The sequence below is a fragment of the Danio rerio genome, chromosome 19 (genome assembly GCF_049306965.1).
Source record: "Danio rerio strain Tuebingen ecotype United States chromosome 19, GRCz12tu, whole genome shotgun sequence".
NCBI lineage: Eukaryota > Metazoa > Chordata > Actinopteri > Cypriniformes > Danionidae > Danio > Danio rerio.
This window is the reverse complement of record NC_133194.1, coordinates 42,742,613-42,886,791: the sequence shown is the minus strand read 5'-3', so window position 1 is coordinate 42,886,791 and position 144,179 is coordinate 42,742,613. Positions and strand designations below refer to the sequence as shown.

General features: G+C 36.3%; 7 protein-coding genes and 3 long non-coding RNA genes across 24 annotated transcripts in view; 6 read left to right on the top strand and 4 right to left on the bottom strand.

Moving 5' to 3' along the window:
• cdk6 (cyclin dependent kinase 6) overlaps positions 1–9,223 on the bottom strand; it is a 79,843-nt gene extending 70,620 nt beyond the window's left edge. For 3 of the 6 annotated variants that reach the window (XR_012394449.1, XM_005159695.6, XM_073930414.1), the window contains exons 1-2: positions 8,760–9,047; positions 7,112–7,442 (exon numbers count right to left, since the gene is read on the bottom strand). Coding sequence is in view for 5 of the 6 variants with exons in the window: in XM_005159695.6 (XP_005159752.1) it covers positions 7,112–7,335 (224 nt within the window). In the remaining variant the exon portion in view is untranslated. Of the gene's footprint in view, positions 1–7,111; positions 7,443–8,759; positions 9,048–9,184 lie in introns of those variants that run through there. The other 3 variants (XM_073930412.1, XM_073930415.1, NM_001144053.1) reach the window with 2 other exon arrangements.
• Positions 9,224–43,023: 33,800 nt separating this feature from the next.
• On the top strand, positions 43,024–54,597 carry LOC141379171 (uncharacterized). Its single transcript, XR_012395214.1, has 3 exons — positions 43,024–43,381; positions 43,720–43,828; positions 52,088–54,597. It is a non-coding gene; the product is annotated as an uncharacterized lncRNA (long non-coding RNA).
• grnas (granulin antisense) lies at positions 52,584–71,777 on the bottom strand. The gene is made up of 4 exons (NR_003147.1): positions 71,667–71,777; positions 66,776–67,226; positions 59,550–60,001; positions 52,584–53,558 (listed from the first exon to the last, which is right to left on the bottom strand). It is a non-coding gene; the product is annotated as a granulin antisense (long non-coding RNA).
• On the top strand, positions 58,904–63,130 carry grna.2 (granulin a, tandem duplicate 2). Of its 2 annotated transcripts, XM_073930592.1 has the most exons (6): positions 58,904–59,015; positions 59,578–59,772; positions 59,851–59,988; positions 61,203–61,299; positions 61,398–62,917; positions 63,000–63,130. In XM_073930592.1, exons 1-5 carry the CDS (start codon positions 58,962–58,964, stop codon positions 61,409–61,411), a joined length of 498 nt encoding a protein of 165 aa, XP_073786693.1. In that variant the 5' UTR covers positions 58,904–58,961; the 3' UTR covers positions 61,412–62,917; positions 63,000–63,130. The 2 variants fall into 2 exon arrangements, with proteins under 2 accessions (XP_073786693.1, NP_997921.1); NM_212756.2 differs by lacking the exon at positions 63,000–63,130 and having other exon boundaries at positions 58,954–59,015; positions 61,398–61,594.
• On the top strand, positions 65,994–71,485 carry grna.1 (granulin a, tandem duplicate 1). Its single transcript, NM_001020802.2, has 5 exons — positions 65,994–66,079; positions 66,804–66,998; positions 67,076–67,213; positions 70,270–70,366; positions 70,465–71,485. Exons 2-5 carry the CDS (start codon positions 66,804–66,806, stop codon positions 70,476–70,478), a joined length of 444 nt encoding a protein of 147 aa, NP_001018638.2. The 5' UTR covers positions 65,994–66,079; the 3' UTR covers positions 70,479–71,485.
• A 70-nt stretch (positions 71,778–71,847) lies between the features above and the next one.
• On the top strand, positions 71,848–75,521 carry clxn (calaxin). The gene is made up of 6 exons (NM_001044860.1): positions 71,848–71,958; positions 72,093–72,248; positions 74,527–74,631; positions 74,702–74,853; positions 75,211–75,315; positions 75,394–75,521. Exons 1-6 carry the CDS (start codon positions 71,883–71,885, stop codon positions 75,448–75,450), a joined length of 651 nt encoding a protein of 216 aa, NP_001038325.1. The 5' UTR covers positions 71,848–71,882; the 3' UTR covers positions 75,451–75,521.
• On the bottom strand, positions 75,520–80,918 carry rbm48 (RNA binding motif protein 48). The gene is made up of 5 exons (NM_205604.2): positions 80,716–80,918; positions 80,389–80,579; positions 78,391–78,536; positions 77,747–78,306; positions 75,520–75,622 (listed from the first exon to the last, which is right to left on the bottom strand). The coding sequence occupies exons 1-5, from the start codon at positions 80,839–80,841 to the stop codon at positions 75,551–75,553; spliced, it is 1,095 nt and encodes a 364-aa protein (NP_991167.2). The 5' UTR covers positions 80,842–80,918; the 3' UTR covers positions 75,520–75,550.
• Positions 80,919–82,387: 1,469 nt separating this feature from the next.
• illr4 (immune-related, lectin-like receptor 4) lies at positions 82,388–90,798 on the top strand. Its single transcript, NM_001040040.1, is given in 7 exon segments — positions 82,388–82,486; positions 85,946–86,044; positions 86,143–86,232; positions 88,249–88,317; positions 88,397–88,542; positions 90,234–90,352; positions 90,459–90,798. Coding segments are annotated over 7 exon segments (780 nt in total). The 5' UTR covers positions 82,388–82,398; the 3' UTR covers positions 90,628–90,798.
• Positions 90,799–92,361: 1,563 nt separating this feature from the next.
• Positions 92,362–142,583, bottom strand: zmym4.2 (zinc finger MYM-type containing 4, tandem duplicate 2). 9 transcript variants are annotated; one of them, XM_005159701.6, is made up of 29 exons: positions 142,236–142,583; positions 131,430–131,681; positions 129,744–129,825; positions 128,675–128,971; positions 121,249–121,304; positions 121,035–121,172; positions 115,275–115,338; positions 114,583–114,757; positions 112,627–112,756; positions 112,165–112,380; positions 111,934–112,084; positions 110,538–110,653; positions 110,220–110,447; positions 109,151–109,301; positions 108,853–109,028; positions 106,683–106,851; positions 106,153–106,281; positions 105,586–105,617; positions 105,352–105,451; positions 105,113–105,222; positions 103,129–103,300; positions 102,702–103,043; positions 101,272–101,366; positions 101,008–101,137; positions 98,246–98,397; positions 98,041–98,155; positions 95,048–95,287; positions 94,853–94,976; positions 92,366–92,983 (listed from the first exon to the last, which is right to left on the bottom strand). In XM_005159701.6, exons 1-29 carry the CDS (start codon positions 142,533–142,535, stop codon positions 92,764–92,766), a joined length of 4,662 nt encoding a protein of 1,553 aa, XP_005159758.1. In that variant the 5' UTR covers positions 142,536–142,583; the 3' UTR covers positions 92,366–92,763. The 9 variants fall into 9 exon arrangements, with proteins under 9 accessions (NP_001037785.1, XP_005159758.1, XP_005159757.1 ...); XM_005159700.6 differs by lacking the exon at positions 142,236–142,583 and adding an exon at positions 136,864–138,220; XM_005159705.6 differs by lacking the exon at positions 142,236–142,583 and adding an exon at positions 135,378–135,780.
• LOC141379170 (uncharacterized) lies at positions 140,154–142,645 on the top strand. The gene is made up of 3 exons (XR_012395213.1): positions 140,154–140,407; positions 140,517–141,060; positions 141,214–142,645. It is a non-coding gene; the product is annotated as an uncharacterized lncRNA (long non-coding RNA).
• The last annotated feature ends 1,534 nt before the right edge of the window (positions 142,646–144,179 follow it).

Here is a 144,179-nt window from a genome sequence, read left to right as displayed (position 1 = left end):
ATGTCCACATGGGTGTTTCACCAAGTTTCTAAATAGATCTCCGTCCACACTATACCGCTTTAAATGCACATCCTGTGACCACACAAACACACTCTGGGATGCTCTGCAGTGTATGCGCATGTCTGAGTTCCAGACAGTCAGTGCATGCTTTGAGCACAGCTCCCCAGGTGAGAGCAGCGCGCGTCGGACAGTTCATCAAGGATCTGGATCTCATCTCACTGTAGTTGTTAAACGTGATATTTAAATCATCTTGTCTCTATCTAACGACTCTTCGCTATTTTGAATCTATTACTTATTGTAAGTTCATGTGTTAATTTATGTATCCATGTACATTGATTCTGCACATTTGACTGATTGCTTGCCTTTATTTTCTATATGTATAAACTTATTGTACGTTATACATTTATAATGGCCATTATTGATTATTAAAACTGATATTCAGCAAAGGTGACAGGGTATGTTTCGTATTTTTCAATGAAAACGAAAGGAGGCAGTAATGTTATAAGTCTCCAGTCTGTTATAAATATACATACGGTGAAAATGACGGTCATTTATATATGTAGCTACACGACGCTTTAACATTTTTAGTGTCTGTTAGGTTGCTAATATCAAAATGAAAACAGGCAGTTCCTTATATCATGTTTTCATTTTATTGTTAAGAAAGTGAAGCAATGTAGCGAGAGCGATGTGAATGACGTTATAAAGTACACTGTTCACTTTAAAGATTACTCAATGTGTCCTCGGGAGTTTGTTTTTCATATCAAACTTGTGAAGTCTGAACTTATAAGGATGCAAGACTGAACCTTGTGTACTTGATATTCAGAAAAAGTCCCACTTTAAAGACAAATGTCTGCAGCCATGCCTCCTGAAAACGATGCCTCCGTTTTCCCCATTCACACTGACACAGAGCAGCAGCGTTTTGAAACGAAAACGGCCTCTTCAGCGTTTTCAAAAAGCTCAGTTTTCAGGCCTCAAAAACTCTGGGATAGTGTAGATGGAAGGTTTAACTGTAGCAAAGCTAAAGCAATTCAAAACTAAAACGTACCAGTTTAAACAAAGTCTTAGTCACTGATAATATCTTCAGCAGGTGAAAACTCTAATGGCGGATGGCTGCTTCGCACTCAGGGCTGTTTATTCTAATGAGGGGGAGATAATTACTAATGGGTGGGGGTTTCCTCCTTTGATGACAGTTACAAAGGGAGAATGCCAATCAAAGTGTTTGATCAAGTGTGATTATAAGAAATAGAATTGATCAATTTTTACCATTTAAGGCTGGCTATATTCACACACTGACACACAACCTCTTATAAATGTTATTTTTTGCATAACAGGGCCCTTTAATTAATCAAATACGCACATTTATGACACCACTCGCATTCTTTCATTAAATCTCAAGATGCTCTTTGGATAAATGCGGACATGATCTTCATTTGAGTTCATATAAAAAGCAATGTGGATATTAACAAATAGACTATTTCAAGTCCTTGAACGACATTTGCAATCCAGACTTTTTTACGGTCAAGCAGCTTCTGGTGCACAAAGCTGTAAGGCAAGGTTGAGGCCTTGAGCTAGGCCAGCCAATGACGCGAGTTCTGCCTTCAATTGAATGAACCAAGTCCTTCAAACCAAGCCATTAATCTATTAGCTGCAACAACTCCCCTTACAGGGACGCCAATGATCTCAAAACAAGATTTTCCATCCACCAACCAACTCTGACATTCATAAGCCAGCAAGCTAAAAATATCAACACATTACCTAAACAATACAAGACGGCCTTGATGCCAGACACGGACAATGGGGAAATAAAATGCATCTATTTGCAGTCAGAAAAGAAAGCAGACTGCTCACAGACATTTGCGCATCAATGGTTTCACATCTGCACATAAAGGTCAACAATAGATATCACTTGCAGTTGACAAGCAAAGGTGAACTGTCTGAAAGGTGCATGCGTCAATGGTACCATTTGCATTTGACAAAGTAATTACCAAAACAATGGGGAGCCACATAACTGTTGTTGGAAGACTTTGTAATCCTGAATCCAATGCTAAGAGATACATGGCTTATTTTCAATACTCTACTTGCTAAAGGTGTATAAAGACACATCAGAATTCATTAAAACTACTTGTTTTGATAGATGAAATTTAAATTGCATTGATTTTAATGGAAAAAAGTAATTCCTGAAATAATTTCTAAAGGAATATGCAACAAAGCACATTAGAATTCATTAAAAAGTACTGGTTTTGACAGTTAAAACAGAAATTGTGTTGGTTTTAATGGAAACCACATTGGACATTTTAGTATTTACTGGTCTCTGCAATTTCACCCAATGAAATAAGCAACAAAACAAATCGGAATACATTAAAAAGTACCAGTTTCAATTGTTAAAATGGAAATTGTATTGTTTCTGATTAAAATAATGATGGTCATTTGGGTCTCTACAATAATTCCTAATGAAATATGTAACAAAACGCATTAGATAACATGAAAATGTACTCGTTTCGATGGTTAAAGTGAAACCTGCATTGGTTTCAATGAAAATCATAATGATCATTTGGGTCTTTACTGGTCTCTACAATAATTTCTATTGGAATATGTAACAAAAATCTCAAAGTAGGGGAGAAAGTGTATTTGCCATAGCAGGACCTCGCCTCTGGAACACGCTGCTGTTAGAACTAAAAAAAGGCTTCGGCAGTGGCACTGCCAGTTTTTAAGTCTAATTTAAAGACTTTTATTTTCTAGGTCTCTTCTAGCATAAGTCCATCCCTTCAGGGGTTGAGGGCGGGGTCAAACTGTCTTGTTCATAATCTTCTCAGTGTGGTTAACTGTGGTAGTATCTTATTAATTAGGCAAATTTCACACCTTTTATGCTCTCTCATATCATATGCTTATTGCTGTTATTGCTTATTATGCCCATACTGTTTGTTCATTTTTTCTCTGTAAAGCACTTTGTGTAGCCTTGTGACAGTTGGAAACGTGCTATACAAATAAATTGAACTTGAAAAGACATTAGAATCTACTAAAAAGTACTGGTTTCGATTGTTAAAATGGAAATAGTATTGGTTTTAAAATGGAAACCAGGATGGTCATTTGGGTCTCTACAATAATTCCCGATGGAATATGTAACAAAACGCAACGGAAACCATTAAAATGTACTAGTTTTGATGGATAACGTGAAAACTGAATTGGTTTTAACGGAAACTATACTGGCCATTTGGGTCTTTACTGGTCTCTACAATAATTCTCAATAGAATATGCAACAAAAAATATCAGAACTTATTAAAAAGTACTGGTGTTGATAGAAGCAATTTAAATTGTATTGGTTTCGATGGAAACCATAATGGTAATTTGGGTCTTTACTGGTCTTTACAATAATTCCCAATGGAATAAACAAAAACACATCATAATACATTAAAAAGTACTGGTTTTGATCGTTTAATCTAAAAATATTCTAGATTTAAATGAAAACTATGATGATCATTTGGGTTTCTAGAATAATTCACAATGGAATAAACAAAAACACATCAGAATACATTAAAAAGTACTGGTTTTGATTGTTAAATCTAAAAATATTATTGATTTAAATGAAAACTATGATGATCATTTGGGTTTCTACAATAATTCCCAATGGAATGTGCAACAAAACACATTAGAAACCATTAACATGTAATCGTTTTGATGGTTAAAGTGGAAACCATAATGGTCCTTTGGATCTCTATTGGACTCTACCTTAAATCCTAATGGAATATGTCACAACACACACTAGAAAGTATTACAATTGTATTGGTTTTGGTGAATAAAATGTGATTGATCTGTGATTAACAGGTATAGCTACATATACTGTCATCAATATGGCATATGCTCACATGAAAAAAAAACAAATTCAATTACTTTAATGAAGAGTAGATATTGTAATTATTGTATATGCATTAAGTGTGCGTTTATTTAACACAGAAAAGGTTTGATTTGCATATAAATGACCCACAAAAAACAACTAGGAGGACTGTATTATGCATGCCAAGCCAGTAGTTGGTGATTTCAATTTGTAAAGAAACTACATCCCTGTAATCCACCATTGTTGTTTTGGTTGTACATGCGCATGCCTATAGACTGATGTATGAACATAATGCTTAAAAAGGTTTTACAAGTCGCACAAAGATGATACTGAAACAACTTTCTGAAATCCATTTGCATGTTGTTGTGTAAAAGAATTGCCAAAAGGGATTTTTTTTAGCTGAAAACAGCAGTTATATCTGAAAACAACTCACTGCTTTATTCTGATCAATTGCTATTGTCATTCACACCATCTGTGTGGAAATTTTGTGATATTTTTGCTTTCTAGCAAGGAAGCAACACGTAGGAAAATTGTGCAATATGACATTATACAATGTCAAGATCTAGCTTGATCTAGATGATGACTTTAGCAGTTATTTCCACTAAACAAGACTGGAAACTTTATAATGAACATCTCTTTTTTTGTATAGATTTTAAAACATTAGTTTTTTTATTATTATAGTCTATTTATGTGCATATCCAAGCAGTTTTTAAAAAGTATAAAACAAAATGGTCATCTTTTTTGTGGAGAACTGCATTTTTTTGTGTGTGATTTAGTATGGCAGCCACTGTAATGCAACCTGTCTTGATTAAGATTGACATTTTCTATTGGATTATTAAGATTTGAATAATGAACTCTCTACACTTGAGTTATTTGAGTAACTGGAAACTGTGTGGTACAACAAAAATCCGCCAATGGAGGCAAATTCACCAAATGTATGCAGTCATCTTCAACTAAAAGAAGCATCTTGAGTTTCTCGAAGATCTTAGGGGACGTCCCTTCAACAGGGGTCGATGAGTTTGAAATGATGTGGCAGGAAATCACAGGCGTGACTTGTGTCTTTACTAATTGTTCACCAAACAACTTATCATGCCTATTGCTTTAGTTATGGATCATTTTAGGAAAGCTTTCTTTTTTTATGGGTAGGAATGTTTGATAGCTGCCAACATTTCTCAGATCTCCTGCAGATTAGAGGTGAACGTAACATGCCCAAACATTTTTAATGACTGACGGGGACAGGATTTCATGTTCAATAACCTCTGATATCAGGAAAAGGATATGTCAGCAGTCGTATTAAAAATATTGAGGGCCGGAGAAAGGTGCAGGAAATGAAACTTGCGATATGAGGAATAATGCTGTTTTCATTATAGCATCAGGCTTTTCTTAAAAACACCAGCATTTAGTCTCAGTCCTTTTAGCACTGGGTTGACTTTATAATTAACATTATATTTTGACTTGTCTTTCTGCAATCCTATGAAAGTCGTCATTGGATTTGTAGGAGTTTTTATGAATATATTAGAAAAACTGTATCTGTTTTAATGGAAAACATAATGGTTCTTTGGCTTTTTACTTGTAATTTATTCGTCTTTTATTGATGGCATGCCAAAAAACAATAAATCCTAAAGGAATATTACACATTGGAATTCATTAAAAAGTACTGGTTTTGATCATTAAAATGGAAATTGTATTGGTTTTAATGAAACTATAATGGTCATTTGGGTCTCTACAAGAATTCCCAATGGAATACGTAACAAAACATATTAGAATTCATTAAAAAGTACTGGTTTTAATTGCTAAAATGGAAATTGTATTGGATTTATTGGAAACCATAATGATTATTTGGGTCTCTTCTGGTCACTACAATAATTCACAGTGAAATATATAACAAAACCCAATAGAATTTATCAAAAATTACTGGTTCTGATAGTGTAAATGAAAATTGTTTTGTATTTAATGGAAACCATAATGATCATTTGGGTCTCTACAATAATTCCTAATGGAATATATAACAGAACACAATGGGATTAATTAAAAAGTACTGTTTTCGATTGTTAAAACAGAAATCGTATTGGTTTTAAATTGAAAGCATGATGGGTCATGATTGGTCAATGGATTACGTAAGAAAACACATTAGAAAACATTACCTACTGGTTTTGATGGTTAAAATGAAAACTGTATTAGATTTAATGTAAGCCATAATGGCCATTTAGGTCATTACTGGTCTCTACAATAATTCCAAAAGAAATATGTAACAAAACACATCAGAATTCATTAATAAGTACTGGCGTCCATCGTTAAAATGGAAATTGTTAAGTTTTAACCAGCATGGCCCACGCCAAATTTTAAGCTAGACTTAACTGTAGGGATGTAGGGATAAAAGTGATAGAAGAAGAGCAGTGGGATGAAAAGGAACAGGAGTAAGAGGATGTCTGGTAAACAGGAGGGTACAACCTGTATAATGTTCATAGTACATCCATCTGTAAATATCACCATAGTTTTTCTATAACTGCACTTAAACAGGTAAAACGTTTACCTGTATCCTGCACTTGCTGCTATTGCACTGCTGGTTAGACCTAAACTGCATATCGTTGCATTGTACTTGTACATGTGTAATGAAAATAATGTTGAATCTAATCTAATCTAAAAGCCCCGATTCAACTTACATGTAGGAGTAAAGAGGGTTATAGGATTGTGAATGGGAAGCGATTAATTGAAGGGAGAGAGGGTGGGTTTAAAAACCGAGAAGAACAGTGCTAGTGGGATGGTCTTCCTTAAATAAGTTTAAGGGAGTAGGTGATTGGTTAAGGAGACAAAGTGAGACTTGGTTCCGCCGCTGATCCTTTATTAACAAGTTAACTCCATTTAAATGATGGTGATTGGGGTCTCTACAATAATTCCCAATGGAATATGTAAGAAAACGCATGAAAACATTAAAATGTAATGGTTTTGATGGTTAAAGTGGAAACTGTATTGGTTTTAATGAAAGCCATAATTGTCCTTTGGGTCTCCATTGGTCTAAGATAATACCTAATGGAACTGGTCACAAAACATATTAAAAAGCATAACAAATATACTAGTTTTAATGGTTCAAATGTGATTGTTTCTTTTGTGTTAACAGTAGGCTATTTGTAGTGTAAACCTTTATAACTTCTGTGATGTTTTCTATAACTGCAAGAGGAATTATCACCTATAAACAAACCTAAGACATGTACAAACATCAAATACACATCCTTAATCAACAGAACCACCATTCCTCCTTTTATTATGATTTTTTTTTACCTGACAACATTTGGATGCTCAAAGGACTCGAGCTGCCTCAGCACCGCCACCTCGCGGATGGTGGACAGCGGCATTCCCTCTTCCTCAGTCTGCACCCGGACTCTTTTCAGGGCCACAAACCGGCCCCCGTTCTTCAAATCCCGAGCCTTGTACACCTTCCCATATGCACCTTCGCCGATCTCAGCCACCGGCTCATATTGCTGGGTCGAGCTCTCTTTGTCCATGTTTTTTTTTCACAGCGAGGATCTGCGGGGAATCCCGAAACGTGACGAGCGCGCGCGGATATTTCACAAAGGCATTATTGGGAGCGCGGCGCTGGCACGTGCACTGCCTGTAGAGCGCGAGCACAAAAGAGGCAGAGGTAAACACAAATGTGATCAGAGCTAAATCAAATCTTATCTAGGGCTTGAAGATAACGTACATAGTCCTTAAATCATAAATACAACATACACAAAGCTAACTCCGCCGCTTTTATGGCCAAATATCACAGATAGGCTTGTTAATATATCAACATCTGGAGTGCACAGTAATAAAGTGTGGGAGAATATGAGAAATGATGGTGTCCTGAAATCATTAAAAGGTCTTGTTAAAGCACACGTGCTTTCAGGCTTTGTATACTTCATACATTTTATATGACATGGAAAGCATCTTGGGCTAAAATGTCAAGTCAAGTGGTGCAACCACCTAGCAAAATTACTTGTGACACTATATATATATATATATATATATATATATATATATATATATATATATATATATATAGTATTTTAAATACAATTTTAGTCATGATTATGACTAATTTAGTTAACTTATTCAATATTTTTATTCAAAAAGACAATATAATCTGTTTATTATAAATTAATGACATTGACTCAATTATGATGGTCTGTTCTAGATCAGTGGGATCTACATGGGACCCTCTGTGACATCATTTCCTTTTTTTTTATAGCTTTTTTTGTAACAACAAAATGGCTTCCTGCAAAGTTGGTTAGACCACACTGACATTTAAATAAAATATTAATTCCCAACTTTAAACAACTGTAAATAAATCATACAGAATACAAAACATAAATAAAACAATATTTTACAGCTTCAGCACAGTTGTACCATTTTGTTGTAGTTGTTTATTATTTTATTTTAATAACCAAAATATTTCAAATTAAATATATTAGTATTTAAATTTAAACCTATGAAAATTTATAAAGACATTTGACAACAACCAAGTTAAAAGTTGTAATGTAAAGTGGTAATAAAAAGTCTTAAATGAGGATTTATTATTATTATTAGGCCTTATTATTTTCTAAATAACTCAACATATTCGCATGGTTAACCTATAGAGATTACAGGTATGTCAAAAATAGGCTTCCGACATCATAACTCTCTCAAAACCAACCGATAAAAATATAAAACATGCCCCACATTGTCAATAAAACCCAAACGGTTCAGAGTTTCCTACTGACAACCCCTGCTCCTCTTTGTGCCACACAGCCTTGAGCACGTGGTTGTCTACTGATTGCATTGTTTTAGCAGTGCGCATATCCATAAACGCAACCAAAAGCGCCCACATTATTCCCATCCACGTGAACGCGCAACTCTAACAACCCACGCAAAAAAACTGCAAAAACGCGTGAATGGTCAGTATAGTTACCCGGTTGGTGCTTATTCCGCCCGGAGAGTCGCGTCATTCATAAACTTCAGCAACTTTCCCTGCGTCTCCACACGCATCACAGCTCATGCAGCGTCCGCGCCACGGGCCACACAGGTAGTCGGATGGTGCACGCGCGAATAAGCCCCATCTCCGGCAGCACCAAACGGCACAGGGGATCAAGTGAAAGATCGTCCGATCAGCCCGTCTTGAGTAGAGCCGAATGCATGCATGCAAAATAAGCGAGTGATTTTCATCGATCCGCTCCCCCTGGAAGTTTTGCAGGAATACGCGGCGTGTGTGTGTGTGTGTGTGTTCGGTCCCCTCCTCGCTTTCCCACGCTGGCTGAATGTGGCTTGACCCCCTTCAGAGCAGTTTGACACAGAGCAGGAGCGTTTCCGCATTCCTCGTAGACTACAAAGACTCACCGCCTCCTCTTGCTTTCTCCCTGCCTGCTCGATCTGCACACCATTCATACTGCTTTTTTGTTTTTGTCTCGGTGTCAAAACGGGATCACACCGGGGGGATAGAAAGAGAGGGAGAGAGATAGAGCCGGGACGCGGAAGGTTATTGGATGTGAAGGCTTCTGCGAAAAGTTTTATGGAAATTAATAATAATCAATAAGTGCACTCATTGAATCGTGAGCGTCTCTTGTAAATATTAATGCAGCTTGTTCAAACTAGTTATTTAAAATGAGCTGAAACAACACAATTCTTGTCAATTTTTTGGCCAGTTTATTTGTTTTATGTTTATTCCACTTAAATTTGTAAACCATTAGGCCAACTTAACCGTTTTGTGTTGGGACAACATGAAGGAATTGTGTTAGTCCAGCTGCCTGGTTAGAGGATTTGTAGTTGCTTTAAGAGACGGAAATGTTGACAATAGAAGTAATCATCTGTGGTGGAAAGAGTACCATTACTTGCCTAAAATTTAGTGCAAGTATTAAAAGTACCTGTTGTAAATATTACTCAAAGTATGGGTAAAAAGTAGTCAAGTACTCAAGAGTACTGAGTATCCGCTTGTTAAGTGGTGACGTGTTACTGACGTATTTATACTGTTTCCGGGTCCAAGCCGCCACTCATTTGAGTGGAGAAATCATTCGTTTATGATCACATTTTATTCCTATCACACATGAAAGTTAATTGTATATAAAATCATAGTGTACATAACAATCTCTGGGCTTGCTGCATAACAAATACCAACATTTGAACAATTTATAAAAAATTCATCACTTTCTGTCTATCGGATATTAGGCATGGACATTTATACTGCGATCTTGATTTTCGAAAGCCTTAAATCGCTTTGTAAACGTTTATTATTACCATTTCATGAATCTCCCCATTCAGTTGGGGCCGGAAGCCGCTTCGCGTGACGCCACACTTAACAAGCGGACAGGGTATATGCTGAAGCATGTTAATAGGACTTTTAATTTGCCAGTAACCAGGGTTAATCGTTTCCGGTGAACTGTATGCCAATGCAAAATCTGCAATTTTAAGGTCTGTTTTCTTTAAAAATGAGCGATCTCCACTGCCTGAGTGATATCCGATGTAAAATGGGTTTCAGATTGTACAAGCACTGCATTAAATTACATTTTCCCAGACATGTCTTTATAATTTGAGCATTTATTTTACCCCAGTATATTCAATGGAGCTTCTGCGCTAGCCTGCTGATCCTGACGGGCAAGTGCGAGCAAACGGCTTTTTGTCTCGTTTTACGCTTGAGCAACTAAATGAATGCCAAAGTCTGTTTAACTGATTGTATTTGAATGACATTACAACATCGATGCTGTAAAAGAAATCGTATAAAATAGAAAAAAAATTCACAATTACAGATCACCGGACGTTTATCAGTATGAGAAACACACTAGCTCAGCACATACCCCGTTACGCTGTAAAAAGGTGATGTCATTTGTGGATGTGTGTAAACGTATAGAGGTAAAGTTGGTTTTATATTCGCACATTCGTTCATTTAGAAGTGTCTATGTTGTTTACCTTGTTACTCTGAATATTTGATCGGAATTAGCATGCAAGTGTGACTTCAAAACAACAGCAACACTATCTAATAACAATAATAATACATTTTATTTACAGGTGCCTTTCTAGCAACTCAAAGACACCGTACAATCAACAAAAATAATAAAACAACAAAAGAAATAATAAAATATACACAGCAATAGTGCAAATAAAATTAAGTATTAAAAGCCATCTTAAATAAGTGGGATTTGAGTTTTGATTTGAACAATGTAAGGGAGTCAATGTTTCTGATGGCAGGTTGATGGCATTTAATGCACTGCGAACAATGTTGTACTCATAGTCATTGGCTGCTAATATGATTTATAGAGGTAAAATTGGTTTTATATTCTCACATTCGTTCAGTGTCAACTCCCTTTATTATTTACCAAATAATCGGTCTGAAATGACCCGCAAGTGTGACTAGAAAACAACATTAGCACTGTTTATTTTACTGTTAACAATGCTGTACATTGATAGTCATTGGCTGCTAATATAATTTCCCTATTTAGAATTTGCAAAGAATACTTTTCTGAAATTACATTATTAAGAAGAAAGTCTGAATATCCGAATATAAAACCAACTTACCTCTATTGTAAACAACATTCTGTAGTGAATTTTTATTTCCTAGCAAGCACACAACATCATAAGACATTGATATTTGGTTAGATTTAGGTTGTGATGTCAGGTGACCAAAATTCCATGTCTAGTCAGCGGCTAGGGACAATGTTATTATAATCTCCAATAAACTGTAACATCATTAGATGTTGATTTTAGGTTGTGTTGGAAAGTGACAAACATCCAACATCGAGCCAACATCTAAAACCAACGTCATATTGACGTCAAATATAGGCATTTATTTTTCAGGTAGATGTCAGTGGTAATGTCCACACAACGTCAAGCTGTAACACCATTAGACGTTGATAATTGGTTGATTTTAGGTTGTTAGAAAGTGACCAAAATCCATCGTCGAGCCAACGGCATATTGACATCAAATTCTGACATTTATTCGTCAGGTATGGCAACCGAAATCCAACGTCTGATAGACGTCATAGTAGTAACGTCCACACAACATCCAGCTGTAACATCAATAGCTGTTGATATTTGGTTGATTTTAGGTTAGACCTAACAAAATGCAAAACAAATTTCCAAACAAAATGCAACGTCCCAATGGCGTTGGAGTACAACGTCAATCTGACACTGTGTTGACGTCTTGTGCCTGCTGGGTGTTTAAGGCCATTTCGGTCATCATCATACAGTAAACATCCATCTAAACAGTCTCTGCGTCAATGCATGTAAAGATTTTGGACACCTTCTTGAACACTTTGAATGCTTCCAAACATTTATAAATCGCCCATGTCTTGAAGTAGTTTATTATGATGCGATTCACGTAATATGTGCGATCTGATTGGACAGGAATCACTGGACTAATTTTTCTAATCCCCATAGACAAGAAAAGGTAGTGACTGCAGCTTAAAGGAAAATAGTGAAGTAAAAGTACTGATACACTAAGCATGCACATAAGGGAAAGTAAAAGTACACATGTTTAAAACTACTAAATAAATCACAATTCCTGAAAAAAACTACTCATTTGCAGTAGTTTGAGTATTTGTAATTAGTTACTTTACAGCACTGGTAATCATAAGTGTTTAAAGCTAATAGAAAGACTTTTAGTTTGTAGATTTAGAGGAGTTTCATTAGTGCTTTGAGTTTTGAGATAACCACCCTTTCAGAAGCACCCATGCTTTGAGTGATGGCAGCTTAATTAGCAAAAATCCAGTTCGTTGCTTTGCTTGGTGAGCAATAACTGTCCTAAATTAGTTCTGAGATCAGTGTCAATCAAATGAAATATGTTTAAAATATTCTTCATTTAGGATTACCTGATACATGATATTATCAAACCTTTGAATTTAAGTTAAATAAAAATACAAGTGAAGTTTCATAAACTAATTTCGAGAGGAGCACGTGATATGATTGTGCACCGCTGGCCACTCATCCGTAATCAGTAATAATCCAATCAGAATGATCCTAGCTTAGTATAAATGGATCACTTTCTCCTCATTGCACTTTGCTCCTTCATTTTGGAAGAATCCCCCCTTCCACCCCATCTCCTCCTTTTTCTCCCCTTCTAAAGGGGGAGCGATCGAGACCTACCTGATCTCGGTTCTCCTGATATGCTTCTAGACCGGGCGGGAGCCCTGGGCTCAAATATCTCCGAGCTCAGGGTTCTCTCCCGGGACAGCATGCCAAACCTGCTATAAGTGCCAAGCATATCTAAGTGGGAACTCTTGAAATGTATTTAAACTTATATTTGATAAAGTCATGTTGGGCCAACTCAACTGCATTTAATTGTGTAAATAGTGTTTTTTAGTAGGTGCTAAACAGATTTAGGCGATGCAGTGGCGCAGTGGGTAGTGCTGTCGCCTCACAGCAAGAAGGTCGCTAGTCTGAGCCTCGGCTGGGTCAGTTGGCGTTTCTGTGTGCAGTTTGCTTGTTCTCCCTGTGTTCGCGTGGGTTTCCTCCGGGTGCTCCGGTTTCCCCCACAGTCTAAAGACATGTGGTGCAGGTGAATTGGGTAGGCTAAATTGTCCATAGTGTATGAGTGTGAATGGATGTTTCTCAGAGACATCCGCTGCATGAAAACATGTGCTGTGGCGACCCCGGATTAATAAAGGGACTAAGCCAAAGAAAGAAAATGAATGATTGAATAAACAGATTTATTGGATGGAAATTATATTAAGTTCATCCAATGAGTTATTTTATTGAGTGTACTTGAAATGTGTCCGAACAAGAAAAGCCTTCTGTGAAACTCTCACGGGGCCTAAAAATCAGTATAAAAAGCAGTTAGTTACTTACTCTGAAAAAGCGAGTAAACCCGACATTTTTAATGAATTAAACATGACAAAATAGTGTCAGTGTTGCTTTAAATTACAATTTTGAAAGTAGCTTAAAGTTTTCTACCTGTAATAGTTTAAATGTGATAAAGCAATGCTGCTCATTTTTTTTAAGTAAAGTCAACTAATTGATTTTACAGTTTATCTTCTTTACTAAATCATGCATAAATAATCAATAAGTCCACTTCTTAAATCATGAGCGTCTCTTGTACTTGATATACTTGAAATATGTGTGAAAGAGTAACCTTGCTGTGGAATAAGAAGCTGAACTCACTGGAGCATCTAGAAATCCAGAATAGTATAAAAAGCAATAAGTTACTTTACTTTATAAACGTTTAAGTATCTCTGAACTGTTAAGTTCAATTTTTATAATTTACTTTTAATTTTAAAGCGGGTTTACTTAATTAATTTTTTTATTAAATTGCTTTCTTACAGTTTATCTTCTGTACTAAATAATGCATAAATAATCAATAAGTGCTTTCATTGAATCGTGAACATCTCTTTCCCTGATACACTTGAAATGTGTCAGTAAAAGAAAAGCTTGCTGTGGATTGAGAAGCTGAACTCGCACTTGAGGATCTGAAAATCCATATTAGTATAAAAAGCAATGAGTTACTTTACTTTAAAAAAGTGAGTAAACCCATTGTAACTAACGACTGTTAACTTGAGTTCATTAATTTTTCATTAGCTTAGTCCCTGATTTATAAGGGGTCGCCACAGAGGAATGAACCGCCAACTACTCTGGCATATACAGCAAAAGTCAGCCCAAGGCACTCAAAAAACGCGGAAAAAATAATACAAAGCCTTTATTGACTATTCCATTCAAGCTTTTTCAGTAAATGGAAAGTTTGTGGATCTGAAAATTTGGATTAATATTGTATGTTAAATACTACATAAATAATCCAGAAGCGGGCGGCGCAGTGGGTAGCGCAGTTGCCTAACTGCAAGAAGGTCAGTTAGAATTTTTGAGAGGAGTTTGCATGCTCTCCCTGTGTTTGCATGAGTTTCCTTTGGTTTCCCCCCACATGTCAAAAGACATGCGCTAGATGAATTGGGTAAACTTAATTGGCCATAGTGTATGTGTGTGTGGATGTTTCCCAGTGAAGGGTTGTGGCTGGAAGGGCATCTGCTGCAAAAAACATATGCTGGATAAGTTGGCGGTTCATTTTGCTGTGGCGACCCCTGGTTATTAAAGGGATTAAGCCGAAAAGAATTAAAGGGATTATTAAAGGGATTAAGCCCTTCCAGCTGCAACCCATCACTGGGAAACATCCATACACACTCATACATTACGGACAATTTTAGCATAACCAATTCATCTAGTCTTTGGACCTGTGAGGGAAACCGGTCCACCGGAAGGAAACCCACGTGAACATGGTGAGAACATGCAAACTCCACACAGAAATGCCAACTGACCCAGTCGAGGCTCGAACCAGCGACCTTCTTGCTGTGAGGCGAACATGCTACCCACTGTGCCACCGCATAGCCTGCATGTTATTTATATATTTTTATTTATACTTAGACTTTATCTTATAGTGTGTTAATTATAAAGCTTGGTGTGGATTGAGAAGTTAAGCTAAAATGGTAATATACTGTTATCACTATAGAAAATAAGTGTAAAATGAATGGTATTTAAGGACACATTCTGATTTCATATTATATATATATATATATATATATATATATATATATATATATATATATATATATATATATATATATATATATATACACACACAAACACTCACTGGCCACTTTATTAGGTACCGGGTTGGACCCACTTTTGCCTTCAGAACTGCCTTAATCCTTCGTTGCATAGATTCAACAAGGTACTGGAAATATTCCTCAGAAATTTTAGTCCATATTGACCAGTCTGAGATGATTCGCGCTTTATGACATGGCGTGTTATCCTGCTAGAAGTAGCCATGAGAAGATGGGTACACTGTGGTCATATAGGAATGGACATGGACAGCAACAATATTCAGGTAGGCTGTGGTGTTGACATGTTGCTCAGTTGGTACTAATGGGCTAAAGATCTGCCAAGATAATATTCTCCACACACCATTACACCATCACCACCAGAGTAAACCGTTGATACAAGGCAGGGTAGATCCATGCTTTCATGTTGTTGATGCCAAATTCTGACCCTACCATCCAAATGTCGCAGCTGAACTCGAGACTCATCGGACCAGGCAACGTTTTTCCAATCTTTTATTGTGCAATTTTGGTGAGCCTGTGGGAATTGTAGCCTCAGTTTCCTGTTCTTAGCTGACAGGCGTGGTCTTCTGCTGCTGTAGCCCATTTGCTTCAAGGTTGGACGTGTTGTGCGTTCAGAGATGCTCTTCTGCAGACCTTGGTTGTAACGAGTGGTTATGCTGCTTACTGGATATTGTCTCCATAGAGATAGTTTTGCGTGAAAATCCCACTAGATCAGCTGTTTCTGAAATACTAAGACCAGCCTGTCTGGCAAAAACCTTCCATATTCAACCCATATTTAAAGTCTTAAATATCCTGGCTCCACCAAAAAATCTTTGTATTTCTATTTAAATCCCAGGTCAATCCTGCTCCACTGTTGCAAATTTTAAGATTGATATCCAGCAAAAGAAATCATAAAGTGTTGATAATCAGATGAATCTTCCTGTAAATGAGCTGCATTGTTGTGTGTACAGTATGGGGGCTCTGAGGTGAATGAATCTGCTCGTCTTCAGTGTTCACCGAATGCCGAACGCTCATTGATTTCGAGTAAAAGAGCTCCGGCATGGGGGCAGATGATGAGTTTGAAGTAGTTTTGTCTGCCAATACAGTTTCCCCAATGCGTGCCCCCTCTTGTCAACTTAAAATTCAACTTTTTTGCATCACAAAGCGCACATTACACACAAAGACCAATAACTGCGAAGGCTTCCCTGTACATTTATGCATCATGATTGTTCATTGTAAATGGGCCCTGAGAGCCATTTCCCAGATTGAATACATTACCGTGCATACACATGCTTATTAGGCTGTGAAAAACAATATAATTACATTGGTTTGCGTGTGGTATTTTCACTGTTGCTCATTTTGAAACAGAAGAAACTGTCTGGTGAAAGACAGATGTCGTTTAAGCCTCAAATGAGTCACTGAATGTATATGTAAAAGAAGAGAGCGGCAAAAAATCCACCTAATATTCCCAAAATATGCATGGTTAAATGATTCTCAGGGTCAAGAAACGTCTGAGTAAGTGAATAAATGAGTAAACCAACGAAGATTTACACATGCAGCGTGGTGGTGTGTGTGCTGTTTTTTACTTTTGTCTTTTTGTGTAAGGATGAAAAGGAACTCTGTGGTCGAGATAATTATCACTTAGCAAAGTATTTTAATTGTCTCCCAGTAAAAGCTGTAATGGTTTATGAAAACAAACACATGCTTTCAATCAAAAATGAATAATTTAGTCAGTAAGAAAAACACCTAAATATGTAAATGTGCTAAGAATTTCCTGTTTTTCTATTTAAAATTGACTGTATTTCTCATTGATTTTTTTTTGTACAGCCTTACAATGTTTAGACTGTGTATTTTACCATATGCAGAAAAATGAGATTTTCTTATGAGAAATAATTAATAAATCTCTATCAAAAATGTAAAAAATTTTGTAATTATGTTGCTAAATATATTGAAAAATGCACATAGTGCTCAGAAAAATGGAGTACATCCCATTTTGAAAATGAATACTAGTATCCATTTCTCAGTGAATATAGGCAATGCATTTTGGTGCATTTGAGCAAAACAGCTGTATTAAACAGATATATTTATTAAAATAATATTTTAGTCACCAAACATCTTTATAAATTGAAAGATAAAACAATTAAATTCAAGCCAAATATTGCAAAAAAAATTACTACCTACAAAATTTGAACAAAATTTTTCGCTTTTTTTTGCTTCTTTTGATTTTTCCTCTGTTTTTTAAATGTGTATTTAATATTTTTCTATAACATAAATTTGGCTGTGCTAGTTTTTGAACTGTTATCGTAAGTTATTTTGATAGATAATCTCTGGATTTGGCCTCAGTACTGACTAATATAATGTATATGCACAAATATAATATTGTATAGCTTCCTACTAAAAATATTTATGTAAAAGATATATTTGTGAGGGGTGTACGTACACATCCTGAGCACTGTAATGTACTTTTGTAATATATTAGATTATTTTATACTCAATTTGTATTGAAATTGAAAACATGGAATAACATAAAAGTATTGAAATATATATTTTGTAACATTATAACTTTGTTATTTTAGGCAACGCGGTGGCGCAGTGGGTAACACGTTCGCCTCACAGTAAGAAGGTCGCTGGTTCAAGCCTCAGCTGGGTCAACTGGCATTTCTTTGTGGAGTTTGCATGTTCTCCCTGCGTTTGCGAGGGTTTCCTCCCGGTGCTCCGTTTTCCTCCACAAGTCCAAAAACATGCAGTACAGGTGTGAATGAGTGTGTATGGATGCTTCCCAGTGATGGGTGGCAGCTGGAAGGGCATACGCTGCTTAAAACATATGCTGGATAAGTTGGCGGTTCATTCCACTGTGGCGACCCCAGATTAATAAAGGGACTAAGCCGAAAAGAAAATGAATAAATGAATGAATAGGTAACTTTAAGTTCAATACACTTAATCAAAAACAAATTAAATTTTAATTGTTTTAAAAATATTTTTTAACACATTTTTAAACACAAAAATGTCAATAATTAATTTATTTTGTCGTTGCTATGATGGTGGCACATAATATTTTACTTATTATTTTGCAATAAATTATTATTTAGCTTAAAGAACAATTTAAATAGGTAATTAGGTTAATTCCCCATTTATGAATATTTATTATATGATATACACAAGTCTAAATTATTAGCCCTCCTGTAATTTCTTTTTTCTTTTTCAAATATTTCCCAAATAATGTTTAACAGAGCAAGGAAATTTTCACAGTATGTCTGGAAATATTATTTCTTCTAAAGAAAGTCTTATTTGTTTTATTTTGGCTAGAATAAAAGCAGTTTTACATTTTTTAAACATCATTTTAAGATCAAAATTATTAGCCTCTTTAATCTATTTTTTTCGATAGTCACAATGATTTGTCTAATTACCCTAACCTGCCTAATTAACCTAGTTAAGCCTTTAAATTGCACTTTAAGCTGAATTCAATCTTGAAAATGATCTAGTGAAATATTGTTTACTGTCATCATGGCAAAGATAAAAGAAATCAGTTATAAGAAATTAATTATTAAATCTATTATGTTTAGAAATGTGTTGAAAAATCTCTCCGTTAAACAGAAATTGGGAGAAAAAATAAACAGGGATGCTAATAATTCTGACTTCAACTGTATATAGCATTCTAATTCTTTACTTATCTATTATGTAAGGCGTTCTCAAGGCAAACACCATTGTAAAAAGGTGTTAATTAGGAAAAGTGTAATATTATTTGTCGGACCAGCTACTTCAATTGCACAAGTTCAGTCGTCTAATGTGTCTTTATGCATGTGCTTTGCTTATCACCACAATGACGGCTGATTGACAGAGTGTAAGCCCGGATGAAAGGCTCCGATCATACACTATCAGTGCTTTTTAAATGACAATCTCTGCGGTTATTTGAGACGCTTGAGTGGCAGATGGGGATCAGTCTGTCCATGTAAGAGAGACTCTCTCCAGTGCAGAACAGGTGACTTTCTAGCAGATTACCTTTCCGCCCCATACACTTCTGACCAGACACCAGTCGGCCCGACAGCAGCCTCGCAGATCGGCTTTCACGAATCAGATCCAGCCACACATGGAGGCAGCATTTGTGAAAGTGATCCCGACAGTGCTCATGTTACTGTGAGTAGATTCACTGTCCCTTCAGTGCACAGAAGAGCTGCTGACCACACCCCCAACACTGATGACAAAACAGCATCTGTGGATGAATTGGAGATTGCATGTCAAGAAGCAGGACTCTGCAACTCATGACAGGGACAATCATTTCAAAACATTTAAAATCTTACTGTGTGCAGGATTTATGCAGGTTTTATAATAGGGTAAACCCCTTGACTCAAAGGGGACCTATTATGCAAAAATCACTTTTATAAGGAGTGCTGTCTGGCAACAGTATGAAAATCTAGTCAGCATCTAATGGTAAAATTGTATAGACTTTATTTTTTATAATCACATTTCATAAAGGCGGTTCACTCAGCTGTGGCGACCCCGGATTAATAAAGGGACTAAGCCGACAAGAAAATGAATGAATGAATAAACATTTTATAAAAACAGCCTGCAAAAACATTGATTTTCTCCCATTGTACGTGTCATCAGAGGGGGAAAGCCCCGCCCATTAGTGACCATCTCTCCCTCATTAGCATATGTTTAAGTTTTTGAATCTCCACTATGCTGACATATAGGGATTTGTAGCTCCGCCCTCTTCTGAAAAGAGCACAATCTCATTTGAATTTAAAGCGGCAGTCATGAAAACGGCTTATGTGGGATCAAAGCCTCAAAGGGGCAGTCTTAAAGAGAGATAAAACATTAGCCCCTTTCACACATACAGACCTTTCCGGAAAATTATCGTCAATTTTCTGGAAAGGTTGTATGTGTGAACAGGCCCTTTTTGAATATACCGGTAAATTTGTTTTGGCTATTTTCCGGAAAGAGAAGTTGTAAGATTAGCGGTAATTTGCCGGAATGCTGCGCTGTGTGAACACAGAAGGAAGATTGGCGGAAAAAGCGTGTGCATGTCTAGAACTTGTTGACGTGAGATGTCTGCTTTAGCCAATCAGAACAGTCAGACGCATTCAAGCCTTTGAATATTTTTCCAGACACATTTAGCTGCTAGAAATTAGTCAGATCACGTTTATATGTTCATCTTAATGCCAACGGTGTAAATAATTATCGATAAAATGCTTATGATAAGCCTTGTTTGTTTACCTTCAAGCTTTGCATGTGCCCGTGAAACAGCCTGTGAGCGCCAGCACACACACATATCATGTACATCTCGAAAGTGTTTCTCTTTTCATTGAAGTCGTTCACAATACTGATCCATCCACAGAGTTTGTGAGGTAGTCAAATGTTTACAAATACAAGCGCAGCCGTTTAGAGGTCATATCTGGTTAATGATGTCAGATATTACCGGTATTTTGGTGAATGCTCTTTTCCGGAAAAATTCCGTAACGTCCTCGCCTGTGTGAACAGCACTTTTTTTAATTCACCGGTACAGTCGTTCCAGAAGTTTTACATATATTTACCATTATCACTGTGTGAAAGGGGCTATTATTTATGTGGAATTTTGAGCTGAAACTTCACATACACACTCTAGGGACATCTTTACATCTGGTAAAAAGGGGGCATATTAGATGCCCCTTAAACCGTAAAAGACCATTTTTAAATCTTTTTTATGACCAACAAAAGACAATTTAAGGAAATACAACAATATGTTAGACATTTTATAAGATATATTTTACAATAAGATAATTATTCTTTAGGATTTGTTTTTCCTATTATGAAGGTCAATGGTTACAGGCCTCCTACAACATATCTTATTTGGTGTTAAACAAAAACTCCTAAAGGTTTCAAACCACTGGAGGGGGAGCAAAATGTGAGTAAATGTTTAGTAAACTTAGATGCTAACTTAAGTGTTTAGTTACATTAGTTCATCTGTAGGAGCGACATGGTGGCTCAGTGGTTAACAGTCGGTACACAGCAAGAAGGTCACAGGTTTGGATCCCAGCTAAGCCAGTTGGCATTTCTGTGTGGAGTTTGCATGTTCTCCCCCGGTTTCCTCTGGGCGCTCCAGTTTCCCCCACAGCCCAAAGAGATTCACTTTAAGTAAATTGAATAAACTAAATTGGGCGTAGTGTGAGAGCGTGTGTGAGAATGAGTGTGTATGGATGTTTCCCAGTACCGGGTTGCAGCTGGATGGGCATCCGCTGCATTAAAAAATATGTTGGATAGGTTGGCGGATCATTCCTCTGTGGCGACCCCTGAAGAATAAAGGGTCTAAGCCGAAGGAAACTGAATTAGTTCATGTGAAGCTGCTTTGACACAATCTACATTGTAAAAGCGCTATACAAATAAAGCTGAATTGAATTGAATTTGTAGCATTATATAGATCTTTCTTTCTATGTAACTAATCACACACCTTTCTATTGAGCTTTTGAATGCAGTAGCCAATCAGAGACATTTAGACAGGGTTGTTGCAATCCAAAGTTGGATAAATTGCAGACAAACCAACCGTTAGGTTAAAAGCGCACTTTAAATTAAATAAAAAAAAAAAAACCTTAAGTTAAACCCAATCTCATCCTGAAGAGGGCTCATTTCTGGAGAGCGCTAAATATGAGATACGTTTTTTTGCAGTTTTTCCTTTTGCAAATCCACTAGTGGCCGCTGTGTACGCTTTTTCAGATCGCAAATTTCTCTCGCAAGTGCCATTCGCGCTGTTCTTGCGTAAATCCACCAGAGACCGCTGTCGACTGACTGACTAACTGACCAATCCACTGACCGACCATCCTCCTTCCCTAAACCCAACCAATAGTGTTTTCAAAGGCACAGATTGACCCACCCACCCACTTCCCTAAACCCAACAGACAGTTTTAAAAAGCAATCCCAGAAAAAGGCTTCTGTTTTTGTCTTACCTGCTTTCACCGAACTCGAACCTTGTCGTTGTGATCAATTCCTCTCTGTGTCTCAAGTCCGCCAACATACATGGTGAACTAACTGGACAAACTGGCAACATCAGGAAAGCCGTCCATTCAAAGGTAAGTGGTCAGCTGGTAAGTACAAAAAGAAACGGCGTCATACCTTGTAGCCAGGGCCGGCGCGTCCATAGAGGCGACCTAGGCGGCCGCCTAGGGCGGCAGTATAGAAAGTGCGGCGTCCGCGACACCTCCCTTACCACCCGTGTCCTCAGATATATTCACGCATAGACGACAGAATAGAGGGGGCGACGTCAGCGACACATCCATCAGCACCCGCGTGTCCTTAGTTATATCCGCGCATAGGGCGGCAGAATTGAGGTCCGCGACACCCGCGCGTCCTCAGTTATATCCGCGCATAGGGCGGCAGAATAAAGAGCGCAGTGTCCGCGACACCTCCCTCCCTCAGCACCCGTGCGTCCTCAGTTATATTCGCGCATAGTGCGCCGGAAAAGAGGTCCGCGACACCTCACTTCATTTTCATAACCGGTCACTTTCGTTTTCACATTGGGGTTGAGGGCGGCGTGATCGTCCTCTGCCTAGAGCGGCAGTTCAGCTTGCTCCGGCCCTGCTTGTAGCGTTCATTTTAAAAATAAAATGCAGCCATACGTATTTCTGCTCACATAATTCGCGATCACCAGAAATGTACATAGGACTACATTTTCAGAATAAGCCTATGTTGGTTAAGTTTGTCCATATTTGACCCCAAATTGGCTTACTTTCCCTGTAACAATTCCACCCACACTACAGCAATTTCCCAGATATGAGAAAAGACATAGATTTATATACTGGTACCTCCTTCTCAGAGTCCGGAAATCTGGCTATTCTATTATTATTACACATGCTTTAAAACTAAATGATTGTTCATAAAAAGGCGATTGAGTGACTCTATCTGTGCCCCCTCTCATGCAAAACATCTGCTCTGAACATCTCCATTCTCAGCATCAGGCACAGAGACAATGCTCAGTTGTTTTTCCATGCTGGATTGATTTTTCATCTTTTTTTTTACCCCCTCTTTCTCTCTCCCCCTCTTCGCTAAAGTCCGGTCCAGGCAGCTAGTAAAGCCTTCCCCGGCACAGGCCCCTTAAGACAAGACTCTTTCTGTTGAGCATTCCCATGGAAACCAAGTAACTAACTTGAGGAGGAACATAAAAACTAGCTTTTTTGGAGGAGCGAGGAACACCTGCCACCTCTGCAAATGGAGAGCCGAACACACAGCGCTTTTACACATCGTACAGAACGCACTTTCACTGGCTCTCAATGAGACCCTCACATCTGTTATCGCTTACATGAATAGCCATTTATCAGTGATTTGTGAGGGGACTGTGCGCTAGCGGAATAAACATCGTAAGGATATCCCATAGATCTCAAAGCTTTCAGTGTCGCGGTCGGGGATCAATGCCAATGCTGTGTTTTGTGGCAGATCTACATTTATGTTCTTTTAATCAGAAGCTTTTTAGCATAGGACATTGCTCATATTTTGACGTCTTTGTTTGGCGCATGTATGGCAGGCTTTAAGAGACAAAAGGATGACACCGGATTGTGTCAACATGCAGTTAGGTTATGTACATAGGACACATCCTGCAAGCATCTTGAAGTCAAAACTAAATTTAAAAACCACAAATTGACATCCATTTAACATCCACACATTGATGCCTTTTTGATCATTAAAATAACGACATAAAATCTTCAATTCCAAATTTACACTGGATTTTGTATTTCTACAATGCACGTAAACTACCTAAAACTACACTATGTGACTAAAGTCTTGTCGCCTATTCAAGTTTTAGGAGCAACAAATAATAACTTGACCTCTGGTTGATCATTTGCCGTCAGAAGTGGCTTATTTGGATTCATCTTACCCCAGACATGCTCAATAGTGTTCATATCTAGTGGAATGGCCAATGCTGAAGCACCTTGATCCTTGAGCTTTCAGGAACTGTGGAGGCTGAAGTATGAGAAAGAGCGCTATCCTGCTGAAGAATTTGCCCTCTTCTGTGGTTTGTAATGTAATGGGCAGCACAAATGTCTTGATACCTCAGGCTGTTGATGTTGACATCCACTCTGCAGATCTCTCACACGCCCCCATACTGAATGTAGCTCCAAACCATCATTTTTTCTTCACCAAACTTGACTGATTTCTGTGAGAATCTTGGGTCCAAGCGGGTTCCAGTAGGTCTTCTGCAGTATTTGTCATGAGTAGCATGCAGTTCAACAGATGAATCAACCTTCTGCCACTTTTTCAAATGATCAACTAAAAGTCAAGTTATTATTTGTTGCTTTTACATCTGGGATCAACAACGAGACTTTTGTCAGGTAGTGTACATTGCTGTCAAAAAACACGTCCTGGAAAAGACTGTCCTGTAATGAATTATTAACAAGTTTTTTTTAACGCCAATCTTAGATGTCCAATGGATGTTGTTTTGACATCAAAGTGACTGCTGGGTTGGGAATGTGACGATTGTAAATGATTAGGTCTAAAAACTTTACACACAAAAAGGAATTATTTTATAGTAAACACGCACAGTTTAGTTGTATCCCAAATGACTTTGAACTTGTACACTCAACCATGTAGTCTAAGAGTTTAGTGCAGGGGTCACCAATCTCGGTCCAGGAGGGCCAGTGTCCCTGCAGGGTTTAGCTCCAACTTGCCTAAACACACCTGACTGGGTGTTTCGAGTATATCTAGTAAGACCTTGATTAGCTTGTTCAGGTGTGTTTGATTAGGGTTGGAGCTCAAATCTGCTGGACACCGGCCCTTCAGAAACAAGTTTGGTGACCCCTGGTTTAGTGTCTTCCTGAATAGAACACTAACGTTTTTGTTTTTTTTCTAGTCGAAGTTTAACAGTTGTCAGATTAGTAAATAAATTACCACACTACTCGTAAATACAACAGTGTTAACTAAAGGCAGGACATAATCGCTAACATTGGATAATTTTGATTGCAAAAACCAAAATAAATAAAAGAAATTCAACCTTAGCGCTCCTACCCTTCCTCTATATGTAAGCAAAGCTGCAACCATTGAGTCACACCTCGTTTATCAGTTAAATAACTGATTCAAGTATTTAAAGTGCACTTATTCTTTTCAGAATGTTCCCTGTGAATGCCCTTCATAAACTGTTTATACTACAAAATGGTGTAGAATAGTCTATGAGTATATGAGTATGCATTTTGGGATGCACCTTTTGGCGTCAATTTTTTTAATTTATTTTTTTATTATAATTTCTGCACACAGAAAAACAAAGAACAGTCAGACAAACCCATCATGAAACAGCAATATGTGCAAAATGTAAAATAAAGCAAGAAACAAGAGAAAATGGCGACATACAAAACAAATATGACCTACAAAAAGACACAGCAATAGAGAGAAAAAAAACTTATAAATCTTCAGAAATTAAACAACACTATTAGTCTTTATGGTGTTTCAGAAAAAAAAGACTGGATCCCACATTTTATCAAATTTTGCAGAGTTCCCAAAGGTGGTATATTTTATTCTTTCCAAATGTAAAGTGGAGGTGAGTCCGAGAAGCCAGTCAGAAAAAAGAGACCCAACATTTTTCTTCCAAAAACAAAGGATAAAGTTTTTAGCTATGATCATGCCATACTGAACATTTCGGTTGAGAGTCTAAAGAAAATCTGACCAGCCAAAAATCGCTATCATTGGGTCAGGGATTGAAGCACAATCATAAACCTTAGCAGAGGAACTGAAATATTTCTGACCAAAATTTCTGAATTTAAACACAAGACTGAAAAAGATGTAAGGTACTTTCAGCAGCTTTACACTTGTCACATGTGGGGGAAACCGAAGGATAGAATTTATTAAGCTTTGTTTTAGAATAGTGAAGTCTGTGTAATACTTTGTACTGAATAAGATGGTGTCTAGAACATGAATAAACAGATAAAAGGCATTGATCCCAATCAGTCTCAGATGTTGAAATCCCTGAGTCTTCTTCCAAAGGGACTTTCAAATGAAGAGAAGAAAAATTTGCTTTGTTTTTAAAAGCATTAACAAATAGAGAAGTTAGGCCCCTAGCATTAGAAGAGTTTAAAAATAAATCAAATAACTCGCCTTCTAAAGATAAAACTTCAAAATCTGGAGTATTTAGATGGACATAGTTTCTGACCTGAAGATACCTAAAACAATTAGAAGGGGGGAGGTTGAATTTCTCAGAGAGTTGTGAAAAGGTGGCAAAAATATTATTAATGTATAAATCTGTAACACTGAAAACTGGTTTATCTTGCCATTGCTCAAAAACTTTATCTGTAAGAGAGGGTTTAAATGCGTGATTTTAACAAATAGGAGTGAAGGCTGATTTATACTTCTGCGTCAAACGTCGGCGTATGCTACGGCGCTGACGCATAGCCCTTCGCCGTGGCCATCGCCGTCACTGACGTGCACCTCTCAAAAATGTAACTACAGGTCGCAACGACGCGTAGCGTAAGCTCTGTGATTGGTCAGCTTGGTAGCGCTGACGAGTCTGGGTCCGAGAGCCGCGCGAATGGCGCGAGCAATTGTTTACAAGTGTGGAGTCCCGTGAATGAGTTCCGGGTGGAAAGTTTTGTTTTGTGTTTACCTCCTAGTTAAAGTTGTTGCACGTCCGCCGGTTCCTGCCTCAAAATGAGCAAGTTTGAGCCACTTGTACATCCCGGAAGTGTTCAGGAAAAGCAAAAAAGCAGAGAAGAAACTCGACACAGAGGAGCATTTACACCTCACTGCCAACCAGCGTTTCGGAAGTGTTAATGCAGACCGTCAGAGACAGCGCGCAGAAGTATAAATGCACAGCCACGCGCGTTGCATGCGCCGTGAGTTACGCCGGTCACCTGACGCAGAAGTATAAATCAGGCTTAAGTGGGGAGGTATTTGGTAACTTGTTTAATTTTCTAATTTTAACCATATTTTAAGAGTTATTAAGAATGACATTACTTCTAGGAATATCTTTGTTAAGGAGAGGTGCTGAAAAGACTAAAGCAGAAAGAGAAGAATGGAAGGCATTTTGTTCTATCGCTAACCAAGCAGGAGTGTCTGCTCGAATGAAGCGTCAACTATTAAGTGTTTATTTTAAATCCTGGAAATACCTTGCAATGTTGCTGTGAATTTACACCTTAACAAAAACTTTATTCATTTTCCTTCGGCTTAGTCTCTTTAGATGAATAAATCAGCGGAATGAACCGACAACTATTCCAGCATAGGTTTTACACTTCCACCTGCAACCCAGTAATAAGAAACCCAGTAATGGGAAATATCCATATACACTCATTCACACAAATACACTACAGCCAATTTAGTTTATTCAGTTCACCTATAGCGCATGTCTTTGGACTGTGAGGAAAGAAGGAGCATCTGGAGGAAACCCACGCCAACACAGGGAGAACATGCAAGCTCCACACAGATATGTTAACTGACCCAGCTGGGACTCGAACCAGCGACCTTCTTGCTGTGAGGCGACTTAACAAGAACTTATTCACCTTGTTTCATCAGAGAAAAGACAACAAAGTGTTTTTGCTTTGTTTATCTTGGGAGGCTTTTGGTGCCAAAAAAAACCTCAACTGTCACATGATAAACATTGGGATGTTTATCAGTATATATTTACATTTTATATCTACAACTTATTTTGACAAACTATCATGTGCATGTATTGTGTTTCATTTTAATGTCTTGCCATTATGATATATGCAAAAATAGCCTCAGAAACATCAACCGGCAGTCAAAATGTCATAAATGGCATTCAAATTTCAGGTGTGTCATCTTCCATAAAACTCGATTGTGTCAACATGATAAAGGGGCAGTTTTTAACGTGTTCTTTTAGTGTGCATTGACACAATTTTTAGAAGCCTGATGAATGTCTGATCTATGCATATATACCATACTAATAGATCTAATAATATATAATAATATATAGACATGAAGTCTGATGTTTCACATGTAGCCCAACGTAGCAGACATGGTATGCAAATTAAGTCTCAAATACAAAAATAGCCATTTTTAAGTGATTTGTGGGTGGACTGAATAAACATTGTAGAGATATCCATAGATCTCAAAGCATTCAGGATACTCTAGATGTAATAGAATAGAACACTCACTGGCCACTTTATTAGGTACACCTGTCCAACTGCTCATTAATGCAAATTTCTAATCAGCTAATCACATGGCAGCAACCTAATGCATTTAGGCATGTAGACATAGTCAAGACAATCTGCTGCAGTTCAAACAGAGCATCAGATTAAGGAAGAAAGGTGATTTCATTCATTCATTCATTCATTTTCTACCGCTTTTGCGGGGCCGGGTAGCGGGGGCAGCAGTATTAGGAGAGAACTCCAGACTTCACTCTCCCCATACACTTTCTCTAGCTCCTCCGGGGGGATCCTGAGGTATTACCAAGCCAGCCCAAAAACATAGTCCCTCCAGCATGTGGGACATGCCTGGAATACCTTCCTGTGTAGGCGTCCAGGAGAAATCCGAAACAGATGCCCGAGCCACCTCATCTGATTTCTCTCGATGTGCTCTCTCGATGTCCGAGCTCCTCCCGGGTGACACAGCTTCTCATCCTATCCATAAGGGTGCGAGCTGCCACCCTACGATGGAAACTCATTTCGGCCGCTTGTATCAAAGATCTTGTCCTTTCGGTCATGACCCAAATCTCATGACCATAGGTGAGAGTAGGAACGTAGATTGACCAGATTCACCAGAAAGGTGAATTAAGTGACTTCAAACGTGGTCATGGTTGTTGGTGCCAGACGGGCTTGTCTGAGTATTTTAAAAACTGCTGATCTACTGGGATTTTCACGCACAACCATCTCTAGGGTTTACAAAGAATGGTCTGAAAAAGAGAAAATATCCACTGAGCGGCAGTTCTATGGGCGCAAATGCCCTGTTGATGCCAAAATTCAGAGAATGGCTAGACTGGTTCCAGCTGTTAGAAAGGCAACAGTAACTCAAATAACCAGTCGTTACACCCGAGGTATGCAGAAGAGCATCTCTGAAAGCACAAAACGTCCAACCTTGAGGCATATGGACAACAGCAGCAGAAGACCACACCGAGTGCCACTACAGTCAGCTAAGAACAGGAAACTGAGGCTACAATTCCCACAGCTTCACTAAAATTGGACAACAGAAGATGGTATGAGGAGTCTCGATTTCTGTTGCGACATTTGGATGGTCGGTCAGAATTTGACGTCAACAACATGAAAGTATGGATCCATCCTGCCTTGTATCAGCGGTTAAGGCTGGTGGTGGTGGTGTGATGGTGTGGGGGAAATTTTCTTGGCACTCTTTTGGCCCATTAGTACTAATTGAGCATCGTGTCAACACCACAGCCTACCTGAGAATTGTTGCTGACCATGTCCATCCATTTATGACCACAGTGTACCCATCTTCTGATGGCTACTTCCAGCAGGATAACACGCCATGCATGTCATATAGTGCAAATCATCTCAGACTTGTTTCTTGAACATGACAATGAGTTCACTGTACTTAAATGGCCTCCACAGTCACCAGGACTCAATCCAATTGAGCACCTTTGGTATATGCTGGAACGGGATATTCGCATTATGGATGTGCAGCCCACAAATCTGCAGGAACTGTGTGATGCTATCATGTCAATATGGACCAAAGTCTCTGAGGAATATTTCCGGTACCTCGTTGAATCTATGCCATGAAGGATTAAGGCAGTTCTGAAGGCAAAATGATGTCCAACCCGGTACTAGTAAGGTGTACCTAATAAAGTGGCCAGTGAGTGTATTATGGAATCAATATGGCAAGGATATCCATAGATCTCAAAGCATTCAGAATCAATGCTAACTCTGTTTTTTGTAGTTCATCTGAATTTATGTTCTTACAGCAGACGTTTTCTCAGCACAGGAAATTGCTCATATTGCGATGATTACATAAGCATCAATGTTGCATTAGTGCTGATTGAACATGAAAAAGATAGAAAGTCCATACTGTGCTGAGTCACGCGTGTATCTGCTGTTTTTCAGGGGGAATGTAATGACACATTTAGCGACTGAAGGTTTCCGCACTTCTGCCTCAGACCCGTGACGAGGGGCCTTTAAGGGTCAACGCATCACCGGCTGTGAGCGGAGAGTTTTGGAAAGTATCAAGAGCTTTCTTGATTTGTTCATTAACAGCATTAATCATTAACTGAGGTGCCATTGTCCCAGGCCAGCTGTCTACTGTTTATTCAGATCTGAGCCTCGGGTTAGCAGAGCTCACACAGAGCTGCCCCTTTAACTTTACAAACTGACAGCTGCTCCTCACATTCATGTCAAAAGAAAGCACTGTTCCAGAATCAGTGTATATTTAGAGAAATGTTGCTGATGTATTACTGTACGTCGCTGTGTATGTGTGGTACTGTGAGAGTTCATTCCAGGTCAGTTAGGGTGACTTGCATTCAGACTTTCTTTCTTTCATTCTTCCTTCTAGAATAATATGATTGGGGAAAATAATGATTTTGCAGTTACTTTTACTGCATCTAAACACAATCTTGATAGTAATTTCAACATTTCCTTGCAATGCTTTTTTGCATGTTTGTTTTTTGACGTTGCCATTGTCCTTGTTTTTAGCCTTGTTTTCAGGCTTTATTTTACATTTGGCTCAGATTATTGTTATATGAACGGTTCGTCTGTTTCTTTGTTTATATGTGTCTGCAAAAAGCATAATAAAAAAAAATTCTATGAATTTCCAAGACTTTACTTAACTTAGAATCATTTTGCAATGGCCATGTAAATTTTACAGCTCCATGACTAACCTTATTTTATTCATGACAAGACTTTATTTTTGCTTTCCCGGTGAATGTAAGGCTATCAGTGGCAGTTTTCCACCAAGCCATTGGCTATTGTGTTTGTAGAGTCCAGCCAGTTGGTCCAATGACGGTATCCAATGGTGGATGAAGGTTCACTGCATGTTCGGTCTTTCCAGTGCACAATGTTGATTTATATTAAACTTAACTCATATCTGACTCCAATTTTAGTATGAGGTGGTTTAGAATATTAATATATTTATCCTCGTTTTATCTGACTCCAATTATAAAACATTGAGAAGATTATTTTGTTTCCTTTCATTTTATTTTAGAATATGATTGAATATTCTTTTGATTTGTTATTATACCTTATTCTCATTTACTCAGATTCCTATAGCATCTCGAGTCTTGCACCGGCTGGGTATACAATCTCTTAATACAAGCTTGTCAGTCTTGGTCATTAAACAGAGGCGATTAACCACTCTCCTAAAAAGGCAGAACCCTACTTACTCAATTTAGGAGATTTTTATGTGGTCCCCATAGATCTGTTATCTACTTAATTAAGACAAAGTATTTTAATAATAATCGCACAGGATTATTAGTTTGTAGATGAAGGCCTAAATATCCACATTTAAAGTAGTTTCAACAATATTTTGTTGTTCTAAATAGTTGGCCTTTTACAGTCCAAGTATACTTGAAATAATGCCAATTTGTTAGTCGGATCTCTAACAACATTATATAGCGTGCCACGCTGCTCCGTCTAACATGTTTTAGTCCGTTACTAACCTGTACAGTGGCTTGTAGTGCTATGGACAACAACATTTATCAGTGATAATAACACAAGGTTTGAATAATTCAAAACATAATTTATTAGTCAGGTAAATGTATTATGCCAAATTCAATCAGTCAATTCATAAATGATCAATACAAAACATCAAATTATCAAAGATAAATCCAAGATGAAAAGATGCATACCTGACCTTTTACATAACGTGTAAATTTTACACAACGTGGAGCCTAGGCTCCATGTTATGGGCTGATCTGGGAAGGCAGAATCGCGCTGAGTCTTTCTCAGGCCTTACCTTAAATAATCCAAGAATTCCCTCAAGGAAGGGGGTGTGAATAACAAAAGGCATTCACACTTAGTGGAAAGTCACACCCTTCACAGTGGTTCAAAAGATGCCTGAAGTTATATATTTATTGTTTTGATTATGTCTATTTCTGAGAGAATGAGACCATTGTACCAATCGCACTGAGACATTTCAAATGATATCAAACATGATGGTTAAAGTCAGTTTGGTTAATCTAGAACATTCAAACATTGAAATGACCATATGCGTGAGATGGGGGGATGAAGCTGACATGTTTAATAAAAATGTTGAATTAACCCTTTGTCAGTCACCGCTAATCAAGCCCTTGCAGATCGGAACTACAAATCTGCCAGGAAAAAGAACTACATATCAAGTCATGCACCACTCACACACCTGGCCTAGATCCCCATGATTGCAAACAGACTCAGCTGAAGCTGTTCAGGACTAATTACACAGACTCTACACCTCTCATACGCACACATGTTGCTGAGTCTTGTTATACTGTAAACATTTCAACGCGTTTACCTAGCCTTGTCTTGCTGTGTTTTTGACCCTCGCTTTGTTTGTTTGTTTATGTTGCCTGCTTCATGCTTGTATTGATCTATCGCCTGTGGATTTGCCTACATATGTCTGTTTGCTCCTGATTGTGACCATTGCTTGCCTGACCATCTCTGTATGATAAACCATGCGTTTGGATCCTCACTCTGTTGTCAGCGTCCCATTCACATTACAGAAGACTAGGCCATGAGTGTCTCAAAGTGAGCCGTATATGTGTGAAGTGTAATCAGCTGTGGGAGTGTAATCAATGGAGACTTGGAGCAGGTGTGTGTGTGTGTTGCATGACTGGATATGTAGTTTTATTTATGGCAGATTTGTAGTTCTCCAGCAATCTGCATGGGCTAGATAGCTAGTGACTGTGACACCTCTAAGTAGTGTTTATTAGGTCTACTAGACGTTTAAACATGGACGGATTGGATTAAATGGCTAAATTTGGGCTGTCAATGAAAATCTAATAAACGTCTAAGAATAGACCAACATTAGACTGGTCATAAAATACACACGCTTCACATCTATAGTCATGCATTCATGTGTGTTTGATGACTAGTTTAATTTTGGCCTATTCTTGTTCGATTTTTTAGTCCAAATTTGGCCTTGTTTTAGCCAAGCGGATCATGTTTAGACATCCATTAGACGTCGATTAGACTTCTTTAAAACACAAAAAGCCTTGCTGGGTTGCTACATAAAGGCAAAAATGTACAGTAATCAACATCTGAAGTTGATTAAACCTTGATCTCAAAGTTGTCCTGGAACTATTCAACAACCCCCATTATTGTCTAAGCACAGTTTTGAATTCCTTTTTTTTTTTGATCCACTTCAAATGTTGACTACTGTATATATTTTTGGACATACCATGTTGCATATGCAAATATAGTGCCAAATCCAGCTTTTTCAATGGTTGTTGTGCATACTGATGCATTGACACGTTCAGACTGTGTACTGACGAGATCAAATTTCAGTGTTTTGTTTCAAAAACTTTGGCCATGATTGTACTAATAGGCATGATTTTACAATTAATTGGGGTAATTACATCTGAATATGTGAATGTATACGAGCAAAACGTAAAAGAAATGAAAGCAATTGAAATCAGAAATCAAATTGAAAATGAAATCAGCACGTGTGGCTATACTCAGCCATAATTATTCATGCAGTTTGCTTACTTCCACTTCACCTGTTTATTGTAAGCTGAATATATTTATCTGTTGCATTTTGCATTAGGTATTTGGATGCCACTTGTTACTCTTTTTTTTTTAGTTTTGCACAGTGCTGCGGCAAATATTTACTTAGAAGCAACCAACATGGCGAAGGAAGTGTGTTGGTGTCATTTTCTGTGTAAAACGAGTGCAAGATACCATATGCTGTATCTTAGCAACAATTTTTGCTTGCTTTGTCAACAGTGCCATTCCTTGTGGTTGGCATCATATTTTCACTTAGTCTTATCGCTTTGCCACTACCCACATTGCGCAATACTTCAAGTAACTAGGCTGTGTAAATATTATATCCATAAATCCATATAGACCTTTAAAGTTTTGTCTTTTATATGCTCCATATCGGGAAATAAAGGATTTTTTTATACATCTTGATTGGGTCTTTGAATGTGCCGCTCTAAGTGCTTTTACTTAAAGGGACAGTTCACCTAAAAGTGAACATTTACTCACTATTTACTCTTTATGAGTTTCTTTCATCTGTTGAACAGAAAAGGATATATTTTAAAGAAAGCATTAACACAATAATAATAATAATAATTCATGATAATTAATTAAATTTATATAGCACTTTTCTGGACACTTGGGGGGAATCTCCTCATCCACCACCAGTGTGGTGAGGACGATGCCAATTATGATATGGGGATGGTTAAAAGGTCAGGATGGAGGCCAGTGGGCAAATTTGGCCAGGACGCCGGGGTTAAATCCCTACTCTTTTTTCAAAGGACATTTGGATTTTTAATGACCACAGAGAGTTAGGACCTCAGTTTAACGTCTCACCCAAAAGACGTTGCTCACTGAGCAGTATAGAGTCCCCATCAATATACTGGGGTGTTAGGACCCACACAGACCACAGGTAGAGCATCCCCTGCTGGCTTCACTAACACCACTTGCAGCAGCAGCCTAGCTTTCCCATTTCGTCTACCTTTTAGGCACTGACCATGTGCAGCCCTGCTTAGCTCCAGTGGGCGACCATGTTAGAGTTGCATCCATGCACTCTCACAAATAATGGTACATGAGGTGGCACCTTTTCAAAAGCTACACATTTGTACATAAAGGGTCCATATTGGTACCTTAAACTATTAGTATGCTAGGTATGCTTTTTTGTACATTTTAGGTACTAATATGTACCCTTGAGGTATTAATAAGGACCCTTTAGTTATAAATGTATGCCTTTTGAAAAGTTATCACCTCAGTGACAGCTCTCATGCCTTTATTTCTGAGAGTGTAGAAGGAAAAACACTGAAAGTCAATGGTTATGGGTTTTCAGATTTCTTCAATATGTGTTCTTTAGTGTTCAACAGAAGAAAGATTTCAAGATATTCTGCAGTGAACGACCCCTTTAAATTAGAATATAAATCATTATACAGTCAGTTTTTCTCCCAATCATTATTGCCTCCTATACAAGACTTGACTGATTTACCTGAATGAGATTGATGGTAAGAGGCCATGTTGGAGACCAGTGGGCAAAATTGGCCAAGATGCCAGGGTAACTCCCTACTCTTTTTCAAAGGACATCCTGGGATTTTTAATGACCACAGAGAGTCTGGAACTCGGTTTAACGTCTTATCCAAAAGACATCGCTTACTGAGCAGTCCCCTTCACTATACTGGGGCGTTAGGACCCACACAGAGTATAGGTTAAGCACTCCCTGCTGGCCTCACTAACACCACTTCCGGCAGCAGCCTAGCTTTCCCATGTGGTCTCCCATTCAGGTACTGACCAGGCGCAGTCCTGTTTAGCTTCAACCATGTGAGAGTTGCAGAGAGCTAGCTGGCAGCTTATGTGTAACATCCATACACTCTCAGAAATAATAGTACAAGAGCTGTCCTTGGTGTGGCACCTTTTCAAAAGCTACACATTTGTACTTTAGCTATTATTACCTTAAAATTTCAAGAGGTGTGCTTTTGTTCATTTTAGGTACTAATATGTACCCTTGAGGTATTAATAAGGACCCTTTAGTTATAAATGTACACCTTTTGAAAAGTTACCACACCAGTGACAGCTCTCATACCTTTATTTCTGAGAGTGTAGAAGGAAAAACAATTAAAGTCAATGGTTACAGGTTTTCAGATTTCTTTAATATATCTTGGTTTGTGTTCAACAGAAGAAAGATTTCAAGACATTTTGGAGTGAACAACCCCTTTAAATTAAAATATAAATCATTATGCAGTCAGTTTTTCTCCCAATCATCATTGCCTCCTATACAAGACTCGACTGATTTACCTAAATGAGATTGAAGAGCTTTTTTGTTACTCAAAATAATAAAACCGCATGTTAAGAGATCTATGATATTTGCATGAATCACCCTAGTGTTAACCACAGAATGTAATAGTTTGTGTGTGTGTGTGTGTGTGTGTGTGTGTGTGTGTGTGTGTGTGTGTGTGTGTGTGTGTGTGTGTGTGTGTGTGTGTGTGTGTGTGTGTGTGTGTAGTTAAATAAATCCCACCTGGCTTGTCTTTTTGAATCATTTGGTGTCAGAATAAACCATCTGAGCCAAAATACCTCTGGCTCGCTCAGTCTGGCAGCAAACGCATGTGTCTGTATTCTGCATTCTTGGAAAACCATTTCTTTTCATTACATCACTTGAGTGCAAACTTGCCCTGGCTTCCCTCGGAGTATTATTTTTTGTAAACATCTCTTGATCCACTCAAGAGGAGAAAACACGTGAGGGCATGTGGGCAGCGAGTTACACTGCATTTACCACAGCTGAGTGAAATTACTTGACATTACACGATGATTTATAGCAGCTACAGTGCTCAAACCTCAGCCATCTTATAAAGACGTGGCCTGTTTTACCTCCAGTCTCTTGAATATGACATCATAACGGGGCGTGAGCTTTTGGAGAGACTGTTAATCCCACACTTTCATTTGAACAGTGATCCTGTCCTGAATGATGTTACAGTAATAATTTCGAAGAAAGAGAGTAATAAACAGTGAGTCTTGTAAAGAGCGCTTCACTTTTTCTACATTTTTAAAGCTTAATTCCAAAATGGATTAAATTAATTTATTTCCTCAAAATTCTACATAATAATGACAGTGTGAATTTTCTTTTTTAAATTGTTGTAAATTTATTAAAAATAAAACGCCTGAAAAATCCAGCCTGATCTCACAAGGAAACGTAAGTATTTTACATTTTGTCAGTTTAGCAGCTAGTTCAGTCGTACAAAATTGTACGATATTAAAAAGGAGGCGTGGCACCTAACCCCACCCCTAAACCCAACCGTCATTGGGGGATGAGCAAATCGTACTAAATTGTATGAATTAGATCCTACGAATTCGTACGAATTAGCCACTAAATCAAAAAGTTACGAATTGTCGTGAGATTGTGTTGGAAAAATCACATGTACATCAGTATTCACAGCCTTTGCTTAATACTTTGTTGATGCACCTTTGGCAGCAATTATAGCTTCAAATCTTTTTGAAGATGATGCCACAAGCTTGGCACACTTTTGCTCATTCCTGTATGCAGTACCTCTCAAGCCCTATCAGGTTGGATTGGAAGCGACCGTGTACAGCCATTTTCAGATCTCTCCAGAGATGTTCAATAGGATTTAGGTCTAGGCTCTGGCTGGGCCACTCAAGGACATTCACTGAGTTGTTGTGAAGCCACTCCATTGATATTTTGGCATTGTGTTTTAGGCCATTGTCCCCTGCTGGAAGATGAACCGTCGCCCCAGTCTGAGGTCAAGAGCTCTCTGAAGCAGGTTTTCATTCATGATGTTTCTGTACATTGCTGCATTCATCTTTCCCTCTATCCTGACTAGTCTTCTCGTTCCTGCTGTTGAAAAACATCTGCACTGCTGCTGCCACCACCATGCTTCACTCTAGGGATGGTATTAGCCTGGTGATGAGCGGTGACTGGTTTTCTCCAAATGTAACGCTTGGCATTCACTCCAAATAGTTAAATTTAGTCTCATCAGACCACAGAATTTTGTTTCGTATGGTCTGAGAGTCCTTCAGATGCTTTTGGCAAATTCCAGACGGGGAGTGTCTTCCGTCTGGCCACTTTACCATACACGCCTGATTGGTGGATTGCTGCACAGATGGTTGTCCTGTAAGGTTCTCCTCTCCCCACAGAAGAACGCTGGAGCTCAGACAGAGTGACCATCAGGTAATTGATCACCTCCCTGACTAAGGCCCTTCTCCTCTAATCACTCAGCTTAGATGGCCGACCAGCTCTAGGAAGAGTCCTGGTGTTTCCAAACATCTTCCACTTACGGATGATGGAGGCCACTGTGCTTACTGGAACTTTTAGAGCAGCAGAAATGTTTCTGTAACCTTCCCCAGTCTTGTGGCTCAAGACAATCATGTCTCGGAGGTCTACAGACAATTCCTTTGTCTTCATGCTTGGTTTGTGCTTTGACATGCACTGTCAACCCTGGGACCCTATATAGACAGGTGTATGCCTTTTCAAATCATGTCCAATCAACTGAATTTACCACAGGTGAACTCCAATTAAGCTGCTGAAACATCTCAAGAATGATCAGTGGAAACAGAATGTACCTGAGCTCAATTTAGGGCTTCATGGCAAAGGCTGTGAATACTGATGTACATCTGATTTTTAAACTTTTTTTTTTTTAATAAATTTGCAACAATTAAAAAAAACTCTTTTTTTACATTGTCATTATGGGGTATTGTGTGTAGAATTTTGAGGAAATAACTTAATTTAATCTGTTTTGGAATAAGGCTGTAAAAATTGTGGAAAAAGTGAAGCGTTATGAATACTTTCCGGATGCACTGTATATTTAAACTTTAACTTTTAAAAGTTATTACTTGGTAGTTAATTCATTCATTCATTCCTTCTCCTTTGGCCTAGTCCCTTATTTACCAGGGGTCGCCACAGCGGAATGAACCACCAACTATTCCGGCATGTGGTGACCCCTGATAAATAAGGGACTAAGGAGAATGAATGAATGAATCTATGTCTTAAAATGTATGCAATCTAAGTAAATGTTATTTTATTGAAAGTTTTGATGTTTGACAAGCGCCACGCTCATCTTTCTCAGGCTTGGCACCAGCCATTGTGGGAGAGCAGATCTGAATTTAGCAGCTGATTAATGACCTACTGAATATTCTAATCACACTAGTGTGATCGTCTACTCCAGAGACCATTCTAGACTGATCACACTGCTCTGATTGTACAGTATGTGTCAAAGGCTTACAAAGCTACTGCACTTACACACAGTTAACTCAGTAGATCCGACATATATGCAAGTGTTGGTGCAAAACTATAAAAAATGTGGAATTCTTGCAGATTTTAATGCAAAAGTGCTGGAGTGAGAACTACATGATATTGAGAAAGCCTTCTTGAAGAAAGCTGAATAGCGATGCATAGCTGAGCGCAGGATTTGACATCCTTGATTTCCTGTCAGTGGCAGTCACATGGCAACAAGCTGAGTAAAAGTGGAATGCGTTAAAAAAGGCGAGGCAGAAGTGCAGACGTCGCAGTCTCTCTCGCTCTTACATAGACACTACTGTTCTGACTGCGTCTGAGCCGTTACGAAGCAAAGAATGTGAAGACATTTTCAGCCAGAGCTGTGCAACAAGTCATCAGGGCGGGCAGGCTGAGGCCAAGTACTTAGAGAATGACGGAAATGTGCTTGATGTGAGCAAAGTAAATCATTTCTGCACACGCAAACGCACTTATGTAATTCATCTATACTTTGCATCTACACTCTAGTCATCCCATCTAGGGACTATGTTTGTTCCTTCCTCTCTCTTTCTGTATAAGTTGGTTTTCAGCTGTATTTAGAAATGGAGTCAGTCTGAAAGGTTTTTAAAAAGCAGCACTGTGTCAAAAATAAAATCTAGCCAAAGTCCGACGCAAGTCAGTTGACAACACAGCTATCTTGGTAATGGCTCCAAGCAATATATATATATTTTAATGTACAAAATGGTTATTTACAGTTAAAGTCAGAATTATTAAACTTAAAATTATTAAAATTATTAAATAAATTATTATTTTACAGATATAGTCTATACAAAACAAAGCATCATTATACAATAATTTGCCTAATTACCCTAACCTGCCTAGTTAACCTTATTAACCCAGTCAAGCCTTTAAATGTCACTTTAAGCTGTATAGAAGTGTCTTGAAAAATATCTAGTAAAATATTATTTACTGTCTTCATGGCAAAGATAAATTGAATCATTTATTAGAAATTAGTTATTAAAACTATTGTGTTTACAAATTAGTTGAAAAAAATCTGCTCTCCGTTAAACAGAGATTGGGAAAAAAATAAACAAAGTGGCTAATATTTAGGGTGGCTAATAATCCTGTGTTCTTGAAGGGGAAAGACCAAAATCTCAGGTTTGTTACAAAACTGTATTTTTCCATCTAGTCGAGCTCATGCTGTAGAAAAAAAGGCAATTCCTCTTTCAAAAGCATGATTGCCTCTAGTAACTGAAAGGCTTGACATCTGTTACAGTTGCGATACTGAGCTAATCATTTCTCCCATTTACTGACCTATTGTGCTACATCTTCTCCTACTTAAAGGGATAGTTCACCATATATATATACACTATTGGTCAAAACTTTGGGGTCTGTGGGATTTTTAAATGTTTTAAAATAAGCTTCTCTTTTTTTAAAAAAGTAAAATGTTATTGCACTATAAAATAAAGATTCAAAAGTAATTTATAATTTAATTTAATAATTTATTCCAATGATTTTAAAGATTCATTTTCAGCTTCATTACTTCAGTCTTCAGAGTCGCATGATCATATAGAAATCACTCTAATATTAATTATTATTGTTATTACTATTATTTTTCATATAGTTATTATTAATGGTAATAGTAATAAAAGCAATAGTGACTGGAGTAATAAGTTCATTTGAAACTAAACATAATAAGTAAGAAATAAATATTTAATAAATGAGTATTTAACAATTTAACAGTTTTTTACGCTTAATAAATGGCACCTTGATGAACAGAATTATCACACAAAAAACTGACCCCAAACTTTTTGTTTGGTAGTATATATTATACTATATACTATTGTATGTACACACACACACATACCATTTAAGCAAAAATGATTAGCTCACCTTATTATTATTAATTTTTTTTTATTTGTTTGTTTGTTTTTATATATATTTCCTAAATGATGTTTAACAGAGCAAGGCAATTTTTACAGTATGTCTGATAATACTTTGTCTTCTGGAAAAAGTCTTATTTGTTTTATTTCAGCTAGAATAAAAGCAGTTTTTAATTTTTTAAAAAACTTTTTTGGGACCCTTTAAGCTATTTTTTTTTCTCGATAGTCTACAGAATAAACCATCATTGTACAATAATTTGGCTATTTAACCCAACCTGCCTAGTTAACCTAATTAACCAGGTTAAGCCTTTAAATGTCACTTTAAGCTGTATAGAAGTGTCTTGAAAAATATCTAGTTAAATATTATTTACTGTCATCATGGCAAAGATAAAATAAATCAGTTATTAGAAATTAGTTATTAAAAAGGGGGGGCTAATAGATCAGCGGGGCTAATAATATATATATATATATATATATATATATATATATATATATATATATATATATATATATATATATATATATATATATATATATTATATATATCATTTACTCATCCTTGACTTGTTCCAAACCAGTTTTGGTTTTGTTGTTGCTGATGCTGTTGTTGAACACAAAAGAATATGTATTAAACAATGTTGGAATCATGTAACCATTGATATCCATAGTGGGAAAAACAAATATTATGAAATTTAACGCTTACAGGTTCAAATCTTTCATTCTCAACAGAAATAAAAACTCAAACTGGTGTGAAAGAAGTCAATAATGAGTAAATGATGAGCAATCCCTCTCATTTAAAAAACTGTTTCAACAAAACTTGGGTAAACATGGAAAAAGCCAACTGGTCGATAAGATTTTAATCAAAATTTTACCCAGTTGCTAGGTTTGTTCATTTTTTACAAAACTTTATGTTGAAACAACCCAGCATGATTGAGAACGTTTGTCTAATCAATGCATTTAGTAAAACATAAGATTTTCTACATGTCTGTCAACTTTTGCTTTTTAATATCTCTATGTGCTCTGCTGACAAAGTTGTTACACATATTTTACCTTCATGATGCTATGTAGACCAAGTGAAGGCAAACAAAGACTCCATTAGATTCATCCTGAACTAGCAGCAAAAGAAAAGGAAAAAAGAGAGTTTTAGAAACTATGACAATTAAAACATCTAAATCCGGAAAAATAAGGATCAAAAGCATCAAATTGACATCAAGCCTCACATCAAACATTAAAATAACGACAAAAAAGTATTCAAATCTAAAGGAAATTACAAATTTACACTGGATTTTGTTTCTCTACAATGCATGTAAACTACCTTAATGTCAAAACGACCAAACTGACATCTAACACTGGCATCAAAAAACGGTTAAAGGACTGTCCTATGATCAATTTTTGATGGCAATGTTAGATGTCAGTTTGATGTGGTTTTGACATGGAGGTGCCTGTTGTAATATTTTTCAGACAAGTGCAAAAAGATCTGAAAAATGTCACAATGGATGCAGCTTTTCTTTTGAACTTTTTAACAGGTTTGATTGGTTTTTGATGGATTTTGTTAATCTAATAAAATATTTAGTTTATGTATGTTTGTCTCTTGTGCACATTTTAGAGCAGGGTTAGGGGGTATTTACAACATATTTTCTAGCTGAAAAAGGTGAGACGTGGGCTGTGCATTTGGGAAAAAAATGTGAGATCTCAAAACGTGTGGAACTTGAAACACTACAAATTCTGCCTAACCCAAAAACAATGGGAAAGTAGCGCAGAGGAATGGAAAAATGCAACCTCTTATAGTGTGAAAATGTAAACCATGCAGCTTCAGGCATGACTAAGTACATTCACTGAAACTTCGCCACAGACCATCAGTCAAACACTGCATTTACAGAAAATTGTAGGAGGAAAAAAAACCCAGCAGAACATGACGTATGGCTGGAGCTTCAGCATGTAGTGCATTGGCGTAGGGCCGCGTGTACAGTCATAACTGGACGGGCGGAGGATTATCTCATGCTCTCACATGTTGTGGGATAAAATCCTGCCGTTGCGGGTGGGTAACTGACCGCTGAAAGTGCCAACCAGATTGCCTGACTGCAATGATAATGGAGAGGCGCGGAGCCTTTTCCTAGCCGCAAGAGAGAGGCACTGTAGGGGCTGAAGTCTGGATGTTGGCTCCTCGTGTGAGTTAGTGCTGAGCGTCTGCAGCTGGAGCTTTTGGCCTCTGACAGGAGGGACTTCAATGTGTTTCTGTTGGAAGAACAGGCTCTTATTGCTGGTGTAGGGCAATGACATGCAAAGCCTCACCTGCAAAATTGACTAGATACATTCACATGCGTGGAGTTTGAAGTAGAGTAGAATAGAATAGAATATTCTTAATTGACTAGGTATATCCACATGCTGAATCTGAAAGGAGCCTGGGTACCCCAGAGGTATGGTTTTTTTTTTTTGCAGTTTTGTTTTCACGAATGCACTAGAGGTGGCTGTGTATGTTTTTGAGATCTCAAATTTCACTCGCCATTTGTACCCGCTGTTCTAGCGTAAATACACCAGAGACCGCTGTCAAATAACAGAAGGACTGACTTACCCAAAACCCAACCAATAGTATTTTCAAAAGCACCAATTAACCCGCCCACCCACTTCCCTAAAACCAACCGGCAGTTTTATAAAGCAATCCAGATAAAGAAATTATTATTGTTATTTACTTATTTCTAAAATATTTTGCCTTCTGTTTTTGTCTTACCGACTTTCTGGAACTGTTCTTCGCCAGACTCAAACCTCATCGTCGAGGTCAACTCCTCTTTGTGTCTCAAGTCTGCCGACGTACATGCTGAGCTACTGGACAAACTGGTAACAGCCGGAAAGCCGTCTATATGGAGGTAAGCGGTCAGCTGGTAAGCATAAAAAAGGAACAGCGTCATACCGCCCCTAAGCATTCGCTTTAAAGACGAAAATCCAGCCATACGTACTTTTGGCTACATTCACAATCTCCAGTAATGAATATAGGGCTACTTTTTTAAAATGAGCCTCTGTTGTCCATTTGTAAGGCCTTTGAAAGTAGAATAGAAAAGAGTATTTTAAATTGACTACATTCTGTACAGCCACATGTGTGGCCTTTGAGAGTAAAATAGAATAAAAAAGAAAAGATTATTCTAAATTGACTAGATACATCCACATGTGTGGCCTTTAAAAGCTGAATAGAATAGAATAGAATAGAATAGAATAGAATAGAATAGAATAGAATAGAATGACTAGATTAATTCTTAGTTGAAAGTAATTTGAGGAAGTTAAAGAAAAAAATATACAGTATAAAGCCCCCCTGAATTATTAGCCCCCCTGTTTATTTTTGTCCTCAATTTCTGTTTAATGGAAAGAAGAGTTTTTTCAACACATTTCTAATCATAATAGCTTTAATAACTCATAATAACCGTCAACTTATCCAGCATATGTACTACACTACGGACAATTTAGCCTACCCAATTCACCTGTACCGCATGTCTTTGGAATGTGGGGGAAGCCGGAGCACCCGGAGGAAACCCATGCAAACGCAGGGAGAACATGCAAACTCCACACAGAAAAGCCAACTGAACCAGTCAAGGCTCGAACCTGCGACCTTCTTTCTGTGAGGCGACAGGACAACCAGGGCCGGAGCAAGCTGAACTGTCGTTCTAGGCAAAGGACGGTCACGCCGCCCTCAACCCCAACCCTCTATATTCTGTCGCCCTAGACGCGGATATAACGAAGGGTGCAGGTGGTGAGGGTAGTGTTGGGGACGCCGCCCTCTCTATTCTATCGTCCTAGACGCGGATAAAAACTGAGGGTGCGGGTGGTGAGGATATTGTCGCGGACACCACCCTCTCTATTATTCGCGGATATTAGGAGGGCGCAGGTGGTGAGGGTAGTGTCGCGGACGCCGCCCTCTCTATCCTGCCGCCCTAGAAGCGAACTGAGGGCGCGGGTGGTGAGGGTCGTGTCGCGGACACCGCCCTCTCTATTAGTCGTGGATATAACTGAGGGCGCGGGTGGTGAGGGTAGTGTCTGGGACGCCGCCCTCTCTATTAGTCGCGGATATTAGGAGGGCGCAGGTGGTGAGGGTAGTATCGCGGACACCGCCCTCTCTATTCTGCCGCCCTAGGCGGCCGCCTAGGTCGTCTCTATGGATGTGCCCGCCCTGAGCACAACCTACTGCTTCACTGCGTCGCCCTTGACCTTAAAATGGTCCATATAAATAAAACCATATTAAAAAATTAATAACTGCTCTTATTAAGAAAAACTTTTATCAGACATACTGTGAAAATTTCCTTGCTTTGTAGAAATATTTACAAAAGAAAATCAAAGGGGAGCTAAGAATTCTGACATCAATTGTATATATATATATATATATATATATATATATATATATATATATATATATATATATATATATATATTTTTTTTTTTTTTTTTTTTTTGAAATGGCCCCAAACACAATATATTTTTTTATTATCTGTACTGTTATTAGGTCTTAATATACATTTACATTTAGTCATTTAGCAGACGCTTTTGTCCAAGATGACCTACAAGTCCTATGATGCAGTAATGTTACATTTTGGGCTTATAAGTGGATAATTATTTTTATGTCAAGCCTGATAAAATCTAAACTGTTCTGTCTGAAATATAAAATATCAAATTGGATATAACGCCAAGCTCATTCCTTAAACTGAGAATTTAGGTATCAGATATTCATTCAGTAAAGAAATGCTATATCATGCATGCATTATTCGCAGTGGGTAGTGCTGTCATCTCACAGCATTCCTTCTGACAAGTAATCTGCACATTTACGGTGATCAGACATCTTCATATAATGTCCACTGCTCTGTATACCTGCTAAACACAACATCTCTCTCACACAACAATTCTACACATAAGCAGTACCTCATGTTCATGTGTGTGGGTTCAGACGGGACACTGGTTCCTCAGAGTCACCGTGGCCTCCATCCAGCCTCTTTTGGCTCAGGCAGCATCTTTCCATCCTGCACAGTGTCAGTTCAGAAAACCAGCCATCCAGACAAGTGTCAATGTGTGCAAACACTGCAAAAGAAACACAGAAAATTATTACAACATTAATGCTAATACAAGCACTCACATACCTAAAAGTGTACCTTTCTGTCAATAAACAGCAAATGACCTGTTGTATTGTGAAAAACAAACTAGATCTCAACAAACAGCAGTCATATATAGTGGTTCTGTAGCGCCCTCTTGCGGTTAAAGATTGGAGACACAGACTGATATATGGAGGAGACACGAGATGATCTTTTTATATATATATATATATATATTTGTCATTGGCGGTATCTTTTTTATTTATTTATTTATTGAATACAAGAATAATAACATCACTGCATTGAATAGAAAATACAATAACATAAAATAAGAAAGAAGACAGAGAAAAAAAAATAAACAGCCTCAATCATTAAGAAAAAAGATTGTCATAAGCTTTAAGAAACTTATTATTCTTATTATTATTAATAAGCTTAAGAGATTCAACAAAGGAAAGTATTAAAAATAGCTATTGTTTTTAGAAACTTATTTTTGTGTATAAAAAATTTACAGAGTAACACAAAAAAATTTACAATAAGATCGAGAGCATGATCATCATCCGAGAAATACAGAAATATATCTTTTATAGACAAATTTAAATTATACTTAAAAATGGATGATAAATAAAAAAATAATGTCATTCCAAAGATGTTTAATGTGAGAGCAACTATAGAATAAGTGAAATAAAGTCTCTTCATGTATATTGCAGAAAGTACACAAATTAGATATTTCAAAATAATTAGCAATTTGGGAATTTGTACGATAAACTTTATGCAATATCTTAAAATGTATTTCCCTTATTTTGTTGGATATGCTGAATTTTTAGGGTAATAACCATGCTCTCTTCCATTGAATGCAGTCAGAGAAGTTGGTCCAAAAAAATTTACATCTGACACGAGATGATCTTACCCAGGATAACAAGGAAATAGACGACAAATCATAAAAAGCTGTTAAAAGGGGTGTAATTACAATTTTTGACCACAAGGTGCCTCTATAATAACTCCATAATAAATCTACAGAGATTTTGCACACTTGATAATGTGAACATAACAAAATGATGAGACCTTGTAAAAGAGGAACAGTTTTGGACAAACTAACTTCTACCACGTTTTGTTGCGGTAATAATAAATACCACATGCTACCATCCATTACAGCCTAAAGAAAATCAATTTCTATATTATCAGATTATAATTTTGCTAGAAATACAAGAAAAGCATTTGGTTTAAAGTCACTCAGAAATGTCAACATTTAACAAAATATTTGAAAGCAACTGTAAAACAACACATTGAGTAAAGCATGCTGTTTCTAATACCCATATATTTACACTGTTCTTCTCTTTATTTAGCCTGCCAGCTTTGTGATCTTAAGATCTTGTCATGAATGTTTTCTTATGATGACAAATTGATATTTTTATGATCTTGACAATAAAACTTGACCTGTCGTTTAAGTCATGAGTCATAAAGTCTGCAGTTTTGGTTGAAACTTGTCCATATGCATATATAAAAACAAATGTGAATAAACAGCACATATGAAAGTATTTAATAAAGTTTTTATTCTAAATAAATGGCAAAAAATAAAGTGAGCTGGGAAAAAAGACCATTAAGAGTTTAAGTTTTTGATGAAATAAATAAAGATTTGAGCATCACAGACTTTATTTAAAACTTTATATATATATATATATATATATATATATATATATATATATATATATATATATATATATATATATATATATATATATATATATATAGTTGAAGTCAGAATTATTAGCCCCCTTTTGATTTTGATTTTCTTTTTTAAATATTTCCCAAATGATTTTTAACAGAGCTATGAGCTATTATCTATTAATCTAGAGCTATTAGCCCCTTTACCCTCGTTAACAATAAACCATCGTTATACAATAACTTGACTAATTACCCTAACCTGCCTAGTTCACCTTATTAACCTTGTTAAGCCTTTTAATGTAACTTATCATATATACAGAACTCAGAATAAATGAGTACACCCATCATAGATTTCTCTTTTAAGTGAATATTTTCTATAGGATGCTTAAAAATAATAATGCATTATGATTAGTCAGGTGCAGCAAGGTGGCACAGTGGTTAGCACTGTCACCTCACAGCAAGAAGGTTGCTGGTTCAAGCCTCGGCTGGGTCAGTTGGCATTTCTGTGTGGAGTTTGCATGTTATACACTGTAAAACCCAACAGTCCACTTTATAAATTGAATTGAGTGTAGTTAACTCAAAATGCACTGAAAGTTAATTTTACTCATTTAAAGAGTTTAAACTCAGTGTTCAAAGTGATGAGTTAATTAAATACCTCATTACTTCAAATTAAATGGAGTAAGTTAAACGCTTTGTAGCAATCAATTTCCTCAAAAGGTTTTAGTTACCTTAACTTTTTGGGTTTTACAGTGTAGGTGAATTGGGTATCTAAATTGTCCGTATTGTATGCGTGAATGGGAGTGTATGGATGTTTCCCAGTGATGGGTTGCGTCTGGAAGGGCATCCGGTGCGTAAAACACATGCTGGATAAGTTGTGGGTTCATTCCGCTGTGGCGACCCCTGATTAATAAAGGCACTAAGCCGAAAAGAAAATGAATAAATGACTGAATGATTAGTCGGAACTAAAGCCAAAACTGGAACTAATCTAACAAAAAAACTTCAACTTCCACAGTCCAAAACCACAGTCAAAAAATAAGTACAACCAAACTAATATGTAAAAAAAAATATATATATATATATATAATTTATTTTTAAGAAACAGGAAAAATCAAGAAAATCATTAAAAAAAATTATCAAGTTAAGTTTTTGTACAATTTAGTAGTTTTAATTTCGCATGAATTTAAATGCATTATCTATGATATTCTATAATATCTATAATAATATTGCATTATTATTTATTATTTTAATAGATATAACTTTTTAATAAAAATGTTTCGTTTAAATGCTACAAAAGATATTACCTATATTCACTGAGAAATAGATAACAATATTTTTTTCCAAATGGAGGTGTACTCATTTATGCTGAGCATTGTGTATATACATATCAGTGTAACCACTAACACAAATATGTTTTACAACAGAAAATAGATAAGAGAACAAATAAAACTTGATATTTGGGAACTAACTGACCTTGACCCGACCCGACCCAACCTGATTTGCAATAAAATGTTAAATGAAGTTGGGAAGTTGGGTTTGTGTTGAAATCTTAAAAATTTTGAGAGGAAGTATTAAATTTGCATAATAATAATTTAATGGGAACCTCTATCGAAATCTTCAAATGGCAAAAACAATTCTATGTTAAAGATGTATGGAGGATAAAAGGTGAAGACGATTAAAGTCAAAGGAGTAAAAAAATAGAGGCTACCACACAGATACCTTAAAAATAATTAAATAATAAAATCTCATGTTAATCTCATGATTTTTTATTGACTATTAATCATTTAATGCTAATTATTCATTGATATATATTTGAAGTGTTTTTAGACAGCATTTTGAACTAATTAAATATCACCTGACTGAGTAAAAATAACGAGTTTATTAATAACCCATAACTTGTTTTTGGTCATTTTCATAAATCATGTTTTTTTGCAGTTGTACTCTTCTGTACACAACATAAAAATATGATGTATGAAAATGACTAAAAGTTATGGGTTATTAATAAACTCTTCATTTTCACTCAGTCAGGATATTTAATTATATACACCATGATTCAAAATCTAGCTTTTTAACAAAACAAAATACTTTTATTCAGAACGAATGTATTCATTCATTCATTCATTTTCTTTTCAGCTTAGTCCCTTTATTAATCCAGGATCACCACACTGGAATGAACCACCAACTTATCCAGCAGGTTTTTACGCAGCGAATGCCCTTCCAGACGCAACCCATCTCTGGGAAACAGCCACATACACTCATTCACACAGTCTTTGGACTGTGGGGGAACCGGAGCACCCAGAGGAAACCCACATAAACGTATGCATGCAAACTCCACCCAGAAACACAAACTGACCCAGCCAAGGCTCAAACCAGTGAACTTCTTGCTGTGAAGCGACAGCACTACCTACTGCACCACTGCGTCACGAGAAAGAATGCATTAAACTAATAATTAATAGCATTTAAAATGTTACAAAAACTTGATTTTAAATAAATTATGCCTTAACTTTTCTATTCATAAAACAGCCCAAAAACATACCATAGTTTCCAGAAATACCTTAATCAGCCAACATAATAATACATTTTTTTTTAAATATCAATTAATGATTTCTGAAGGATCACGAGCCACTGAACACTGCAGTCATTATGCAGAAATGTCCCCTTTGCATGACAGGAATAAATACATTTAAAGATTTATTATAGTAAGGGCGGCATGGTGGCTTAGGGGTTAGCTCTGTCGCCTCACAGAAAGAAAATCACTGGTTTGAGTCCCGACAGCACCAGTTGGCATTTCAGTAAGGAGTTTGCATGTTCTCCCCAAGTTTGGGTGGGTTTCCTCCGGGTGCTCCGATTTACACCACAGTCCCCACAGAAAAGACATGTGCTAAAGGGGAATTGAATAAGCTAAATTGGCTGTAGTGTATGAGTGTGTATGGATGTTCTCCAGTACTGGGAAGGGCATCAGCTGCGTAAAACATATACTGGATAAGCTGGCGGTTCATTCTGCTGTGGTGACCCCTGATGAATAAATGGACTATGCGAAGGAAAATTAGTGAATTATATAGTAAATAATATATAATTCACAAGCCACGATTGCAATAACATTTGACCAAATAGAATCAAATATATGCAGCCATGAAAGAAAAAAACAGGCCAGCAACCTCACAGACAAACATTTAAACAGAGGGAAAATGTAAAAATCAGTCCAAGGCACTCAAAAAACATAAAAATATTTTAATATTTTTAATATTTTATAAAAGCCTTTATTCACATGGCTAATCCGTAAAAAACTACACGTTTCAGCAAAGAACTGCTTTCATCAGGGTAACAGGTCTGGAGTTTCTTTTGAATGCTACAGTCTCACATATTCAACAATATATAATAAAAGTTTGTAGAACATATATTTAAAAAAGAAGAAAAAAATCTAACAAAAAAAGAGAACATTTTTATTCGTCAATTAAGACTGGAAGTCTAGTCAATTCTAATGTATTGATCCAAAAGATTTCTCTTTGTTTTAATCTTTTTTTATCCTGTCTCTTCTCCTAGTAGAATTAAAAAATATGCTCTATATACCAACCATTTTTAATGAACTGGGATTGCCATGACCTTGACTTTTATAATGTAAAGCCATTGCATATTGTGGATTACAGGTGCGTATCGCAGTTTTATGCTCAGCTAATGTCAATTTAAATTTTCTTTTAGTCATTCTATATATATATATATATATATATACAACAAATTTAATATTGTAATTAATAAATGAATTGATCTTAAATTCCCGGCCTGATTTTGGATCCCTAAATATGCAGGTTATCACAATGATTGCAAATACCACATTTGAAGTTTCCTGTTGTTTGACTTAGCCAAGATTGGCGTCTCACCAGTTTTTTGATTTTTTAATAAATGACCAATATAATGTACTTATTTTTTGCTTTATAACACAACCGGCAAAATATTATGTTATGAATGAGTTAAGTCCAAATGCCTTGTTTGTATTTTTAGCAGAAAAAAAGAGAATCTTCCTATATAAATCTATAAAGTTCTTCTCTTAATAATAATTAAGCTCTCCCCCAGAACATATATAAACTGTTTAATGGCAGGTACTCATATATTGTATATCATTTATACCTTTTATCTTTTTGTTAGCCTGTCAGTTTCGCACTTTGAGATTATGACATGATTTTCTTACTGTTTGCTTATGTCTTCTTGTGATCATGATGTCATTTTCTTACAATTTCCACATGTTTTGTTTTTCTATTCTCGTGATCATGCCGTCATTTTCTTGTGATCTGGTCATAAACTTTTACTGTGATCACAATTTTCTCATGACCTTCACAAACATCTGACGTTTAGAAAGATACATTGTTAAAAATATTAATGTTTGTTGTCTGATTTATGCAGTATACAAGATGCTGGTGTCAGAATCGAAGGAATCTTCAAATTGTAAACTGGAAGCTTGGTCATTAGATCTTAAGGATGATATTTCTGACGAGGGCTGGATGAAGACATGCGAGGAAGCTCCATCACTAACAATCAACACTCATTCGACACTGTAACAATATAAGTGGTTGATGAGGATTTACATAACTCCAGTTTTATTGCATAAAAATAATGGAAATATTCCAGATACTTGTTTGAGATGCAGAATTAAACGTGAAGGAATACAGAATACCAATGTCTCCTTTAATTTTTTTTTAATTTCATTTATATCCCAATGAGATCAAGTTAAAAAAGACGGAGCATATATTTATGAATATACACTGCATCCGGAAAGTATTCATGGCGCTTCACTTTTTCCACATTTGTTATGCTACACCCTTATTCCAAAATGGATTAAATAGATTTTTTCCTCAAAGTTCTACACATAATAACATATAGTGACAATGTGAAAAACATTTTTTGAAATTGTTGCAAATTTATTATAAATAGAAAACCTGAAAAATCAGATGTTCATCAGTATTCACAGCCTTTGCGCGAAGCTCTAAATGGAGCTCAGGTACATTCTGTTTCCACTGATCATTCTTGAGATGTTTCAGCAGCTTAATTGGAGTTCACCTGTGGTAAATTCAGTTAATTGGACATGATTTGAAAAGACATACACCTGTCTATATAGGGTCCCAGGGTTGACAGTGCATGTCAAAGCACAAACCAAGCATGAAGACAAAGGAATTGTCTGTAGACCTCCGAGGCAGGATTGTCTTGAGCCACAAGACTGTGGAAGGTTACAGAAAGATTTCTGCTGCTCTGAAAGTTCCAGTGAGCACAGTGGCCTCCATCATCGATAAGTGGAAGATGTTTGGAACCACCAGGACTCTTCCTAGAGCTGGCTGGCCATCTAAGCTGAGTGATCGGGGGAGAAGGGCCTTAGTCAGGGGGGTGATCAATTACCCAATGGTCAATCTGTCTGAGCTCCAGCATTCAGGCGTGTTAGGTGTAGAGGCCCGCCTGGATTTTAGGACTAACCCATCTGAAGGACTCTCAGACCATAAGAAACAAAATTCGGGTCTAATGAGACTAAAATTGAACTCTTTGGAGTGAACACCAGGTGTTACGTTTATAGAAAACCAGACACCGCTTATCATAAGGCTAATCCCACCCCTACAGTGAAGCATGGTGGTGTGGGGATGTTTTTCAGCAGCAGGAACTAGAAGACTAGTCAGGATAGAGGGAAAGATGAATGCAGCAATGTACAGAGACATCCTGAATGAAAACCTGCTTCAGAGTGCTCTTGACCTCAGACTGGGGCATCTTACAGCAGGACAATGACCCAAAGCACACCGCCACACCTAAATCCTATTAAACATCTCTGGAGAGATCTGAAAATGGTTGTACATCGTCGCTGCCCATCCAACCTGATAGAGCTTGGGAGATACTGCAAAGAGGAATAGGCAAAAATAAATCAATTAAAAAATACAGGTGTGCCAAGCTTGTGGCATCATATTCAAAAGGACTTGAAGCTGTAATCGTAACATGCAACAGCAAAGGCTGTGAATACTGATGTACATAAGATTTTTCAGGTTTTTTAATTGAAACAAATTTGCAACAATTTCAAAATATCTTTGTTCACATTGTCATTATGGGGTTCTGTGTGTAGAATTTATTTTCCATTTTTATTTATTTATTTATTCTTATTTATTTTTCACCTTTCTTTGGAAAGGACAGTAGAGATTGCAGACAGGAAAGTATTGGGAGCAGAGAGAGGGGAAGGGTTGGCAAAGGACTTCGAGCCGGGAATCGAACTTGGGTCACCGTGAGCACCATGGTGCTATATGTGCACTTAACCACTAGGCTATTGGCACCGACTTGTGCATAGAATTTTGAGGAAATCAATCAATCAATCAATCCATTAATCTATCTATCTATCCATCTATCTATCTGTCTGTCTGTCTGTCTGTCTGTCTGTCTGTCTGTCTGTCTGTCTGTCTGTATGTATGTATGTATGTATGTATGTATGTATAATAAATTAATTTAATCCATTTTGGAATAAATCTGTCACGTAAAAAATGTGGAAAAAGTGAAGCTCTATGATTACGTTCTGGATGCACTGTATATATTCTGCAAGCAAAACGGCTTATTTCTTTAAATTGAAAAAGTATATGTGCACCAAATATAGGCCGTTGGCTGAAATTGACGGTAACAAACATGTCAATGCAAAAAATAACATATATTAAGATATAAATACATAATTTTGGATAGAGTTTGGGGACCTTTTTATGTTGTTTTTAAAAAGTGATGGATTTGTAAACGTTTTACAAGAAAATTAGTAAAAGAAGTGATATTGTATTCTAATGCAAAATGCTAATGCAAAATGCTTTTGTTTAGTTTGTTCATTTGTTTGCTTGGTTTATGTTATATCTGGCACATGGAAATGTGTATGTAATTGTTAAAATACAATAAAAAGGAATTGGGGGAAAAAAAGATTGTAGTCCGCACTTGTGTGACTTGAGGCTGTCCATGAGGTTGAAGAGAGCAACCATGTAAAAAAAATGTTAAATTGACCACAATCATATGTATAGAAGTAAAACATTTAAAAGGGAACTGAAATTAAAGGCAGTTAGTCTGGTTAGGAAATACAATGTTTATAAACAGGAACCTCAGATTTTAAATAAAAAAAATATCCAGTAAGTAAATGTTGCATAAAAACTGGGAAATTTAAATGAAGAAATTACTGTAATGTGATTTTCTCATGACAGTTCATTCCGTTGTGGCGACCTCTGAAATAAAGACTAAGCTGAAGGAAAATAAATGAATCAATGATTTTCTCATCTCCATTAATGGAGCTTAATTTCTTTACTAGGGGATTGTAGTCAAATAAAGAGTCTTGTGATGATTAACAACAATATAAATAAATCAAATATATTATGAAAACTGTTATAGAAATGGGGGTATATGCACACAGACTTTTAATTTCAGCCAGCAAGCCTCAGCACTTCCAGGGAACTGTCCTTCCATTATAAAATTGCCATGTTTAAGGTCTGATTTCTTCAAAAATCTTCACTCCCTGATTATTAGATTATATATATATAGATATATATAGATATATATGATATGAAGTGGATCTCATTGCGCTGCATTTAACTCTATTTTCCCTCGCCATGTCTTTAAAATATGACAGTTTATTTTACCCCGGTATCAATAGTTTCTGCGCTCCCCTGCTGAATCTGAAGGCACTAACGATTACATGGTCTTTTAACTCGCTTTATGATTGAACAGCTAAATAAACTATTAAGTCTATTAAATTGAATGTATTGTAATTACATTAAAACATCAGTGCTGTAAAAGCAACCTTATGAAATTGAAAATAGTCAAATTAAACTTTTTACCGGACGTTTATCATTGGCTGAAAAACACTAGCTGTGCATAGAGCCCATTCAAGACCACTTAGAAATCCTCAGTTTCTCTGAATGTAATATTTATAGTTGTGAGTAACAGTAAAATATTTTTTGTTTTGTTCTGCAAACTGACATTTCTTCCCAATTTATTATAAAACAAGTTGTCTTTTAGAGTTTAAAATAACAATTAATCATAGTACATTTTAATATACATTTACAAAATACATGCATGTCTTTTTATGGAAAATAAAAATGCTCTAAATGACAACATTTTTATTTATAATCGGGGAACCTTTATTAAATAAAACAAACATTAAAATTGGACCCAAACCATTTTGGAAGAAAATACATAAGGTACTGGAAAATATTCTTAAGCTAAATTTTGACATGACCCCAGCTTTGTACTTATTGAATCTTAATGCAAATAATCTGTTTGAAAAATATGCATTCCAGTTATTTATTGTATTGGTATATTAAGCTAAAAAATGTATTTTGCTACTCTGGTCTGCATCACAGGCTCCATCTTTTAAAATGTGGATATCACAGATTGCTACATGGCTACCATTAGAAAAACTTACCTATGACAAACATAAAAAATCTGATAGATTTTGGTCAATTTGGTCTGCCCTTTGGGAGTACATAAAAGAGCTCTCTTAAATTAACACAGCATCCTTGACATTCATTTACACTTTTTGTTATAACCTACACTTAAAGACTACTCTAAGATGATGTAATTGTACTTCTAATTATTCTTTACCTATTTATTTATTTATTATTTTTTTACATTAATTTCTCTGTTACTTTCACTCTCAAGACTGTACATTCTCTGTAATATGTTAAAACATTTTGATGTTAATGTTTTGTTAAGATGGGCATACAATAAAAATAAATAAATAAATAAATAAAATTGGACCCAAACATAAATCCAGAATATCCAGAGAGTTTTCATACTGGTGTGTGCGTGCCTGTGTGTGCATGAGAGAGTTTCCCATGAACCTATAAATGCATAAAATTATAAAATGCATAATTTAGTGCAGAGGAACTACAGATAAAACTGCTTCTTTTTTCTTTACCAGGTACATTTCTGCTTTGTCTTTTTTACTTACTTTTTTTGTTTGTTTAAAAGAATTATATCAGCTACTTCTGTAAACCTTATAAGGAACAATGTTATGCTAATGTTACTTGTACATATTTTAAATATTACTGCAATATTTAAGGCTACAATTAACAAATTTTCATTGCAACGTACTTTTAGACTTAGTAATCAAAACTGAAATAAATATCTATGGAAATAACTACATGTGAATTGAACATTTAGCTGTTTGCAAATCTAAATGTAATTATAAATTGATAAAATACATGCTAAAATAGCTATATATTCATGTATGTATGTAATATAACCAGAAGTTCTAAAAAACACCTAAAGAACACTTAAAATATAATATAATATAATATAATATAATATAATACAATATAATATAATATAATATAATATAATATAATATAATACAATACAATACAATACAATACAATATAATATAATATAATATAATATAATACAATACAATACAATACAATACAATACAATACAATATAATATAATATAATACAATACAATATAATATAATATAATATAATATAATACAATACAATACAATATAATATAATATAATATAATATAATATAATATAATATAATATATTATAATATAATAAAGTATAATATAATGTAATATAATATAATATAATATGAAATAATATAATATAATATAATAGAACATAAAATAATATAATATAATATAATATAATATAATACAATATAATATAATATAATATATTATAATATAATAAAATATAATAAAATATCATATAATATGAAATAATATAATAGAATATAATAGACTATAAAATAATAGAATATAATAGAATATAATAAAATATAATAAAGTATAATATAATGTAATATAATATAATATAATATGAAATAATATAAAATAATATAATATAATATAATATAATATAATATAATATAATATAATATAATATAATATAATAGAACATAAAATAATATAATATACTATAATATAATATAATATAATATAATATAATATAATATAATATAATACAATACAATACAATACAATATAATATAATATAATATAATATAATATAATATAATACAATACAATACAATACAATACAATACAATACAATATAATATAATATAATATAATATAATATAATATAATATAATAAAATATAATATAATATTCATTCATTCATTCATTTTCTTGTCGGCTTAGTCCCTTTATGAATCCAGGGTCGCCACAGCGGAATGAACCGCCAACTTATCATTATAATATATAATATATTACATTAGAATAGAATAGAATAGAATAGAATAGAATAGAATAGAATAGAATTACATGTTATTATAAGTTTACATATTCTCCCCGTGCTCTGGTTTCCTCCACAGTCCAAAGACATGTGGTACAGCTGAATTGGGTAGGCTAAATTTATTTCCCAGAGATGGGTTGCAGCTGGAAGGGCTTTCGCTGTGTAATATGCTTGATAAGTTGGCGGTTCATTCCGCTGTGGCGACCCCTGATTAATAAAGGGACTAAGCCGAAAACAAAATGAATGAATGAATGAATAACCAACTATAATCCCAATTCTACATTGAAGATTCTGCAATGTGACTATTACAGATGCACACATTATGGATGCTCAAACAATATATTGTGCAGGCCTAATGTATATGAATGAGAGGAAGTAACTAATCACCTTGCTTTCATATCCCTATTTACATTATTTTCATTCAAACACCTCTCCAAGTTCATGATCCTGTTTCTAAATGGCATGGGTAGGCCCACCCGGAATCTGTGCGCGCAGAACTCCCCAGATTTTCCGCAGATTTTTAGCCCATCATTAATTCTGTTTATTTACTTGAGTAAATGTGTGTAAATCTAAATTTATTCAGTTTTTAAATTAATTTCAGTAACATTATTGACTTCTGTGGAAATGGTCATCTGATTTATGTACAATGCAGTTTGTACAGAATTATTTTTTGTCTTTTACTAGATATATAATATGACAAACTTGCTCTTTTTACCAAATAAAGTGAATCTAATTGGATTTGCATTTTAAACATTAAATAAAAGTTAAAAAGAAATTATTTTTCATTTCATATATTAAGGTTTTAATTATAATACTCCCAAAACAATTCCGCAGAAATCCGCAGACTATTACCAAAATTCTCAGCAGAAATAGCAAAAAACGTCCGCAGATTCCGTCTGGCCCTAGGCATGGGTCACAATTTGACTGAAGAGATTTCCTGTTTTTACAGTTGGTATAAATCCCAACAACAAATCTGATGAAGTTTCCAGTAATTACACTGGGAGGAGTCTGTCTACAAATATAAGAGGTATAGAATCACCGGACAGAATGACACAGACAGCAGCAGAAGCATCCCGAACAGAAGGAAAACCAGCCAGAAAGGTAAATATTACTATCACTCTCAGCAAATTTGCTTTGGGAAAAGTAAACTATGTCTAATATCTAATTCTAATAGGTAGTCTTATATACTTAGTTACCTTAAAAAAATAATAAATAATAAATAAAAAAAAAAATAATAATAAATAAATAAATAAATAAATAATGGTAAAATTAACATTAATAATAATAATAATAATAATAATAAGTAGAAGAAGAAGAAGTAGAAGAAGAAGAAGCAAAAAATAAAACAAAATTTAAAAGTTCTAAAATAAAATAAAAAAATAAAATAAAATAAAATAAAAGGATCGCCTCAAAGCAAGAAGGTTGCTGGTTCGAGCCCCAGCTGGGTCAGTTGGCATTTCTGTGTGGAGTTTACATGTTCTCCCCATGTTCGCGTGGGTTTCCCCAGATTAATAAGGGGACTAAGCCGAAAAGAAAATGAAGAAATGATAAAAAAATAAAAAAACCTGATATTACAAATGAGAGATCTGTACTTATTTATGATTGGGAGTGTAATAAAATAAAATAATAACATACCTAATATTCTCCTATTTCACATTTTCAGATGTTCCCAGTGTTGATGTTACTCATGGCGGCTCTGGTGGCTGCAGATGAGCCTCTGCTGGATCTGTCCATTCCGATGGAGACTGAAGACGTCTCTGCCTCTGTGATTCACTGCGATGCTCGAACTGTGTGTCCAGATAGAACAACATGCTGTCGGACTCCATATGGCAAATGGACATGTTGTCCATTCCCAATGGTAAGAGAATCTTGTTTTTTATATTCTTCTACTCATAGTTACAGGGTTAACCTTTGCTCACTCTCTCCTCTGCTTCAGGGTCAGTGTTGCAGGGATGGGATTCACTGCTGTCGACACGGTTATCGTTGCAATTTCGCCTCCACCCGATGCCTGCGAGGCTGGCTGTCACTGCCATCGTCCTTCCAGGAGGCCACCAGAACCTTCGAGAAAGATCAGGTATGGCAGACCACTGTGACAATGTACAAATAAAATATGCAAATAAATAATAGTGCATAATAATAGTGCAGTGCAAATATTAATTGCATTCAAAATAAAAGTTTAAAAAGTATTATATGCAAAACACACTTATTTAAAAACTAAATTATACAAAACTTTTTTTGCATCGATATTTAGATTGATATTTGATGTGTGTGTGTGTGTGTGTGTGTATGTATGTATATATATATATATATATATATATATATATATATATATATATATATATATTTGAAGTCAGAATTATTAGCCCTCCTGTTTATTTTTTCTCTAATTTCTGTTTAATGGAGAGCAGATTTTTCCAACACGTTTCTAAACATAATAGTTTTAATAACTCATTTCTAATTACTGATTTATTTTATCTTTGTCATGATGACAGTACATAATATTTTACTAGATATTTTCAAGATATATACAGCTTAAGGTGACATTTAAAGGCTTAACTAGATTAATTAGGTTAACTAGGCAGGTTAGAGTAATTAGGAAAGTTATTGTATTGTGTTTAAAAATTGAAAACTGCTTTTATTCTAGCCAAAATAAAACAAATAAGACTTTCTTCAGAAGAAAAAATATTATCAGACACACTGTGAAAATTTATTTGGGAAATAAAAAAAAAAGCAAAGGGGGCGAATAATTCTGATTGCAACTGTATATACAGTTAAAGTCAGAATTATTAGCCCCCTTTGATTTTTTCTTCTCTTTTATAAATATTTTAAATTAGTGCTTAATTTAGAAGAGTGGCAAATAACGCATCAAGAAAAAATATAAGATATAAAAAAATATAATTATAAAGATTTAGTCAAATGCACACTTCAGTGTATAAAAAACCAAACTGAACAATTAGCTCTTAATGTATTTGAGAAGTCACTGTCGGTAATAACAAACAACAATTTTTTTTACATAATTTTTATAAAATAAAGCCATCAAGTAAAGCTTAACTCACACACTTTTTCTTGAAAATAAATCAAAAACCAAAATATTACATTTTGCACCTGCTGCTTGCCTGATTATATTCATAAACTTGACTGCTTAAGGTTAAGATGATTACTAATCTTAAAAATAAGTTGACTTTGCAGCAAGTCAACACCACATTCTGTCTGTGTTAGTTTGAATTATGTGAGCTGCAATCATTTAAATTAGTCAGACTAATGTAATTCTTGTGAATGTAAATTTAGACCCAGGCTGAGACTGTCCAATGTGAAGGAAATTTCTACTGCCCGGCTGAGAAGTTTTGCTGCAAGACTGGAACTGGCCAGTGGGGCTGCTGCAGCGGTAAAACAGACTTCATATCACTGTATTAATAAGCATGGCTAATCAAGAAGCATAATATAATACAATTCACTTACAACCTGTATTTCTGTTGTTTATAGAGTTGGAGTTGTAAGCAAACAACCACTGTTACACTGGTTCACCTCTTACTGAAGACTGTCAAAATGCAAGAGGCTCCAAACTTCATTCATGTTTCAGGCTATAGTTTACTCTTACTGAATTAGTGTGAAATAAAAACTAAAAGAATTACTGTCAAAATGCACCGTCATTTAATAAATCTTTGTGATTAGTGGGAAAAGAGATTGTTTTTATTCATTTGTTTGTGGTATTTTTATGAAGTAATCTATGGTTATGAATAGTTCCTTTACTTGTCTCAACCATATACTGCACAACAGTTTTGGGATGACTGACGATATGATGACGGACAAATGTAATGTTGCGTTTCTGATTTAAATGAGAACGACTAACAAAACAATCACAACTGCTGCAGTCACATTTTGTAGTATGTATTTTATATATCTCACTGGCCATATTAATAGTTTCACCTTGCAAATAATGTTCTGCGGTTTAAAGGTTCAAGAAACTCTTGAGTACTTTTTTTTATTTTAATAGATTAGTGTGTGTTGAGCATCAGTTAAGACAATGTTAGCACTTGTCAGCTTTAATTTTAGGGTAAACTGGATAGTTTTGAGCTTTTGTCAGCTAATTTCAGCTTCCGGGTTTAAAATGATTTTTGGGGTGGATCAAAATTGGTGATGTAGCGCAAAACTGCAAGTGCAAAGATGACGCGTGGGTTTTTCATTATTATTCAGGACGGAGTTTTCTAATCCTATGAGAAGAGCCGGCTTCTTAATTATTCATGACTGCACGTGCTTTCCGAAAGCAAGACAGCCCTGCAAGTGCCAAGCAGAGAGACACAGACCCACGGCACACAGTGTTTAGCTGTTCATGAAGAGTCATATGTGTTTGTTTCCATAATCCACGGGGTTTGTTGCATGTTTTTCCCCGCGATGCTGTCAGGGCCGATACAGCAAAGCTGTTTGTGTGCAGCAAGCATTTTTGTCGGGAGAGCAAGTGAATTAGAGAACGGCGGTAGTTGTCTTTTATTAGGAGTTCGTTCACATTTAGACACATCACAGTGCTGCTGTGTTTGCCTAAATCCTCCAGATTACCAACAGGGCTAATGGTTAAAATAGACAGGGCAAGAGACCTGCTGCACTGAGTCTGCATTCAGACCCAGGGATTGAGGGAAAAGTCCTCATTTAGTGTTTATATAAACGCGATTATGTTTATAAGGATATAAATTGTGGTTGTGTGTATATGAATTTACAAATGACAAATGTTGCAGTGCATTAAATTACAGTTTATTTCTTTGCATTTTAACTTTTTAAACTATAAAATCATGCATCTTCTCATTTTTTGAGCTAACTGACAACAGTTGTTCGCTCCCCTCCTTCTACCCTGCTGGCCACGCCCACTCCTGCCCTTTGCTCGGGGAGCTTCACGCCCATTATGATGTGTCTTTTGAAAAAAATCTGAGGTAGACCTGAAACAAAAGTTCCCCTCCTCTTGCTGTGAGGTGACTAACAGCAAGAAGCCACTGCGCTGCCACAATGCAAAGGTAAAATTCACAAGCAACTATGTGCTTGTAAATATTTTAAAAGAACATTCTCTCATTAATAATCTCTTCATTTATCTGGCAGAGTGTACTACCATTTGAGCAACAGGCATTCCAGAAACACCATGAACATTGGGAGGAATGACTGAATTTTGCGAAGAAAAAAAATTGTCAAACAAGATTTTTGGCTGAAACTAAATAAATAACTAAAACATTGTTCACTGTAAGACATTGTCTTGTAGTGTGCTTTACTTGAACAGGTTTAACCTCTGGTACAGACACTGCCTATGAAAAGGAAATACTAAATAAATCAATATATTATAAAATACAGCAGATAATGTACATAATATACATAATAGTTCAACCCCTAAAATGAGCATTCAGATATTACACACCCACTCTGGTTTCGTTGTAATGACTTACACACGTCTTCCTAATTTGTACAAAAATGTTACGATATTTATTTCAGAAGTTTATATTTTATTTGCGTTTCTTCAAAATTCTTGCAATAAGGGCTGCACAATAAATTGTTTCAGCATCGATATCGCAATATGCGTATCTGCAATAGTCACATCGCAGGATCTGCAATGTTAATTCTGAAATATAGTTGACCAGGAGCTAAAGAACACTTGATTTGTAGAGTCACTGCTAAGGTTAACCATATTAGAGTGAACGTTTATCATTAGTATGTTTTAAGTCCTGTGATCGAGCATTCCAAGAGAGTTTAAAACATTTAGGCACAAAAATGAGGATGTGTAGAGCTGTAACTAAGGTTAATTGCATTCTTACTTAGAATTTTTGTCTTGTTTATAGTCCAAATATCTACATTTCAAAGCAAAAACAACATTTTTCTCACCCCACTTGCTGATAATTTAGCTTGTTTAAAGGAAAAACTCTTAATTTTGATGAATTTATTACTTCTGAAGGTGAAACAAAACAATATTTTTACTTGATCTAAGAATTTGAGATCTTTTGACTAGATATAAGACAAGGCAACGTAAAAAAAGCATCATTTTCGCTTTGTGACTAATCAATTTCAGTACGTGAATACTGTTAGACTAACAAACAAAGCCATTCAATCCACCTTGTGAAATTATTCATATCGTAATAGTTAACGCAGAAAAATAAAACATCGTAATGTGCAATTTTTCCAGTATCGCGCAACACTACTTGCAATATAGGTCAAGTGTCCAATGGGATGAATTGATTCTGTGATACAATTCATTTTGTGTCATATGAATAAAAACAAGCAGGACATTTTAAAAAATGTCTCCTTATGTATATCCTTAGGATATATATATATATAGGGAGAGGCAGTGGCGCAGTAGGTAGTGCTGTCGCCTCACAGCAAGAAGGTCGCTGGGTCGAACCTCGGCTCAGTTGGCGTTTCTGTGTGGGGTTTGCATGTTCTCCCTGCCTTCGCGTGGGTTTCCTCCGGGTGCTCCGGTTACCCCCACAGTATAAAGACATAGGGTACAGGTGAATTGGGTAGGCTAAATTGTCTGTAGTGTGTGAATTTGTGTGTGAATGATTCCCAGAGATAGGTTGCGGCTGGAAGGGCATCCGCTGTGTAAACACTTGCTGGATAAGTTGGTGGTTCATTCCACGGTGGCGACCCCGGATTAATAAGGGGACTAAGCCGACAAGAAAATGAATGAATGAATATATATATATATATATGAATATATATATATATATATATATATATATATATATATATATATATATATATATATATATATATATATATATATATATATATATATATATATATATATATATATATACACACACACACACAGTTGAAGTCAGAATTATTTTCCCCCTTTGAATTTTTTTTTCTTTTTTAAATATTTCCCAAATGATGTTTAACAGAGCAAGGAAATGTTCACAGTATTTCTGATAATATTTCTTCTTCTGGAGAAAGTCGTATTTGCTTTATTTCGGCTAGAATAAAAGCAGTTTTAATAAAAAATAAAATAAAAAAAAACATTTTAAGGACAAAATTATTAGCACCTTTAAGCTATATTTTTAGAGAGCTAATAGTTCAGGGGGGCTAATAATTCTGACTTCAACTATATATGTTAGCCTCCCTGAATTATTAGCCCTCCTGTTTATTTTTTTCCTCAATTTTTTTTCCTAACCATTCAGACACTTAAAAACAAATAAAAGTAACTTAAAATGGATAGTGAAATGCACGGGCAGCCATTGAAGAGAAGATCAAATCGGCGTGATGTGCTCGTATTTGCGTGTGCCAGTTTAAAGTTGTGCAGCTGCATTCTGAACAAGCTGCAGTCGAGAAATAGAAGACTGACTCACCCCAAAATAAAGGGCATCGCAGTAGTCCAAGCGGGAGGTTATAAAAGCATGGATTACTGTTTTAAAGTGACTGTGTGATAAAACATGCTCAATTTTGGCCAGTTGTCTCAAAGTGAAAGAAGCTAGAGCGAACAACAGACCGAATCTGGCTTTCAAGCTTTAGTTCAGGATCCATTTTAAAACCCATGTTCACAATCTATGGCTTACAGAAAGTTTCAAGATTATTTAAGATTATTTTTCAAGACATTACTATACAGCTTAAAGTGACATTTAATGGCTTAACTAGGTTAATTAGGTTAACTAGGCAGGTTAGGGTGATTAGGCAAGTTATTGTAAAATGATGGTTTGTTCTGTAGACTACAGGAAAAAAATTGCTTAATGGGGCTAATAATTTTCCTTAAAATGGTATTAAAAAAAATTTAAAACTGCTTTTATTCTAACCGAAGAAAAACAAATAAGACTTTCTTCAGAAGAAAAAATATTATCAGACATACTGTAAAAATTTCCTTGCCTGTACGTGTGTGTGTATATATATATATGTATGTGAGAGGAACTACTGACTAAAGTGACTTATCACATCACCATGCTTTCATATCCTTATATACATTACTTTCATTCAAACACTTCTCCAAGTTCATGATCCTGTTTCTAAATGCCATGGGTCACAAGATAACTGATAAGATTTCCTGTTAGTATAAATCTCAACAACAAATCTGATGAAGTTTCCAGTAATTGCACTGGGAGGAGTCTGTCTACAAGTATAAGAAGTACAGCAGAGAATTACCGGACAGAACGACACAGACAGCAGCAGAAGCATCCCGAACAGGAGGAAACCCAGCCAGCAAGGTAAATGTTATTACATCACTCTCAGCTAATGTATTATGGGTAAAGACAACTAATTGTAATGGGTAGTATTGTATACAGTCAGTGCACAGCATAAATGAGTGCAACCCTCTTTAAAAAATGAATCTCTTTACAATTTCTCTGTAAATATAGCGTCAATATATTTTGATCCAGACTTTATTTTGGTTCTGTCAAATGTAATGTATACACACAAGTATATTATTGTATTGACCTGATTCTTTATTGTGGAAGTGCGCTTATTTTGCAATTGTTTTAGAACTTCCGATTCAGTTGTCTATGGTAGAAATGACTAGGAATAATAAACCACAGAAAACAGTCAAACTACTCCCTCTACAAACAAGTGTTTGCATGACTATACAGAAAAAGTAGAATCAAATAATAAGAAAATATCAGTTTGCAACATCAAGCAGCAGAACTAGCTGTTTTTAGCGTCTAAAAATGAATGGAAGTAAATAAGACCGGAGATCTCAAATTAAAACGATTCAAATGGCTGTGCCCGCTCTTACGCGAAGAATAAGGTCAATACCATCCTATAGAAAGTTTTAATTTAAAAGAGAGATAAGTCGGGGTGTACTCATTTATAATATGCAGTGTCCTAAATTAAACTAAAACAAAATATAATAAAATAAAAAACAAAAATGTGCTGATAAAATAAAAAAAGATAAAATAATAACATACCTAATACTCTCCTATTTCACATTTTCAGATGTTCCCAGTGTTGATGTTACTCATGGCGGCTCTGGTGGCTGCAGATGAGCCTCTGCTTGATCTGTCTATCCCGGTGGAGACTGTAGACACCTCTGCCTCTGTGATTTACTGCGATGCTCAAACTGTGTGTCCAGACGGAACAACATGCTGTCTGAGTCCATATGGCATATGGTCATGTTGTCCTTACTCAATGGTAACAGAATCTCGAGTTAATATGTTTCTACTCATAGTTACAGGGTTAACCTTTGTTCACTCTCTTCTCTGCTTCAGGGTCAGTGTTGCAGGGATGGGATTCACTGTTGTCAACATGGATATCGCTGCGATTCCACCTCCACCCGATGCCTGCGGGGCTGGCTGACTCTGCCATCGTCCTTCCAGAAGGCCACCAGAACCTTCCAGAAAGATCAGGTATGGCAGACCACTGTAAAAATAAAATATGTAAATAAAATAGTGCAGTATAAATACTAATTGCATTCAAAATAAAAGACTAAAAAGTTTCTTTGCAAAACACACACTTACATAAAAACAAAATTATACAACATTTTTTGCATCAATATTTAAATTGATATATTTAAGGAAGGAAATTTTCACAGTATGTCCGATAATATTTATTCTTCTGGAAAAAGTCTTATTTGTTCCATTTCGGCTAGAATAAAAGCACTTTTTAAATTTAAAAGAAAAAAATTTTGGTCAAAATTATTAGCCCCTTTTAAGCTATATTTTTTCGTTAGTCTACAGAACAAACCATCCTTATGCAATAACTTATCACCCTAACCTGCCTAGTTAACCTAATTAACTCAGTTAAACCTTTAAATGTCACTTTAACCTGTATAGACGTGTCTTGAAAAATATCTAGTAAAATATTATTTATTATTATGATTAGAAAAATGTTGAAAAAACTGTCACTCCGTTAAAAATAAAAAATAAAAAATAAAAAGGGGGGCTTAAAATTCTGACTTCAACTGTATACACAGTACACACACACACACACACACGCACACTCACACACATACACACACACACACACATATATATATATATATATATATATATATTTTTTTTTTTTTGGATGCGATTAACTGTGATTAGTCTTTGCCCAGCACTAAAATAAATGTAAAAAAATCTAATATAAACATTTCTAATTCAAATAATATATTAAGATGATAATGATATATAAATATTAAAAAATATGACTAAAGTTAGACATGCAGATATTCAATAATACACAGTGTGATATTGAACATGCATGATATTGTTATTGTTAGAATACTGTGAGTAAATATTTATTATTCCTTTTTATCACATCAATTATCACTACAAGAAAATGCAATAATTACCACCGTATCCTTGAATGCACTACATTTATATTTATATTTTTTATTGTTTCAAAATGTATTTTGTTTCAGTGTTACTCAATATTTTTAAGTAATTGTCTGTGAACTGCAGTCATTTCTAAGTTAAAATAGTTTCTATTGTATACCTATGTGCTAGTAAAGCATCTTGTGTTACAGTGACCTACATGACAATCTTTACTCTCGATGTCGTATGACTTTGAATCACCACTTCCCTTGGCAATAAAACACAGTTTCAACACTTTCAAGCTGCAAACAATGAAACAGTGTACAATAAAAGACATGTGACTTTCAAGCAGTCAAAGGCCACAGTCATGTTATAAGTTAAAATCAGTTGTTAATTCAACTTTATTAGTGCTTGAAGACATTATAAGTGCTTGATTTAGGAGAATAGCAAATATTGCATCTAGAAAAAACTGTTATAAAGATTTGGTCAAATGCACACTGCAGTGTATCATTCATTCATTTTCTTGTCGGTTTAGTCCCTTTATTAATCCGGGGTCGCCACAGCAGAATGAACCACCAACTTATCCAGCAAGTTTTTACGCAGCGGATGCCCTTCCAGCCGCAACCCAACTCTGGGAAACATCCCCACACACATTCACGCACACACTTACAGACAATTTAGCCTTCCCAATCCCCCTGTACCACATGTCTTTGGACTGTGGGGGAAACCGGAGCACCCGGAGGAAACCCACGCAAAGGCAGGGAGAACATGCAAACTCCACACAGAAACGCCAACTGAGCCGAGGTTCGAACCAGCAACCCAGCGAACTTCTTGCTGTGAGGCGACAGCACTACCTACTGCGCCACTGCCTCGCCCCACTGCAGTGCATACAAAACCAAAATCTACAAATAGCTCTTGATTTGAAAAGACACTGTAGTTCAAGAGTTCACACTTAGCTGATGATTGATTATAAGCAAGTTTGGCATGCTGTCCCGGGAGAGAGCCCTGAGCTCGAAGGTTCTTGAGCCCTGGGCTCCCTCCCGTTTGGAGGTAGAGAGGGGAGCCTCGAGCTCAGGTAGATCTCGACAACTCCCCTTTTTATAATAGCTAAAAATTAAGATTGAAGGCTATTAAAAGATATGCTGCATTATTAGATTACCTGTATTGAAATTTAGATTTAACGATTAACTTGTTGTACATGTTTTTGGAATGTGGGAGGAAACCGGAGAACCCGGGGAAAACCCACGCAAGCACGGGAAGAACATGCAAACTACACACAGAAACGACCACCGGCCTGTTAAGGAACTAGAACCGGTGACGTTCTTGCTGTGAGGCGACAGTGCTAGTCACTGAGCCACCGTGCTGCCCTATGGAGGGAAAGGTGAAAAGGTAGGGGTGGAAGGGGGGATTCTTCAAATCGAAGATGACTGTAGTGAGAAAACCCTGGCTCTTTATAGTGGTTAGGAATGGCCTGATTGGTGGATCAAGCATGCTAATGCAGAACCAGCCGTGTTCAATCATAATCACGTGCTCCTCTCGAAATTAGTTTATGAATAAACTTCACTTGATAAAACAAAGAACAACAGGGTTTTAATTACGTATAATTTTTAAGGAACAAAACCATCAAAGCAAAGTTTAACTCAAACCCATAAATGACAAAGCAAAACATTGAATTCTTGACTGATTTCATTCATGAACTGGATTGCTTAAGATGCTGCACATTATGTTTTTGCCAAGTACGATGTGATCCTGAATTAATGTCTATGTTCACCATTTTTGTTTGATAATGTAATCCCTACACCTAAACCCAACCATAACTGTATTTCCCAAATCAGAAGGGAATAATAGTTGCATAACAATCATGTAAAAGTGCATAAACCTAACCATTAGCCTAAATTTAACATGAACGGTAAACAGTTATCACTTCATTTTGTAATTGTTATTGGCTGATTGGAATGTTGTTCCAGGATCAACATAGATGTTAAGCACATGTCCCACTTGGATAAATCAGGTTGGCGTTTAAGGCAAAGATGATTACTAATCTTAAAAATAAGTTGACTATGCAGCACGTCAACACCAAATTCTGTCTGTGGTAGTTTGAATTATGTGAGCTGCAATCATTTAAATTGGTCAGACTAATATAATTCTTGTGAATGGAAATTTAGACCCAGGCTGAGACTGTCCAATGTGAAGGAAATTTCTACTGCCCGGCTGAGAAGTATTGCTGCAAGACTAGAACTGGCCAGTGGGGCTGCTGCAGCGGTAAAACAGACTTCATATCACTGTATTAATAAGCATGGCTAATCAAGAAGCATAATATAATACAATTCACTTACAACCTGTATTTCTATTTTTCATAGGGTTGGAGTTGTAATCAAACAACCACTGTTACACTGGTTCACCTCTTACTGAAGACTGTCAAAATGCAAGAGGCTCCAAACTTCATTCATGTTTCAGGCTATATTCTTACATCCAGGCTGAATTAGTGTGAAATAAAAACTAATAGAATTACTGTCAAAATGCACCGTCATTTAATAAACATTATTAATTTGGGGGAAAAGAAATTGTGTTCTTATTCATTCATTCATAGTATTTTTATGAAGTAATCAGTGATTGTGAATGAATTTAATGCACTGTAAAGCCCAACAGTCCACTTTATCAAATGAATTGAGTGAAAGAAATGTACAATATAAATCAGGAAGTGATATTACAAAGTGATAAGAACAATAAGTAAAAAAAGAAAAAAGTAATATGAAGAAAAGAAAAGAAAGAACAAAATGAAGAAAAGGCAAGTACAAAATTAAATTAAGAAATTAGAAATTAGAAATACAGAAAGCATTAATTACTAACATCCTGGAAGCATGATATTTTCATAAGTTTCTATTGACTTGCAGATTTTTGTTGTTGTTAGATAGACGTATAGCTTTAAGCAAGAAATCAATTTCAATTAAATAATGGGCAAATGAGGGAGAGGATTTAAGAAATTTTTGTTTGTGGATAAAGAATTTAGCAAATAATATTAAAAAAAAGTTATAGAAATATTCTTCATTTTTATTCTTGGGGCTTAAATAACAACAAATGATATTTTTCAGTTTAAAGATTTGTTTTGTTGATTGGGATTTCTTCAAATAATTACATAGATCTGACCAAAACAGTGAGATTTTACATGTAAAATACATGCGAGTCAAAGTTTCCTGATTTTCCTGACAAAAGGAACAAGTATCTGCAATATCAGTAAATTCTAAGATAAATGCATTGACCGGGTATATTTTGTGTAAAGTTTTAAAATGGATTTAATTTGCTTTGTTTGGGATTACATATTTGAATGGGAGAAGCATGTTCTTTTCCAATCAATATCTTCATTAAAGCTGACCAATATGATTTCTTTCTTGGAGCAATATGATTTTTTTTGTTGGACAATTCGAAGAATAAGTTTGTTGTTACATTTCTTAGTATTTTCATTAATAAACACTTCCTCGCACTTTTCCACACACGTGGGTTTCAATGTGTAAACAACAGTTACCATCAATGTGTGTTTGACAGGATCATTTATATATCTTACCACATACTGTATCCGCTGGTATACGACTTTAAACGAAGAATTACCTTCATAAATTTGCAAAATGCGTCCCTGAAGGGAAACGCTCGACAAGTTAAAATGCGTTAAATCGATGTATCCTGGTTTGTGTATGCAGCGCTTGCTCGTCACAACATTGCCCCGCCCACATTACACGTTTCCACAGCAACATTCAACCAAAGACTAAAAAGAGAGTAAAACATGCTGAAAATGTCGGCGATGAACAGAAAATTAATTCAAAACCTCGCCGAGACTTTATGCAGACAAGTCAAACATTGTGAGTATCTACTTGCGTTTGAGATATCAGCTTTTAGTTCGTTAATAACCTGCAGCTTTATAAAGTTATAACTCTAATAACTATACTAAACAAGGTAGGTTATTTAACGTTACTAAGCTGTGGTCATACTGTAGTTAATAAAACAGAGACGGAGTGTCTGATAAGGCTGTTCAACAGTCTGCTGGGAGAGCAGGCAGAGAGAAAGACGACTATTGGAGTGGACCGGGCCAAATTCAGAAATATACTGCACCACACTTTCGGGATGACCGACGACATGATGACGGACAGAGGTAACGTTGCGTTTCTGAATGAGAACAACGACCAACAAAACAATCACAATTTGCAGTGCAGTATTTATTGCATATATACTTTCACCGGCCACTTTATTAGGTTCACCATGCAAGCATTATAATGGGGTTTAAACTTAAAGGGATAGTTCAGACCCAAAATGAATACTTCTTCTCCATCGTTTGCTCACACTCAAGTGGTTCTAAACTTTTATGAGTTTCTTTCTGTTTGGGTAAAGTTACCCTAGTTGTTAAAGTAATTACAACCTCAAGCCTATCTAAATGTGGTTATAAGTGGTTTAAGATTGTAATATATTTCACTTAAAAAACAGGGGCAAACTTAAGTCATATGGGGGGCTCTAAGCAAAGGTATGGGGCCCCATTGAAACAAAACATTCTCTTTCTTTATAGATATTTTTCCTCTATAGATTTATTTATTATTAGTATTATTATTTTGGTAAATAAACAGCATGTTTAAACTAAATATAATCTAAATATAAATATATCTTGGACCTGTTACCAAAGATGCAACAGCAAAAACACACAGCACTGTCTATCATTTTTCAAGCTCTATAGTAGTAATCTTTTCACCATTATCTAAATAATAGCTGTTTGTGAATCAGTGGAAATTTTCTTTTGTTTGAAGACACTTCTTAACAAGCTAACGAACATTCCATTATTGATGGGGCCCCCATATTAGAAAAGAAGCAATAATGTTAAAATCTTAATGGTTATACACAGAAAAAAATGATAAAATAGCTATATGATTAATATAAGGTTCTTGGCATTGGTCGGACCCCCTAATTCCCTGAGGCCCTAAGCAGCTACTTGCCTTGCATATTTGTTAAGTCCACCCCTGCTTGAAAGTAACTTAACCCAACAATGGCCATTGACATTCAGAGTAGGAACAAAAGTACTATGGAGTCAGTGGCCGTTTTTTTTCCACTATATATACCAGGGGTGGCCAACCCTGTTCCTGGAGAGCCACCATCCTGCACATTTCAGTTGCAACCCATATCAAACACACCTACCTGTAATTATCACGTGGTGTTCAGGTCCTAATTAATTGGTTCAGGTATGTTTGATATGGGTAGCAACTGAAATCTGCAGGAAGGTGGCTCTCCAGGAACACGGTTGGCCACCCCTGATATATACCATTGTTTTCAATGAAATTTAAACAAGTGGAAATCGAGTAAATGATTGCTGAACTTACGTTTTTTTAAGGTGATGTATCTATTTTACCATCTCTGGCTTCAAAATTGCTTTAATTCTTCATGGCACAGATTTGAGTAGGTGCGGAAAATATTCCATGTTTTAGTCCATTTTAATAAAAGAACCTGCAGCTTTCATATCCTTGATGCAAATCTCCCATTCCAGTGCTGTATTGAACTGAGATCTGGTGACTGTGGAGCCATTTAAGTGACCATGTTCAAGAAACCGGGCGAAGTAGGCAGTGCTGTCGCCTCACAGCAAGAAGGTCGCTGGGTCACTGGTTCGATCCTCAGCTCAGTTGACGTTTCTGTGTGGAGTTTGCATGTTCTCCCTGCATTTGTGTGGTTTTCCTCTGGGTGCTCCTGTTTCCCCCACAGTCCAAAGACATGCGGTACAGGTGAATTGGGTAGGCTAAATTGTCCTAAGTGCATGAGTGTTTATGTGTGTGGATGTTTCCCAGAGATGGGTTGCGTCTGGAAGGGCATCCGCTGTGTAAAAACGTGCTGGATAAGTTGTCGGTTCATTCCGCTGTGGCGACCCCGGATTAATAAAGGGACTAAGCCGACAAGAAAACGAATGAATGAATGTTCAAGAAACCACTTTGTGTTTTGTAACCTGTATACATACATCTAAGTTTAGTAAGGGGTGACGCAGTGGCGCGGTAGGTAGTGCTGTTGCCTCACAGCAACAAGGTCGCTGGTTCGAGCCTTGACTGGGTCAGTTGCTGTTTCTGTGTGGAGTTTGCAGGTTTTTCCATTGCACTGATTTCCATTGTAGTTGTTTTTATAACTATGATGTCAATTGCAATTGGTTTCCAACATTTTTCAAAATATTTTCTTTTGGGTTCAACAGAAAAATAAAATCATATAGGTCTGGAAATACTTAAGAGTGAGTAAATTAAGTTTGGGTGAACTATTAGCCTTTAATGCATTAAGATACATCTTGCTGATTATTAGTTATTTACATTAAAAAAAATCACACCTAATAAAGTGGCCAATGAGTAAATACATATATGTTTCAGAGTCAAGAAGATATCACTCACTATACTTTTAATCTCTTGTGCACTCAGTTTGTCGTGTCATTGACAAGGACAACGATGGCTACTTAAGCGTTAAAGAGTGGGTTGAGGCTCTGTCTGTCTTTCTAAGAGGCACACTGGATGAAAAAATGAAATGTGAGCTCTTTACATTATAATCTCATACATGTTCCATACATTGTGCTATTTGATATATAATATACAATAGACTGTTTTGAGGTGTATGACCTGAACGGGGATGGATACATCTCACGTGAGGAGATGTTTCAGATGCTGAAAGACAGCCTCATCAGGCAGCCCACCGAAGAGGATCCTGATGAGGGGATTAAGGATATTGTGGAGATTGCCTTGAAAAAAATGGTACGTGTCAGAACATTTATCTGAAATATTATGGGGTTTTATTTTCTTCATCTGTTAAGATGCTTTGGCACAATCTGTTGTAAAACGCACTATAGAAATAAACATAAATTGAATTAAATATGGAATATTTCTCCATTGTTAAAGGGACACTTCACCCCATAATGAAATTTCTGTCAAAATTTACTTTTCCAAACCTGTTTGAGATCATTTTTTCTATGAAATACAAAAGGTATTTGGTCCCCATTGAGTACAATAGTATTTTTCCCAATAGAAATTAGGAGGATTTAAGAGTTTTTTGGTTGTTATTGTTGAGTGAACTGCACTTTTATTGCATTGCCAATATTTTTCCTGTATCAGGATTATGACCATGATGGAAGAGTTTCTTATGCTGATTTTGAGAAGACGGTCATGGATGAAAACCTTTTACTAGAAGCTTTTGGAAACTGCCTTCCTGATGCAAAGGTAAACAAGCAACATTGTGTGTGCATGTATTGTTTTTAAAGGACATGCTCTTTAATAATCTGTGCATTAATCCGGCAGAGTGTACTAGCATTTGAGCAACAGGCATTCCAGAAACACGAACACTGCAAAGAATAACCGGATTTTGAGGGAAAACAACAAATTGTCAAACAATATTTGATGCTGAAACTCAATAAATAACCAAAACACTGTTCATTGCAAGACATTTATTGTCTTCTTAAATTCTTCTGCGTGGTTTTGGTGTAGTGTGCTTTGCTAGAACAGGTTTAGCCTCTGGAACAGATGCTGCCTGTAAAAAGAAAATATGAAATTATTGCATCAATATATTATGAAATATAGCACCTAATGTACATAATAAACATGATAGTTCATCCCAAACTGAGCATTCAGATATTATACACCCACTCTGGTGTTGTTCTAATGACTTACACACGTCTTTCTAATTTGTACAAAAAAAAGGTTACAATTTTTATTATAAAAATATATATATTTTTAACATATCATCAGAATTCTTTGAATCTATGCTATGTGCCACATGGGATGAATTAATTCTATGACACTTTTTCATTCTGTGTTATATAAACCAATATAAGCAGGACAGTTTTGAAAATGTCTCCTTTTGTTGTCCAAAACACATCGACGGGCATTATAAGGGTTAGTTCACCCAAAACTTCTGTCATAATTCACTCACCCTTGACTTATTCCAAACTAGTTTGAGTTTGTTTTGTAGAACACAAATTTTGAAGAATGTTGGAAGCCTGCAACCATTGACTTCCATATTTATTTTTCCGACTGTGAATGTCAAAGGTCGCACATTTTCAACTTTCCTTAAAATGTCTGCTTTTATGTTCAACAGAACTTGTTTAGAACAAGTAGGTAATAATTACAACAATTTTCATTTTTTGGTGTACTTTCTCTTTAAAACACCACCAGGTGAGGGAAAACAGGAAAGTATTCATGTCGCTTTTCTTTTTCCACATTTTTTTAAGTTACAGCCTTATTCCAAAATTGATTCAATTAAGTTATTTCCTTAAAATTCTACACACAATACCCCATAATGACAATGTGATTTTTTTTAATTGTTGCAAATTTATTAAAAATAAAAAACCTGAAAATAAAATCACATGTACAGAAGTATTCACAGCCTTTGCTCAATACTTTGTTGATGCACCTTTGGCAGCAATTACAGCCTCAAGTCTTTTTGAAGATGATGCCACAAGCTTGGCACACCTGTCTTTTGGAATTTTTGCCCATTCCTTGTCGCAGTACCTCTCAAGCTCAAACAGGTTGGATGGGAAGCAACAGTGTACAGCTATTTTCAGATCTCTCCAGAAATGTTCAATAGGATTTAGGTCTGGGCTCTGGCTGAGCCACTCAAGGACATTTACCGAGTTATTGTGAAGCCACTCCATTGATATTTTGGCATTGTGTTTTAGGCCATTGTCCTGCTGGAAAATGAACTGTCGCCCCAGTCTGAGGTCAAGAGCTCTCTGAAGCAGGTTTTCATTCAGGATGTCTCTGTACATTGCTGCATTCTTCTTTCCCTCTATCATGACAAGTCTGCCATTGTCTGACAAAACATTGGCACTGCATGATGCAGCTGCCACCATGCTTCACTGTAGGTATGGTATTAACCTGGTGATGAGCGGTGCCTGGTTTTCTCCAAATGTAACACCTGGCATTCACTCTAAAGAATTGTATTCTCATCATAGGTCTTCTTCCCCGATCACTCAGCTTAGATGGCTGGTCAGCTCTAGGAAGAGTCTTGGTGGTTTCAAACATCTTCCATTTACGGATGATGGAGGCCACTGTGCTCATTGGAACTTTCAGAGGAGCAGAAATATTTCTGTAACCTTCCCCAGCCCTGTGCCTCAAGACAATCCTGTCTTAGAGGTCTACAGACAATTTCTTTGTCTTCATGCTTGGTTTGTGCTTTGACATGCACTGTCAACCCTGGGACCTTATATAGACAGGTGTTTGCCTTTTCAAATCATGTCCAATCACCTGAATTTACCACAGGTCAACTCCAATTAAGCTGCTGAAAAATATTAAGAATGATCAGTGGAAACAGAATGTACCTGAGCTCAATTTAGAGCGTCACAGCAAAGGCTGTGAATACTGATGAACATCTGATTTTTCAGGTTTTTTATTTTTAATAAATTTGCAACAATTATAAAAAACTCTTTGAAACTATTTTGAAAAAAAACTTTTTTTTTCACATTGTCATGATGGGGTATTGTGTGTAGAACTTTGAGGAAATAAATTAATTTCATAAATTTTGGAATAAGGCTGTAACATAAAGAAATGTGGAAAAAGTAAAGCGCTAAGAATACTTTCCTGATGCACTGTAATAGGTGAATCTTAAAATTGGGTTAACAATCCCAATATTGTTGAAAGTAATAAGAAAACTAACCTTGGTCATGGTGTTACGGATCAAATTGGCGGTAACATTTAACGAAGAATCTTCCATGTCCAACTTGGGCAGCTCTGGTAATTTTGGACCAATCAGAACCCCCGTTTTATCTGCTTCTTTCAAAAAGAAGGTTTGTTCATCTAGTTTCCTTTTTCTGCTCTCTAAATGTGTAGTCCTTGGCATAAATCTAATAGACGGAGTGGAAATCTTCTGTTTTTGCCTCAAATCTCCCTCTTTAACACCTGAAGATGAGGAAGACTCACTCTGCGTTGAGGTTTTTTGTACAGGAGGGATGAAATTATGCAGAGAGCCCATTTTATCCTCTGTCGTTTCATTGGTCCACTGTAATTGTGATGGCTGGGTAAAATGATTTTGAAGTCTATAAGAAATATCTGCTGTTGGAGGCAAAGGCAACAGAGGAAATCCCATATAGTCAGAATTTACGTTCTCCCTTCTGGCTTCTTCAGGGTTTTTCTGCATTTTAGGAGCTTCAGCTGTTCGTGTGTCTGTGCTTGATGATGACTCTGTGTTTACTTCCGCTTGCTGACTGTGTAGTTGTGCTGAAAACAAAATAAGCATATGATAGTTGTTAGACTTTCTACACATGCAATTTATTTAGAGAGAATACCAATGCATTACCATACCTGCATTTCGGCTTGCCCAGTTAACATATCTCCTTCTGTCTTGTAATTTCTGCTTTGTTTCCTCCACGGTTTCATACTCAGGAGCATAGCAGACATGCAGCTGACCCCCGAAGAAGCTCTTTTCATCTGTGTGCCTTTTAGCTGCCCTGTAAAAAAATAAATTAATTAATTAATTTAAAAAAAAAAAAAAATTATATATATATATATATATATATATATATATATATATATATATATATATATATATATATATATATATATATATATATAGCATGGCAATATCCACTCACTGGCCATTTTGCTAGGTACACCTGTCCAACTGCTCGTAAACACCAATTTCTATGCAGCCAATTACATGAAAGCAACTCAATTCATTTATGCATGTACATGGTCGAGACAATCTGCTCCAGTTCAAACATGAAAGCATGGATCCATCCTATCTGCTCAATGACATGCTATCATGTCAATATGGACCAAAATTAATGAGGAATATTTCCAGCTCCTTGTTAAATCCATGCCAGAAAGGATAAAAGCAGTTCTGAGGTCAAACCCGGTACTAGTAAGGTGTACCTAATAAAGTGGCCGGTGAGTGGATGTCATTCAGTGTAACAATAGTTTATAAGAAAAACAATTTTTGTCAGGCATATTTTTAAAAATCCCAGTACAGCTATTTTTACTTTGACACTATCCTAAAAATATATAGTTTTATTAAAATATAATTAAAATAACTACGATTACTTAATTCCATATATTTGAAATAATTATTCTTTGATTTTTGCTTTGGTTTAGAGGGGAAAAAATATGTAAAAAAGTATTTATAGAATTATCAGCAATAAATACTCTTTATAATATTCTTAAAATGTTTAATGGCAGTAAAGAGATTTACAGTGTTATTAAAGAGAAAGAGACACTAAAGAACATTAAAGAATCTTGAACAAAAAAAAAAAAAACCCTTAGATGTTTTGGATGTTAAGTTGTGCAACTTTACAACATTGATAATAATTAGAAATTATATACTGCACAACAAATCAGCAAATTAATTATTTCCGAAGAGTCATGTGACAATAACCATGTATAAATGCGAGTACCAAGCATGAAAATTACCCTTCATCCTCAACACAATACATTACACTTTTAAACAAGATAGAAAATGTGACAATGTAATAATACATCCGATTGTTGATGCTTTGTTTTTAGTTAAAAAAATATTAGCTGACTTGGTGAGCATAAGATGCTTCTTTCAAAATCATTTTCAAAATGGAAGACTCCAAACAATTGTATGGTAGTGTGTGTACTGTATATAGTTTTCTATATGTGTTTATTTAATATTTTAATAATGAATCATAATGTTTTAAGTCACATTTTGTGGAACCTACAAAGACAGTTCACTCCAAAATAAAAATAGACATCATTTACTCACCCGTTACATGTCACAAACATCGTCTGAGCTGAACACAAACGATATTTTAAAGAAAGCTTGAAGCCGGTAACCATTGACTTCAATACTATTTATTTGTCCTACTATGCAAGTTGATGGTTACTGGATTCCAGATTTCAAAATATCTTCCTTTGTGTTTCAAACCACTTGAGGGTGAATAAATTGTTATTGTTACAGTATTTGAGTCAACTATCCCTTTAACTAAAAGTGAATGCGACTCTGCAGTGCACCAACATGGTACATTGAGGTAAGGATGGTTTTAGATTCACACATTCTTTCAATGACAACTTGTGACATGCTCCCTATATTGTTTACCATGGTACTTTTAATATTGGGTTTGAAATCACATGCAAGTATGACTTCAAATCAGCATTACCACTATTTATTTGACTGTGAACAATGTTGAACTTTGATAGTCACTAGCTGCTAATTTGATTCACTATTAAGAATATGCAAAGAATACTTTTCTGAAATTATATCATCAACAAGAAAAATATGGCACAATATATAATATATGGCACAGACTCGCATGGGACATGATTTAATCAGCCTTTTCTTACCGTGCACTCGTCAACTTCTGGAACTGAATTAAGTAAACCTCAGTGAACTCTTCTGCTGGGTATTCATCCAGTGGCCTGTACTCCTCGATCACTCCATACAGAGCAAACAGCTGCACCAGCTCAGCCATCACTCCAATAGCGGGCACTCCTTGAACTAGTAAATACCGAGACTCCAGGTTGATGGTGTACACCTAAAATTAGCGATTCAGCCATTATTTTTATAAGCAGAGATTCAGTTCTTGTGAGAGAGACCTTAAAGACAACATGACTGCTTACATTGACGCTGCACAATTCGATGAGATAAAGGCATTTATAAAATAAACCGACCTTAACAGCTTTGAGGCGTCTTCCTTCTCTGTATTTTGGTCGCGTTTGGGCAACATTTTGCTGCTCGTGATGTTTATACACTTTTTGTGTGTCCCACACAGAGGAACTAGCAACTGACCCGTCCATCACTGTGGAAATCAGCGACGAAAAAAAACAGGCTTTCAAAATAAAAGTTCCAATTAGAAAAAATAAATAAAAGCCCGCTTTCCCAAAAGGATGCTAATAAAAATAATATTAAGAAGAATAATGATGATGGTGATAAAAAAATATTATAATGATAATGACGATGATAATTATAATAATAATTCATTTACACATCCAAATTATGATAAACACTTCTAACAAAATAAAATAAATATCAAAAAGATTTGGACAAAAGTCAAAATTGTAAGATGCTAACTCGCAGAAAATGTCGCAACTATTATAAATGCAGACGAATTAATTATAAACTATATTATAAATTTATTTTAAGTTTTTAACGTTTAAAACAAGCTTCTTTTTTTACCCATTTAAAGGGTTAGTTCACTCAAAACCGAAAATTCTGTCATTATTTACTAGGTTGTTGACTTGTTCCAAACCATTTTGATTTACTTTCTTCTTAACACAAATTAGGATTTTTAAAAATACATATAATACAAAACTTCCATATAATTATTTTCAGCATTCTTCAAAACATCTCTTGTGTTCAGCAGAATAAAGAAACTCAGAAAAGCTTGGAACCACCTGAACCTCTGAGTAAATAGTGAGCCCATTTGATTTTTTGGGGTGAACTCAATATATTACTATAAATTACTAGTAGGCCTATTTAATGTGGGAGATCATTATAAAAATTATTAGAAAATTAAGCAAATATATACTATTCAGTTGCTGGAGTAAAAGATTAACAGTGTTTTACATTTATTAAATGTAAAAAGATTTGTACATTACATTGATATAATGATGTAGGCTATTAGCCTATCCTGTACATTAGCTATATTTCATTCATTATGCATCCATTAAATAAATTAAACCTGTCCAAATTAGATCGTTTAAAATGTTTGAGCAAACGAGAATCTGCTATGTTGACTTTGTCAGATAAATAATGACTGATCATCTATGATGACTGATGGAAAACTGTTCAGTGTATTATATTGAATGGTGATTATTCCCCATTCGCCCGTCTTGATCGCTATATTTGTGAAATGGTATGCCTATGCATTATTGTTTACAGTGTTTGCCTATACAATACATATTAACAATAACCTTATGTGTAAAATATATTGATGATGTCCGAGAAGAGGTTAATAACATTAACACCCGTCTAACTTAGATCGTGTGTGCCTGAAACGTGTGTATATCTGCAGCTGGATAAGTTTTAACCCCAAAACACACACATATTAAATAAATGAATAACGTATACATACATTTTGCGGGGCTACTCATATTTCATTTAATAAATATTAATACTAACACACGGACATGTTTGCACAGTATTGCTACAAGATCATTACTGTAGTTGTAATTAAAACCCGGCTAATGACCAATCAGCAGCAAGGACTGGACATATCCGTTTTATAAAATGGTTTTATCATAGGCTGCTATTTCATAAGGTATGACAACAGATTCTTGACAGAAAGGAGCACGAGGTTCCTCTTTTCCCCATCATTCTGTGATACAGGCTTTGAGCAGCATCCCTCCAGAAGCATGTCTGAGGACGTGGTTTATTCAGAGGTCGTGTTTGTGAAGAAGAAACAGGCGGACAAAGATGATGAAGATGATCCAGATCAGTGTGGTGAGCTTTCAGGAAAAAAAACTGTGTATTCTTACAAAACCTGTGTGTGTGTGTGTGTGTGTGTGTGTGTGTGTGTGTGTGTGTGTGTGTGTGTGTGTGTGTGTGTGTGTGTGTGTGTGGCAATTAAATGTTTATGTTGCAATAAAGCGACTGAGAGCTTAAAACACCATAGAAATCCTCGATGAATTTGTAAAGCTTTAAAATGACGATGAAGGAACTCGTATCGTTTTTAATGGTAACATAATGTACTTACTAACACACTGTATTGTTTTTACACAGCCATAATGTAAAAATAGAAAATGAAAAAACATTTAATTAAGATAACACTATCTATGCATTGGGATAAATTACATAACCCAGTGCACTGGGTTAAAATAACCCATAGTTGGGTTATACGTTGGGGCATTTTTAACCCAATTATTTTAACACAGTATGATTCACATTAGATGCTAAATTGGGTAATTCGAAAGTAAAATGTGATTTAAAAATGTCTTTAATAGGGCGGCACGGTGGCTAGCACTGTCGCCTCACAGCTGATTTGAGCCTCGGCTGGGTCAGTTGACTTTTCTGTGTGGAGTTTGCATTTTCTCCCCGTGTTCGCGTGGGTTTTCTCCGGGTGCTCCGGTTTCGCGCGCAGATTTTTAGCCCATCATTAAGTCTATGTTTTTGCTTGTGTAAATTTATATTTATTCTGTTTTTAAATTAATTGCACTAATATTTTGTGATATAATAATAGTAATATTAAAATGTTCACATGATTTATTTACAATACAGTTTGTAAAGTAACATGTTCAGTCTTCGAGATATTATATGAGAGACTTGCTTTGTTTACCAGATAAGTGGATTTCATTTGATTTACATTGTAAACATTAAATAAAAGTTAAAAATGTATAATTTTTTATTTCATATTTTAAGTTTTTTGTTACAATACTGACAAAATATTTCCGCATAAATCAGCAGATTTGTTTTTAAATTCTCTGCAAAAAATGTGCGCAGATTCTGTCTGACCCTGGCTATAGGTGAATTAGATTAACTAAATTAGCCATTGTGTATGTGTGTGTGTTATTGAGAGTGTGTATGGGTGTTTCCCAGTACTGGGCTGCAGCTGGAAGGGAATCCGCGGTGTAAAACATATGCTGGAGTATTTGGCGGTTCATTTGGCTGTAAATAAAGGACTAAGCTGAAGGAAAATTTACGAATGGCTTTAATAAATATATTTTTTATGTAATAGCCTTTCATCAAAGATTAAATATAAATACCCCTACTAAAACATTTTCAGGGTTTTTAATACACGTTTTTATATATATTTCAAATTAAATCATTATTAAATCAAAAAGTTTATTTAAAGCCTGCGTGAATGTAGATTTTTCATTCATAATTATATGCATACTACAAAAAAAAAAAAAAAAAAAAACTTTCACAGGCCTAAAATAGTTCTTGTGGCCTTTAGACATATTCAAAAGACGTGTGAGAATTTCACAGTGGTGTGTCTGCATTTGCATGAACGTGATGTGATGAAGGATGAGGTTTCAATAGATTACAGAAAGGGAAGTTGCATCCAAAAAAAAAAGGTACATTTATTTGATATTCAAAATACAGAAGGATCTCTGTGGATGTTTAGCAATAAGGTGGAATATACAGTATATATATATATATATTTAAACATATTTCCCAAATGATGTTCAACAGAGCAAGGGAGTTTTCACAGTATTTCTGATAATGTTTTTTTTTCATCTGGAGAAAGTCTTATTTGTTTTGTTTTAATCACCATTTTAAGGACAAAACTATTAGCCCCTTTAAGCTACATTTTTTTGATAGTCTACAAAACAATCCTGTTATATAATAACTTGCCTAATCACGCTAACCTGCCTAGGTAACCTAATTAACCTAGTTAAACCTTTAAATGTCACTTTAAGCTGTATAGAAGTGTCTTGATAATATGAGTTATTAAAACTATTATGATAAGAAATGTGTTGAAGAAATCTTCTCTCCGTTAAACAGAAATTGGAAAAAAAAAATTAAACGGCTGCAAATAATTCAGGGGAGCTAATAATTCTGACTTCACCTATATATATATATATAATTCTTCATTTCTGGAAAACCCGTAATGACCAGTTGTAAAACAAATAAAACAATAAATTAATCCAAATGAAAGTTGACAAATTGTGGAAGTCAGGGCAGGATGTCTTATGAAATCATGGTAACTTCAGGACAATGCAAGTGTAATGACAACATGCCACATTTGCTCATTTACTAACTATATACACGCATAGAAAGCAGATTGAGCATACTTTAATCATGGGAATATAAAATATTACCATGTGGGTGAAATAATGTTCCATCATAATAATCTAGCATAACAGACACACCTGACTTAAGTCTTGTCGCTGATTGCAGATGTAACAGCAACAAATAATAACTGGACTTCCAGTTGAATAAAAGGTAGATTTTTCTGATGAATCATCTGTTGAACTGCATCCCAATCATCACAAATACTGCAGGAGACCTATTGGAACCCACATGGACCCAAGATTCTCATAGAAATCAGTCAAGTTCGGTGAAGGAAAAATCATGGTTTGGGGTTACATTCAGTATGGGGGCGTGCGAGAAATCTGCAGAGTGGAAGTCAACATAAACAGCCTGAGGTATCAAGACATTTGTGCTGCTCATTACATTACAAACCACAGGAGAGGGCAGATTCTTCAGCAGGATAGCGCTCCTTCTTATACTGCAGCCTCCATATCAAAGTTCCTGAAAGCAAAGAAGGTCACGGTGCTTCAGGACTGGCCGGCCCAGTCACCAGACATGAACATTATTGAGCATGTCTGGGGTAAGAAGGAGGAGGCATTGAAGATGAATCCAAAAAATCTTAATGAACTCTGGGAGTCCTGCAAGAACACTTTCTTTGCTATTCCAGATGACTTTATTAATAAGTGATTTGAGTCATTGCAGAGATGTGTAGATGCAGTCCTCCAAGCTCATGGGAGTCATACACAATAATAATTCTGTTTTCCACTGCAGCATGACTTTTTATTTTATACTGGACATTATTTCTGTTCAATGACAAAACTTTAGTCTAAGCAAAGTCAGACCTTACTGTCCTAATTAAATAATAAAAAATCAAGGCATGATCATATTTTATTTGGGTAAAATAAGCAAAATCTAGAGGCATTTGCCTTTCATATAAGCCACTTCTAATATCAAATGATCAACTAGAAGTCAAGTTATTACTTGTTCCTTAAAACAGGTAGTATAGGTATGTAGTCTCAAAGGTAGTTTGAGCTTATTTTAATTAATTTGAACAAGCAGCAGAAATTAAGTTTTTAAAGCAGGACAAATTTTAAAAAATGACAAAAAATAAATAAAAAATCCAAAGCTGTATTATACTTGTTTTGAGGTATATGCATCAAAAATGATCATATGATTGAATGAAAGATTGTCTTGTATCAATGCTTGTAGATTTGCAGAAGAGGCGCTCATGTTGTGATGGTGTTCGGCTGGTACTGACGGCTCTGTGTGTGATCTTCACCACTGGACTGATCGCGCTCAGCTTCTTGTGTACCAATACAGTTTTATTTATTTTTCAGATTTATTGATTTTATAACTGGCACAAAATAATACTTGATCCGACTGAATATTTCTCTTCCATCAAACAGGCTATATGCAGGCTACGTCAAACCATAACTTTCAGAAAAAGCTTCAAGATCTTCAGGAGGTCCACAATGCACTGCAGGAGAACTTCACAGGTAAACACTCTTAAGTTAAATATTTAAAAAATAAAATAAAATTCACTTTCATTTCAAACTAAAAGCGAGCTATTTTCTGTAAAAGTGCAAATATTTGACCAAAAACCAGAAGTCTTGTACACTCCAGTAGGTTTGCTATTCTGGTTATAATGTGATGATTATGATGATAATAACAAACCATTTTTGAATTAATAATGGAAGTAAATGACAGCAGGATTCAAAACTAATTTAGATGTACATAAAATAGATTAAATTATTCACTCATTATTACATTCATAGGCTAATTAGAAAAATTAAGTCATCATCATCATTATTAATCATTTAATGAATTTGGGCCCTTTCAGGAATGCACAAAGTTCTTCTTGCAAGGCGCTGCAGTCGTGTTAATAAGGATCTTGTTTCTCCCAGAACGATAGCAGATTTTCCTCCGATGACTCCTCAAACTGAAACTTTGCACAGTACTCTTGCACTTCATCCATTATTTTGGGCATCTCATTCCAAAGTCCACTCTCTGATTTTTGGCTGGTCAACTCCTATGTCCTGCTACAGACCTTTTTCTTGGAACGCAAAATTACCCATGATGCTTTGCGTGTATGCTCAAGGAGAATGCAAAGAACTTCCTGTCGGCAGCTGATGCGTGTAAACAGTCACATTTGGACAGTTTTGAAACGATAGTTTTAATCTCTTTTACCTGCTTTTGTCCTCTTTGAACTAATACTGTTGTCCATCAGCAGCATCTCCTGGACTGATCATTTAAAGAAATGCGATCTAATAGGATGGAAAACAGTTGCTGTGAGGCGTTTTCCCCTCGTTGTCAGACAGCATCTTCTGCAGTTTAAATGAAGCCTCGTCATCGCTAAAGTCAACATTTCCTCTTTATTTCAAATATATAACCAGCCCAAGCAAATGTAATTCACCAAAATGTTGGACACACACACACGTAGCCTGTACTGTGCCACTGACACACTGATTTAATAACTGTGACAAGGTGAAAATATAGACTAATGTCATTTCGAAATGACAGAAAAACACAAACCGTGGTGAATACAACACACGAAATAAAACCCAAACGGCTCGCGATTAGAATGAACAGCAAATCAGCAGCAGAGTATCAATAACAGACTTTTATTGCTCATTTTTGTAAATTGCACGACTTTCATACCTGTTAAGTTTCATGCCAGTACTCTGGTTTGCTCTCTCTCTCTCTGTGTGTGTGTGTGTGTGTGTACACGTGTCTGCAGTCAGAAATACACGCGAACTAAGAGAACGTTTTTCTCGTATTTCTGACCCGCTTGAACCACATGTAACATTATAACGGCTTTAACAGACACATTTCTGAGTTGTGTGTCACAAAAACACTCTGTTATACATTAAAACGTTATCTGAAACCCATTTTCGGAGCGTAAATTACCAGTTGTACACGCTGTAAACGGAAGTTTTTAGCATTCTACCGGAAGACGCTGGTCGATATGGCGCCCTCCATGCAGCAGCCATGAAAAAGGTCTACATCAACCCGCAATTAATAATAATGTATTTTTTATTACACGCAGATTATCCGCTGCACCCGCGTATATAATCCCCATCTGCGCATCACTAATGTGTTTACATGGATGAATATGGCCACGGTGTAAATGCACAGTACAGTTACGATCTTTATGCCACATTATATCGTTATGATAACATAATATCGTTGCCTTCAGTGATTTCCTGAACATACAAACCAAAAAAATAGCACAACTGGAATAACTACAGCAGTCGCGATCATCTGCTCTCATATGAAGCAAGAGATCGTGAAGACTTTTGATGACAAGTGAAGGTGCTGTCCCAATTCTTAGGGTAAATTTTTTACGTCCTTCCACTTCAAACTCAAGGGGAAAGGGAATGGGTACAAAAATAAAATTGGGATTGGGCTTTAGACTTCTGACCTCCATTACCTTTCATAATGACGTGGTTACAACCTTGCAAGAAAACGTATGTATTATTTTATCATGAATCTCTTTCATCTGTTTTAAATAGCATTTTCAGCAGTGCTCGAACACATATATAACAGGGAACAAAATCTGTCCCGGGCTCTGAATAACAGTGGTAAGTGATCATCACAAAATTCACCGACATAAAACAGTCAAGAAACTAATATCCAATCTCAAACCCTATAAACCTGCAGCTCAATGTCCAGAGGACTGGCAATATCATGCAGGAAAATGTTACTACTTCTCTTCAAACACAAACACACTGGATTGGTTCAAAAGTCGAGATGCCTGTATTTCAGACGGCGGACATCTGGTGATCATAAACAACAGAGATGAACAGGTTTGTGTCTATATTCAGATAAACAAGTTGTTAACCATTTCCCCAACAGGAGATATCTCGTCAATTAAGACAATTACTTTTTTTTTTTTTTAGACAATTTCACATTGCAATGAAGCAGTTTTGTCAATTTTTATATTTTTGATGAAACCTGTCTGCATTCAAGTGTAATGTAAAGTGTGTTTATGTAGCACATTGATCGGGTATGGCCATACACCCAAAACACTTCACAATCATGAGGAGGGGGGGTCTCTCCACACCCCCACCAGGTCCAGCATGCAGCATCCACCACTTGGATGATGCGACTGCAGCCACAGGATGCCAGTGCGCTCACTACACACTAGCTATTGGGGGAGTGGATAGACAGTGATAGAGCCAATTTGGTAGATGGGGATGATTGGGAGGTCATAATGGGTAAGGGCCGATGGAGGAAATTAGGCAAGGACACCAGGGTTACACCCCTAACTCTTTACGAGAAGTGTCATGAGGTTTTTAATGACCACAGAGAGTCAGGACCTCGGTTTAACGTCTCATCCGAAAGACGGCGCTCACTGACAGTAAAGTGTCCCCTTCACTATATTGGGGCATTAGGACTCACACGGACCGCAGGATTTGCACCACCTGCTGACCTCACTAACACCACTTCCAACAGCAACCTAGTTTTCTTATGTGGTCTCCCATCCAAGTACTGACCAGGCTCAACCGGTCTTGGGCTGCAGGGTAATATGTCAAGTCTAGGGGTATGCTTCTCACTACGGTGCGAGAGGTCCCGGACAAGCCCCCTCCTGTGCCAGACCCCTCACCAGCCCTTATTTTTCCTCTTGTCCCTCTTGTTTCTATCATTGCGTTGTGTTAGAAAGAAAATCTCTGTCCGACTGTTTATTTTTGTTGTTGCCCGTTTCTCAGTGCACGTTATCCGTCCGTCATTCATAGCCTATCATTTCATTTCTCATTTACGTTGCTTACAAGGCTTGAACGAAGCAGACAGGTAAGCAGGTAAGGTGACGTACATCTTGCTACACGTAGGACTACTCTTGTGTTTAGTACATCAGGTTAGGGGCGAGCACCACCCCTTGAAATTTTTGGATAGATAGTTAGGACCCGGAAGACTCTTCGTATGTTTTTGGTTTCATATATTCCGTTAGCTAGATGATTCTGGGGAGTTAGATATTGTTTGGGTTTTGTTCTTTTCCTTTCTTTAGCGCCACCCACATCCCTTCTGCCAGCTCTCTTGTTTTTTTTCCTCGTCTTTGTATTTGTCTCAGTGTTGTAGATATTGTAAATATTTACATTATATTTTTGATTTACTATTACTCTTTTCTTTATTTTTGATTTGTTGTTTTTGTTCACTTTGGTAATTGTAAATAGTTACAATTTTTGGTATCTACTTTGGTTGTCTTTTACACTTTATTCACTGTTTGTATAAATTTATTTTAATTGCACATAAATGTCAAACCCCATTTCCCCTAGGCCTAGATCAACATCAGGGGTTTGTAACAGTAATAAAACCGTAAATTTTTGCCTAAAATCAGACATGTTTATTTTGATATAGAATAGGGTCATATTCCTAGCAGAAAATATTCTGAGGGCTGTCAAATTTTAAAGAAAAAATAATCAAAAATGCTGGCGGAGAAAGAGTTAATAAATACAATAGAATGTGGTGTAAATCTTAAGCCTACCCTTTATCCTTAAAGGAGTTCCTGATGAGCAAAACAAACAAATATAAAGGCTCGTTCTGGATTGGGCTGACAGACAAATCTACTGAGGGTCAATGGCTGTGGGTGGACAACACGAAGCTGAGTACAGATATACGGTATTTAAAATAGTTTACACTCAAATGCTATAATAATTTTAAAAAATCCAAACACACTATACTGATGATGTTGAAATGATGGTCACAATGAAACATTCACTTTCAGTTACTGGAATGGACAGGAACCAGATAACTGGAAAGGATATCGCAATGAGTACACTGAAGGAGAAGACTGTGCTCGCATTGAACAAAACAACTGGAACATTAACAGCTGGTTTGATGCATTCTGCACTATTGCATTCAGAAGAATATGTGAAACCAGATCCTCCAGATAAGCATAGTGGGCAAGGAAAGAGATGTGTCAAATATAAATGTATGCTCATGTCAAGGGAACTCCACCACCGCTGCTTTAGAACCTCATGATGCTTTAGTTTTGACTTTCTTTCGCCAATGTTTTGTGCTGCTTGCAAGTTGTGAAGCAATAAAGTCACTCATTTGAATCTCTATATTGACATGATTGCATTCATGATTGCAAGTTCTTGTTATCAATTTTGTCCAAATTTCACTAATGTTGTCTCAAGGTTTTCTCCTGACTAGGCCATATTTAAACCATTTTGATTCACTAAAATAGACTGCTGAAAGCAAACCGCTTGTATTTATTCTCATGTCACTGATGTTAAAAGTGATGATCTTTCAGAACATTTTTCTCAAAGATAAAAACTTTGCTATTGAAAGCACAACAAGAGCGGCACGGTGGCTCAATGGTAAACACTGCAAGAAGGTCGCTGGTTTGAGTACCAGCTGGGCCAGTTGGCATTTTTTTGTGGAGTTTGCATGTTTATCCCATGTTCGCATGGGTTTTCTCCGGGTGCTCCGGTTTCCCCCACAGTCCAAAGACATGCACTATAGGTTAATTAAATAACTAAATTGGCTGTAGTGTATGCGTGTGTATGAGTGTATGGGTTTATCCATAAAATCTAACAAATAATGGAAAACAATCAGGATTTTTACAACCGATTGAGTCATTAAATGTGATTATTGGCCGATAAAGATCTCAGACCGATCAATAGGAGCATCCCTAAACAATAATATCCATAATTTTATGAAAGTAAAGAGTGAAGTCTTGAATTAGATTTGGAATACTGTCCTGGGAGAGAACCCTGAACTCGGAGATAATTGAGCCCAAGGCTCTCACCTGGTCAATAAGCATATAAAGGGGGTCCGAGATCAAGTAGGTCTCCAGAGATTCCCTTACAAAAGGGAAGAAAAGAAGGAGATGGGGTGGACGGGGGGATTCTTCCAAAACAAAGATGAGGCAGTAGGGTAAAAACTGTCTTTAATGTACGTTTGTATCAATCTTGCGGATTACAGATGAGAATCCAGCTCTGCTCAATCATATCACCTGCTCCTCTCGAAATTAGTTTGTGAAACTTCACTAAGGCGTGAACATGTTATGGTCAGAAGCAGCTTTAAACAACATAATAGATAGCACAGCAAACAAAAAAGGAATAAAGTTTACTTACAAAGCAATTTAGAAACATTGATAATGATAAAAGACGAATTCAATGTGCCTCAATCCAGAAAAAGTTTGGCGCACATGCATGTTTGATGCACATGTTAAAATGCACTCCTACAAATCCATTACTTACTAAAAGAAAATAGGTTTATAAACTACTGTTTAATGCAATAATCAAATTACAAGTTATATTATTAAATGTGTTAAAAATATAATTACATTTTTTAAATTCATTTAATATTTTCAGCCAGGGTTTAGTGAACTTAGAATATTGTCAAAAACACAAGAACTCTCAGTTCTTTTATGTAAAAAGGCCTAAATACATGCAGTAGCTGCTGTATTTATAACCCAGGTGCGCACGTGCATCTTCCTCTGCTTGTAAATGCAAACAAATATTTGCAATTGGTTCATGATTGCGATCGGCCAGATCAGCGAGTACCGATTGAGTCATTAAATGTGATTATTGGCCGATAAAGATCTCCGGCCGATCAATACGAGCATCCCTAAACAACAATATCCATAATTTCGAGAAAATAAAGAGTGAAGTCTTGAATTAGTTTCGTAGTGTTTTATCCATAAAAACAAAAAAGCAATAACATCCATAATTTTGGGAACATTCATTCAATACATACTAATATGGTTTGCGATGAAGAACAGCAATGTCAAAATAGTGTTCTTTTGGAATGATGCTGCCAATGTCTTTAGTGTATCGATAGAATACAAATTGTGGTGACTTACAATAATGAGTTTAATGAGTGATCAGCGTCCACCGCTGGAGGAGTTCAAGCATCCTGGACATCCGGAAGAAACTTTGAAAAAATGAAAGATGTCGGGGAACAAGACATATAGGTATCTAGAGCCAGTAATAGATAACTGAGAATGAACAACAACGGACACAATAACAAACCGCTTGCTTTCCAGAACTACTTCAGAGGACGAGCTCAGGTTTGTGGTCTTAAAACTGATTGTAGTCAGAGTCGCTGTCTGAATCAGTGTCAGCGGGTGTTTGCTCTGTCTCCATATGAAGCTCTCGGACTGTGAGGATGCGGGATAACATGCTGTCCAGAGCCTCGTCGCTCAGAGCGCTGATGGAGAACCATGTAGGGCTGCTGGGAACACAGGAGCGCTCGGGGCTCAGGTAAAACTTGGTTGCGTGATGCCTAATGCCAGGCGAGCTGCAGAAAAAACAAAAATTATACATAAACAAATATGAGAGTTTGATAACAACAATGGTAGGTTAGGTCATAAAAAGTAATTAATTACCAATGACAATAATAAAATAGTTTTAAAATGATTTGACTAACAGCTGAAAATTGTATTTACTCAATTAATGCAATTAGACTCAATACTGCTTAATCCATATATATATATATATATATATATATATATATATATATATATATATATATATATATATATATATATATATATATATATATATATATATATATATATATATATATATATATATATGTATATATAAAATAAGGTCAAGAATATTGGTGTGATTCTGGAGTCAGATATGAGTTTCAGTAGTCAAAGCAGTAACTAAATTGGCTTAGATTTCAGTGAGGATAAAGAGAAACTTGTTCTTGCTTTTATCGGCTGCAGGGTGGATTACTGTAATAGACTCCTTACTAGCCCCCCCAAAAAGACAGTCAGACAGTTGCGGCTTATCCAGAATGCTGCTGCTACACCCGCTACTGCTGGAATCAGCTTCCAGAAATGATCAGATGTGCTCCAACATTAGGCACATTGAAATCAAGACTGAAAACGCATCTGTTTAGCTGTGCCTTTACTGAATGAGCACTGTGCCAAGTCTGACTGATTGTACTATTATGTCTTTCTTTTCTTTTTCATTCTTTTAAAACCTGTTTTAACATTCTAATCTGTTTTTAATCACTTTGATTTTTCTTATACTTGTCTCTTTTATTCTTTTTTTATGTAAAGCACTCTGAATTATCACCATGTATGAAATGTGCTACATAAATAAACTTGCCGTGCTTTACTGCCAAATAAGGCTTTCATTTTAGTTAGTTTCAGACAAAAAAAAATACTTAAGTATCAACATTAAGTACCAAACATAACACCTCATTAAACATATAAATAAATAAATTAAATATAGTATGTGTGGTTATTTATACATGTATACATAAAAATACACAACACGTTTATATTTTATGCAAACTTTTATCTTGAATATGATTAATCTAGAACATATTTGTAATATAATATAATATAATAGAATAGAATAGTAAAGCAATATAAAATAAAACATGAAAATCATAAATTGTTAATGGCAATTAGTTGTCACTAACAATATTGTTATTATCACCTAGTTTGATATTTCTTGAATGTGTGCGCAAACTTGCTAATAGATGTCATTCATTCATTCTCCTTTCGGCTTAGTCCCTTTTATTAATCCAGGATCCTCACAGCGGACTGAAACGCCAACTTATCCAGCACGTTTCCACACAGTGGGTGCCCTTCCATCCACAATCCATCTCTGGGCAACGTCCACACACACCCATCCACATTCATACACTACAGACAAATTAGCCTACCCAATTCACCTATACTGTATGTCTTTGGACTGTGGGAGAAACTGGAGCACCAGGAGGAAACCCACGCGAATGCAGGGAGAACATGCAAACTCCGACTAAGAACTGTAATGTTCTTTAGTTAAAAAACTTAATTATTCTGAAAAATATGCCCGAATCATTAAATAGAATTACTCTGATTGAATCTATTACATATTACAATTGAATAACTTCTTAATTCATTGTTTCTCAAGCATGTGCAATCATAAAACAATCCTGAAACTTGTTCAAAATCAAAATGTTCAATAATAAAAAAAAATAAATAAATAAGTGCAATCATCCCGATAGACGTAACCTTATGTGCTTGTAAGTATATTGTAAATTACTGTAATTAAATGACTTATACTCTAAAAATATTGTCAGCGATTGCTGTTAATTCAAGTGGCTCAATTACACTAATAACCATAACCAAAAATAGTTTTAATAAAGAAACTTCCGACATACCATTTTGAGAGATAAAACTCGTAAAGCCTGACGGGACAATGGAGGGGATTGTCTGAATTCTGCCCTATCTTAAGCACCCTTTGTCGTTCATCGTCCTTCTTTCTTTTCTTTGCAGGGACACCATCTGTTATTAAGAAAAATGATTAGTTGTTACATAATTAACAACAGCTTATTAAAGTATGCCTGTCTACTGACCGTCGCTTGAGTCCTCTTTTGGTGGGTAGAAACGCAGGAAGGACACTTTAGCGTTGGCCGGCCCCCGAGTGTAACGTTTGACGTGTGCGAAAGAGAGGAGACGGTGCTGCTCCACGGTCCTGTAGTTAAAGTACTTTGTGAAGAAATAGATTAAAGTGTTGAGCAGAACGCCAGGTGAAAAGGCCCCGAGCTGCTTACAGTTCCACAGAAACTCCTCTTCCACACGAGAGTGAATATAACCTGAGAAAATATTAAATAAAGACAATGTTTGCAGAGTAACAGCCAAACAAGCAACTCAATTATGAGGCTCTCTGTTTCATTAACATGCATTTTTAGAGACCTCAGGACAGACTACTGGACCATTTTTAAGAAATACTTCTTAAAGTTCACATGAAATCAAAATGTTTACTTGGGTGAGAAATTAATCTGTGCGAGTTAATCTGCAGAATTCTCTTTTGTATGTTTAATCAGTCTGACCATTTGCTTTCAGGTTTGGAGGTGTGGTGCTTTCCTGTTGATGTTAGTTTGACTGCTTCAGCTACAATATCTTTAACGGGAACCAAGACATGTACTCCTTAATATAATGGCAATGGTGTCTCTTTGAGAAATATGTAAGGAAAAAAAAAAAAAAAGAGCATGACTTAAGTTATAAAAAAAAAATCCACATTTATTCTAATTTATTTTGAACCATGGGCATCTTCATTGTTTTCGTTGACTTCATTTGGGAGCTCCACTTCAGCCGCTTTATCAACTCCCATTTTAAAGCACTAAAAGTAGTCATACAAAATGCTCCTACTATGCCACATATGCCTCTTTTGATTGTATTTTCCCCTCAAATGCATCTTGAACTTCATTACCATTCATTTTTCCTGATATGGAGTGGCATAACATGAAATCCTTCTGGACATTGAGTGGAATTTACATTGAGAAAATAAGTAGCCAATAAAGACGTCAACGCTTCATATCTTAAACGGATAAAATGTGACTTCTTATAACTGGCAATACATGTCTTGATATCAAGTTGTAAACATGCTCCTCTTACCTTTAGTTTGCTATGAGGAAATGTACAAAAAGAAAGCCCCGCCCCTACTTAATATTCATTTGAAAGTACATTAACATACTGAGATAAGTCTCCGCAACTTCCAGTTTATTGCAAATGCTATTATGTCCTTAGTTTTTTTTTTTTTTTTTTTTACATTGACCATTTCGCTCAAAAAAAAATAATTATATTTATTTATTTATATATATATATATATATATATATATATATATATATATATATATATATATATATATATATATATATATATATATATATATAATTATTTATTATTTTTTACTAAGACGTTTCTCAAGATAAAGCATAAGAAGAATTCTAGTCATTTATTGCAAAGGTTAAAGCTTGTGAGTTTGATAACTCTTGGGGATGTTTGATGCTATTGGCTATTTTGAAAGTGACCAGGTTTTGTTTCCATCCAAGAGGTAATTAATCAGGAACACCGATATTTCGATACAAACCAACGGACAGCCACACTTTTTTTCCCTATGTATGAGTGGAAAAGGGTAAAATATTTTTGCTATGTATAATAGGACATTTTAGGAACATTGGATAAAACTTTGGATTTAAAAAGGTCTGCTTTGCTGTCTCTATTTCTAAAAAATATTTGAAATATATATTTTCTTCATCTTTTTGAAAGAAATTTAACTTCGACTTAATGACATTATTTTCTTTTTCAAATATTAAATAAAAAAAAAAAACACTTCTACTTTTAACAATAATAGAAATGAGTGCTTGGCGAAGATTAATCGCATCCAAAACAAACGTTTATTTTAAACTTATAAAGGCATATATTTAATATATCTAATATGTATACGTGATAGAATAGTTTGTATAGTTTTGTTTATGTTACGTAGATCTAACAAATGTATATAAAAGTTGTATCATTTACATATAGACTTTATATCTAAATATATAAATAAATATTTTATCAAACGTATACCACCATGTGTAATTTACTACACACATAAATATACACAGTGCACGCACGCACATTTTGTTGTCAAAATAAACAGTTTTTTTATGTCAATAATCTTTTCCCAGCACTAAAAATAAAGCTCCATGTCTAATTAGTGCAGTAGATTTCTCTTTTGACAGGTAATGTCATAAAACTGCTTTAATGCTGTAACCTGGTAGCCAATAATTTCTAGTGTTTTTCTCCGGCTATGAAAGTCCATTGTAACAAGTTTTTATCATTCTTCAAACAATCTTCTTTTTGTAATCAACAGAAAAAAGTAAAAAGTTACTCAAATGTTTGAAGCCTTTCCACTTTTCTCTTGAAACATGCCCTTTGACTGCTATTTTTGGTGTAATGGCTTTGTTGGATAACCCCTTAAATAAGAATGCTCTAGCCTTTACGTCACTGATAGGCCGAAGACGGATTTTATGACACTGGATATCCTCTAAACCTCCTCCAATTTGTATATATTGAAAAATTTAAGTTTACATTAAGAGGTTCCACTGAATTTTTTTTAGAAAAACTGCAATCCTCTAAATAATTGTCAGGAATACAACATCTCTTCACTGATTTATAAGATTTAGTTTTTTCTAAGAAAGATCTCTGCCTTTTATTAATGTGTGCATTTGTCATTTATATTTTATGAATATTTATTTAGTTGCTTTGACAATTCTTGTACAGCAGGTGCTAATGTTGGTGTGTGTTTGTGTGTTTTTCTACTCCTTGGGGGTGGGATGGGAGACAGTGTTTTCGAATGTTTGTTTACCCTTAGTTATTGTAAAAAAAAAAAAAAAAAAAAAAAAAAAAAGTGTAAATTATTGATAGTGTTTTGTTTTTTTTAGTACACTCCACGAAAATAAAAACAAATAAAAAAATGTTTGAAGCCACAAAAGGTTAAGCGGTGGCTGAAATGTCATTTTGGTGAGAACTGTCCTTTTATTAGCAGGTATAAACAGGTCACGATCAAAAACTACTCACCATTAGGCAGAATAGTTGGTTTCCACCCCTTGAGTATGTTGCTCATTTCCCAGCAGAATTTAGTGTAGAAGACATCTGAGAAGATGTTCTCCATCCGATTGTTCTCAAACAGGTACTGCAAGCATGAATGACAAGAACGGAATCAAATCAAACCATACAGCACAGACCGACTGTGTTCAGCTTTTGTCTTTTCCTCTGGGTTTACCTGCTGGATGCCCAAGCAGAGGTAATAGATGCTGTCAGGACTGTATTTCTCTCCATTGGGTCGCCGGACTTCAGTGATAAACTTACAGAGACCGTAGCTTAATTCTGCCGTGCAACACTTCAACACGTCCTCCTTTAGTGTCATGCTGCGTGCTGTAAGAGATAAAAAAAAATAGTGTTTTTAATCTGTGCATGTCATTAAAAAAAAAAAAATTAACAGTTTGCCCTAGCAAATCTAAAATTGCACTTCCTGTTTGTTATCAGTTACATTCTTTAGGCTCGTACACAACGGGATGCTTTTCGTTTGTGTTTATCGTTAACGTTTTTCAAGACGTTTTTCCGGATTCAAAGCAGAGCCATTTTCACTGGCATCAAGCAGAAGAGTATGCGAAATTCCTCCTTGACACCAGGTGGCGCTACACAACTTTAAGCTTCTGACATCCGCTTGTAACACTGAAGAAGATGACAAAGTTGACACGCTTGTTATGGATGGTTCAAGCAGCGCCAGCTCTAGCGATAAAGAAATTATTATTGTTTACTAGTGCAATAAGCAGCTCCATGTTCATAATCGCCTCTGGGCATCTTCAATGTGCGATTGCATTGACAGTTTTGCGCTTGAGCGCCTCCAAGTGCTGTTCACTTTAACTTCAGCAGCTACATGCACATGAACAAAAGTCCTAATCTGATTGGTGGAGAAGGTTTTAAAGTGGCGCGTCAAATAAAAAAAAACACATGAACGAGGCTTTTTTTTTTTAATGACGCTTTTACGTCTGCCGTTTTGCGTGTTGGTGTCCACGATCACATTGACGCCCTTTATTTAGTCACGAGGTGTTAAACATTGACGCAATACGCAAATAAAAAGCTTTCCGGTGTGCATGGGCCTTAGGATTAAGTGATTTTGAGGTATTGGACGTGGCTAACATACTAACCAGGACCCTCCAACAGTCAGTTTTGAAAACAAACAGAAATAGTGAAGAGGAGGAGGTGTCTGTTAGGTTGTAATAACTCTCCCCAAACACTCTTCCTGAACGAAAAACCTACTTTACTACATGCAATCAGCTTGCAGCAGAAAAAAAAAAAAAAACAAGCCACGCCCACTGTCTTGTCTGTTCATATTCAATTTTAATAGGAACTGCGTCACAATACGAAAAGAAAAAAAATAGTCGCCGCTTCTGATTCATGTGGACTTTATTGGTTAAAAAAAAATAATAAATTTAATATGAGCTTTATTTATATTTATTTGTTTGTTTATTTATTTATTTTGTTTAAATTATTATAAATTTGGACATATCTTTGTATATCTCCATAAAGCAGATATTTCTCCTAAGTGAGAGAAAAAAAGGTGAAGGTTTTTAGAGATATCTGGCTAAAAAAAAAAAAAAAAAAAAAAAAAAAAACTATAATAAAAAATAGAACAACAATTTTTAGTCTGTCTGTTATTTAAGGACAAAATTATTAGCCCCTTTAAGCTATATTTTTTCCCGATAGTTTACAGAATAACCATCATTATACAATAACTTACCCTAATCTGCCTAGTTAACCAAATTAACCCTTTTAGGCCTTTAAATGTCACTTTAAACTGTACAGAACGTGTCTTGAAAAATATATTGTCAAATATTATTTACTGTCATCATGGCAAAGATAAAACAAATCAGTTATTAGAAATTAGTTATTAAAACTATTATGTTTAGAAATGTGTTGAACAAATCTTCTTCGCGTTAAACAGAAATTAGGGGAAAAAAATAAAAAGGGGCAAATAATTCAGGGGGGCTAATAGTTCTGACTTCAACTGTAATATATAAACGGTTATTAAAAACATTTAGTAAATGTATAAAAAAAGAAAAGAAAGAAATGATATGATAGGGTGAAAAATATTTTTCACCCTCTTTTAATTGATGTGGTTATCTGCAAAAATAAATTTAATTGGATTTATTCATTTTCAGGTTTTTTTTTTACTTATTTTAAAAAAAAAATAATAATATATTTTGACAAATGTCTTTAATCTCTCCATAAACCAGATATTTTTCCTAAGTGAGAGAAAAAAAACATTTTGAAGAGAAGAATTCTGGCTCTGTGCATTGGTAAAAAATAAATAAATTACAAGAAAAATAATAAAAATTATATATATATATATATATATATATATATATATATATATATATATATATATATATATATATATATATATATATAAACATTATTAAAATATTAACTATATGTATAAGAAAAAAAAAGAAAAAGAATTACATGCTAAATTATAGCTGAATACATAAAGAGTAATAAAATAAACACTTTAAAGCAGGGGTGTCCAAACTCAGTCCTGGAGGGCTGGAGTCCTGCATATTTTAGTTCCAACCCCAATTAAACACCTAAATCAGCTAATCAAGCTCTTTCTAGTTATGCTACAGACTTCCAGGCAGGTGTGTTGAAGGAAGTTGGAGCAAAACTATGCAGGACATGCTATTATTTTTTTCAGGATGTCTTGAAACATTAAAGACGGCATATGTTGATGTCCACTGTGACAAAAATATTTAATCCTTGCATCCCGATGCCCCCAATGACACTTAAACCATCTTTAAACGTATAAGAGCAAAAATCAGGCTGACATCATATAGTCCGTACCATTTAATAACAGGTTCAATGTTCCACAAGTATACAGACTAAATCAACTTTCTTTCAAGTATTGCTTCAGAATCAAATATAGTACATCACAGAAATTATTTGAGAAATTAAATTCTGGATAAAAAGCAAAACAAGACTTACAGCCAAATTTAGGAGCATCCGAGTTGGGTTGGGCGTTTTTCCAGCGTACCCAGTCCCTCCAGGCCTTGACGCCGTACTCGTGTTGCAGTTTGGAGAGGATGTTTGAAGGAACAGACGCACACTTACGACCCTACACGCAAACAACAACAGACTTATCAGCATTTTATGATGACATGAATAATGTCTGGATCAAATCAGATAAACTCTGTCTTTAAAAGTGCGTTTAGACGGCTGTCAGAAATAATGCTGCTTTAGTTATTTTACCCGTTTCTTCTGAGTTGAGACATCAGGTCCTTTCTTGCAAGATCTCCGTTTTCCAGAATCATTTTCCATTTGCTCTCTGAGAAGCGCAATGGTCTCTGAGGTGTGAAAGGGACCACATATACATCAAGTTTAAATGGAGGATCGTAACCAGCTCTGATTGCGTTTGTTAGGGATGCACCGATACCAGTATCGGGTCGATACTTCGTTAAAATACTCGTATCGTATATGAAATGCCGATACCACAATACACTTCATATTCACTCATTTTGTTTGGTATAATGTTTACCTTAATTTTAATATATGTTTAGTTGGTCAGTTATCTACGAAATAAACAAGAACAACCAATAACAGAGGTGAAGTGCTTCAAAACCAGTCCGTTATATGCTTCAGAGCCAAAACACAAACTGGTTTGTTAAATAAAATTATAGTATAAATATAAAGTGAAGTATTAATAATTTCAGAGAAGTCCATGTTAAACTGTTAATGACAAAAACAAATTATCCACTGCGCCTGTTCAATCCCCTATTCGCAACACTGAAAGCATTACCAGATTACCTCGGAAGAACAAACTCGGTTGGAAGGTTGGTGCCGTGACCCGGATAGGAGCGAGGTGAGTGTAACGGAGGCCAGCTAGTGAAGTGCTGTGCAGGTAAACATCACTCCTCTGACCTCTAAAGGTGCTCTAGTGACAAACACCATGGTCTTTAGTCTCTTTGATAAAGCAACAGACTCCCATGTGGAAGGTCACTGGTTCGATCCCAGCTCTAAACGGGTGGTATAGGACCGACGGGGTTACGTTGGTGCCGTCACCTGGATTGGAGTGAGGTTTAGGGAGGTGAGTGTAACGGAGGCCAGCTAGTAAAGTACTGTGCGGGTAACCCTCACTCCTCTGACCTCTAAAGGCACGCTAGCGGCAGGCGCTAGAGGCCATGGTCTGCCGTAAGAGCAATGGACTCCCATGCAGAAGGTTGCCGGTTCAATCCCAGCTCTCAGCGCGTTGGGTGGTGCAGGGCCGGCAGGGTTACACGTCACCAATATGCAATGTCAAGAGTGAGTTCACAATGTAACGTAAACTGCACACACTTGATTATGTAATGTGTAAAGGTGTGGATACGTCAGTGAAAAAATAAACTATCCTTAAAACATCCATGCTTAAACGGGCTATCAATTTACAGGATTATCAACAATGCGTGTATATTTCTGGCTTGGAATAGCCTTCTGTTAAAGATTTGTGTTCATTCCTGCTACTGGCAAACATAAAACCTCCTTTCAAATCAACCAAGAAACCAAGTCTAAGTAGTATCGGAATCGGTACTCTGTATCGGAGAGTACACAAATTAAAACACTAGTACTCATATCAGCTTGAAAAAAGTGATATCGGTTCATCCCTAGTGTTTGTTAACTCTTATTAACTCCAACAGAAATTTTACCAATTGGGAAATCCGCCTCCAAGTCCATCAGTGGCTCCCCTGCTTTGGTGGAGACGAGTGTCATTGTGGCAGATCTGGATGATGGAGCAGGAGCAAAAGTAGGAGTAGAAACAGGAGCAAAAGTAGGAGTAGGAGTAGAAGCAGGAGCAAAAGTAGGAGTAGAAGCAGGAGCAAAAGTAGGAGTAGGAGTAGAAGCAGGAGCAGGAGGAGGTGGTGGTGGTGGTGGTTCAGGTTCTGGGGTTTGATCCAAAATTTGAGCAGGAGACACAGGATCCTCCTCCCAGCTCAGATTACTAGACAGATCTTGCAAATCGAGATCCTCCATAATGTTATCAGTCTGATCTAAGAATCAAAATAGGATTTTTTAGAGACCTAAACAGAAAAAGAGAGCCTAAACACCATAACTATTAATGGTTCCATCATTTACCACAGGAGCTGATGTGTTTCTCCTTCTCTGCATCCTCCGCCACCATCTCCGCCATCATGATGAGGTCGGCCTCCAGAGGATCATCAGGGATCTTCTCTTTGATTTCCTGAATGGTCTGTACAATGTGTTCGGCGCTGTCCAGAGTCGTGGGGAAGAACAAGGGCACTGGAACCTGTGGAGGAAATTACAGCTACATTTACATCATCATAAACTGCAAAAACAACATTCAGCGTCTGCATCTTAAAAGAATACTGTAGTCATAATTCACTTTAACACATATTATTATGGGCACACAATTTAATACGTTACAGGTGTCCAGAAAATGTGTCCACTATTTATACCTCACAGATATACCTCAAATTTATACCTCAAATCTGATTGGTTGATAGCCATGCAATATTCCCATAATTAAAGCACTCATACAGCCTCCTCACCCTTGTGTACTACTCCGCCCACATAGTGACAGCGAATCAATAATCTCACAACAGTTTGACAAATATGGCAGCTGTTGGATATTGTACTTTTGAGGCTATTTTCTGCAGGAATGTGCTAGTTTAGATTGCAACTATGCAGTTTATTTATAGTGATTTTTAAATATTTATATTTTCGGATATTTAACATGTCAACGGCCATCAGCCTGTCATACTAAGCAGAGCAAAGACAAGATGGCAACAGAGACCGCATAAGTCCTTAAGGGAGAAAACTCTTTATAACTACAAAAAAACTATAAAAAAAAATTATAACTACAGCTGATCAAATCCTTATAAACCAGGTAAGTGACATTATAAGTCAATCTCTCTTTTGTATGTCGTAGTGCTGTATTTATACCAGAGTAATTGTAGTGTTTCTGGTAGTGTTTGTTCTGGCTTTCTGGGGATTTTTTATTGTGATATCCCGATTGCAACACAGAAATATTGGGAAATCTCTGTAGACTGATGGCATTTCATGTTGTTCAGCCTTATAATCTTAAAATGTGAGCAAAATCACCTGTTGTGTCAACACTTCAGTCATTACACAAGAGAACCATTCAAACACTAACTGTAAAGTGACGTTATTGAAGTAGCAACAGATTCAGCTGTTCTGACGTCAGCTGCAGCTGTGAAGCAATGGCGGAAGAAAGTAGTTCCTCATACAAAAGGATTTTTAGACTCTCAACGTTAGATTTTCTTTTTTCTATACATTATGCCATTGAACTGTGGCATAAACCCAATATCACACTCGCAGTAGTGCGATATTGCTCATAGGATGCTGCAAATGCCCCAATTTGAGCAAGCATGCAAATGAGCCCCTTGAAAAGGGGTGGAGACTTTACGGCTGTGCCTCAGTTGCTTTGTCATCAACAAACAAAACAACTACATGCATGTAAAATAGTGCAAGTTTAAACACCTGACATCTTCATTTTCTTATTCATATAAACTTGTTTTAATAAAGTACTTTCTTTTTTTTTAATAAATTAATTTATGAACTGAAAATCTCTTCACTCTCAATCAACATTGGATCAATGAACTTATTTCCTATTGCACCCATAAGAAAACACTGTTCAGCGTTAGAGAATCAAAAAGGACTTTAACCAAAAATTGAGCTTTTCTGGTGCCTCCACCTTTCACTTCTTAGTTGCATGCTTAACTATTACTTTTTTATTAATCTCTTTAATCAGGAGCTTTTTTTCCTATTTGCTTTTGGCAAAATTATAATAAAAAATATTCTGTTAATGTTTGTGCAACAGGATTTGATTTACTTATCTTTGAAAAAACTGGGGAAAAAAAATGACTGAAAAAAAACAGCACACTGCTCTTCTAAAGTCAACCAAGAAGGCAGTGTTGTGCACCTCACATTTTCAAACCTGAAAAGTGCAATCTATGTGATCAGGCCTAAGGAAGGTGAAAGTGTAGAAAGTAGGGAAGGATCGCTTTAAAAATATTTGACATGCTCACTACAACATAACTTAAACTTGTAAAGTGATGATTAGAACGTATAGATGTACCGGAAGGGGCATCCCAACAGACTTTGGAACATATTGAGAGTAGAGATTCATGGGAACTGGCACATAGACTGGCACCGGAACAGGCAGCACTATCACTTTAGGTGCCTCATCTGCAAGATACAAGAGTTCATATACATAGCGTCAGCTTTGAAAACATTTTCTTGATTAATAAATAGTGCAGAAAATGGTAAATTTGCATAGAATGAAGGTTGTTTTAAAAAGTGTGTGGTAGCCAGTACCTTTCTGTATCTCAGCATCAGCGGTGTGGGGTTTACAGGTTGTGGATTTGTTTTTGCTTGGGGATTTGTTCTGTAGGATTTGGGATCTCAGATTACGTTTCTGATAGCAGAGAAAGGAGCAAATGATGAATTCACATCTAATCAGAGTAATCCTAACAAGCACTTTAAGAATCTCATTTCATTTTCAGTTGATCTTGCGTTACTCTGAGACAGATTTTTTTCTGATAAACTCACATGCTTCATGGTCACATCTGTTTGAACAGAGCCTGAGGAAACAAATGAGTGCAAGTAAATTATTTGAGCAACAAAATAAGCAATACATCTTAAGGTACCGCACACTAAATCCGAAACTTTCACATGTTAAAAAATAAATTCAACCTCACGTTGTGCCAATCATACTGACACACTGCCTCTGAAAATTTCTGTCATCTGGTTTGTTTTTTCCCCTAATTTTTTGCATCCAAAAAGCCATTTTGAGGGATGTTTTGATAATTCAGGGCCGCCATACAAGCGAAAGGCATGAAGCATCAGAATGCTTTTTGTTTTTAAGTACTTTCTAGGCCTTGAATCCACATGTCTGAAGTTCAAGTACTTTCAAGAAGCCTGGGAACGCTGTATAAAGTAAGGCTGCTGAAGTAAACAATATTACGCATTGAACTCGTGTGCATGACAATTTTTGGATTTGAATATGAGAAAACACGTGAAAATTTAGGACTTCAGTGTGTAAAGACGTTCTTTACTAGTTTTTTGAATATATGTTATGTAAAATTGTTTAACTTCAATATTAATAATTCTAATTACCTTTCGCATTCGTGTTTCCTGAAACGCCTGGCTGTTTGCTGGATGGCCCTGAAAGTGAAACGACACTGGCAATGACCGGCGTGGCCTCTTTAGGCTTCTGTGTGACTGCAGATGACATTGGCTTTGCACCTGTAGAGACAACACATGACTCTTGACTTTTAGCCAGTCAATGTACATACAGTTGAAGCCCTCCTGAATTATTAGCTATTGTATAACAATGATTTTCTCTGTAGACAATCGGAAGAAAAACATTGCTAAAGGAGAATAAAAATACTGACCTTAAAATGATTTTAAAACAAAAATTTTTTTATTCTAGCCAAAATAAAACAAATAAGACTTTCTCCAGAAGAAAAATATATTATAGGAAATACTGTGAAAACTTCCTCGCTCTGTTAAACATAATTTGGGAAATAATTTAAAAATAAAAAAAAATTCACAGGAAGGGGAATAATGTTGACTGCATGTAATGAGCTAAAAGCAGATTAGATAAAAGCAGAGTGATCAAGCCAATGATCTGCATGCGGACATACACTGTGTGGCCAGAGATTTGCTGGTTGCCTTGATGACGGCTCCAGTGATGCCCTGCAGACTGCAGAAAAACATCAGGCACCGCAGGCTGCAGAAGTGCTTCATCTCTCCCAGCCATTTCACAGACTCGTTCATCTTCTTGATCTGTCTGCACATTGAGCACTTTATTTCCTGTCAAAATTGTGCAACAGGAACATTTTCTGTTAATTTCAGAAGCCACATCTGTTGCATAAAGTATAATGTTGCAGCACAATGATGCTTACAAAAAAAAAAAAAAAAAAAAAAAAAGCAGCAGCAATAGCTCACATTTCTTCATATAAATAAGTACGTGACACAACTAAACTATCAATAAATACGTCATTAATAGACTAACTAAAATATAGTAATACTGCTAAATACAAATTACAATAAAAAAATAAAAAAATATAAATACAATAAATAAGCCAAAACAAAATAAACAACTAGATTTATATTATTAGTATTAAATGCAATAAACTACAACCCCCAAGTCAGAATAAGTTGGCACAGTAAGGAAAACATTAGTGATTTCCAAATGCACTTTGACTTGTATTTCATTGGAATCATTACACTAAATATCTTATGTTTTGTCTTGAGGGATTCATTTCATTTGTAAATGTACATCCTTTCCTGTCATTCAGACCTATAATACATTCCAAAAAATCAATTTAGGGCTAATAATCAGGTAAATTGGTTGAATAATGATAAGATTTAAAACAAGTGATGTCAACAGGTGATTGTAATTATGATTTGGTATAAAAGCAGCATCCAGATCTAGTCCTTTTGGAGCAAAGATGGGCTGAGGATCACCAGTATGCCAACAAATATGTGAGAGAATTATTGAAATGTTTAAAAACAATGTCCCTCAAAGAAAGAACGGAAGACATTTGGATATTTCATCTTCAACAGTGCATAACATCATAAGAATAAAGAAATCTGGAGGAATTTCAGTGCATAAAAAGACACAAGCCTAAGCTGAACTACAGTGATCTCCAATCCCTCAGGAAGCATGCATCAACAATTAATAATATTAATAATAATTCCTTACATTTATATAGCGCTTTTCTAGACACTCAAAGCGCTTTACACACAAAGGGGAGAATCTCCTCAACCATCAACAGTGTGCAGCATCCACCTGGATGACACGATGGCAGCCATATTTCACCAGACCACACACCAGCTGCAATGATGGACTGGGCCAATTTGACCTTTTTCTTTTTCGAAGGACATCCTGAGATTTTTAACGTCCACAGAGAGTCAGGACCTCAGTTGAACATCTCATCTGAAAGACGGCGCTCACTGAGCAGTATAGAGTCCCCTTCAATATATTGGGGCATCAGGACCCACACAGATTGAGCGCCCCCTGCTGGCTTCACTAACACCACTTCCGGCAGCAACCTGGCTTTCCCATCCATGTACTGACTGGGCGCAGCCCTGCTTAGCTTCAGTGGGCGACCATGTAAGAGTTGCAGAGAGCTAGCAGCTGTTAATTCTCATTCATCTAGAAGCCAGATCACCACATGGGCTCAGGACTACTTATGCAAACCTTTGTCAAGAATTCGCAGTTATATCCCCAAATGCCAGTTAAAACTGTACAATGCCAAAAGGAAGCCCTATGTTAACAGAATCCAGAAGCACTGTTGACTTCTCTAGCTTCAGAAGCTGGGATCGTTTAATTTCCGTTTTCCAAACTGTCCCAACTTTTTCTGATTTGGGGTTGCAAGTTTACTTTTGTTGTTGGGTTTAGTTATTTTAGTGATTGACAACTACCTAATTTAATATTTTGTTATGCATTCTGTTACTTTTTTTTTAACTATTCAGAAGTGTGGGTACTTAGAAGTTTTATATTGTACAACTGTTTTTAATATACACTATAGCAGGGGAGGTGCACAGTTTAGCTCCAACTCTAATCAAACACACCTGATTAAAGATTTTTAGTGATCTTGAAGACACTGATTAGCATGTTCAGGTGTGTTTGATTAGTGTTGGAGCTAAACTCTGCAGGATAGTAAGGCCCTACAGGACCGAGTTGGCCCACCCCTATACTATATTATACTATTATATAATATGTTCTAATATAAAACATCAATATTTTGTATGTTGGCTGGTTATGAACTTGTTTGTTTAGCTGATTTAGTATATTTAAAACATTACCTGACGAATCAGTAAATTATGTTGTGACAAGCAATCGCTCCCACAGAACTCCTCCTGTTTGCCATTGAAGACTTCCGTCACTACAGTCTTAGAAGTGCTGTTACAGTGGAAACAATTGCTACAGTGCTTTGTCCCCCAACGCTTGACCAGGTTCTGCTCAAAGAGTGCCCTGCATTCTGTACAGAAAGAAATAAAAGCACATATTCAAACTGACAAGCCAAATTTGTGGTAACTAAAATCTTGCATGACAGATTTCCAAATGATAAAATAAGATGATGATAATTATATGCATGCTTACTCTCTTCGCAGAAAGAGCGGTCAACTCTGTTTATCCTTCTCACGACTTTGACTCTTTTATTGAGGTTGCAGTTTTCACAGCGAGCCACCACACGGTTGACCTTTCTGAACTCATCGATACAATCGTTGCCACAGAAAGCGTACATTTTCCTCTGAAAATAAAAAATAATGTAGACCTGCAATCAAACTAGGGCTTCACAATATATGACAAAAATGATTGTTAGCATTATAATAGTTTATGCAATATACGCATCACAGACAAGTGATAAATTACATTTATTTTATGCATTGTTTTTATGCCAGATTGACTTGAGTGTGCCTGACTATTGATCCTAAAGGCTCTTTTCTGAATAAAAAAAAAAACGACACGTGATAGGAGTTTTTGTCCTAACCAATACCTATTTCTCCCAGGTAAACAACAGGATAAACTATGATCACCTCAGGTACACCTCATGCGCTTTATTCAGTGTTAAATGTTAAAATTTTTTTTTACTGCTCTAGCCAATAGCAGATTCCGGGAAGGTTTGGCTCAAGATAGTAAGGCCCCATCGGTTTTAGATAAACTCCACACACACTGGTAATGTTTTAAAGACTAAACGTTTGCAACATGACAGTTGTTTTCAAGTCTGAATTAGAATTAGTTAGATCTAAAAAGCATCTTTAATGCGTTTATTTTAATATCATTAAATAATTACTTAATCATAGCTAATAAAACAGTGTTGTTCTAGGGCAGGGGTGTCAAACTCAATTCCTGGATGGCCACAGCCCTGCATAGTTTAGTTGCAACCCTGCTCCAACACACTTACCTGTAGGTTTCAAACAAGACTGAAGGACTCAATTAGTTTGATCAGGTGTGTTTAATTAAGGTTGGAACTAAACTGTGCAGAGCTATGGGCCTCCAGGAATCGAGTTTGACACCCGTGTTCTAGGGAAATGTTATGCTGGAAGAAATATTGTTAAGGCAATGCTTAGCGCATATGGCATATATTTATAGAATCATGCAGCCCTAACTCAAACAACTAATAACAAGCATGGAAATTAAAATCAGCATGAAAGTGAAGCATGAGTACCTTATACTCCATCAGTTCTGGCTTGTGGAAGAAGGCGTTCAGACACTGACAGCAGGGGATTTTAGTGACGTTTTGGCCTTGACCACTAGGGGTGCTAGTCTTGGCTGCTGAGCTGGACTCCGATGAAGCAGGTTTGGGGGCAGCAGTTTTTGCTGCAGTAGTTGTGTTGCTGCTTGTAGAGGTTACGGTGTTCACTTGTGTGTTCGCTTTTTTATTATTCAAGGATTCCTAAAGCAAGAAAACAAAGATCCACACAAATTAATACCATGCAAATCACTCAAGTAGAAAAGATCAGTGCCAGACTTGACTGAACTGTACCTGATATGCTACTACGCAGGAGAATGTGCAGAAGTTTTGAACGGATCCTTCAGACATGGCTATGTGGTACTGAGGCACTAGTTTCAGCTTGCAGTTGTTGCATTCCACTGGAGCAGCTAGATTGCACGGAAACAAAAGTGTTTTCATTTTTACACATTAATAGAATGAAAGAGATGAAATGTCACACTGAACATACAGTGGTAGGCAAAATAGGTAGCATATTTAAGAGGTTTAATTGTTTTTATTTTATTGATGCGGCCATAACAATAACCACAATAATGATGATGATAATTTTTTTTTATTTATGCCATGTCAGCAACAAAGGCTATTTTCATGGTTACTGTTCACTGTCAATGACTACATTTACATGGACATCAGTAATCGAATTGTTTGCTTTTATCTAATTAAGAGAATAATAAGACTAATGTATTTACATCGAGTGTTACTTTCATGATCCCGTTTTACATGTTATAGCACATAATTAGACATAATAATATGACAACTATAAATTCACCCCTGGGTCTATTTTTGTCGCTGTTCAGACTTAAAGTGACAGTGCATTGATAACGACCAAAACACATTGAATGACAGTAAAAATGAACAATTTTACCCAATAATGCATTGACAAGATCCACTGATTTGTATGCAATGTTTCTGCTCTACATATGCACTGTGACAAGCTGCTTAAACTCTGTTTGTGCATGCGGTATAAAAGTGTGCCAGTGGAGGAGACGCTGTTGCAGGAGTTAGGGTGTTGGGCAGAGGACCTAAACTCTACACACAAATCACAGAATACAAAAGGAAAGCCTTTGGCCTTAGTAGCTGAAAACATAATTACATTTGTGTTGAAGCTCTCGTGAAATATACTGACATTACCAGAGAGATAGACAGCTGTGTTATAAGTGTATAAAAACACTTCATGTGTTATTTGGTGTCTGCTAGCAACGATCTGCATGTTTCATTAACATTATAAAACGCAAATAATGTTTGAGGCAAAAAGATCAATGCTTTGAGATCTACAAGATATTCAAATTATTTTGCCCATCACTGTATGTGTGTATAAGTGGAATTTAAATATAAAACATTTACTAATTTTATAAAAGGGTCTATAGCTGCATCAACCATATTTGCAATAAAGAAATGGTTCATAAAAAAAATAAAATAAAAAAAAATTCACTGCAAAAAATATACAACGATTGCAAAACATCCATTTCAAATAAATCCTGCGCTCAAATAAACTCATGCGTTCCGAAACAGGTGGTGGTCACTATTGACAGCCATAGTAAAAAAACATACTATGGAAGTCAATGGTGACCAATCAGTGGACCATTATGTAATGGACCGTTATTTTGATTGTGTTATCCACTATTCTTTAAGGAATATGTGGCCATAGTACCTGACAAACCCACGGTCTGATCTTTACTCGCAGTGACACAGGAGACAGAGCAGAAAAGCTCCCGGATTCCCTCTGCGTTTGGACTGTCCAGTGCATCTTCCGCAGGCCTCAGGGCATGACACGTCTTACAGGTGACAAGTTTCAGGCTCCTCTGTGAGTGAAGATCAGTTTATTAAATGTACGCATGCTTTAACAGTAGTTTTGCAACCAAATCACTTCCTCTGCCTTTACCTTTTTGTAAGCTGTAAGGCAGGTTTGGCTGCAGAACTTCATAACTCTGTCTTCCATGCGCAGAGATGGACACTGAGCGTCTGTGCCATAGCAGAATCCTCCACAGTTCACACAGCTGTTCATGTTCAGCTTATTGGAGGAGCGGAACTGGTTGAAGCAGCCATCGCTGCACAGCTTTTGAATGGAGCCTCTGAAGTTCACCTCATGAACGTGTCTCTATACGAGAAAAATCATGCAAATAAAAAAGCTTTAAAGGGGACCTATTGTGCAAAAATCACTTTAATAAGGGGTTTAAGGCATCCGGCTTTGAATATAAATCAGCTTCAATTGGTAAAAACATAATATTTTATAAACACACTTCATAAAAACAGTCTGCAGAAACAGGTTGTTGCTAGATCAGATAATAATGACAATTATTTATATAATTTATAAAATGTCAGACAGACAGAGATGGCTACTCACTATTCCTGCCTTCTGACACACACTGCACTTAAAAGTTAAAGCGTTGCGGCATTTCTGACTGCAAAACTCCTTCCCAGCCCCTGACATGTCCACTGGGGCAACTATGATGCTGCTGTCTTCATGAATCTCTCTGAAGGGAAAAAGGTACAACATGTTACTTAATTAAGCCATGCATAATTAGTCATCTTGGAATTCTAAGGTTTACTTGTGTTAAAACTGACAAACTTACTTGCATTGTGATTTATTACAAGGGAGTCTAAAATTGGTCCTGGAGGGCCAGTGTCCTGAGTTTAGCTCTAACTTGCTTCAACCCTGACAGGGAGTTTGTAGTGTATCTAGTAAGAGCTTGATTAGCTGGTTCAGGTGTGTTTGATTAGAGTTAGAGCTAAACTCTCCAGGACTGAGTTTGGACACCCCTGGTTCATTACAAAGTTGCACTCAAACCTGGTTCTATAAGGTTCTCTTTGTGAACCAACCAATCAACAGTTTGAACACATACAACAGAACCAATGAGGATCTCAGAGACCCGGATGAGTGACATTTATGAGTGACATTTGGTCTATGTTACAAATTGTGTCACTAGCAGATAGAGAAAGAAAAGTTTTACTAATGGCATCAATGCATTTAATTACACATCATATTTCTACTTAAAATTAACTTCTGCAATGGACAAAATATCTAGCACTGCCTTTAATGCTTATTTTTAAGAAAAAAAATGCATCCTAAAATACAAAAGCAGTATTAATGTGATTTTCTTATACTAATAGTTTTAAAGAAGATAATCATAATAAAAAAAAAAGTTTTTATCTGAGGGTTTGAAATCTATTTAAGAAGTCCCAAATGATTTGCATAGATTTAAAATACATTTAGGATCTCTCTATATGCCATTTTCATGCATGAGAGATTTGTTTACCACATTATTTTGCTTCAGGTAAAAATGTAAAATCTTTAAACTGAATATCACAAAAAATAAAGCTCAGGATGCAGATTATACACCACCTGACAAATTTTTTTGTCGCCCATCCAAGTTTTAGGAACAAGTAATAACTTGACTTCTAGTTGATCAGTTGGTATCAGAAGTGGCTTATATGAAAGGCAAAGGCCTCTAGATTACGCTTATTTTAGCAAAATAAAATATAATCAAGCCTTGATTTATAATTATTTAATTAGGACAGTAAGGTCTGACTTTGCTTAGGCAAAAGTTGTGTCACTAAACAGAAATAATGTACAGTATAATATATAAAGTCATGCTGCAGTGGAAACAGAATGAATATTGAGTATGACTCCCATGAGCTTGGAGGACTGCATCTACACATCTCTGCAATGACTCAAATCACTTATTAATAAAGTCATCTGGAATGGCAAAGAAAGCGTTCTTGCAGAACTCCCAGAGTTCATCAAGATTCTTTGAATTCATCTTCAATGCCTCTTGCCCCTGACATGCTTAATAACGTTTGTGTCTGGTGACTGGGCTGGCTATTCCTGGAGCATCTTGACCTTCTTTGCTTTCAGGAACTTAGATGTGGAGTATGAGGAGCGCTGTCCTGCTGAAAATTTGACCTTTCCTTCTTATTTGTGGCACAAATATCTTTATACCCCAGGCTGTTGATGTTGCGGTCCACTCTGCAGATCTCTCGCACTCCCACATACTGAATGTAACCCCAAACCATGATTTGTCCTTCACAATCTTGACTGATTTCTATGAGAATCTTGGGTCCATGCGGGCTCCAATAGGTCTTCTGCAGTATTTGTGTGGAGAGGGATGCAGCCAACAGATGATTCATCGGAAAAATCTACCTTCTGCCACTTTTCCAAACGATCAACTAGAAGTTCAGTTATTATTTCTTGCTTTTACAACTGGGATCAACGACAAGACTTTTGTGAGGTAGCGTATATGCCAAATAATATACTTGAAATTAGATATTAAAAAAAATAGTTATAGAACACAAAGCATACTTGAGGCAGTGGTGACATGCTTTATTCTTGGTGCTCCGGAGACATTCAAGTGAGCAGTAGATTTTAGCAGAGCCACTGCGCTGGAAGGCTGTTTGTCCCTTCAGCAAGACCTTATTGCAGGCAGTGCACAGAACACCAAGTCGCTTGAAATTCTGAATGGACTCCGTTTGTGCTCCTGTGAGATGAAGAGGAAACTTTAAGGATGCAGGAAGTGATTTCAGACCCTAAAGACCAAATTACACTGGAATCTTTAATCAGTGTTCAGCCGCAGTCTGGCGATGGTCAGTGTGAATTGTCTTTCAAGGCAAGGCAAGTTTATGTAGTCATTTCATACACAGTGGTTATTCAAAGTGCTTTACATCAATAGCAATAAAATAAAATACAAGTATAAGAAAATAAAACAAAGAATGAACATACAGAATCAAAAGATTAAAATGTGTTAAAACAGGCTTTAATGGAATGAAAAAGACAAAGACATGATCTTTCAAAGAAGTTGCTCATGCAAAAGAAATTATCCATTTTTTAAGGATGGTTATTAAGAAATGTGTAATAATGTCAAATTATACTGGATAAAAAAAAAAAAAAAAAAAAATATATATATATATATATATATATATATATATATATATATATATATATATATATATATATTTAAAAATATATACAGCTAGTAATTGTTATAATGCTCATACCAGTGGATGCATTATTTACACCAGGCACCTGATGATAAGATCCGAGCCTCTGTTGGTCAAAATCCTAGAAAAGACAAAATTACCACACATTGGTATAATCCATAACCATTCATAAAAATCTGCATGCTCAAAAGTACTAGAAACATGTAGCTGACATCAGAATATTTTTTTTTCCACAATTTACACATTTATTGTCTGGAAATGCTATAAGCCATGCCATTATCTTATATAAAATATAGTGTAGTATTCAAATGTTTGTAGACTATAAATACAGACTGCTGCTAAATATTTTTCTTGTCCCACGAAATAGGATTCTAAAAAGAATAGAACACGTCAAGTATATTAGGTACACCTGTCCAACTGCTCGTTAACGTTAATTTTTTATTAGACAATCAGATGGCAGCAACTCAATGCATTTAGGCAGGTAGACATGGTCAAGACAATTTGCTGCAGTTCAAACCGAGCAACAGAATGGGGGAGAAAGGTGATTTAACTGACTTTGAACGTGGCATGGTTGTTGGTGCCAGACGGGCTCGTCTGAGTATTTTAGAAACTGCTGATCTACTAGGATTTTCATGCACAAGCATCTCTGAAAGACAAAATATCTAGTGAGCGGCAGTTCTGTGGACGCAAACGGCTTGTTGATTTCAGAGGTCAGAGGAAAATGGCCAGACTGGATGGAGCTGATAGAAAGGCAACAATCAAATAATCACTCGTTACAACTGAGGCATGTATTGAGGCAGATGGACTACAGCAAAGACCACAGCGGGTGTCACTCCTGTCTGCTAAGAACAGGAAACTGAGACTAAAATTTGCACAGGCCCACTAAAATTGATCAACAAAAGATTGGAGTAATGTCCCCTTGTCAGATGGGTCTCGATTTCTGCTGTGACATTCAGACGGTAAAGTCAGAATTTGGCATCAACAACATGGATCCATTCAGCCTTGTGTAACAGTCTAGGCTGGTGGTGGTGTAATGGTGTGGGGGATATTTTCTTACCACACTTTGGGCCCATTAGTACCAACCATTGTGTCAACGCCACAACATACCTGAGTGTTGTTGCTGATCATGTCCATTTCTTTATGACTACAGTGTACTCATCTTCTGATGGCTACTTCCAGCAGGATAATGCACCATGTCATAAAGCGCGAATCATCTCAGACTGGTTTTTTGACGTGACAATGAGTTCACTGCACTTAAATGGTTTCCAAGGTCACCAGATCTCAATCCAATAGAGCACCTTAGGGATGGGGTGGAATTGGAGATTTGCATCATAGATATGCAGCTGACAAATCTGTAGCAACTGCGTGATGCTATCATGTCAATATGGATCAAAATCTCTGAGGAATATTTCCAGTACCTTGTTGAATCTATGCCACAAAGGATTAAGGCAATTCTGAAGGCAAAATGAGGTCCAAGCAGGTACTAGTAAGGTGTACCTAATAAAGTGTCCAGTGAGTGTATTTACATATGAATTTTTGTTAACATTCTAAATGTTCTACTGTCATATATCGATGTAATGCATTCAAGGAATACAGTTTTTGAAGGGTAGTTTAAGTAAATAATTTGCTTCAAAACCCTCTCAGGCTCAAATTAAGTTTTAGAAACAGGAATGATATTTGGGGAAAATAATCATATGGGGTAGTACAATAAAATCCTGAGACCTTCACATGCAAGGCGTTCTGGGATGTTGCAGATTTGCAACATTGGCCCAGTGTGGTAATTAGACACTGACTACTGAATATGATATGAACAATAACTTTTTACATACAACTTTTCAAACAATGTAACAAATTGCTTTTCAGTGGCAGAACAACAACAAAAACAATATGGGATCCAAATCCAATATCTTAAATCCTCATTGAGTAGGCCATGTTTACAAGTCACTTTGTCATGTGGTACTCCAAGAAACAGTTTTTGTCTTTTGTAAAGCACAGAAGTACTTTGCACTTCAGGCAGGCCATTTGCGTGTAGCCATTCTTGCACAGTCTGCATCGTCCACGTTTCTCAGCATGGATGGGGAAATGATCGCATCGGTCTAATCTGACATCAACCGATGGTGCAGAGATCCTCTGAAGTGGAGGTGAGGCAGCTTGATGGGACGTTGGATCATCTTCCAATGAAGGTCGTACTCTTTTCCTACTGTTCAAGTCAACCTGTTTGCCAACCTTGATGAGGGCATCTGCAACTTGAACACGGAAGTCAAGAAGTGGCATATACTTCTTCTCCTGCTTCTGGGTGAGATGACGGCGATAGAGGAGCCAACCATTGACCAGTGATAGGTCAATCAAGTAGTACAAGATGCGCAGATACCAACGACGTGGGCGGAAGTCAGTGCGATAGAGAGCTGCAAACTTGTCTGCTAAGTCTACTCCTCCCATGTTGTGGTTGTACACCTTGACAATGTGGGGTCTGTCCACTTCCACATATTCCTTCTTCTCTTTCGACCACCTTCTGCATCTCTCAACAGGTTCAGGGCCGATGAAGGATGATGCCAGCAACACTGCCTTGTTATCATACCACTTCATGATGGACATCCCACTTGTCTTTTCGTATTTCACTTCATACGCACCACACCCGGCCTTTGAGAGTTCCTTATCACTCTTGAGGGTACATCCACGGAGACGGTTACGATTGATGGTAGCAACTGTTAAAATTACCATTTTCTTCAGTACTACAATGAGTTCAGGGGAAGGGAACCAGTTGTTGAAAAAGCACTTGTAGTTTAGTCCTTTTGGAATGTCTGATACGAGACGTAGCACAACTTCACCGGCAACACCAAGTCCACGTTCATTGGTCACGGTCCCTTTTCCAGTGTATACTTCAAAGTCATAGACTAGTCCAGTGACACCTGCACGAGTAAAGACCTTGATTCCCCATTTATGTGGCTTGTTCTTGATATACTGTTTCATTCCAATCTTTCCTTTGCAGGGGATCATCTGCTTATCAATGGAGTGGTTTTCTTCTCGTTCAACCTTCACACAGTTGGCACGGACTTTCTCAAGAACTGGACGCACCTTGAATAATGGATCGTATCCAGGCTCACCCTTTTGCTTCACATTGGTATTGTCGTTCATGTGGATGTATGTACGCAGATTATCAAATCGTTTACGTCCCATGACTGTCGCAATTGGGTCGTAGCGGGTTGCGATGGCATACGCACTACAGTCATCAAGATGTGTAAACCAATGAATTGCTCTACTTCAGAAGGGGTTGTTTTCAGTTCTGGGCCATTCTTCATAACTGCATACAAGTTAGATTGGTGAGAAATATGTTCAAACACAGATTTGTCCATGAACTGATGAAAATACCACTTTGGACTTGGTATTTCGTCTGGGGGAGGTGAGAATGCAGGTCCTTGGAATGAAGAGTCTATGTCAGCTGCTGGGGGTTTCCTCTGCCTCCAAGAAAACTCTTTGTTGACTGGGGCTGGGACTGGCTGAGGTTCATTGTCATCTGGGACCTCAGTATCACTGTCTGCATGTATGTTATGAATTTCAACATCAAGGTGGTAGAGATTAGCTTTTGGTATTGCTGCCAGTGGCTTATCATCATCAAAGCTGGAGTCAGACTCGTATGCTTTAGGAGATTCCTCAAAATCTGAATCAGCAATTTTATCGTCTGAAATGGATTCTGTGTCAGATAAAGCACCATCAGGAAGGCAAATGTACTCAATGACTTCCCTGGCTGTGTAAATTTTTCGTCTGCCTGCCGTAACACACTGCAAATCCTGCATAGAGAGTATTCTGTAAGGGAGTTTGCCAAAAATGCTTTGACACAATGATCTATGCTAATAAAAGTGCCATGCTATTTAGCCTATATCAGTTTTCCTCACTGCACAGTCAAATGAACATGGTATTGTGCCATTGCTTTTGATCAAATCTGCCTCTGATTGTTTGTAACTTCACTCCAAATTATTACATTTTCCATATGATATACCCTCAGTGACACCTCAAAGTAATATGTAAACACTGGTGATGGGAAAAAAAAAACCCTAGTATAAACTGTTACTCAAAATATAGGCAAACTAGTAGATAAAGCATGTGGTATCCAGTGGTACCTATCTGGCCACACGTTGCAAATCTGCAACGTTGAAAGAGCTGCATCAGGGGAAAAATCCAGAAGAGATAAAATCCATTAATTGGTATTTACTGTATCTATATACACTTATGATTCTTCTTATGCCGTTTTAGTTTCAAATTAATGGAGGTTCATAGTGATACTTACACAAAATTGATGCCAAGAAAATCAGTTTCAGGGTGCTTTAACTCCTGCCTTATTTGGTCCGATTGAATCGCACTACAGTTCGTTTTCCCTTTTGGTGCGGTTCGTTTGGGCAGGTAAGAATGCAGCAATCGTACTCGAGTGCGCACCAAAAGCGGACCAAATAAGCGTACCGAGACCTGCTTGTAGAGGTGGTCTCTGTACGCTTTAAAACGAACCCTGGAGCGAATCGTTTGTGGTGAGAATATGATTCGTACTAAAACAGGTCCAATCGCAAAAAGTACTGCGCCTGTTGGACTAATTCAGCTGCTGTAGGCTGATGCGCTGTGCATTATGGGATACGGAGGAAAAATATTTGTTGACAGCGCTTTACCAACAGAGAGAGGGGAAAACATTAACTGATGGATCGTAGGTAATATTTCCGCAAGATGAGCATGTCGCAGATTAGCTGAATTAATTCACCCCTCCTCCTGAAGTGACAAGCGATGCATTAAAACCCTGTTTTCCCAGCCATGGCCGCGCTTCATTCTCGAAATGTATAGTTTGTCTAAAGCAGGGATACAATCAGCCAGCGCAGTCGTCCCTCCAGAGTAGAAACGACATTTTGTGTCTGCGGGTTTTGTTTACTTGCGGGAGTTCATTGGCATTTTCCCGCATGTGAATTCTAACCAATCCATAAGCAGGTTAGGAAATATGTTCAACAACATTTGGCCAATGAGAGATGCGGATTTTGTCAGATGACTGCATTTTGGTTCATTTCAACTGGTTCGGACCAAAGCCAGCAGTGTGGTGTGAAAAAGACCCAAAGACGGCAGAAAATGCAACAATCTATCATTTATTGCCCCTGGTCCGGACCAAATGAAGCGAACTACAGATGTAAAAGCACCCTCAGTGAACCCATGGAAACAGACATGTTAGAAGTGAGACTACACGGCCATCTGGTGAGCAAGTGGGGAAACTGTTTGTTGCTAATGGACAACCAAGTCCTGCAGTGGTACTTCTGAGCAAAAAAAAAAGCTCATAAAATATGTATCTGGAGTAAAAAGGTAGTTAGTTTTTAACTGTTGCAAATCAGCAACGACTGCCTTGAGAGGGTTAAGGTAAAGAGGGTCCAACCAGGAACTAGTAAGGTGTACCTAATAAAGTGGACAGTAAGTGCATTTGCATATGCATTTTTTAAACGTGCTAAATGGCTTTACTGTCATATATAATCAATGTAATGCATCCACAGAATTAAGTTTTTGAAGGGCAGTTTAAGTAAAAAAAATTGCTTTATGAAAAGAATAACTGGTAGGAGATATAGAGCCCCTAATCGTAGGTTGAACCGATATAAGAAATCCTTTAAGAGGAGTTTATCTTAATTATCATTATAACTACTCTACTTTTTTCTTGATGTTTCTTAATGCAATATAGTGATGTCGATAACAAATATCCTTTCAAAGACAAGAAAGTTTACTACTCCTAATAATAACATGGCATAACATATCAACACACAGGAAAAAAAGTATGTTTAAATGTCTGTATATTTGAATAACCTCATCATCTTTAATGCTTCTCAGTGGACTTTGAGGTGCTTTCTTCCACTCTTCATCCATCGGTTCATCTTTGATCTTCACAGGTAAAACGTCAGAGGGGTCAAATCCTGCAAATCTTTTATCAGCAGCCTGCGTTTGCTGAATAACAGAGGAAGATTTTATTTTCAGAACTGTACCGCAAACAAACATTTAACATAAAAGTTGCAGCGTTTACCGTGACAGCAGATGAATGTGCAGGTCTGCTTTTAAGGCCTTTGGCCCTCAGTGCTTCTGTTGAATGAGAAAAGTAAATAAATCATGTTTAAAGATAATAAAAATAAATATTTTCCATTGTTATGCATGAATTGGCTATAAAATAAATTATGAACTACTTTAATGTATTGAGCAACTCTCTGGATTTGCAACTAGGGATGCTCCCATCAGAATTTTTGCAGCCGATACAGAGTACCGATTCTAATGCTTTATAATGCATTAAACACATTTTCTCTCCAAGTATGATACTTTAAGGGATATCTCGCCTTACCAAATAGAATAAATGAAAGATGTTGCATATAATCACACCTATTTTAAACATTTAGGTGTGTAAGAATTGAAATATTACAAATATGTTTGATGTCTTTGACAATTCAGAACATGAGCTGAAAACAGGGCCAATTGACTCCACAACCCAGCAGGGGGGAATGCGGGAAAAACCAGTTCCTGCTGCATTTGCATCTGAGCATGCTGAAACTCAGCTTCATCCCCCCCATCTCACGCATATGGTCATTTCAATGTTTGAATGTTCTAGATTAACCAAACTGACTTTAACTATCATGTTTGATATCATTTGAAATGTCTCAGTGCGATTGGTACAATGATCTCATTCTCTCAGAAATAGACATAATCAAAACAATAAATATATAACTTCAGGCATCTTTTGAACCACTGTGAAGGGTGTGACTTTCCACAGGCAGCACCAAGTGTGAAAGCTCTTTTGTTATACACACACCCTCTTCTTTGAGGGAATTCTTGGATTATTTAAGGTAAGGTTTGAGAAAGGCTCAGGGCGATTCTGCCTACCCAGATCAGCCCATAACATGGAGCCTAGGCTCCACGTTATGTAAAATTTACACGTTATGTAAAAGGTCAGGTATGCATCTTTTCATCTTGGATTTATATAGACCCCCAGGACCCTATGTCAAATTTCTAAAAGAATTTTCTGATTTTATTTCTGACTTACTAGTCAAAACTGATAAAATGCTAATTGTAGGTGACTTTAACATCCACATAGATGACGCTAATGATACATTAGGGCTCGCGTTTATGGATTTAATACACTCACTTGAGATAAAGCAAAATGTTGTGGGTCCAACCCATCGCTTAAAGCATACATTAGATCTAATTCTGTCTTATGAAATCGAGGTTATTGACTTAGACATTATACCACAAAGTGATGATATTACAGATCACTACCTCTTACTATATAAGCTGTGTTTACCTGAAATCAGCAAACCCGCTCCAATACTCCGCCCTAGTAGAACTATTGTTCCGTCAACTAAAGATGAATTTATAAATAACTTACCTGATCTCTCTCTATTTCGTAATGCACCCGCAAACTCAAATGATCTTGATGTAGTAACCAGCAGTATGGATGCCATCTTTACTAGCACACTAAATACTGTGGCACCCATCAAATTAAAAAAGGCTAGAGAGAATAAAACTATACCATGGTATAATAGTCATACTCGTGCGCTCAAAACAGCAACCCGCGCCCTGGAACGTAAATGGAAAAAAACTAATTTAGAGGTCTTTAGAATTGCGTACAAAGACAGTATGTCCAGCTATAGGAGGGCTCTAAAATCTGCCAGGACCGAGCACCTGCGCAAACTGATAGAAAATAATCATAACAATCCTAGATTTTTATTTAACACCATCTCTAAATTAGCTAATATTCGGTCATCCTTGGAACAAACTACTCCACCGCAAATTAGTAGTGATGACTTCATGAATTTTTTCAGTAATAAAATAGAAGGCTTTAGACAAAAAATAGGAGATGCCAAACTTTCTGCACCGGCTTATACTCCAAATCCTGTAAATATTTCATTAAATCATAATAATAACCTACACTGCTTCAAAATCATAGAACATGAAGAGTTAGTAAAAATTATAAATAGCTCTAAACCAGCTACGTGTATGCTGGACTCAATTCCAACAAAATTACTGAAAGAGCTGCTACCTGCTATAGGAGAACCTCTTCTTAACATTATCAACTCTTCTTTATCTATAGGCCATGTTCCAAACTCTTACAAGCTAGCTGTTATTAAGCCTATTATTAAGAAACCGCAACTAGACACCAACAACTTAGCTAACTATAGGCCTATTTCAAATCTTCCATTTATGTCTAAAATACTAGAAAAAGTTGTTTCCACTCAATTATGCTCTTTTCTGCAGACGAACAATATTTTTGAAGTGTTTCAGTCAGGTTTCAGGGCTCACCACAGTACAGAAACCGCCTTAGTGAAAATAACCAATGATTTACTCTTAGCTGCTGACCGAGGGTGCGTCTCGCTATTAGTTTTACTCGATCTTAGTGCGGCATTTGATATTATTGACCACAATATCCTCATAAATCCCTTAAAGTCTACAGGTGTCCAGGGACAGGCTCTACAATGGTTTAAGTCATACTTAACTGACCGCTACCAGTTTGTGAATCTTAATGGACAGCCTTCACAAATCTGCCCAGTAAAGTATGGGGTGCCTCAAGGATCAGTTTTAGGCCCTTTACTGTTTACAATTTACATGCTACCTCTGGGAGACATTATTAGAAGACATGGGATCAGCTTTCACTGCTATGCAGATGATACTCAATTATATATTTCAACTAAACCTGACGAGACGTCTGAACTTTCTAAACTAACTGACTGTATCAAAGACATCAAAGACTGGATGACCAACAATTTTCTTCTCTTAAACTCCGACAAAACAGAATTATTACTTATTGGGCCTAAATCTTGCACACAGCAGATCTCGCAACTCAATTTACAATTAGAGGGATACAAAGTTAGCTTTAGCTCTACTATAAAAGATTTGGGTGTCATATTTGACAGCAATCAAACTTTTAAAAACCATATATCCCATGTCACAAAAACTGCCTTCTTTCATCTGAGAAATATCGCTAAATTACGAAATATGCTATCCATCTCAGATGCAGAAAAGCTAGTCCATGCTTTTATGACTTCGAGACTGGATTACTGTAATGCTCTATTTGCTGGCTGCCCAGCATCCTCTATTAACAAACTTCAATTAGTACAAAATGCAGCAGCCAGAGTTCTGACCAGGTCTAGAAAATATGATCATATAACCCCAATTTTATCCTCCTTACACTGGCTGCCTGTTAAGTTTCGTATTGAATTTAAAATATTACTTCTCACCTATAAAGCTCTAAATAATCTAGCTCCTGTTTATCTAACCAACCTTCTGTCTCGCTACAAACCAACTCGCTCTTTAAGATCTCAAAATTCAGGGCTTCTGGTAGTACCTAGAATAGCAAAATCAAGTAAAGGAGGTCGAGCCTTCTCTTTCATGGCTCCTACACTCTGGAATAGCCTTCCTGATAACGTCCGAGGCTCAGACACACTCTCCCAGTTCAAAACTAGATTAAAGACCTATCTGTTTAGTAAAGCATGAACAGCAGCTACGCTAATTATTCTCTTTATTCTCTATTTTCACCTGGGGATACTCATCCCGAGGTCCTCAGATTATGCGGAGTCACTGATTGGATCCAAGACCAGCGACGTGATGATCCCAAGGATTACATATCCGGGACCAGGCCATATCCTGAGCTGCTGCTGCGCTGATGGTCGTGGGGAGTGGAGAACATGAGTCTGATTCCAGTGACGCTCCAGGGACAGACGAGTCTTCGCTGAGGCCATCTTCCAGCCTAAACCACGACGAATGAAGTTCTGCTCAAGACTTTTGGCCAGCGGAGAAATTAAAATGGTCGTGCCCAACTGAGTCTGGTTTTCTCAAGGTTTTTTTTCTTCACTCCCATCAGGTGAAGTTTTTTTTCCCTCTCCGCTGTTGCCACTGCCTCGCATGGTTCAGGATTGGTAGAGCTACGCATCGATGAATTTGCTCTTCAGTGTTTGAACTCTCAGTAATGATTAAATCACACTGAACTGAGCTAAACTGAACTGAACTTAAACACTAAAACCTGAACCACACTGTTCCAGTTACTGAACCACACTGTTCCAGTTACTATGACCATTTATGTGAAGCTGCTTTGACACAATCTACATTGTAAAAGCGCTATACAAATAAAGCTGAATTGAATTGAATCTTTGATAATTTGATGTTTTGTATTGATCATTTATGAATTGACTGATTGAATTGGCATAATACATTTACCTGACTAATAAATTGTAATGTTTGACCATATTTTGCTCACTCTGTAATTATTAATTCAAGTAGATTATGCTGTATCCTTGTTTCCGCACGTCTTGCGTCAGGTCAGTAGACGGACTAAAATCCAATTGAGATGGAGCATTGGGCACACTAATTGTGTTTTAGGGATCCGGCTGACTCTTGATATTGATTCATGTGTACTTAGGTGGAAAGGGCGATAACTTCCGTCTAGGTCAACAAGGTGTTGCACGACTAACCTAGATTGGGTACCCGACCTTTGTTTGAAGGTTATATTATTCTAAATTAAGTTCATATGGGAAACCATGGGCTTGGTGAAAACCAAAGTTATTATAGAGTCCAGTAGTCGGGTACATTTATATTAATGCCCTAACCTCTAATTAGAAATGATGATTGTCTTAACTCAAAGGTGTACACCTAAGCGGGACTAACTAAAGTATTTTAGAACGAGCGCGCTGGTAGCGGCCATCTAAAGTATTAGTCAATTACCTCTGTTTAATATTCAAGACTGACCGGAGTGTGACCGTGAGGGACGCCTTCGGCCGAGGCGATTTCTCTGAGCGACATGAGCACCCGAATGAACGGATGTAATAGTTACTAGTGAAGACAAAAGGTTCAAACATTTATCTAAATTACATATTGATATAATCTTCTTAATGTTTTATGATTGGAGTCAGATAAAACGAGGATAAATATGTTAATATTCTAAACCACCTCATATTAAAATTGGAGTCAGATATGAGCTAAGTTTAATATAAATCAACATTGTGCACTGAAAAGACCGAACAGGCATTAAACCTTCATCCACCAGTGGACACCGGCATTGAGCCAACTGGGTGGACCTTACAGGTGTGAACATATCATGGCCAGAAGTAAATGTAGATTTACAGAAAATAATATAACATGTATAAAAATTAATAAGAGATATTACAAACAATCGCTCCGCTTGTGTCACAGCAGCTCAAAACATGGTAAATACAATGGTTGCACTTGCAACGAAGAGACCAACACTTACACAAGTCACACCAATAGACTGTATAAACAGAGGTCACACCGTATCTGTATATATTTTAGCTGTTGTGAGGCAAGCACATCGATCGCTCACATTATTTACCTTCTCATGTGTCGTGGCTGTTGAAGGCCATGTTTAATACATGGGAGCACAAGTGTCTTCCTCTGCTTGTAAACTCCTAAACGAGTACCAGTGATCAGTTCATGAGATTGGCCAGAATGGCGAGTACTGATTGAGTCATTAAATGTGATTATTGGCCGATACCGATCTTCGGCCGATCAATCAGAGCATCTCTATTTGCTATTATTAGCTTAGTGTTTGGCGTAAAAAGTTATTTTGGGTTTTATTTTATAAACTATCCATGACATAGCTTTAAAATTCCAAACAAGAAAAATCCCATTTATTTGCAGAACAGATGTTTAATAGCATTACCATGTTTTCTGTAGATAATTAAATGGGTTGTTTTAATCCCTTTAATATATTAGCTTAGTCACTGTACTTCATAATAACTTGAAGAGCCCCTATTATGGGTTTTTGACAATGACCTTCCATGCAGCGTGTAAGTGAAGTGAAATATCCAGCTAAGGTTTAAATTTGAAAGTGCAACATGTTTAAATCTATTGATTCATTAATAAAAGAGTCGACTCAGAGTGGTTCGAATGAATCGCCGCTGTAACAGATCTTCCGCCCATTTGTTGCATGCGCAGACCCGGGAAAACTGAAACCCCCAGCCCCACCCACAAACACAGTAGAAAGAAAAAGAGTAAGACAAATACTGTAGCAGATCCCGGTTGAATCGTGTCAGGAAGACGCTGTGCTCTGAAGTGTGAGGAAAAGTTAGTGCTATTTTCCCTACCCAAAAATAAGGCTGTGAAGAGTCAGGTTGAAGTTTACTTTTGCCAATATACTTTGGCATTAAAGCCCCAGCCTTGTGCTGCGATCCTGTCATTTTTCTGACGAGTGCTTCAGCAATCTACACGCTTACAACAGGGGATTCATTGGCCGTTTGTTAAAGGAAGAATCAGACTATTGATGTATGGGACTTTATCAGTGCTTGACAGGAACTTTATCAGTACACAGCTCATGGATCAGTTTCTTCCTCCATTTCACAAGTTTAAGTAACTTAAGCGCAATTAAAAGCTAGCTTGCAAATTTTGTATTTAATTGTTTTTTTGTTACTTGTAATCGCTTGTACTGTATCTGGTTAACTCTTTATATTTTCATATTGCGTCTAAAGCCACGCTGAAAACACGACCCATGCCGCTTTGTTTACAGTTTTAAATGTGTTTGTAAGCTCACGATGCACTGCCATTTGTCAATGCTATGGCCACCGTCAGCTGTTCCTTCACACATGCGGCGGTCAAGTTTCAAAAAAGTTCAGCTTTTGCTGCGGCGTGGATTAATGCTGAATGTGTGTCATGGTTAAGAATAGAGCAATATGCTGGGGTTTAACTGCATTTCTTTAATGCACATGCACTGGGCTCACACATACACTCTGCACTCTGACTACTTCAAAATTGTTGATAAGTCATGGTGGGTGTTTCTCTCTGTCTCAAACTAAACGCAGTTAACCAATCACAACAAAGTGGGTCATTGGCCCAATCAGCACAGATTAGCATCACGCTAATGAAGGGTTTGGAAAAAATGAGTCGCTGAACAGGCGACGCAGTGGCGCAGTGGGTAGCACGTTCGCCTCACAGCAAGAAGGTCGCTGGGTTGCTGGTTCGAACCTCGGCTCAGTTGGTGTTTCTGTGTGGAGTTTGCATGTTCTCCCTGCGTTCATGTGGGTTTCCTCCGGGTGCTCCGGTTTCCCCCACAGTCCAAAGACATGCAGTACAGGTGAATTAGATAGGCTAAATTGTCTGTAGTGTGTGTGTGTGTGTGAATGACTGTGTGTGGATGTTTCCCAGAGATGGGTTGCGGCTGGAAGGGCATCCGCTGCGTAAAAACTTGCTGGATTAGTTGGTGGTTCATTCTGCTGTCCGCTAAGCCGACAAGAAAATGAATGAATGAGTCGCTGAACAAATCATATAAGAGTCGCTGGGATAATTAGGTAAAATTAATGCATATTGTAAGACAATGTAAGTGTTTTTTTGTTTTTTTTACCTTGCATGCATATCACCCTGTTATTGGAGACCCCCAAAACCTTTTTTAATGCACAATAGGGGTTCTTTAAATAATCTGGGTAACTGATGGACCTGTAATGGTGTCAGCGTTAATCATTTACCTGAATCTTCTGGTTCGTCCATGTCCATTTTCCCACTGTAATTCTCATTCTGATCAAATTCGGTTTCATTTGAGAGGTCCTCGACTTTAGTGATCACTAGCTCTTCTGAACACTGTGCATTTTCTTCTGTGTTGATGTCTTTGTCCTCATTATCTGAATCCGTGGCATCCTCTGGCGATCCCGGTGCACTTCTTTTAGATCCTCTATCCTGGCTTAATGGATTTCTTTTTTCTGGTCTGCTTCTCCGACACACATGTGAATGTCCTTTGGAAAGCTCATGGTTCAAAAAGCCACCAGCTGCAGATGTAGAGCCCAGCGGTGAATGTGGGAAATTGTAGAAGAATAAACATATTTAGAACACAAGTTAAATGCATTTTAAAATTAAAAGTATACACAATATTTGAAGCAATAGTTCACCCAAAAATGTTAATTCTGCCATCATATACTCAACGTCCACTTGTGCAAAACCTATTAGTTTCTTTCTTCTGTTAAAGACACCCACTGAGACAATATCAGACAGAGGTTCAGCAGCCTTTGACTACATTTATTCTCTTTAAAGGGCAAATAATTAGCTAACATGATGCTTAGATTTGCATTAGACAAATACATATTTAAAATTTATTATTTTTAATTTATTCAGTTTAAATTTATTCAATTTTATTTTCAGTGTAAAATTATTACTTGTGTTAAAATGCCAAAAACTTTCAGTTATTTTTAAGTTCAAACAGAAATTAACTGTTGTTTGTTTTTTTATTATAACTTTGTGCATTATTTGGTCACTGAGCAGCAATAAAAACACATTAAAATAAGGAGCTTCCGTATGATTTTATGAACTAGTCATGTTTTGAAGTGAATGAATGTATATTAATCATGATAACCGTGATTATTCCTCAGACTATAATCGTGCAACCAAAATGAATAATTGTTACATTCCTAATAAGTCGGTAATTAAGCATACTTCACCTTTAACAATATTTATTAGAGAAATTACAAAGTTGTGTGCCCTTTCAATCAGAATGGTGGCTAAATTTAGAGGACAAACTCACTGAAATAATAAGATCTTACTTGCCTTCTTTATTAGCAACAAAATCCATGTTGACGTTTTCATTGAACGGTTCTTCCATGTGTAGTCCAATCTTTGAAGGATCATCCTGACAAAAAAAAAAAAAAAAAAAAGAATACAGTTACAAAAGCAACATGACAGTAAAACTGCACAAAAACACTCCTTTCCAGCCTAAACTATCCGCTTGTTAAAGGGCACTTATGATGAAAATCACCTTTTGTAAGCTGTTTGGACAGAATGTACAGTGTACAGGTATAGGTACAGTGCAAGGGTCACCAATCTTGTTCCTGGAGGTCCGGTGCCCTGTAGTGTTTAGCTCCAACTTGCCTCAACACATCTGCCAGGGTGTTTCAAGTATACCTAGTAAGAGCTTGATTAGCTTGTTCAGGTTTGTTTGATTAGGGTTGAAGCTAAACTCTGCAAGACAACAGCCCTCCAGGAACAAGTTTGGTGAACCCTGGTATAGTGTCCACAGTCATATTAGGATGATAGAAACAATAAGTGACTTTTAAAAAATTCCTGGTGTTGAAATAGGATTGAAATCCCTCCCATTTTAAGGTGCACCATAACATGACGTACGAGTGCGGCTTCCCCGGCCACCGAATTGAATGACAGACACGTATTAACATGTCTCCATAGTAATGCGTTTAATCATATAAACAAGACAGGATGTGCGCAAAGCAATTGGGATCAAAAGATCTGTTCAGCTCTCGGTGATCATCAATCATCATCAAATGTGATCAAGAACAAGTTTAAAACGTATTTAAAACAGTGCATGTTTGTAAAAAATACAGTAAAAATTGCTGTAATTGATCACCACAGCGGCATAGTGTCAGTACAAATATAAAAGAAGACACTTCAATCCTGGTTTGTGGACTTTAATCAGGTTTATTTTGTACATTAACATAACGGATGTCCATACAACAGTGGATATTAACATGTATCCTGCCACATTCTCTGTGCAAAAACGGTGCAAAGCTAAACGTGTGTGACTTATCCTTGCAGAAAGGCTTGAATTAACTCCACATCAATTATAACAAATAACAGCTGATGAAGTTCTTACTGTAGTAAGGAATATCTGCTTTATTCTTGTCTGTCACTGTGCTGTTTATCTACATGAAGGCTACGGCTCTGACAAGCACATGGGAACGATGGGTGGGAAGAACCAGCTTTAAAAGCACAGGCAACAAAAACAATCTACAATGCCATTACAGCTCAAGATTTAAAAAGGTATGATAAATAATCTAATGGGTGTTATGAGCTGAAACTTCACAAAAACATTCTGGAGACACTAAATATTTATATTAAATCTTGTAAAGGGTTAAATCAGGTGCCCTTTAAGTCGTGACATGGAATACCATTTTTGGGTGCAAGCCGCTAGTCAGTTGAATTGAGAAAATATTAGTTTATGACCCCTTTTTAGTCATATCACACATTAAAGTGATTTTTTTTTTAGAAAATCGTGGAGTACACAACTGTTTCTGGACTTGCAGCATCTTAGACATCAATAGTTTTAACTATTTATAAAAATGTAGCACTTTCTGGCTATCTGATATTAGGCATAGATATATATTGCGATCGTGATTTAAATTGTTCCATTTATTGAGCCTCCCCTTACAGATCGATAGAGCGATTAGACCCGGAAGCTTCTTCGCGTGATGTCAGACTTAACAAGCGGATGAGAGGATTTACCATTTGGTAGTACCACGTGGGAGAAAGAGCATAATAGGTGCCAAATACAGATGGAGGTGTGGTTGGTTCAGTAGATGGATTTGTAACGGTTAAAATGAGTCTGGACTGAAGACGTTCACCAGGGCAGGATCTGGGGTTCTTTTGCCTTCCTACAGTTGACTGAATATCATCATCATCATCAAAATATGCCTCTTCATCTTCAAAATCAAAGCTGTCATCAATTGATTGGCTTTCTGGATCAATCTCAGTCTCCTGAAACAGAAGCAAATGAACAGTTTTAAAGGAGTTTAGCCAAACATGAAAATTCTGTCATGACATCCACATTCGTATGCAGTTTTAAACTGGTCTGCTTTAATTTCCACTGAATATATATATATATATATATATATATATATATATATATATATATATAAATAATATATATATATATATATATAAAACTGTTTGCAGTGACAACGGATGCTGTCAAACACCAAATGTGACTGAACAAAGCACTATAAATTCACACTCTTTGTTTTTGTTTACTCCATGTGAGAGGTTTTGAGAGCCGAGATGTATCAGACATATCAAGGTAAGTGTGCAAATGTCACTTACACATTCACACACTTTGGGTGTACTCACACTATGCACAGTTGCCTTACACCGTGCCGAAGCACGCTTGCCCCTGAAGGCCTGCACTCACATTGCATCCGCACCCGAGCCCGAGTGGAGTCACGTGGCCCCGCTCTGTTTATTCTTCTGCATCAAGACCCCTCGCCGTGGCTGACACCTCTCAAAAAGCTAAGCTACCTCAGAATGAGGAGGTTTGAGCTACTTCTACATTAAGGTAGAGTTAACCCACGAAGAAAGCGTGCGTTTAAAATTTTATTTACAGGATATACAAGTCCTATTTTATTTAGAAGGTATACTGCTCACTTTCTATTTTTAATATGAAAAACACTGAAAATATTATCTTTTCAAAAGTGCAAATTGTTTATTTTCACTTTTATATATATATATATATATATATATATATATATATATATATATATATATATATATATATATATAAAAAGAAAAAGTGATTGTTGGTGTTAGGTTACGCGTGTTTTTTTATTTTCATTTGTTCAACGCTGACGTTTAATAAATAATCATGGATAGTTGATAGTGTGTGCTTCCTTCAATTATTTTAAAAGTAATGCACCCTCACTTAATAATCTCTCATTTGCAATATGTGAGCATATTTACTGAGCAAAACATGCCAGTGGACTATGATGGAAAAAAATAAATAAAACAATCGGTCATTAATCGTAATCAAGTTAAATTTTTCAATTATTTTGGATTTAGATTTTAGGCCAAATCGCCCAGCCCTATTCTAAAATATCAACCTCTACCAAATGGTAGATATGTCTGTTTATGGTAAAAGTGCCAGAATTACTACATCTACTATGAAAAAACTGGATATATTTAGACCGATTCATTTAAAAAAATTAAATAGAAGTTAATAAAAAATATAAATTAAATAATTTTGAATACTAAATCATCTTTATTAAGTATGCTATAAAATATGTCAGATTCTCATGTAACATTTTTCTTTCTTTTTTTTTTTTAACAATAAAACCAAAATCAAGTGTAGTAATGCAACAGGATTGTTTGGTTGATTTTTTGTAAACCAACAATGTTGTCTCTAAACCATTATTTAAAACAGTCAAAATATGGTCAACCATTTGGTAGAGCAGGCAATTAAAGGGTTAAACAGTAATCTAACAAACAAATCATAGCATACGAGTTTATTTATTTTTTTTTTCGTCGTATCCAGTCGTTAAAACCCACCTCATTCGCATCGAGTTCAATGCAAACCTCGTTCGGCTCAAACCCCTGCACAGGAACAGGCACAGCGGACGATTTCAATAGGCGTCTTATCTGTCCCTCGTCTGGCTTGTAATCCTCAGGAGTGAAATGTTCACTGCACAACCTGGAACCGTCGATTTTTTTCCACGGTGTGTTTACATCCCAGCGAATAGCGAGCAGCCACTGCGTCAAGCGCTCCGGGTCGTTTAGAGGAAATCTGTGAAATGTTAGTTTCTCATCTCCTGTTGATGAGGACGCGCGCAATCTCACTACTTTATTTAAATTAAAGCATCCCGGATAGACGCACGAACGCACCATTCTAAGACAAGAGACAACTCACTACTGTTTACAGTTTCTTCCTCGGAGTTGAAAGGGCGAATGGTAAACCAACTCGAAAGTGCGTCTTCCGCCATCTATAGAACTGGCGTGTAGGGTAAGAAAATACACACACACCGGCCACTTTATTAGGTACACCTGTCCGACTGCCAGTTAACACAAAATTTCTCATCAGCAGCAACACAATGCATTTAGGCTACATGGTTAAGACGCATTAGAATGGGTGACTTAAGTGACTTTGAACGTGGCATGGTTGTTGGTACAAGACAGGCTGGTCTGAGTATTTCAGAAACTGCTGATCTACTGGGATTTTCACGCACAACCATCTCTAAGATTCACAGAGAATGGTGTGAAAAAGAAAAGATCCAGCAAGCGGCCGTTCTGTGGGCGCAAATGCCTTATTGGTGCCAGAGATCAGAGGAGAATGGACAGACTGGTTTCAGCTGATAAAAAGGCAACAGTAACTCAAATAACCACTCGCTACAACTGAGGTATGCAGAAGAGCATCTCTGAACAAACAACACGTCCAACCTTGAGGCAGCTGGGCTACAGCAGCAGAAGACCACACCGGGTGCCACTCCTGTCAGCTAAAAACAGGAAACTGAGGCTACAATTCGGATAGGCTCACCAAAACTGGACAATAGAAGATTGGAAAATTGTTGCCTGGTCTGATCAGTCTCGATTTCACATTCAGATGGTACGGTCAGAAAGTGGTGGTATAATGGTGTGGGAAATATTTTCTTGGCACACTTTGGGCTCACTAGTACCAATTGAGCATCGTGTCAACACCACAGCCTACCTGAGTATTGTTGCTGACCATGTCCACCTCTTTATGACCACAGTGTACCCATCTTCTGATGGCTACTTCCAGCAGGATAACACACCATGTGACAAAGCATGAATCCTCTCAGAATGGTTTCTTGAACATAACAAGCAGTTCACTGTACTTAAATGGCCTCCACAGTCACCAGATCTCAATCCAATAGAGCACCTTTGGGATGTGGTGGAAGGGGAGATTTGCATCATGGATGTGCAGCCGACAAATCTGCAGCAACTGCTTGATGCTAACATGTCAAAATTTCCGAGGAATATTTCCAGTAAAGGCAAAAGTGGGTCCAACACAGTAGTAATATATATATATATATATATATATATACATACATACATACATACATACATACATACATACACACACACACACACACGTATAGTAATCTCTAACTAACCTAACTCGAGGAACGCCTGCTAAATAAGCAGATTAATTTATTTGACAAAGTGTAAAAATAACAAAACGCAGCTAGAGTATTTTACACACACAGGACATTGCATTTAAAGATACTGCTGTATTAATTGCAGTATGAAAGTGTTCAATGCCCATACTTGTGAGTTTTTTTTAACAATGTCAACCATCTGAAACATCAAAAAGCTAATGCGCCCTTATGCTCTGTCTTCAATTAATAATGTTCAATGTCGGGTAAAAAGTAATATATATTTCAAATTTAATCCTATATTACTCTTAAAAAATGCAAAAATAACACCACATTCTTCCACACTACTTTCCAATGTGGACTTAAGATTTTACTTTCCCCCAACACTGGTCTTGCTTTCTTCTGTAACTAACCTTTATATATATATATATATATATTTTTTTTTTGTGCTTTGTCAGTTTTTCCTTGTTCCCCATTATTATGCATGTTGTTCAAAAGTATAAAAACACCCCTAACTTACTAATAACAATACTATAAAATAATCTGGCATAGCTAAACCAGCGCACACACACACCTCCGTTTGTTGTTGGGTTTTAGTTTTCGTCGAGTTGGTCCTGCCAGATCGTCTGGTGTAAAATGTTCACTGCACACCCTCAGCGCCCGGACTGATCTTATATCCAGTTTAAGAGAGCGCAGCCACCGCTTCAGCTGCTAGATGGAGTCGTATTGCTTTTTCTTTGTTAGAACCAGGAAAAAAAAAATCGCACACGCGGACCATTTCAGAAAACAAATCTATTAAACGGAACGTAAAGCCGCCATGTTTAGACGGGCAGAAGCGAAAACACGTTCGAAAGGAGATGTCAAGATATCTACTTAAAATGCAATGAATTTGTCTTTTTATGAGCTTTGAGGTGTGTCAAATGGGAGTTCGCTTTGACAGAAGCAGTCATCCACTTTTATATGGAAAAAAATCCTTCTAGCGGATGTTTACAAAACAAAATTTGATGCATTTGCCCCACCTAGTGGACTGGGGTCGTAATGCAGGACCACTTTTTTTGGAAATAGGCTTATTTTACAACTGCCCCGGAGTTAAACAGTAGAGCTTTACAATTTTGAATAATTTCAACTGATATATGGGTCAGGCGGAAGCATTTTCATGTTAGCTTAGCATAGATCATTGAATCGAATTAGACCAGGGGTGCCCAAACTCGGCCCAGCAGGGTGTCTGGCTTATTTTAGTACTGACCGCAATTAAAAACACCTGAACCAGCTAATCAAGCTCTTTCTAGGTATATTAAAACTTCCAGGCAGGTGTCTTGAAGGAAGTTGGAGCTAAATTATGCAGGACACCGGCCCTCCAGGACCAAGTTTGGACACCCCTGAATTAGACCATTAGCATCTCGCTCAAAAGACCAAGGAGTTTCTATAATATTCCTATTTAAAGGTCCCGTGAAGTGCTTTGAAACATGCATTTTTATTTGATGTTTGACGTAATCAACCAAAACACGATAACAGGGTGGGACACATTGTAGCTCCTTCCCTTAAAAAACATCCAATAGTGTTTTGCTAACACAGCTCTGTCAGCGAGAGTGTTTGAGCTCAAGTGCATCAAATGAAAAGCCAATGAGAAGTATCTTGAAGGGAGCAGGGTATGTCAGATACTAGAGAGCATTGGATTGGTTATGATGTGATGAGGAAACAGTGAGGTGACATGACTAAAACAGTTTGTCGAAAGTGACAAACTACAAGTTTGACATGTTTATATCGGTTTTATATTTTCTAAATGTGAATTGTCACTGTTTTGGGGCACACTAGCTTATAGATATCATAAAAACAAATAACTTTAACATTTAAAAAACTTCATTTTTAATTTATTGGACCTTTAAAGCTTGAAAATGCAAGAAACTATGCACTACTTCCCCAGAACTCTGCAACAGAACTAATACATACTCCATTAACCAACTTACCCTCAGTGATGACAGTTCACGAGTTACATTCGACAACAGCGGTGCTTTATTAATCTGCTCTTTCAAGGTAACTAAAAATATGGTTACACTTACAGTCATGGGTGATGATCCACTTGGTCCTGCCTGCATTCTGAAGATTGTAGGGATGGCAGTATCCTTTAGACGCCGTCCTGTGGGACTGTCCATGTTTACCCAGTAATAGTCATCTGGTTGAAAATGCTCCGAGCAAACTCGCCATTTCTTGATCGTTTCTAACGGTGTTTTGTGATCGATGTTCAGAGTAGCCAGCCATTGATATTTTAGCATGTCGTTTTTCGTTGGAATTCTATGAAACATGACGGTGGAGTACACCTTCGACTTATTATCACAGCCCTTTACTACGCACATAACCATGGCTACACTTGTATATTTAGCCAATAACCAATTTGTCGGCTTTAACTCTGCACTAACTTAGTGCAGGTCACATTGGAAGGTAGCTGGGGAGTATTTTCAGGTGCTGCGCAAAATAATTGCACCTGCTGTAGCCATGGCACTGCAGCAAAGTTCCTTAATTATTACGCCGGAAGGAGTACAGTTCCTAATCATATGAGCCAAGAAAATAGTAACTTTTCATTAAATTTCGGTCTTCGTACAAAAAGATTTGAGCTTTAAATAGGAAAAATATTTGAGCGAGATGCTAATGGTCTAATCTGTTCCAATGATTTATGCTAAGCTAAGCTAAAGTGCTACTGTCAGACCTGGAGGTCGGCTGAATGGATTCAAAATTGGCAAAACTCAATCATTTAACTCTATAGATGTCGTCAAATGAGCTTATTATATTTATTTTTACTTTCCTAAAGTGTTGTGTTCCTTTGACAACGAAAGTGATTTAATAAATATAACCAAACGACTGAAGGATCGCTTATGTACTTAAATGATGCTTTTAATAGTTTTAAACTGCACGTAGAAATGTTAATAAGGGTTATAATTAACAAATTTTACTCTGATATGAATTAATCGAGCAAAAAAACTTGCATTAGAAGTTACTTGAATATCAGAAGTTACCTGCTTCGGCTGAAACATCCCCGCAGGCTTACAAACAGCTGACCGTTATACGGGCTATCCCGGATTTTGCTTATTATATTCGAAGCTGAATTATTACCTGCACATCAAGCGTTTAAGATATCTTTGCTTATTTATATTAACATCTCAGCAAATAGCGATCAGCCATAGCGTCGGCAGCTCGGGATCATTAACGGGGAACGTGTGAAATTCTACAGGCGCAAATCCAAGTTCAAAGCCTCGCACGTAATCTTTGAGGTTTAGCTTTGCTGGAGCATTCCGGAGATACACACCGGAATAAAACGCCGTTTCATAACTAATAAATAATGTGTGGATGGCTAAAACACTTATTCAGGTGGGTTTTGCTTTGTTGTTATCCAGCCCTCCCTCGCTAACTTCTTCTTCTGTTAGATTTTTTTTTTAAATGGTGAACGCAATCCCGCCACCCACTGATCAGGAGAGCTCTTCTCAATACAGTCAAACGGGTTTGCCTCAAGTAACTAGCCGTCACGTATGATGTTTCAACATTAAAAATACAACCGTTTTAATAAGTTAAAACTGTCCCCTTCACTATAAAAGCATTTTACATCATGCGTCAAACATCGAGTCAGGCATGAAGTGGTCTAAAAAATACATTCGGCAAGCCACTTAAAGTCAGTGGTTTGAGTTTGTAGTTTTAAATTTAGAAATATTTAGGTTGCAAAAACAAAATCCGCTTTATGAGATGTGCTAACCCATGTACAGATCATATACACTGAGGATTAGTGAATAAATTATGGGTAAATGATGCAATTCCAGAAGGTGAGGTCTTGCTTTTAAAAAACTATGTTTCAGAAGAGATTTACATCCTTGTGAAAACATTTTCAATGAAGATATTGATGTATTAAAAAAATATGGTTATAAAGAATGCTCTCCGTATGATGGCTCTACCTACAGCAAGACACTTTTGGCTTTCATTATTTGCTAATATTTCTTAGACTAAAGCTTGGAAGTTGACAGATAAGTTTTGCTTAAATAACAAGACTAAAGAAGTGTCGTACAAAATACTCCATAGAATTTATCCTGCTAAACATGTTTTGGAAAGATTTGTGTGTATTTTTTATTTAGTGCCATGTCAGCAACCAAGGCTATCTTCATGGCAGGAATCTTTCAACAATAAATATACAATTTAAAAATCAACAAACAAAATAAAACATAAATGAAATAAGATTTTTTGATTTAATACATGATAAAAATTCTAAAATCTTTTCTGGTTCCACTTTGTCAAAAATGTCCTTAAAAGAGTTAATTTCATAAAAAGTCCTTCTGGAATCAGTAAAAGCAGGACAGTCCAGTAAAATATGTTTTACAGTAATAGGAGTTTTGCAGCACAAACACTGAGTGGGGTTTTCACCTTGGAGCAAAAAACCATGTGTAATTCTCATATGCCCAATACGACATCTGGTAAAAACTACTTGATCAAATCGATTCTTAAAATGTCTTAAAATTCTGTGTGAAACTTCAGGTTGGATTTTTTTGGAAAGATTTAAACTCAATATTTCATATATGTGTGAATTTTGTTGTCAATAAAAAGAAACAATTTTGCATCTTTCGTTTCATTGTATTTAGAATATTTTGCAAAGATTTGGAATTGTTTATTAACAAAAAAAAATGGAGTATAAGATAGAAATTGGTTTATTTGATGTACTGTTTTATTCTGATAATGAGAACTTGAACTGTTAAGGACAATATATATTTAATTTGTTTATGTTGTAAGGAAAATACCATATACATAAGAAAAAGTGGACTCAATGTAAACCAAACTGCCCATTTTGTGAATGACTTTAAAGTATATGTAAATCTTTTAAAACAATTTACAAAACAAAAAAGCACTGAAAACATGTAATGCTCTGAAAACATGTAATTTCATGTAAATGTAATTTTACTATATATATATATATATATATATATATATATATATATATATATATATATATATATATATATATATATATATATATATATATATATATGTATGTATGTATGTATGTATGTATGTATGTATGTATGTATGTATGTATGTATGTATGTATGTGTATATATATATATATATATATATATATATATATATATATATATATATATATATATATATATATATATGTATGTATGTATGTATGTATGTATGTATGTATATATATATATATATATATATATATATATATATATATATATATATATATATGTGTATGTATATATATATATATGTGTATGTATATATATATATATATATATATATATATATATATATATATATATATATATATATATATATATATATATATATATATATATATATATATTTTTTTTTTTTTTTTTTTTTTTTTTTTTTTTTAACAATATGTGAAATGTAATACCTCTCGTACTTGTGGCATTGAGTTGAAAAAAATAATGGGGAAAAAATAAAAATTTTTTTGCAAAATATTCCTTTAAAGATACACTTCAACAAAAATCAAAATGAATTCACCGTTAACTCACCCTCAAGTGTTTTCAAACCTTTGAGTATCTTTCCTCTGCTGAACATTTAAAATTATACTTTGAAGAAAGCTGAAAACCTGTAATGATGATTGACATTAACAGTAGGAAAATATAATAGTATTGGAGTCAATGGTTACAGGTTTCCAGCATTCTTCAAAGTATCTTCCTTTGTGTCCAAGAGAAAAAAGAATTCAAACAAGCTGAGTAAATTATGACAGAATATTCAGTTTTGGGTAAACTGGAACAGATCATCTTGCCAATAATACGAATTTTATGCTAATTCGAGCCAATTTTCAGTGTAATCTTTTCTATCCCTATACAAAATGTCTTGTCCTGAGAATATTACACCAATCATATCCTCCGTCCACTTGACAGCAACCATCTCTGTTCTGTAAACCCCTACTTGATAAGAAACTCATCAATCAACTTGATGAACAAGTAGAAATACCGCACAAACACAAATACTGTTTCATCATCTTTAAATCTGTCAGTTACAATTGTGAGCACTAAGCGAGTAACCATAACATTGTTATGTCATTAATAATTTCTTGCTAAAGGACGACACAATGGCTCAGTGGTTAGCACTGTCACCCCACAGCAAGAAGGTTGCTGGTCCCAACTGGGTCACTTGGCATTTCTGAGTTTGCATGTTCTCGACATGTTTGCGTGGGTTTCCTCTGTGTACTCCAGTTTACTGTATAGGTCAGGGATGTCCAAACTTGACCCTGGAGGGCCAGTGTCCTGCTGAGTCAACACGCCTGCAAGGAAGTTTATAGTATGTCTAGTAAGCTTGATTAGCTGGTTCAGGTGTGTTTGATTAGGGTTGGAGCTAAACTCTCTAGGACACTGGCCCTCCAGGACCGAGTTTGGACACCCCTGGTATAGGTAAATCGAATAGCAAAATTGGCTGTAGTGTATGTGTGTGAATGAGTGCGTATAGAGCAGTGGTGCTCAACCCTGTTCCTGGAGATCGACCTTCCTGCAAAGTTCAGCTCCAACTCTGATCAAACACACCTGAACCAATTAATTAGGACCTGAACAGCACTTGATAATTACAGGTAGGTGAGTTTGATGATTGCAACTGATATCTGCAGGAAGGTCGATCTCCATCCAGGAACAAGGTTAGTGACACCTGGTATAGAGGATTCCCAGTACTGGGTTGCAGCTGGAAAGGCATCCGCTGCGTAAAACATATGCTGGATGAGTTGGTGGTTCATTCCACTGTGGCGATCACAGATGAATAAAGGGACTAAGCTGAAATAAATCGATGAATTGCTTGATAATTAAAATCTATTAATGGTAAAGGGAATTATTTTAAAGTGGAAAATAACCCTCGAGTAGAAACCTATATGTTGAACTCAAAAGACATTACTTTAAACAAAGCTGAAACCGGTAACCATTAACATATATAGTAGGAAAATACAAAAAATCTTTTGTATTAAACAGAAGAAAGCCAGTCAAGTCAAACAGGTTTAGACCAAGTGAAGGGTGAATAAACGATGACAGACTTTTCAGGGTGAACTAAGGTATACCTTTAAATAGTGCTTGCTTGCCAAGTCATTCTTTATATGCTAAATAACACATATCTGTGGTGTTTGGAATTTAATGTTTCTTCATAGTGTAAAATAGGCACAAATACGCCATATAAATACATTTTGCCTATATGATTTAGCGGCTCGCACCTTTACTTCCCGTGATCTACACAACATAAATAGGGAGATCTACACATTCAGTGGTAACGTTACATTAACACTGCGACGCATGCTTTTGTTTACATTAGACTGCGAGCAGAAAGGCGCGCATACTGCTAGTGCTAACTGTTCAATACACAAGTGAAAGCTTGGATATCCTAAATACACAAGAAACATGTTACTGACAGAAATAGTTTTGGAGTAAATTTGACTTACCACAAATTGTTCCGATAAATTCATCGGCACAGCCCATGACTTCAGTTGAACTATACTTCCTTTGGTGTCTTTAAAATCAAAGGGGGAGAAGTGATCACTACAGATTCTCCTCGTCTCAAGTACACTTAATGGAGTGTTGATATCCAGCCCAAGTGCGAGTAACCATAACTTCAGCCGCTCAGGGTCAGACGTCGGAAATTTGTGGAATGTTAATTTACCAGGGTGGAATTTTGAGTCCGAGCGTAACCTTAATGTTTTATAGCGATTGTCGCATCCAGGACAAGCACAGGTAATGACCATTTTGGCAAGCACACGCTCCTCCTAGCTGACTTGATAGTATCCATCTGCAGGCCAGCAGTTTCAGAGCCTAGCTTTTTGAACCGCGGCCGCAGAACAGGAAGTGAAGAGGCGGGGCTAATTAAGCATGGCGGCAGAGCTGCAGACCAAAAGATGCGAGAGGGCTTGTCAACGAAAACACACAAGACATTTCTACGAAACATCAATTTACGTGTTCCCTCACGGTTATTTTTTAGTTATTTGTTTTTTTTTAAAGATATAACAATATATGCTGGCAATGTTTACATATATTGCTGTCAATTGTTTTAATTACTTACAAAATTCATACAATTACTTTTTGACTGTAACTTGACTTATTCCTATGAAATATTCAACTCGTTGCTTGTTTACATTTTTTACGTTTACATTTTATTTTTTAGCATATTTTAAAAGACTAGCTACATGCAAAATAGTTTGTGCAAAATGCATGTATTACAAGGTTTCTGCAGGTCTCAACCAGTTAAAACCTTTTTAAGACCATTATGAATGAAATTTTAGACTTTTACAGGGCTAAATGCTAAGGATTTTAATTTTGAATATCCAAGTTGGAAAAGATTTTCAGCTGCCCTATCAAAAATGTGTTAGAATTTAATCCATTTAATAGTACAATAATAACAATTTTAAAAATAAAAAAAATCTAGGCAAGGTGAGTATCAGCAGTAAATAAACTTACAAAAATAACTTTTAAACAAATGTTATATTTCAATAAAAAGTTTGCTGCGATTTGTTGCTATTTTTTAGAACAGCACAACAGTAATTTTCACGATTTTTGCCATGTTGTTTAAATAGCAAATCCATTTGCGCTACTTTGTGAACGGTTCCTGTCTATAAAGGTGTGCATTGTTGGTGCATTGCTATTTTGAAGAACTGAAATAGACTGTGCTATTGACCATCTAAAAGCAGGTCTAAAGTCCAGTGCAGAGCATGTTAGTTTTGCGCCTATGCAGGTCCAAACACTTACACATTGCGTACTACACACAGAATGTACAGCAATGCACAAACATCTTTATGAATGAAAAAAATTACAGAATTAAAATGTAACAAATTATTATTTTTCTATACAAGTATAAAACCCCCTACCTCCATGCCTTCACCTCGGAGTGCTTTTTTTCAGTTTATTCATGACAATCTGCTTTTGTATAATGTTTTTATTATTATTATTATTATTAGCAGTTTTAGTTATTAGATGCATATTTAAATTTGTTTTAATAAAAACAAGTTTAGATTTGTTCACCTGTCGGGTTTTGGAGACGTATGCATCACCATAAGGGGCATAATAACCGGTCTTGTGTTTGGATATATGGTTTTTTGACCAGACTTCATTATTACTGTTCATTTATTCATTTGCTTAAAATTAGAACTGAATTTAAAAAGAGTTGTAAAACTCTTTGCACTCAACAAATGAAATTAAACATGTTAGGCTAATGGATGTCTTCAATGGAGTGCGTACAACCCGTTCCTTCATCCACTAAAGTAAAGGAGTAAATAGTAAAAGTAATAAGAAAGTAAAAAGGCTGAATGGAGGAGGCCTGTTCTTTATCCTCGCGCTGCAGATGCTTTGTTTGATTGTTTTCGCACAAGTGAAACACTCAGTTTTTCCATTTACAA

What these genes read in the sequence shown, in the direction of transcription:
- zmym4.2 (XM_005159699.6), bottom strand. Translation starts at nt 133,577, where the DNA reads ATGGTGCGTTCGTGCGTCTATCCGGGATGCTTTAATTTAAATAAAGTA. An exon ending in GGACGAACCAGAAGATTCAG is followed by an intron (nt 121,305 to 128,674) that starts GTAAATGATTAA and finishes CTCATTCAACAG; the next exon opens with AAGCACTGAGGGCCAAAGGC. An exon ending in TCAGACCGTGGGTTTGTCAG is followed by an intron (nt 110,654 to 111,933) that starts GTACTATGGCCA and finishes CGTGCAATCTAG; the next exon opens with CTGCTCCAGTGGAATGCAAC.
- grna.2 (XM_073930592.1), top strand. Translation starts at nt 58,962, where the DNA reads ATGACACAGACAGCAGCAGAAGCATCCCGAACAGAAGGAAAACCAGCC. An exon ending in AAGGAAAACCAGCCAGAAAG is followed by an intron (nt 59,016 to 59,577) that starts GTAAATATTACT and finishes TCACATTTTCAG; the next exon opens with ATGTTCCCAGTGTTGATGTT. An exon ending in GAACCTTCGAGAAAGATCAG is followed by an intron (nt 59,989 to 61,202) that starts GTATGGCAGACC and finishes ATGTAAATTTAG; the next exon opens with ACCCAGGCTGAGACTGTCCA.
- grna.1 (NM_001020802.2), top strand. Translation starts at nt 66,804, where the DNA reads ATGTTCCCAGTGTTGATGTTACTCATGGCGGCTCTGGTGGCTGCAGAT. An exon ending in CATGTTGTCCTTACTCAATG is followed by an intron (nt 66,999 to 67,075) that starts GTAACAGAATCT and finishes TCTCTGCTTCAG; the next exon opens with GGTCAGTGTTGCAGGGATGG. An exon ending in GAACCTTCCAGAAAGATCAG is followed by an intron (nt 67,214 to 70,269) that starts GTATGGCAGACC and finishes ATGGAAATTTAG; the next exon opens with ACCCAGGCTGAGACTGTCCA.
- rbm48 (NM_205604.2), bottom strand. Translation starts at nt 80,841, where the DNA reads ATGGACGGGTCAGTTGCTAGTTCCTCTGTGTGGGACACACAAAAAGTG. An exon ending in GACGCCTCAAAGCTGTTAAG is followed by an intron (nt 80,580 to 80,715) that starts GTCGGTTTATTT and finishes CGCTAATTTTAG; the next exon opens with GTGTACACCATCAACCTGGA. An exon ending in CAGAAGTTGACGAGTGCACG is followed by an intron (nt 78,537 to 80,388) that starts GTAAGAAAAGGC and finishes ATTTTTTTACAG; the next exon opens with GGCAGCTAAAAGGCACACAG.
- clxn (NM_001044860.1), top strand. Translation starts at nt 71,883, where the DNA reads ATGCTGAAAATGTCGGCGATGAACAGAAAATTAATTCAAAACCTCGCC. An exon ending in ATGCAGACAAGTCAAACATT is followed by an intron (nt 71,959 to 72,092) that starts GTGAGTATCTAC and finishes GTCATACTGTAG; the next exon opens with TTAATAAAACAGAGACGGAG. An exon ending in CGACATGATGACGGACAGAG is followed by an intron (nt 72,249 to 74,526) that starts GTAACGTTGCGT and finishes TTGTGCACTCAG; the next exon opens with TTTGTCGTGTCATTGACAAG.